General features: G+C 34.9%; 3 protein-coding genes across 5 annotated transcripts; 1 reads left to right on the top strand and 2 right to left on the bottom strand.

Annotated features, from left to right (window-relative positions):
• The first annotated feature begins 20,611 nt into the window (after positions 1-20,611).
• LOC129233450 (DNA repair protein complementing XP-A cells homolog) lies at positions 20,612-79,314 on the top strand. Of its 3 annotated transcripts, none has more exons than XM_054867475.1 (6): positions 20,612-20,644; positions 46,764-46,884; positions 61,535-61,762; positions 66,870-67,032; positions 69,505-69,622; positions 78,885-79,314. In XM_054867475.1, the coding sequence occupies exons 1-6, from the start codon at positions 20,629-20,631 to the stop codon at positions 79,034-79,036; spliced, it is 798 nt and encodes a 265-aa protein (XP_054723450.1). In that variant the 5' UTR covers positions 20,612-20,628; the 3' UTR covers positions 79,037-79,314. The 3 variants fall into 3 exon arrangements, with proteins under 3 accessions (XP_054723450.1, XP_054723451.1, XP_054723452.1); XM_054867476.1 differs by lacking the exon at positions 20,612-20,644 and adding an exon at positions 24,381-24,854; XM_054867477.1 differs by lacking the exon at positions 20,612-20,644 and having other exon boundaries at positions 46,813-46,884; positions 61,540-61,762.
• A 1,543-nt stretch (positions 79,315-80,857) lies between these two features.
• On the bottom strand, positions 80,858-84,528 carry LOC129233452 (uncharacterized). Its single transcript, XM_054867478.1, has 2 exons — positions 82,211-84,528; positions 80,858-81,263 (listed from the first exon to the last, which is right to left on the bottom strand). The coding sequence occupies exons 1-2, from the start codon at positions 84,526-84,528 to the stop codon at positions 80,858-80,860; spliced, it is 2,724 nt and encodes a 907-aa protein (XP_054723453.1).
• Positions 84,529-98,746: 14,218 nt separating this feature from the next.
• LOC129233453 (uncharacterized) lies at positions 98,747-99,385 on the bottom strand. The gene has a single exon (XM_054867479.1). The coding sequence runs from the start codon at positions 99,383-99,385 to the stop codon at positions 98,747-98,749; it is 639 nt and encodes a 212-aa protein (XP_054723454.1).
• Between the last annotated feature and the right edge of the window lie 44,794 nt (positions 99,386-144,179).

Here is a 144,179-nt window from a genome sequence, read left to right on the forward strand (position 1 = left end):
AGGTTGAAAATGACGAGTAGAGGTAGCTCAAAGAGAATAAAATTGGATACATCTTCCAAGACTTTATTTCAGTTCTTCAAAATGAAGACAACCAGCATCAAGTCAGTTCATTTTTCATTATTATAGAATTTTTTTTTTTTTTTTTGGAAAGATTACTGTAACGTGTGTAACAAACTAAACATGGCACCAAATACATTATTTTTCTGCTGTATAATACGCTATGGATTTAAAAATCAATTTTTAGAAGTACCAAATTACTTTAAAGTGGCCGACTTACACCGGGTGTCATGAAACTTTTCACGACTTGCTTCGCGAAAATCTGCTTCCCTTGTTCCTTTTACATCTTTTGCGAATATTTTAATATAATATAATTTTTTTTCAATCTGAAAATATTTTGACAGATGCAGCGTTAAATTAGCTTATTTAATGTTTAATTTTCATGACTTTTTATTTAGGAAGCCATATTAAATTTGAAATCGTACTTCGTGCGAAAAATTGCACTTCGTGATTTAGATTTCAAACCTTTTACATCTTGTAAATATTAAAAATATTTTTAAAAATCGGAAGTTATTTTGCGCAGGCTAAATTTAATTAGCTTATTTCGTGTTTAATTTTAATGAATGGATTTATTTTTGGATCCATGCTTCCTTTGTAATCGTACTTCGCGGGGAACTGCACCTCGTGGTTGAGTTTTCAATAGCTTTGCATCTTGTTCATTTCTTAATATTTTTGACCAATGAAAGTTATTTTGACGTATACTACCTTAGATTAGCTTGGTCTATGTTCCATTTTAATAAAAGAATTAATTTTTGAAGCCACGCTTCCTTTGTAATCGTACTTTGCGGGGAATTGCTCTTCGTGGTTGAGTTTTCAATCCCTTTGGATCTTGTACAGATTTTAATATTTTTGATAATCGGAAGTTATTTTGGCACAGGCTGCCTTAAATTAGCTTATTTTTATGTTTATTTTAAAGACTTGATTTATTTTTGGAATCGTGCTTTCTTTGTAATCGTACTTCGCGTATAACTATAACCACGTGGTTGAGTTTTAAATCCTTTTGCATCTTATTCATATCTTAATATTTTTGACAGACGAAAGTTATTTAGACAAATGCAACCTTATATTAGTTGTTTTATGTTATATTTTTATAAAAGAATTTATTTTTGAAGCCATGCTTCCTTTGTAACCGCACTTCGTGGGGAGCTGAAAATCGTGGTTGAATTTTCAATCTTTTCGCATCTTGTACAATTGTCTTCATATTTTTGATAAGCAAAAGTTATTTTGATGTGTGCTACCTTAGATTAGCTTGTTTCATGTTCCATTTTAATAAAAGAATTTATTTTTGGAGCCATGCTAACTTTGGAATCGCACTTTGAGGATAATTGCATTTTGTGCTTTAGATTTCCTTTTGCATCTTGTACCAACATATTTTAATTTTTTTGGCAGTCGGAAGTTGTCAGCTTATTTTAAGTTTTATTTTAATAAATAATAAATGCAATTATTTTCGGGAAACGTGCCGACATTGCACACCAGTTTTGCTAATCTTTTTGCATTTTTGAATACTTCAGAAGTTTTGATAATTGAAAGTTATATTTTAATAACTAAAAAGTAATAAATCCTGTTCATATATTTATTTTTACAGGCTTTATTTTAATCAATTTAATTTATCCTAAAATATTAAATCTAAACATTTTTTTTTTGCTGTTGAATTTGAAATGTATTATTTCTATAAACGATACTAAATGTCGTATGTTGAGAGGCAGATTTCTAGAGTAGTGGATAGCTACTTTATTATTAGTTCAATTCTAATTCAGACTTTTAAAATAACCATTTGTTCGCAAACTACAAATATTTTTCTAGTTTGTTTTTATTATGTGGTTTTGAATTTTAAAATTTGGTCCTACAAATTTAAATTTGCAAATATGTTGGCAAGGGGGATTGTATGAAAAGTGAAACCAGTAGGTCAAACAAATATTAGATTTTTAACTTAATGTGTTCCTCCATCCTATTTCAATCCAAATCTTTCTCAGATTTCTTCAATGAGAGAAGGAAAATACTTACCAATCTTCACTGGTACTGATTTTTATTGTGCTAAGATTTTTAATACATAGATATATAAAATATATGTACAGTGAAGCAGAGTTTATACGTTTTTGAAGGGACTGTATGAAAAAAGTGTAATAAGGGGGAAAACGTACAATAGGTATGCATTAAAATGTATTGGATTCTGCAGGGACCAATTCAAAAAACGTACCAAAGAGAAATGTATAAACGGTGCTTTTCTGTATATAATACACACACACACATATATATATATATATATATATATATATATATATATATATATATATATATATATATATATATATATATATATAATGTGTGGGTGTATGTTTGTCTACCAAAAATTTGAAGTGGCTACCAAAGTTTTTGGTGTTGGTAGCCACTGGCTACCAAAGAAAAATACCAGTCTACACCTCTATGACCCACTTCCCCCAATCAAGCCTACTTTTGAATTTATTTGGTAAATTTTGTTTCAGTATATGTAACCTATAATTTACATATTTATAACTGTAATCATTGTTATGTATTTACATTTAAGAGCAATAGTTTACATCCAATATGAACAATTTACGTCCGACACCAAGCAAAAAATATTTTTTTAAATAATTTTATTCCTTATAATATCATTTGAAAACTGTAATATATGCTTCAATCATAAGTGTACTTTAGAATTATGCTGTTTTTAAAATTAAAATGTAGGCCAATTCACAGACTTTTAATAATTTTTAAGTGAACCATCAATTTTACTATTTGTGTGTTTACGTCCGACACCAACTCTTTCAATTTTTTTAATATTTAAAAGGATTTTAATATAATTTAGGGATCTATTTTGAAAAACTAACATGATCTTTTATTCAGTGGGGTGTAGTAAGTATCTTGTAAATAAATTTGATCATTTTGGAACAGTTTATATTTGGTAAATGGAATTAAAACTGAGAAATTTTTGTTCATTTTTTACGTCCGACACCATGGAATTGCCCTTTTAAGAGTGCTGGAGTGATGCCTAAAACTAAATCCCTGTGCAGCCCCCCCCCCCCCCCCCCCAAAAAAGGTTAAGTTGACTGAGTCTTCTCTCCTTCTTCTTAATTAATTTACTTCAGCTTTTCTACTAACTTTAAAGTATTCTTAACTACACCTAAAACGTCTTACAAATGACTCCATCATTCTTCAGCCCTGTTGCCTCCTTAACTGGAGAAAAATAAATCAATTGCCATTGCCTACAAGTTTCAACGCGTGAATTCCTTTCATTTACAAAGCCATAAAAAAAGACGTGTGTGGTATGGTATGATCCTCAGTTTGCCTATAGCAATTACTATGAAACAATCCCGAACCTTCAGCCTTCGACTTCACTTTCGGCTGCACCAGGTTGTTTCTTCGAATGGAAAACAGCTGTTTCCGTTCCGCAAACTACTTTTGCTGTCCCGAGTCAGGGTCTTGTCCCAAGTAGCGTTCCTGTACACAGATAGCCTCAAAAAGCTCTCACCAATCAAATGCTAATGAGGTGGAGTGCTAATCGATTGGTTTATCTGTCGACGAGTGCGAGGTGGCCGTTTCCATAAGGGAACAAAAGGAAGTCTTTCCGCAAGTACGAGTCGGCGGTTTTGAAAAAGAAGCGGGGTTTCTTAAGGTTATTACAAAGATTTAAAATCCCTTTACAAAAATGGGTGAACAAATTTTGCATCTTCTAGGTGACAGAATTTTTTCATTACGCGACATTGGTGTCGCGTACTTCCTATGTCAAAAAATGCTCTGCCATATGGGGAGGGGGGGGTGGCTATTCTATGCTTTTGTAGACCTGAAAGAAGCATTTCAGACCTCAGAAATAAACAGCAGAGTAGCAGATGAAAAGTAATGTAAATATAGTGTAAGGAAAAAAACAGATCAGCGTAATTTTTCTGATCATTTAATCAAATGTTCCACCAGAGAGGGTGGGGGGGGGGGAATCTTTAAGCATAATATTTGATTTCAAGAGAGTGCTACTGTTGTCATGGGATGGACAGTCCTGATTAATTGAATTTTAAATTTGCATGAAATAATGCTTCTACTTGAAACAAAAAAAAGGTGAGGGGGGATTGTTTTTTTTTATTTGGAGAGGGGGTCTGAAGCTTCGGGATGAGGTGCGCCATCACTCTAGGAGGACGGACACACTTGATTTCTAACTTTTACTTTGCATGAAATAATATTTCCACTTGAAATGTATGGAGGGGTTTTGGGGGTGCTGCTTCGTTTTACGGGGAGAGGGGGGGGGGCTCTGTAGCATTGGTGAGTTGTGTCATACCTTTTGTGGGGTAATTACCTTTAGCTTAATGCTTTTCAATTTAGCATGTTCCATTCCCACTTGAAATGCACTCTAAGAATTTCGAAAAAATGCCCGCATTTTTTAGAAGCCGAAACCAGACGAACAATAGGGTGGGACTTTTTTACCTGCTTTTATTGGGAAGGTAATAAACAATTTGCAACTGGTTTAAACTCCTTCTTTTTTGGATGTTTGGGTCCGACCCATATTTTTACTGTACTAAAAATTTGGCACAATATGAGTTCATAGCATTGGGTTGAGCACTTGGAAGCGATTTTTTGAAATTTCGATTTTGTTCTTTTTCTATTCTAATTTTTTTCGACGATTTTATCAAGCAAATTATCATAACGTGGACGAAGAAATTACCATTACTTGGACTAGAAAATTACCATAACATGGGCAAGCAAATTAACATAACAAATCGGCTAAAAATTCATCATCCATTATTTGTAAATATATACATGCAAACCAAATGACCTATCAATTTTCTACCATGATGGCGTGATGTTTCTCTGTGATTTTTACAGAGCACATGTGATCTGTTTTACAAAGCACAAGAATATAAAAAAAATCAGTATCCAATATAATAACCAGTATCATTGTTAGTTTTGTCATATTTTATTTCTAATACATTAAATTATCACATTTCACAAATGGTAGCAACAATGTTTTATATCTAAACGCCATTCAAAGTAAGGAAATCTTTGCATAAAATTTGCATAAGTGTAAATAATTGATGAAATATTAATTTTAAAGTTGATGCATTATAATTTTAATGTAATAATAAATAAACAACAGTGATTTGAGAAATTACAATTTAAACACTGAATTTTGCGCTGATTGAAAATATCGGATACATACGTATCAAACTTTCCGATATGCATCAAAATATCCAACATTTTCAGAAATATCCAATATTTTCAAAAATACTATCACGATATTTTCGAACCCTGGCAACCCCGGCGGTAAAGAGAGAAAGGATTCGAATACGTTTTAAAAAAGTGACATCTTTAATGGCACTTTAAAACACTTTAGAGGGCATGCACATAAAAATTTGGTACTTTTATTTCCGAAAAGAAAAGATACTTACGATCACTTTCCCATTGGCATCGAAATACCAATATAGTTGAGAAAAGTTCGGTGGATTACTGTCTTCTGCCAATATTCGAAGGATAAACTTCAAAACTCTAAATAACGGGGATTTTGCATGGAATACAAAAAACGGTCCGGAACTTATAGAATACTGAAAACGAATAGAAGCGACTCGAAGAGTAAACAATATAGCTAAATTGGAAGATATAATAAAATTATTAAAAACAAGATAAAAATTTCAACGGAAAAAAAGGCGCGTCAAGTCAACAGTGACGATCGGTCACAGTTAAGTTTAAATTCATTTTAATATCAGGCGTTCACCTCCATGCTCGCAATGAAATATGACACGCAACAGCTCCTCCTCTTCAACCCGCATTATTATGGTCGTGCTCGAATAGCGACTCTTCCTTCTCCTAGAGTCCCTTTTTCATATAGGGACTCTAACTTCCACTAAAGAGCAATGACACTGAAGAAACTTGATGCTTGCTTCAGAGAAGCCTTCATTCAAAATTATCATTACAATTTCTATTACTTTTACTGTTGTATGGCACCAAACTTTTGTAACAATTGGTTTCATATTTAATCATTTAATAGGAAAATTGTATGAAATTTGCTGTTTTTGACCATTACTTTTTTCCTAAAGAACAAATATGGTCAAACAAAGTAATGAGACCTAAGTTGAGCCATCCCCTATCTACAGTCCCTCAATATTTTTTTCGAGCAACGGGACCCCGGAGGAAAAACCAAAGACGGGGCGACCAACCGCTCGGTGAGCATATGGGTTTCGGCGCCCCCACACGATCGTCGCGAGAACCTCCGCAACGCTGTAACAGGGCTCGGAGAGCGCCTCCTAGTGATTTTTTCCAGGAACCTTCGCAACTCTGTAAGAGAAACGGACTCGGAGAGCGCCTCCTAGTGATTTTTTCCAGGAACCTTCGCAACGCTGTAAGAGAAACGGGCTCGGAGAGCGCCTCCTAGTGATTTTTTCCAGGAACCTTCGCAACGCTGTAAGAGAAACGGGCTCGGAGAGCGCCTCCTAGTGATTTTTTCCAGGAACCTTCGCAACGCTGTAAGAGAAACGGGCTAGGAGAGCGCCTCCTAGTGATTTCTTACGAGAATCACTTCAGACCTGTTCGCGAACCTTGGTCATCGTCCTTAAACAGCGCCATCTGCCTCGTTCACGATGCCACCTCGCGAATTTTTACGAGAATCAGCTTAGAACTATACGCGAACCTTGGTCAGCTTCGCCTGGAAACAGCGCCATCTTCCTCGTTCACGATGCCACCTGACGAATTTTACGAGAGCCACTTCAGACCTGTACGCGAACCTTGGTCAAATCGCCGCCATCTGCTCGTTCACGAGGCCACCTGACGAATTTTACGAGAACCATCTTAGACCTGCACGCGAACCTTGGTCAGCCTCGTATGGAAACAGCGCCATTTGCGTCGTTCACGAGGGCACCTGAAGAATTTTACGAGAACCACTTCAGACCTGTACCCGAATCTTGGTCAAGTCGCCTGGAAACAGCGCCATCTGCGTCGTTCACGAGGGCACCTTACGAATTTTACGAGAACCACTTCAGACCTGTACCCGAATCTTGGTTAGCCTCGCATGGAAACAGCGCCATCTGCGTCGTTCACGATGCCACCTGACGAATTTTACGAGAACCACTTCAGACCTGCACGCGAACCTTGGTCAAGTCGCCTGGAAACAGCGCCTCGTTCACGATGTCACCTGGTGAATTTTTACGAGAATCACTTCAGAACTGCTCGCGAACGTTAGTGTTTGTTTTCGATTCGAACGTTGCTTTCTGTAAGTTCACGCAAACAAGGTTAAAAAAACGTAATCTCCTTAGATCTCTTCGAGGTTCTGCACCTCAGGGGTTCGGAGGAAGAGAGAATGGCATTAAGGGCCGCCATTCACGGGCGCTCCATCCATCCGAACGGCGCGGCAACACTCCAAAATCCGCCCGTGAATGTCGAACCCCTCATCCATTTGGATGGCATGGCGCGGCTCGCTGGATATCCAACCGAGCCGAAATCCACCGCACCACGCCGATTTTCGACCGCTCCATCGCATCATGAATGTGATAACCCGTTGGAGTGGAGAGTCGAGATAGGAAATAGTGGTCGATGATAATCTCATGTACCTGACGCGACTAACTAATATCAACCAATTAGAGTATTTGGTTTGAGCTCCCTGGGTTTGAGAGAGGGAGAGGGGTGAAAATCGTGATGCAATGTTTGTTTTCGGTAGTGAAATCATGTTTCCTCGCGTAATGGATGTAATTGTTTTTTTTTTTGTTTTTTTCCAACTTTTAGCTCTACAATTGGAAAAGAAAGCAAATTGAATAAAAAAAAAAAAAATGTTGCCGTTTAAGAAATGCATCATATGTTCTACATGCATATTGTATTTGTTTCGAATAAAACGCATGATGTTTAAAGAAAAATGACAATTTGAGAATCATCGGTTAAGAATGAATCTCTGACAAGGCAAAGATTTTCCAATAATTTACTCACAACAACAACTGAATAATACTTAAGAGAATTTTGAATTTAAATTGCAAAATAAAACAACAGTATTATTTAAACCAATTATTGTTTGTGAAAATGTGTTTCGTTAACAGAGAGGTAGGAGAACAAAAAATTGGAAATGAAAAAGATTAACTGGTGTGACTTCTACTCTCAAATATTAGAGCCTATAAAAGTAAGAAAATTAATACTTATATTAATAGGTTTTATTTACAGTTGTTAGGTTCAGTAGATTGTACTCAAGGTGTGGGTTTTTTTATAAGGCTAAAACTTTATTGCGCAGCACATTATTCATACTTGTCAAAAAAAAAATAATAATAATAAAAAATTTGTACGTATCTGTTTATCAACTTTAGTTAGTAATAACTAAACTGACTTTTTTTACAGCATACTTTAAATATATTTTTCATAACTAATGTAAGCATTTTTTAGTGCAGCATAATGCAGCACTAAAAACTGCATATTCTGATATGTTTCAGTTTCATTAATTTAAAAAGAAAAAAAAATCCTACATGCCTAAATTCTTCAATTCAAAAAAAAAAAAAAAAGTCAGTCAGTATAATATTTTGAACCCAAACAAAACAATATGAATTCTTTTTTTCTTAGTGATAGAAAGATTTCATTGAAATTAATAGTAATAGCAAATATTGATGGTTCTTAGCGCTCAGCTAAATTTTCCTACAAAGACTTTATTTAACCGGTTCTTGCAATTAAATGAATAATCAAGTGTATATTTTCATGTTAAGAAATACATATGTTATAAATTTTGCACTAGTGCAGATAGAATTTACCTTCTGCGGGCATTTTTTTGGTCATAACAGTTTAGGATTGACAATATACATTAAAACCATATGTTCCTGTGTGGGGGGGGGGAGAAGGGGCACGACTTTCTTTGCATCACTACAGTTAGGGCAAACCTAACCTGGCAGCATTGTAATAGTAGGATTGAGATTTGCGTAGCCTTTACAATGCTGCCAGGTTAGGTTTGCCCTAACTATTTGTCTTTGATTGATAGTGATGTGGCAGATAGATCCGAAAGAAAAAAGATCTGTACCCGTATCATGATTGGTAGATCTTAAATGGATTTTTAGTCATAAACTCTTATTACATATTTGAAATTCTACATGTGGATAGCTATAAAATAACATACAATCAGTAACGTAACTATGGGGTCTAGCACCCCAGGCGAACTAAAGAAATTGCACTCCCTCCCCCTAGGGTGGCTTACATGGGAAGTCACCGTGACCTCCAAAAGAATTTTTTTTTGGAACATTGATATATTGATTTGACAAGTAGGAGGCAGCATTGTAATTTTTTTTCTTATTTTCTTTTTTAGAATTGTTTTCAATGATTCCCAATATTCATTCTCAGTAGATGTTATGTATGTGTATACCCCTCTAATGCCGATACTAACAGGACAAATATTTTTATCCATAATAGAGGGGTGTCCGCAGGACAGGGGTTTAATGTTATTCGCATTGGAATCGGGGGGAATTAAAAAATGTCCGTATAAGAGGGGTGTCCGCACTTGAAGGGTGTTCGTTAGGAGAGGTTTTACTTTATATATATACCCACTCTAGCTCTTGCGAGGTTTTTTTTTTTAATTTTTTTATTTTTATTTAGCATTTTTCAAATTCTCTGGTCAAAAAAAAAAAAACTCTTAATTTTTTTTTTAAATAGTTGAAATGCCGCCCCCCTGGCAAGAGCCACTCCTGCTTACCCCTAGTTACACCACTACATACAATTAAATTTAAATCAGCTTTACTTTTTTTTTGAAATTATAAGGTAACATTTAAGCATTTTTTTTTAAATATTGATTTAGGAATTGCATTCTTCCTCTTTTCGTCTTTTCCAGGCATTCTTCGAAAAATTGAGGCTAAATTATCTGATTACCCTTTGTAAAGATGCTCTCGGCTGTGTAATTATGTCAGTAAGGGCAAGCCGAGAGGAATGGAAGAGCGGCATTTATGTGCCGAAATATTATTTCTAGCCAGCAGGTGTAGCAGCTACTACTATAGCGACAGAACAAGCAAGAAATAATTTTTCATTTTATTTCGGCTTAAATGCAACGTGGTCTCATTCTTATCGGCTCACACCTACCACTCTTGTTAGAAAAAAAATTGAAATAAGAAAACATCTCATAACAACAAAATAACTTTATTTGTACAGCATTTATATACATTCAATTTTAAAAGCGAACATTAAGGGCAGGTGGTGTTAACTTGCGCACATCAAATAGAAGACTATATTATTGACAGATAAATAGTGGAATAAATGAAAAATTTTTATTTAGAGTTTATCAATAAGGAATCAAATTTTAAATTCCAAATTTTACTGCAGGCAATTCTTTACTTAGTGAACGCAATAGTTTTATTTACTTATACAACATTTTTAAAATCTGAACGGTATAATTTTCTCTCAAATTTTGTAGAATTTTCATGAAATTGAATGTGTAGAAAGCTTCACGTGGTACTTAGGACCTTGGGGGATGGAAAACTAGGGTGTCCTAAAAAAATTAAAGTAGATCTTTTTTGTCGCATTCCCTCTTATTTTCTTTTTTTTGATATCCAAAGAAAAGAAATGTTATGTAATTTGAACAACGACAACCTGTGCCAACTTGCATCCAAAAGCATGAACCAGTATGCCTTATGTACTACACCAACCTTGGGTAAACCTTGCGTACTAAGCCAAATCGAAAATTTTTTTTTGAAGATTCAAAATTCAAAGTGCATAAAAAGTTACCCTTATAAACCCCGCATGTACTACAAAATCATTAATATCCAAAAAAAAAATTAGGCATCTCGCACAAAGCCTAAAATTGATCATCTTCCTTCAAAACATTATTTCTTCCTATTTTTCTTTTTTTTAAAATCAAACATACTAAAGAAAATATCAAGTTGAAAAATACATTAGCTAACAAACTTGCGAATCAACATTTGCAAATGAATAATAAAAAAACAATGTGTTAAAAATGAAAAAAATAGCTGAAACTTACAGAAATCAATATTTTTGAGCACTATATGGAAGACTTAAATACTGCGTGAGAGCAAAAGTTTCTATTTAACATTAATTATGTAACTGCAAATAGTCAAGATAATCAGTTACTACTCACTGTTTTTTTTTGGGGGGGGGGGGCAATCACGATTGCTTATTGTTCTCATTTGACTGTCCTTGACGTTACGCTGATTTTATTTTCCTCCCGCCTTCCTCTGAAGCACTCCCACCCACCGTCCTTTGCAGGCGCGGCTCCTCTGGTCCTGAGCACTGTCCTTCAGAATCTGCTTCTTCTGGTCGGTGGCGTCCATGTCTTGCACACACGCACACATACACCTACGTGCATACACATAGGTTTATGCACACACACAACTATACACATGTAACCACCCAGGGGCAGGCTTGGGGGGACAGGAGCCTTTTCTAGAAGCAATAACTCCAATGAGTAGGGCCCAAAGGCAACCATATAGGGGGGGGGGATTAAAATTGTACTGAAATCGGTTTCCATGGGGAAAATATTTTGTAAACCATGGGGCAAATTTTTGAGTCCCCCCTCCTTAAAATTTTGCATATGAGCACCTTTGGTAGGGTCTTGTCGCAACTCGTGATTGTGAAACACATAATTTGAATTCAAAATTTCAGAATTCAAATTAATTTACTTTTTTATTATTGTCTTACACAGGTGTCTCAAAGGAGGTGACTGCTTCGATAATTTCAAAAGTAAAGGGGCATTGCCCTCCACTTTTCTAACTTCAGAAATATCAACTGATCATAAAATAATAGTATAGATCGATTATCATGTTTACTGAAAAAAAATCCGACCTAAATATGTTTAATATTTTTCTCATGTAATTTCATGCAAATTGTGAAATGGAGGGAAGAAGTCTCTACTGCGGCCATCTGCCTCGATTTCTGAGATCATGTCCCAAATGTATGAGGTCATTTAAGTAATTATCACGTTAAAATCCAACGTAGCCTAATTTTTATTAAAAGTTGATGATAGAAGAGTTCCCCCTAACCATCCCTTCCTGTATCTATTTTGGTGCATGAGCTACCTATAAATCCTTAATAGGCCAACTTTTGACTATAGAGCATTAAAAATGTATCATTTAATTAAATGAAGTTGATTCCTTTCAAAGGAGCTAGCAGTGTCGAGTGTTTTCACTTTTATTGATCTTTAAAATAGTCATACATCTATTGTTTAACATGACCACCTTGCCCAATGTACCACTTCTTAGCGTAAAGTGGTCATAACTACGTATGAAAAAGAAAAAGAATAAAATATATTTTTTCTTCCAAAAACTTAATGGAATGTGTTCTTAATGCAATGTTTCAAAACAACAAAACATATGTGAAGTTTTTAAAGAAAGTCTTAAATATTTATTATCTACATGAGTTGAAAAGCAGGATTTTATGACAATTCCCCATCCCCTCCTGATCGTAATAAATGAAACAATTTCATAGACAAAAATAATGAAGTACATACACTAAATTAATTTTTTTTAAAAATTAAAACCAAAATTGGCATTGCATAAAAATAGTTTTAGTAAATATCCTATTTTCAATCACAAGTGATCAGAGTCCTGCCACAAACTAAAGGAAACATAAAATTATAAAAGATAATTTTATGTGCAGAAATCATTAAACGAAGAAAAACTGTTTTCCTGGAAATTAAAATTGCATAACTTCAATATTTCAAAACATTAAATATAAGAGTAGTATGAAAGTACATGATAAAAGCAAAGGAATTATTGCAATGCAAAAATTATACAAACCGTTCTTCTTTTTTTTACTTCCACTACTGAGGGATATATCCTAAAAGCCAACAAAAGCGAAAGCCAAATTTAGATTAACAGGCAATCACCCTCGTATGACCATTGGGACGAATTCCCTTTATGTTACTTACTATAAACGTGTTATGTATATTTAAAGTTACATACACACAGAGAACAATATTGTCCTTAAAAACATAATACTGCTGCAGACGGGAAGGCAAAATATCTTTGTTGACTTTAGGCTCTGTTCACATAAATTTGCAACATTTTCATCTCAAGAAATCACCCACGTCGTCATTTCCACAAAAATTTGCAGCTTAGGAAAATAAATCCTTTCACAGTAATGAGAAGAACAAACCCCTGAACTTGAACCGAATTCATTCTTATTCGTGTAGCTGTAAATTAATGAGCGCACACCTGGTTTAATCAAGAAAGCCTGCGTTTTCAGTTTGTTTACAAGAATAAAGCTTTTTAAACAATTTAAATCTTTGCGATTTGTGAAATAAGTTGTCTGAGTTTGAAAGGTTAATCTATCTTTTCGAATTTTTAAAAATACGCAATAAAAATCATAATTACTTAATGAAGTAAAAACTTTTACTTTAGTCGAGTAACTCAATATTAACAACTTATATTTTACAGCATTAAAGCAAATGTGACAAGCTGTTTGCTTTTTTGAGTGATTGTAAATATATATGTACATATGTGTCAGGTTTTTCAAATGGATAATAAAAGAAAGAGATGAATTTTTTTATGAAGTTAGCGCACACGATAAGAACTTAGAAAATGCTTCTCACTTAATGATAATTGTTGGTTGTTATAAAACTATGAAATAAATTATCGTAAAATCGGCAATATAAGATTTTTCTACCTTCAAATGACTGTTAAACAAGGCAGTTTTGCATAGCAAGTTTCGAGAAACGTTAACCGTTCTGGCGAACGATTAGCGAATTTCAGTAAAAGGTAATCTAATCTAGGTTTGCAGCGAGCAATCTTAAAATGCAAGTAAACATAAATGCTTCTCCTCATATTAGTGTATTTCTTATTAGTAATTAAAGGACGAATCGGCTTTATAGGAGATAAAAAATCAAGACTCGTTCACACAAATAAATGAACAAATTTGTCTGCTAAAGTCAGGAGATAAACGTATACAAACCTATTTGAGGACTAGCTATCATTAAATTGACGTTATTTCACCAATGATATCCAAATAATTACAAAAACAGATGCCCGAAGAACGATTTTCAAATTGTAAACAAACATTGGCGCGGTGCGGTCGTGTCGTGAATGCGGTTACAATTTTATCCCATTCCAACAAATGGATTGACTCCTAATGGCTTGGCTCCATTCGGCTCGCTCGTGAATGGCGGCACTAAGAATGAGAAAGCTCGGTCTACTCTTATTATTAGTCTATGGGGTAAGCAGGCATATCCGAAAATTAAGATTCTTCCAGATAATAGGAACAGGAAACATGCCAAAAGAGTCGCCAAAACGAACTCGTCGCCGCATTTATGCCAAGCTCTGGTAATCGTTATTTGGAGTACTAATCACGAATTTATTTACAACACCTGATTTGATTTACACGAGGCGTGGTGATTATGATCGGCGGGGTGTATATCAAATTTTTGGGGGTGTATATCAAAGTTATACCAAAAATTGTTTATTGCTTGCATTTGTGTGTTTTATATTTTACTTTTTTGTTTTAATTTATTCATTTTGATTTGTACTTTACATTCCAAACTGGTATGCGACTACTAATTATTGGTGATTCGATGATGAAATACGAATTTAAGAAGTTGATGTTCCCAGATGAAACTTAAGATTGATGATATTCCGGTCGTGTTCTAAAAGTGAATGGAATTAAAATCTTGATATAGCAAGTATTTTTTAAGTTGAAACGCAATATCTTTCGAAACGGTTGGTTATTTGACAGCATCGTAGATGGCTTCCAAATCATATAACACAAATTTCAATAAGTAATAATTCACTTGCTGCAAAATCATATCATAGTCAGCTCTTATAAATGAAAAATGTTGTGCCAGAGAAGAAATTTCTCGGTCAGATTATGTTTTTCTACCAGCAAATATCAATTGCCATTGGTTCCTACTGTTATTTACAGTAAAAGATATAGAATGATCAACTTTTAGGATCCTAAAGGTTTACAAAAATTTAGATGTTTATTCTGATTTTATAATGATATGGAGAAACTTCTTTTGTAAACTTTTAAATATCTTTGATAGTGATGTAACTCCTCATAACACATTGATAACGTGAATTGTGGAGTATTGGTTTGACTATTGAGAATTTTGCTCAACAAATTCTCAATAGTCAAAATTTTAATTTCTTCATTTAATATACTTGCCAGGGTTCAAAATTAACAGTGGTCCACTAGTCCAGGACCCACCGCAAAAGTATCTACTGGACCAGTAAAATACAAATTGTAGTAGTCCACTTGGCCAGGGAAGTTTTATTTCTGCTTTCCTTTCAGAAATTGTAAGCATCAAAATTTCGATACCATAAGAAAGTTTGCACCTTTATTTACGATGTTTAGATTTTCATTCCGCAAAAAAGAATATGTTAAAAGATTTCTATAGCATTATAACATAGTGATTTTACCTCTTGTGTCATGTCGATTAAAAATTGTCGTTGTAAATTCTCTCTATATTATCATGTTACTTTATTTTGTTTTTTCACCTTTTTTTTGTGTTGTTTAAGATCAGGATGTGATAATGGACCACTAAACGTGTGCTGTTCTGGGAAATTTAGATTTTTACTAGTCCATTGCGCCAGTGACGTATTTTTCTAAATTTCAACCCCTGCTTGCTTTTAGGAAGCAAATATAAAACACTCTTGTGGGTTGCAAATAATTACACGTGAAACTGATTTTTGAAAGGTAAGAGAAATAAGTTATTGCTCTACCTTTCTCTGCATACTTACCTCACAAAATACTTTTTTATGTTAATATACTTTATTTTACAGCTGCTGTGCAGAACTGATGAGGGCAGTTTTAAATTCCAATGCTTGAATTTTTGCAAGTCTCTTGGTGGCAATTTTTTTCATCAGAGACAGAAGACCCACAAAACTAAGACTGATCCATACTTAATCCGAATGCGGAGTGGAAATTAATCCTAGTGTATGCTCATGCAGTAGTTCATTTCATGCTACAGTTTAAAAGTTAAAATGCATTTTTTGTTCTTTCTTTTTAAAAAAAAAAAAAATCTCTTTAACACAATTTTTAAACACGCCAGCATTAACAGCTGCCAGTCCTGAGCCTGGATAAAGTGTGAAGGAAAATTGTACAACATTTTAATTAAATTTCTTTGTAGGTATATTATAGCAGGAAGAATTGGTTTTAATTAGTGCCAACCTTTCTGTTGATGCTTTTCAGTTTGCATTGGAAGAAATTGAATTTCAAGGAAATATACATAAATAGTTTTAATTTGCTGTCAAGTATCACTATGAAATTTAAAGAAATTCTAAGATTTAAATCACATATCCAAAGTGTCTTGTTTAATATTAAATAATTTCTTGCTATTACAGCTATCCTACGACCTTTTATTTTGAGCCCTAAGATCTAGAACTGGAACCAGGAGTTTCAATACAAGGATTGGTCCAATCTCGCAATTTCCTTTTCAAGTAAATGTTTGTACTGAGTAGCATACAGCAGGAAGATTTGGTTTTAATTAATGCCATCCTTTCTGTTTGTGCTTTTCGGTTTGCATTATCTCTTCAAAGTTTCTGCAGAGGGCAGTGGATGAATTTTGCAGAAGCAGCTATGAATCTACATTGAACCCTTTAAATTGCTATCAATAAATCACACGTATAAACAACTATATATATTTGATGCACTTCTATGATTGTAACATGTTTTGTTTGTAATAAAGTATGATACCCAACATTTAAAAACATGGACTCAATTTTGATGCAAAAATGAATTGAATGGAACTGTCATTTGTCATGTTTGAACTTTATGCATAACATCGAATTTATTTGTTGAATTATGTAATATGTGTGAAATAATGATGAATTCTTATAAATTACAATTTAGTAAATTTGAAAAAGTAAATTGTATTTCAGATTGATTTGAATAATCATGAACGGGAGCAGGGTTTGTTAATATTCATATTGTACTCAGTAAGATTTAGTTAACAGTGATTAAAAAACATGTCTTTAATTTTAGCTAAGACCAACATTTCTTTTTAAACTAATTAAATGCGGTAGAAACTTATTATACCTCAAGGATTGAGGGATATATTTTGCACTTGGCTCATAACTTAACCATGGTATAACATTATTCATTATTGCCTTCCCATTGGGCAACAAATTATAAAAATTAAATATAAAGAAAATGCATTTTACTTGGGTGTTAATGTTTGACAGCTGTACTTTACATGTTATATTTTTTTCCCGTTATAGAACTCGGGCAAGAGAGGAGAAAAATTATAGGAACATTACGTGAAAATTCCAACTTTGTTTTGTACATGCATATTAAATGCTGTCGTAATTTATTTTGTCGGCTAAGTTGCAGAGGGCTCAGGGGGATGAGACCCTGGACCTGGAGAAGGGCACCCATTTCAATCTTCAAAGTAATTGTGTGTTTAATATTATAATTTGCATCTGCAATAGTTAATCAAGCATTCTTACATAATTTAACACATATACATTACATGATATCAGGCCTGGCTCCTGGGGTAGGCTATCGCCTAGGGCAGCAGATTTTAGGGGTAGAAAATTTCGAAGTTGAAACATTTTTTTCTTTTAATTATGAATAACTGTTTCAGCGTCATAAGATTCACTGCTTCAATGCAAAATATATATATATGTTTAAGAGTGTGTACCAGTGCTTGAATATGCTACACATAGTTTGGAATTGAACTAGAAATTCAATTTAATTTTAGAGGTGGCAAATTGCATGATTTGAAAGTCTTTTGAAAATATTAATATCTGTTTCTATGGCATAAGATGCACTACTTTAATGTTAAAATTAAAGTGTGTACCAGTGCTTGGATATGCAAAAATCAGTTTGGAATTTAACTAGAAACTCGCTTTAATTTTAAGCACTTTATTATTATTTTTATTTTATTAATATATTATTATTTTTATTATTCAATGGGGGGGGGGGGCACTACTAGAGCCGCTCTACATGATATAAAAAGTAGTTGTGCACAATTCTTTAATCTTTTTGCTATCTACATAAGATTTAATTCAAAGGGAGCTGTAAAATGAATGAACATTATGGTCAATAGCCAGAAAGTATAAAATTCCATGCTGAGAATGATAATGTGACTAAAAACCAAATGTTCTAGAAGAGAACTTTAATGCCCCCTAGTTGTAATCATTAAAAGTCCCTAATTTTTTGTAGGAACAATTTTTTAAAAAAAAAATATTTTTTGTGTAGCCTTATAATTTTTTTTCTTGTCTATCCAATAAACAGACGTGCTGCAAAACTTTGAAATTTGATAGTGAGCAGAGTTATTATAGGGGTTCATGTGAACAATTGAAGACTTTTTTTTTAATATCATAAAGTAAAAAAACTTTTTAAAAAAATCTCAAAAAATTCCATGACATAAAGAAAATACTTAATAGGGACGTTTATGGGGAAATTCGTCATAGTTCATAGACTAATGTGCACCTAACCTTATTAAATGGGATGATTTACGAAAATTCTTAATTCCAATTTGCATTGTTTTGACCTAAATTACCCTTCATCTTCATTTCAAATTTTAGCGCATACTCTTTTTTTTTTTTAATTTTCTACAAACTACCTTCTGTTTCCACTAGTACAACGCTGTACATGTATAAACAAATCATGTCATGATTCACACCATGTGGTATATAAACCAATCTAATAAAATAATGTGGTGTATAAACCAAAATATAGTCCAAGTGGTGTATACCAGCTAAGAAAATGTATTTCTGTTTCCACTAGTACAACGCTGTACATATATAAACAAACCATGTCATGATTCACACCATGAGGTATATAAGCCAATCTAATAAAATAATGTGGTTTATAAACCAAAATATAGTCCAAGCGGTGTATACCAGCTAAGAAAATGTATATCTGAAAAAACATAGAGCAGATAAAATTCATCTAAAGTCAAACCCAGTAGCGAATTTACCATATGTCGCAACTGTAAAGGGGATCCGAAAGACGCACAAAAGTGCACATGATTAATGCTTTACATAGTTCTGTTTTAGACAGGGCCTCCAACTTTGTATTCTGACGGGCCCTAAATCTAAAACCGCAACTGGTCAAACCATCTATTTTTTCCCCAAAATTAGGGCCTGGTTAAGACATCAGGGAGCCCTGTGTGATCAACTCTTACAATTTTAGCCATTGACGAAATCAGTTTGAAAAAAAAAAAAGCCGTTTGGGGCCACGGCCTAGTTGACCTATTCAGTAATCATGCAATGCCTGAAATTAAATAAAAAATTAGGTGTACCAATAATTACCAAAAATCGCAATCATGAAATCGAAACTTTTTGAAAAATCGCGATAAAATAAAACGAAAGCTTTTCATACACGAGTATAAACTTAACATTTCCTTTCATTTTTATATATTTCCATTTCAATTTTCTCCATTTTAGTTCATTTATTTCCCCAAAAATGCAGTGAAGTTTTACCGATTTTCTTCAGGCCATCTTACTGACCATATTCCTTGAATAGAGAGACCGACCCATATAAACGAAATTAAAACTTTTATTCTCTAAATGTATTCATTTTCTGTTTTTATATTCTGTTTTGTTCTAAATTCCAGCGCATGGCAGTCCAGTTCCTGCACTTGTTTGCAATTTTTATTTATTATTTTTTTTCTTTCAAAGATGTCCATTAAGAATGATGACGTACCCCTTCAGATGTTACAGAGCACCCACAAATTGTCCAAAACTTCTAAAAATCTCAATGACGCAGTCTGCATCGTGTTTTTTCTCATTATCGACGGGATCCTGTCTTAGTATAATTTCTGAAGACTTTTAGTGCAATTTTTTCTGGCCAAGCCACTGGCTCTTATAACACTTTTTAAATTAGAAATGAGGCCTTGCCCCGAACCTAGACTAGTGTATTACATATAACAGCAAAAAACAAAATAACATAAAATGTATTCTTTTCACTCAGTTTTAGGAGCCCTGCGTTTTCAAAATATCCTGCTTCTTGTTTTTTAGAGACGGGACGTCAGTGTATGTGTGTGTGTGTGTGTGTGTGTTTTTTTTTTTTTTTGTGGGGGGGGGGGGGGGCATTTAAAGGTATTTTTCAACACTCAGCGCAAGTAATTTTTTTTAAATAAAAATTTAAAATTAGGAACATTTTACATTCTCAAGTAGTTTAGATTATTCTGGAGGCCAAATAATTAAGCATTTAACCTTCAATTCTCGCGACATATCATCAGTCGTGAGCACGTGAGCCCTAAAAATTGGGGGCACAGAGCCGCAGTCCCATCTATAGAGTCCCTATATGAAATAAGTTTGGAGCATTCGATTCTCTCCCTACTCTTCTGATGATGCTCATGGAAGCATTAATTAAAATTTTACCAACTTTTCTCAGTTTCTTGTTCATTATTATTATTTTAATTGTCATTATCCGATTTTTAAGAAAAAAAGTCTCTGCGAATGACCTGCTTGATCTGTACAATCCAGAAAACACCAAAAATGAATTGACATAAAACGTAAAAAAAATTAATTTAATTACATTATGCGATGTTTACGATTTTTTCAAGACTTTTTTTACGTTTTAAAAGTGAAAAATACTAATTTAAAAAATATTACTACTGTGAAGAATTTCTACTCATACCATTTTTAACTGTGACCAAGTTAAGGGACCGTTGCCACAGGTCTAATAATACTTTTCGAGAGAAGAAGAGGAAAACAAGTAAGACAAAATATGGCGGGAAATAGTGGTGAGTGTTTTTACAAAGTTTGTTTACAAAGTTTACATTCGCCTTAACACATTTTCCTGATGTGCAAAAGTAGTTTTTTTTTCTCAGAAGATATCGTTTAAATTTGATTAAAAGTTGTCATAGGTAAAGAGGGAACTACTTTGATATACCCCCCCCCAAATCGGAAATTTGGCGACTTTTGGTAAAATTACGGTAACCGGGTCGCTTTGGCGTATGTTTTCAAAAACAGCCAAATTTGGCACCTAAGACTCAATGTAAACAAAGTGCTACATTGTAAACAAAGGAAATCATCCAATGGGAATAGACTTAAAGAAAAGGGGTGGAGCTTTGAATGGCTCCAACTATCACCTTGGTAATTAGAACTGTTTATTAACTTTCTCCTTTGATTATAGCCGTAAGGAAGCAAAAAAAAGTAATAAAACATTTTTTTTGTAATTTTGTAATTGATGAAAATATGCAGAAATATATTATTAAGCCTATTTTTTTATTGAATTTTATTGCTTTTCTAATTTTGAAATTAAGTTTGCAGAAAAGAGAAGTGAGATGTAACGTTTTCCAACATGTTAACATAATGTGCGTGGGAATATAAAGCGCATAAAACGAAATGGTTCATGACAAAAATGATGTTACACTTTTTATGTTTAATTTCCTAAAAAACATTAAAATGAAACATATATTTCTACCAAATTTAACAACATTTAAAGTTTGATAAAAAACATTAGTCTGTAATAGTTTGTTAAGTAAATAGAAAAAGTCCTTACGTAGATTTAATGTTCAATTAAAATTTAAAACAATCTACTAAATAAGTTAAATCACATCAAAAGACCCATTCAGAGAACATTATCATAACTAACATTTTAGTTCAAACTTACTAAGTTATTGCAATAAGTCAGGCGCGGATCCACGGGAGGGGAACTGGGGGAACGTTCCCCCTCCAAAATCCCAAGTGTACCTAAAAATTTTCAAAAGAGAGTACGGGAAAATAATTCCGTTTTTCAAAACTTGAACTATAAGAAAGGCGCCAGAAAAAGTAAGGAGAGAATTTCAAAAGCGGATCTAAAAAGAGGAACTGCTGGAATGTCCCCCCCCCCCACACACACATACACTTTAGAACGTGAACTAAGGCACCAGGAAAAGCAATTAGGCAACAACAGAAACGGATCCATGGAGGGAACTGGGGGAACCTTCTCCTCCCCTCAAAACCCCCATATATACCTAAAAATTTTCACAATAGAGTGTAGAAAAAATCTTCTGTTTTATAGAACTTAAACTCGAGGAAAAGCTCCAGAAAATTCGATCAAACAATAGCAGAGGCGGATCCCTGGAAGGGAACTGGGGGAACGTTCCCCTTCCTCTAAATTCTCATGTGTACTTAAAAATTTTCACAACGTATTACAGCGAAGTTCTCCAGTTATATAGAACTTTAGCTTGAAGAAAGGCGCAAGAAAAAGATAGGAGAGAATTGCAAAAGCGGATCTAAAGAGAACTGGGGAATGTTTCCCTCTTCCCTGCATAAAAATAAATAAATAAATAAAGACAAACCTGTTTAAACTGTTTTTTGCATTTATTTGGTGAAGGCTTGATCACTATATTTAAAGCTACTGCAATTCAGTGGCGCTATTAGAGGTGGAGGCTGGAGGGGGGGGGGACACAGGGCGACAGGATCCGTGATCCCCCAGAAGGCCGAGCAGAATGTTTTTGTAAAACATTTCCTATAATTAAAGAGAACAATAGAACATACCTTGGAAACAGTTGCCTTTTTTAGTCGGTCTAAAAATAAGAAAGTCTTCATAATATCGGAAGTCCGCTTCCTCTGCCAATACCTTTAAAGCGCGTCTCAAATCTTGTTTTCAGGACTTCAATTTTGAAAATTTTAAAGGGGAGCACTACCTAACACCTCGCATTCTAATAACATCGAGAATCGTTTAAAATTGCTTTTTTGGAGCTTCAATTTTGAAGAATTGCCAAACTCCTGACGTTACCAAATATGGTCTACAGTCATTTTTTTAAGATGTCGATAACGAAAAATTTCCGGACAAGGGTCCGAATGCTCCTGTAGAAAATCTGATCATTAAAAAATTAAGGTTTTGAAAAATTTAATGGGGAAAGCGTTTAAATCCTTTATCACCGAATATCGCTCAAAAACTTCGTTTTCTAGGACTTCAATTTCGAAACATTTTTTGGGAAAAGCCCCAGAACCGTACTGCTCGAAGTATTGTCAAAGTTAGTCTGTAACTGCGTTTTTGGAAATTCAATTTCAGAAAATTTAGCGGAGGGATTTTCGATTTAAATCTATTTTACAAAAAAACGGAGGCAGCCCCCCAAAAAAATCCCCTCTCTGACCCTACCGTCAATAAATATCGCCTATAATTGCGTTTTTAAAACTTTAATTTCCGCAGGCGGCCGCCGAACCTTTCTTTTTCGTAACATCACCAGAGGTCGTCTAAAACTGCGTCCTTAAGATTAAAATTTCAACATTTTTTTTCAACAACCGCCCTATCAGATGGTGAAAATTTTAAAAGTGCACCCTCTATAAAACTTTTGTGGTTGAACCACTGGTGCAAATATTATTTCCTTTAAGCACATACAAATAGAAAAATGAACAAACTTTTTAAACTAATTATTTAAGAATTGTACTTTTAGAATTTGTAATGAATACATTTTTTTCATAAGAGGCATTAAGAAGCAGTAGATACGTTGTAAAACTCAATATTTATGGTTATTTTTTAATGAGTAATTTCATATAACTCCCCCACCTCCATAAACATACTTGCTAGAAAAGTTCCCCTCCCAAATCCATAATCTGGATCCGCCCCTGCAATAAGTAATGAATTAAATCAAAGATGGAACAGTAAAACACAAAGGAAATTACTCACTGCGAACAAATTCCAAAAACGTATCCAAAGACATGAATAACTGATTTTTAAATCCAACATAAATAGTGACAAACATTCTGCGATGTAAATTTTTGTAAAATGTTTCGAAGATCTAAAAATTGAAGAAACGCGATATATGTAGCCATTTTCTGGAAAAAAACTTTGAGCAAATTAAAAATCTTATTCTATGGAATTAAAAAAAAAGATTTATTAAACAAATACATTGCAATTTTGTGTAGTGAACTCTGCAATGGTTGATTGGCCAAACGAAGAGCGAATAAGATTTGGTGTAGGGTTACCAACATTGATCCGTCGCCAAGGTAAGGTAGCGGGTTGATAGAATGAAATATTTATCACCGCGACCCGGTTACCGTAATTCTACCCGACTTTTTTTCCTCGCAAAGCAAAATACCTGTTTTTGCCATTGGTGCAAAATACCTGGTTTTCAACAACACTATATACAGTAGGATAATGAAAGCTAAAAGATAAAAATAATTAATAGAAAAAAATTATAGTTGGAAAATAGAACCAGATTTGCGGCAAAATACAGCAAAATCTGCTTGATCACTTCACAAAGAAATGTCAAATGAATGAAATGGCGCTAAAACATATATGAAGTCCAAAAATCGTTGCCTCAAAACTTAAAAAAAAAAAAAAAAATCACTCAAAAAATTGTCCAAAATACAAGAAAATACTAAATTTGGCAACAGCAAAAACTTAAAAGCTGAAAAAACCTACATTGGCAACGCCAAAATAAGAAACAGCAACCCTAAAAAGTTCGTAGGGAGTGCCAGATTTGGCGCGTAATTTTTGGGGGGGGTATATCAAAGTTATACCGTAAAGAGAAAACAAGTCGAGTCATAAGCTATGGGTCATTGGTTTTAAAATTGTTTGTTTCATAAATTGCGAAATCCAAAGTCAGATAAATTCAATGTTCATACCGTCATTACAAATGCCCGTGAAATCGTTCATGACTTTGGATTTAGATCGCACTTTTAGGCAAAGCATCGAAAATATTGTCTTCGAATTATTCAGGTTTTTTTTTTTAACATTTCAAGCTGGTGAAATTGAATACCTAGGAAGTTACTGTCTCATTTCGTTCGATTGACAATTCTCGCTGAAATATGAAAGTTTGAAAGTAGATTTTTTTTTTTTTTTGTAAATATCCTTCAGTATATCTTTGGTTTTCATTTCAAATGTAGTGAAATTGAACTCTGATACCAGTGTTTTATCCTGAAGTGGGGGATGTGACGGGAGGCTTGCTGAGGCATGTAAACCTAAAGTAATATAAAGAATTAGAACATATTGGTTTTGAAAAGTAGGGGACTCAGCATGTAAGAAATGTATTAAATTATTTCCTTAAGTAGTTTTTAATTTTATGTTAAGTGCTTGTAATTTTTTTTTTTTACAAAAATAGTACAGGTATTTTATCTTAAAAGTTAATTCTTATCTATGCCAAGAACTATTCAGTCATATTCTGTAAACGTGCCTCTTTTAGTTACTGAATTTCTGAAAATAAGTGGACTCTAGCATTTTATAAAAATATGAAGGTGTTATTTTATGTAAAATATAGTAGGGCAATTCCATGGTGTTGGATGTAAAAGATGAAGAAAAATTTCTCAGTTTTAAATCCATTTACCAAATATAAACTGTTCCAAAATGATCAAATTTATTTACAAGATACTTACTACATCCCACTGAATAAAAAATCATGTTAGTTTTTCAAAATAGATCCCTAAAGTATAAATTAAAAAAAATTAAAGAGTTGGTGTCGGACGTAAATACACAAATAGTAAAATTGATGGTTCACTTAAAAATTGTTAAAAGTCTGTGAATTAGCTTACATTTTAATTTTAAAAACATCATAATTCTAGAGTACACTTATGATTGCCTTGCTTTCAATCTTCGAGTTGAACCGAACCATTGCTTCGGTCACTCGTCTGGTCTGCTAAGAGGTCTAGTCTCTGCCCATACGTAAATCGCATACGTTAATCGTGACGTCATCGCACGAGCACATCGTATCGGACGCTAGCAACTTACGCACTCACCGTACGTACGGTAACTGCGGTAGTCTCTGCCCAAAAATACCGGAAGTTCGTTAATACTCACTGGGATAACGAACGTACGGTAAGCATTAAACCACGCCTTTCTTCCTGCCCCTGTAAGCCAATGGAAAATTAGAATCGTTGACATGAGAACGCTCAGGAGACGAGGCTAGCCTCAGTTGTTTTGTTTTGATTCTCCTTTCGACGTCTGCTCTCAATCATAGAAAGATGGAAAAATTTTTTCTTGTTATTACATACACCACTCGGGTACCCAAATCAGAAGAAAAGGGGCACAAAAGATGAACCTTTTGACCTAAGAATCATAATGATAATAAAAAAAAAGCATTTTTGTTGGAGTTTTTACCATTTTTTTTTTTTTTTTTTTGGAGCATTCAGTAACAAATTCCTAAAATTTGAAATATCAACTAGCAAAGAAAACAAAGCAATGGAAGGTTCTAATTAAATTCATTTTTAATATTTCTTCATTGATCTGTCAATATGATAATGAAATTACAAAATATTCCTAATGTAGCGAAATATCATTCTTTGAAACATTATTTCGAATTGTTTTGTAAATTATCAAAATAGCTTTAACACTATAATATTTTTTAAGAATTTGGCTCAAAGTACTTTTGTGCCAACTCTCAAATAAAAAACAGGCATTTCTGGCACCATGGACATATTCACTGGGGGGGGGGGGGGCATTTGTCAATGAGTTTGAAAGTGTATACATCTTCTTCCAAGTACATTAAAAAAGAAAAATTACTGGTGTTGAGTTAATACTGCTATCATTTTAGAATTGCATTGCTTCCAAAATCTTGGGGGTAGGGGGGGGGGGGGGGCTAAAAGACCAGTCCCCAAACTGTCCAAATTATGGCCCTGCCCAGGAGGACACTGAACTTTAATCTTTGGGAGGAAAAAAAGTCTTCAATTATTTGCCGAATGGAATGCCACAAATATTGTCGCTGATTGAGGATAATTTTACCTAATAAAACTCCTAATTTTGCTGAAGCGGCAAAAAAATTTATCGAATAAGGAAAATTTTGGGAGGTCACAACGACTTTGCATTGGGACTTTCCTGGGCCTGCCCTCCCCTTCCATGTTGAGATGGTGACACCCTTGTCTGGCTCTGATTTATAAATTTTAGGCCCCCCTGGCAAAAAATTAGCAGAGCCCCTAACTGGCTACTGGAGTTCTAAGCCACTGAAAGCCGGGGGCCCATTTAGCATAGTGAGCCGCCCCGCGCTGCAGGTAAGTAGATCTGGAGCGGGGGCTAACTGAGCCCAGGCCCAAGGAGTTTAGAAACCCATCTCTCTTTAAATATCCAATGAATGAAATTTAATTTGTATTTATTAGGCTTTACATATGCAATTACGAAAAGAAAAATAATTGCTAAAATGTTTTTTCGTGAATTTCTTTCTATTTGTAGTTTGAAAATTAAAACATCATTCAGAACAATTTGCATAACAGATTATCTAATAGTCGATAATATTAATTTCTGTGACTGCCTGTCCCTAACCGCATCTCCTCTGAACTGGAAATGTCTGCCAAGTCAATACTGGTACTGTTGAATACATCACACTCTAGGATTCCCCGTACCTACCATTTTTGTTCTAAACTGTTGGATGGGGACCTGAAGACAGCTGTTTTTTTATCCAGGTCAGAAGACGAGTAATCTCTGGTCTAGCACTCCCAGAGGTATTAATTCTTTGAAGGACTTTGACTGCGACATATTTAACTTGCCCCAGTCACCATTAACAAACATGGAAGATCTTTGACCGGCTGGCATCGGACCTTGGACCCTTCGGGTAAGCAGGGGTCCTCCCCCAAGAGCAAAAGCACCCCCCGAAAAATACCTCTCAATTTTCTTCCCCCCCCCTTCCCTTAGAAATTCTATTGGCGCAGTCTGTACCATGACCCCTTCCAGGTGGGCACCCCTGAGTTAAGAGTCTGACACCTTACGAATCCGGCCAACACACCCCACCTTTGGATACGGGTTGTTAATCTCTGTATTTATTGCACCCTGTCTCACCCCTCTAAACCTTGAGGGGCCAGATATCCAGTTATGTCTTGAGGATATCCAAGGATGTCAATGATACCCTAAAAAACATAAAATCTTTGAGGCGGATGGCAAACGGGTTGGCGTGCAAAGCGAGCAGGGGAGTCGGGCCCCCTAGTCTAAACTATTTATTTCTGTGTCTATCTTCTCCGGATTGGCCGTGTCTACCTGTACCACTGGATACAGGGCAAATAGGGGAAGCCATTTCCACTCTTTAACGCCCCTCTAAACCTTTAGGGGCTTCCATTCCTGAGGATATTCTGGGATGTCTCGACACCCCTAAAATCATTAATAGTCACCTGCTGCAAGTGTGGCTTTGAGCGCCCACAGGTGGCAACCGGGGGTTGGCGAGCCAAACGAGCAGGGGGCAGAGCCTCTAAAATTTCATTACAACTATACTGCAGTTTGTACAGAATGTGTTTTAATATTCCTTTTTATAATAAAATGACAGCTTAAATAAAGAAATTTGTTTGAAATCAGCCGAAGGTATACAAATAAAGTGCATATTGAAGAAACAACAACGAACATTGATGTAAATGTGCATTTATTGGTTCCGCAACTGTGTAAAATTTTGTGATGTGTATTATGGGAATGATGATATGTATAGTGAAGAACAGGAATTCCAGATCCATCAATTGGGTGGTAAGGGAACCCTCTGAATTTTAGAAACAATCAAATTTGGCATTATTGTGTGTACGCAGTTTGTTTTCTTCCTATATAATCTATTGCGCACAAATCTTTAGACCCCCCCCCCCCCCCACCCATGGAAAATTGTAAAATGAGACCCTACTGTAGCTTAAGGGAGTCCTACGGAAGTATACATGTGTACCTGAGCTTACAGCTATTATGTGCAAAGTCTATGATGGCTGCTGAGTGATGAATTTGCTGCTTTGAGTGTTCAACAAAAAGAAGCAGAAATATTGGAATGCATCAAAAGACAAGTATTTCAGGAGTCTTATACAATGTATTGAATAGTTTAGATGCAAAGTTTGTCAAACTTTTTTTCTGACCAAAATGTTCAGATTAACCTCACAGCAAAGAAACATTGCTTTCCGTCAGCAATATTACCAGCTCATTTGCTCATTCATCATTATGGGATTACCAACTAATTTACCTCATCATTCGGCAAACACAACATCATTTTTAATTCCTAGTATTCATTTATATTTACTGATGGGAGTGAAGTAAAAGATCTTGCAGCTTGGCCCTAGAAACATTGTTGTTTATTTTATTTGTACAAATTAATATTATTCGACACGCAAATGGATCATATATCAAACCTATAAATAAATAAAATTCTCAACCTGACCGTCTCAAATTTCATGAAAGTTTCAGAAGCCCTACTCTCTGACATCTTAAATGTAACAGTAAAACCCCTCCAAACGGCCACCTCACTGATGTGAACAATATTTTATTCTCCGATTTCAAAGAAAATAACATTGTTAAATCTCTGTCCTGCGGACATCCCTCTATTGCCGACAAAAAAATTGTCCCATTAGTGTCTGTATTAGAGGGGTTTTACTGTATATAATTTTTAAAAAACTTTCATACATGATTAGTAATTAATTTCTGAAAGTTGTTAAAAAGCACAGCACTTCTTTTTAACTTGCTGGCAGTGCGTAAAATTTTATAATTCAATCTTTATGAGAGCTACAGAGCTGTATTATAACTCACTTTGAAGAGAAAGACATGCACTTCAGTTGAATGTGTAACTTAAATACTTTTCGGAAAAAAATTCTCTTTCCCAAAATTTTCAAATTAAAAAAAAATTGAGAATAGTGTCATTTTATAAAAAAGAGCATGATTTTTACTGTATTTTAGTGAATAGGGCCAAACATTTTCAGAGTGGGACTACAACAAAATTTTAAAAAGTACATAATTTTAAAATTATTGGAATAAAAAAATGTTTAACTTACAAATCAGAGATGAAAGATAATGAAATTATCTTTAAAATGCGCTATTGTACAGCTCTGAAGTTCAAAAAAAAAACTTATAACTAGTGATGTGCTGGATCGTTAAAAGTTCAGATCTGCGGATAGGGATCACTAGTGTCTAGATCCGTGAGAACTACTTGTGGGTCAGTACACGCCAGAAACTGAAAGTAGATAAATTTTAAATCGTGGAGCAACAAAGAAATTGCTATTACTCGCAAGCATAAAGGTTTAACATTGAACTCAAAATTTTCTTTTATTGGGTAAACAAGATTATAACTCCTACTTGGAAATTCCTAACAAATATTCAACGCAGAAAATTTCATTCTTTCAACTAGTCCCAATATTTAAACGCACATATATAAGATCTCACTGTTCAAACTGTGAAAAACACTACGTTGGTTTTTAATTAATATCTTCATTAATTCATAGGTGTCCACCAAGGGAAGGTCAGACTACGGCATTGAAAATTTTAGGAAGGTTGTTTTCAAGGGTATTTTTCTCTGTTGTATTTGGGGAAGAGGTGGACACCCCTGGGTAATTAGTGTTACAAAGATGAGACCAAGCTAAGAACACAAAGGTCAAGTCACTTTTTGAGCGTAAAAAAGAATGAACAAAATCGTTTCATCTGTTTGGGAGCTACGATTCCACAAACACACACAAATATACATGTCAAACTTATTATCTCTTTCCTAATAGAGTCGGGGTTTAAAAATTAACTTTTTCAATTTCTGAAATGATACCTTATTTAACAAAATGAAAACACTTAACTTACATAGAATTTAAGAGTGTTTCATGCCTATCTATATTTAGAATTCAAATATGTGTTGAAATTTAAGAATATAAAAGATTTGTTTAAGATCTGGAAAAAACAGATAAGGATACACATCTTTATCTTCCCTCGGACATCCGGCATAACACTAGTCAGGATTTTTTTAAGCCAATTTTTTGTAAAAATTATCCTACAATATTTGTTGCAACTGTTCTGAGCCCACTCTGAACATTTGGGATGCATTCATTATAATACATTACAAAAAAAAAAAAAAAACCTGAATTTTTGAGACACAATGTCAAAATTTAAAATTGTGAAAAAATATTTTTATCTGAAATATTTGTGTTGTTACACATCAAAGTAAGGCATATGCAGTTTTCTTTAAAATGAGCTATTATGCAACTCTGAAGCTCCCATAGAACTTGAGTTAGGTATAACATTTCAAAACACTGCCGGGAAAATAGTGTTTAACAAACTCAGACATTAGTTACTGATCAATTGTGTAAGATAGATTTTTTTTTAAAGTTTATATACATTTGAGGTGTCAGAGAGTAGTAGGATTTCGCAAAGTTTCTTGAAAATCTGAAACGATCAGCTTGAGAATTTTGTTTATTTTATTGCTTGGTTTAAAATGGAATGACCCACTTACCTGTCGGAAAATAATTAATCTGTACAAACAAAATCAACAGCAAATTTCGTAGGGCCATGGTGCAAGATCTTTTACTTCACTCTTATCAATAAATATAAATGAACGCTAAGAATTGAAAATGATGTTGTGTTTGTAGAACAGTGACGAAGAATGTACTCGCAAATTAGCTGGTAACCCTATATACAGGAGGGAAAGCAATGTTTCACTTCTGTGGCGTTAATCACTTAACTTTTGATCTATTTATAAAGTTTGACAAACCTTGCATCAAAAATATCCAACGCGTGTGATGATTCTTCAATACTTTTCTTTCGATAAGTTCCAATAGTTCAGCAAGTTTCATAAAACTCATTGCGCGGCGAATACAGCAGCCATCTTTGTTTTGACTTTTAAACGTACGTACGAAAGGTTTACGCCAGAAAAATCATGGCGTTAATTTACCGTACGTTCGCGTTTTGGCAGCTGCCTTTTGCGTCCGGTAAGAAAGGGCAGAGACTAGCGAATTTTGTTGCGTACGTAAAAGTGACGTCACGGGTGGGCGTTGCATGCGTTAAATTTTTACGTATTGGGCAGAGACTAGGCCTCTAATTCTATATTAGCTACCAGTTTGTTTCGCACTCTTGGCTTCCTTAACCCGTTCGCACCCAGCGTCACCTGGACGCTACGAAACGATTCCTCTCCTATCAGCCCAGCGTCACTTCTCCGCTACGCGCTCTGATCGACGCTGACGTCCCAGCGTCACGTATGTGCTTTCTCGAAATGGAACGATTGCATTGAATATTTAAACGATAATAGATGGCGCTAAATGGCTATAACTTTGATCATATTCGAGTCATATGGTATTTGACCTTCATGTACACGCTTTAGTTTCTTATTTGGGGCTCTCAATGGGATAGATTTTTTTTTAATATAAACAACAGTGAATCACTGCTCTGCGCATATGATTTATGAGGTCTCAATTGCTCTTGTTTATATCTTTGCTTCTCTTTTTTTTCACGAGTAATTGAAAGAGATATACATCTAGCTGAATAAATTATGGGGGAGGGAAGGAAGGTTAAAATATTTTTGCGTATGTGTTCGAGACTTGGGATTCCCCGTTCAATGAGAGTACAGGAATGATTTCAAGAGGCCTGAAGTTTATGATTATTTTTGAATCCTTTCTGATATTGTTCTTCTGTATTTATTCTTTTTCATTTAGAGAATGGAAAACTGCAATAAAAATGGTTAGCGAAGTGAGTGAAAGGGAATGTTTTCGAGTGAATTATGAAGCGGTTTTGAGACTTGTCGCTTGGGAAATATAACTAGTTAAAATTCGTTGACCTAGTTGATTTAATCAAAATTACATAAGGAACATATTTTTTTGCTACATTTCTTTTTCTTTGATTCCACACTCACGATTGTTAACTCTAACTTTGTTTTGTGCACATATCATTTAATTTTGTGCACATGGTTAAAGTTTTAGTATTCTACTTATTTCACTTCCTTCTAATAATGTAATAGTCTTTATATTAATAATTAATAATCAGTAATACATTGTTTAAGCAAAATTAAAATTTCAAGCCATTATTTTGAGATGCTGATTTTATATGAATATTTTTGTTCAGTTAGGCTTAACTGCTGTAAATGCTTGGGCCGATGGCGGCGTTCCATTTCAGAACGTTCGGTCCCATAGCTGCGCTTCGTTTTCCGAGCGCTGGTCCTCAAGGGGTTAAGAGGTTTTCCATCTCCAGGTCAGTCACTTTCCTATGCCGGGCTGATGAGTGCTAATAAGCAGGAAACTGCAGTCCTCGGCTGGAAATGACTGAGCTGGCAGTTTATTTCTCCTATTTCTGCTTTAGCCCTGGCTAATGGGCGGTAATTTACTGAATATACCTTGCCTCGCCTTCAATCTCCGAGTTGAACCGAGCCATTGCTTCGGTCACTCGTCTGGTCTGCTAATTCTATATTAGCTACCAGTTTGTTTCACACTCTTGGCTTCCTTAAGAGGTTTTCCATCTCCAGCTCAGTCACTTTCCTATGCCAGGCTGATGAGTACTAATAAGCACAAAACTGCAGTCCTCGGCTGGAAATGACTGAGCTGGCGGTGTATTTCACGTATTTCTGCTTTAGCCCTGGCTAATGGGCGGTAATTTACTGAATATGAGGACAATCATTTTTAATTTTTATTTAGAGAGCAAAATATTCTCCTTCATAGTTACAAATCATCTGCGGTTTGTTTTTATTCATATTTATTTCAGGCCTTAACTCAAGCAAACTTTATATTTAAAAAAAAAGTGCTTTTTTTTTGTAAAGTTTTTTTTTTTTTAAATTAAAAAACGTCTATATAGAATAACTTAAACAGAATAATTGTCATCCAATCGTCAGTAATATTTCCAGATTCCTAATACCCATCATTTAAGTTTGATAAGAAATTCAAATACATAACGTTACACACTGTAAATAATCTTTATGCTTAGTGTACTGGTGGATATCGGTCATAAAATCTTAATTTTTATTACGACATCCTAATTACCATTTCTTTTTTTATGGATATGCATATGCCTCGTGCTACATATTATAAAAAGTCACCAGTACCACCACGGGTGCAAATTTCTGGACCATTTCCGTTCTATTTGAATAAACAAGAAACAAAACCCAACGAGTAGGGTCCTATCGCAATTCGTGATTGCGAACTATATAAATTTTTCGCAATTACGAATTTCTACGAATTTGTCAGCTGTGTCACTGAGACTCACAACTTTTAGGCAGGGTTATGGATCACTACAAAATAAAATGCTTTTAAGAAATTGAAATAAAAAAGAAAGAAAGAAACGAAGGATTTGAAAAGTGTTACCTACCCAAATAGTGCCTGAGGTGTAGCGAAGTCTTGAAAAATTCTGGTTTTTAACGCAAATTTTAACTCCACCATAATTAAGTTGGAGAACTGAAAAAAATTGCATAGGGAGCCTACTTGCTTGCGACCCTGATCATCTACTTTAAAAATAGCAACAAAACTGGCTTTATGCTGTGAGTGCTATGTAATTCTTCTTCATTCCCTTTTTAATATGGGACCCTCCAAACCACTCCTCTTGTTAATATTATCAAAGATCGTCTACAAACTGCGTTTTAAAAAAGAACTTGTAAAAGTTTCCAGAGGGGATGTCCTCCACCCTTCCTTTTCGCCAACATCATTCAAGATCAGCATAAATTTTGTTTTAAGTGTTTGAGTTTCAATATGTTTCCGGGGGGAAAACTTCTCTCTCCCTAACATCATTGAAAGTCTTCAAAAACAACTTTTTTCGAGCTCAATTTCTAAAAATTGATGGTCCTGTAAAATTTACTCATGAATCATGGATTGTATACATTTGCAATTTGAAAAAAATTTGGGAGTAGACCTCAGAATCTCTTCAACCCCTAACCTTATACCAAAGATAGTCTAGAATCCGTTTTTAAGTCTGTAAATTAGAAAAATTTCCTGGGATGGGCCTTTTAATCTCTCCTCTCCTTAACATCACCAAAAATCGTCTAAAACAGCCTTTCTAGAGCTACAATTTCAAACAATTTCCTGGGGAGCGCTCCAAACCTCTTTTCCCTTTCATTATAAAAGATAATTAGAATGCATCTTTAAGACTGCAAATTAGAAAAATTTCTTAGTGCAGGCCTTCAAATCTCTCCTCCACGAAACATCACGAAAATATAGTATTAAACTGCGTTTTTTAGCACTACATTTGCAAAAAAAAAAAAAAAAATCGCCGGAGAACCTCCGAACCTCCCTCTTCTGAACATTATTGGACATAATGTTTGCGTTTTTAAGGTTTCAATTTCGAAAAATGGCCGAGAGAAGGGGGTCGCTCCCGAGCGCTTAATACTACGAAAGACAGAATGCATTTCAAAGATTACAAATCAGAAAAATTTCCTTAGATGGGCCCCCAAATCTCTCCTCCCTCTAACATCATCGAAAAGATCATCTAAAACTGCATTCTTAAAGCTACACTTTCGAAAAATAGACAAGTGAGCGCCACCCAACCTCTTTTCCCCTAACTTTACCAAAGATCGTCTAAAATGTGTTTTTAAGACTACAAATTCGAAAATTTTCCGGGGGAGAAACCCCCAGACCCCCTTTACTTCCGAGTTAATATTATAGGTTAGGTTCATATCGGCTTCCTCTTAAATCAGAAGTCCTATAGGAGTCACCTCAGAAACAAACAGTACTTACAGAAATAACACCTTCTTAATGTTTGTGATATTCTGTCGAGAAATTTTTACTTTTCATACATTGAAATTTGAATAACTAAGCATTTTTTTGGCTGAAATAGTTATATTTTGAGGATGTTTTCCCCTTTAAAAATTGCATATTGAATCGCTTTGCTCCTATTTAGTAGAGTGTAAGAAAATTTTTTGAAATGCATGTTGGAAAATAGCTTTTATTTCTATTGAAACATGTTTCTTTGTGAGCTGTGATAGTAATTTGTTAATTTAAGCTTTTTAAATACCTTCTAGTAATTTTTCTTTGTGTACAAAAACTTTCTAGTTTCTGGTATTTTTGAAGCAAATATTTGTGATGTGTTTTTGCTGTGGTTTTATGTTGTTTTTTATAGATATTGTGTTCTGAAGTGCTTTAATCATGTTTTTTTTATCTGAATTTTTCCTGTTGGCGCTATAAAAGCATTGCTAAGAATGATGTATGACATATATCGTCACACATCGCTTTCTTGGCGCCAACAGGAAAAAGTCACCAAGGGTGGGGTATATGACATTAGTTCCCTTTCATTTTAGTCAGTTTAGTTTTTTTTCTCAATCTCTCATCATTTTCTTCTTTTTGAAACATGAATGCTTAAAGCTCTTTGAAACATGTACAATTATTTTCATGCTAACAAATATTTACTGCTTTTTCTAAATTAAAAACGAACAGCATATGTCTGAATGTACAATTTATAGATATTTTACCTTCCATCTCTTGTTCTCGATTTCGGAATTTTTACAGTGGTTTTAAAAGAAAAAGTAAAGTGATAGATAATGAAAATCTTTTCTTAATAATTTAGTGAAATTTTGAACATTTGAGTGATCTTTTAAATTCATGTTTTTTCCTAGTTGTAGTAAAAATTCATCATTCTTATGGTCAGGATCTGACAAATTTCGGGTGTAGCCCAGTCAATAAAGGTTTCGTGTCACAACTATTTAAGGGAAAGCTGAATTTTTGCAGGATGTTAGCACATAAAGTAAACACTAAAAATACAATAAGTCCCGACCCCCAACTCTCTTGCTTTTCTCCCCACCCCCTCCGAAACTTTTCAAGACAGTACTATAATTATACGCTTTTCGTGTAGCAACTAATTGAGAGAAAGCTGATTTTTTGCAGGATATTAGTACTTAAATTACACACTAAGAAACACAAAGTCCCGACCCCAACCCCTCTTGCTTTTCTCCCTACCCCTCCAAAACATTGCAAGCGCAGTACTATAATTATATGCTTTTCGTATAGCAACTAATTAAGAGAATGCTTCGTTTTTTATTTATTTATTTTTTAATTTTATTTTACTTATTTATTTATTTTCCCAGACTATTATCAAAAAAGGAATATATTTAAAAATATAAAGATCTTAATAATTTGCACATAAAATACTCATGTTTTAAAATAATATCATACATAAAATAATATAATAAATCATACATAAAATAATATATATTTTTATTTTAATCAAAAAAAAATGCTATTTTTTTACAAAATTCATTACATAGAACACTAGTGCAGCCAGAAATACCTTCTGGAGGGGGCTTTTGGACCAAAAATACCTTCTGGAAGGGTTTTTGGATCAACAATACCTTTTGAAGGGGATTTATTGATAAAAAATTTCTTCTGAAAGGGGATTTTTTCATCAAAACAGTCCTTTCATATGCTTAAACTACTCCATTAGAATACACATATATGTTAAAACCAATGACTTTGAGGGGTTTACCCCAAAGCCCGTAGCAAATGTTTCCAAGGGGCCCTCGTTTTCGAATGATATAGTAAACAATATAACACTTATGAGGAGATAACATTTCCGGGCTTATTGGCCGTGGTCTAATTGCAGTATAAATTCTAGACGTTTTGGCTTGCTTTGCTGCAGCCATCATCAGTGGTTTGAGTTTGGTGAGACTGATTCCTGGCTTCGGTGGCTCCGGTATTTAAGCAAACTGCTGCTGCGCTGCTGGTCCTGATTGGGAGGCGTTCTCAAGCCGCTGGTGGAATAAGGTTCCTGACTGGATGAGATTCAAGCCGCTGGGTGATCCTGGTACCTGATTGGATGGGATTCACAAGCCGTGGTGGCTGCCGGTTTCTGATTGGATGGGACCACAGTATGTTTTAGACTGTTGTGGCAAGTGGATCTTAGGGCAGGATGCCATGTTTTTGGTAAATTGAAATTCTCCTCTTTTCTGTTGAAATTAAAGGGATGTTTGAAAATTTCTGTAACTTCGCGATGAAGACGGGCAAAGTAATGAGATGTTGTAGCCAAGATTTCTGTATCTTTAAATTTGGTGTTGTGGACTCCTTCTTGTTGGCTGTGTTCGGCTACGGCTGACTTATCATAGTTTCCTAAACGGCAATGCTCAGAACAAACATGCTCAGAGAGGCGTGTCTTGATGCTGCGCTTCGTGGTTCCGACATAAACTGATCCACTGGAGCACGGAATTTTGTAAACTCCAGATGTGGAGAAAGGGTCACAGGGGTCTTTCAGCGGGCGATAACAATTCCTAGTTGAGTGGTGGGCTTGAAAATAGTCATGAAATAGGCTTGAAAATAGTCATGAAATAGTCATGAAATAGGCTTGAAAATAGTCATTTCATGACTATTTCATGACTATTTTCAAGCCTATTTCATGACTATTTCATGACTATTTTCAAGCCCACCACTCAACTAGGAATTGTTATCGCCCGCTGAAAGACCCCTGTGACCCTTTCTCCACATCTGGAGTTTACAAAATTCCGTGCTCCAGTGGATCAGTTTATGTCGGAACCACGAAGCGCAGCATCAAGACACGCCTCTCTGAGCATGTTTGTTCTGAGCATTGCCGTTTAGGAAACTATGATAAGTCAGCCGTAGCCGAACACAGCCAACAAGAAGGAGTCCACAACATCAAATTTAAAGATACAGAAATCTTGGCTACAACATCTCATTACTTTGCCCGTCTTCATCGCGAAGTTACAGAAATTTTCAAACATCCCTTTAATTTCAACAGAAAAGAGGAGAATTTCAATTTACCAAAAACATGGCACCCTGCCCTAAGATCCACTTGCCACAACAGTCTAAAACATACTGTGGTCCCATCCAATCAGAAACCGGCAGCCACCACGGCTTGTGAATCCCATCCAATCAGGTACCAGGATCACCCAGCGGCTTGAATCTCATCCAGTCAGGAACCTTATTCCACCAGCGGCTTGAGAACGCCTCCCAATCAGGACCAGCAGCGCAGCAGCAGTTTGTTTAAATACCGGAGCCACCGAAGCCAGGAATCAGTCTCACCAAACTCAAACCACTGATGATGGCTGCAGCAAAGCAAGCCAAAACGTCTAGAATTTATACTGCAATTAGACCACGGCCAATAAGCCCGGAAATGTTATCTCCTCATATTGACGCCGGCCGTGAAAGCCTTAAACAGTATTTAATATAGCACTTCTTTATGGAGACGAGAGGTGTACTTATAACATGCATGAATACATAAATGTGGATATTGTTTTAGAGCATTACATTGGTTATGATCCCCTTCTATTGCCCCTTGTCTTCCCGTTACTACACATTTTTAGTTTTTAATTCCGAAAACACAACTTTTGGACGATGTAAAGGGAGGGGGGTCCGACTCAATTCTAACGACCCCTGATCATATTATGAAGAGAAGATTCAGAGGCCATTATTTGGAGAAACTGAAGTCAAAGAACGCGATTGCATCCTATCTTAGGTAAGATCAAAGGGAAAAAATTTTGTTCCAGCGAATCTTCAGACAGTTTTTTAAATTTGAAGTCTTAAATAAAACTGTAGATTATCCTTAATGATGTTGTAGAAAGAGGAAAGAGTGGTGTTCAAGGAGGTCCCATTGGAAAATCTTTTAATTTATTATCTGTTATTAATCTAAAAACACAATTTTAAGCAAAAATTCTCGAAACTATATACTCTGAAATTGTTTTTTAACGTTCTTTGGTGGTTTTGGGGCGGAGTTCGTGAAAGCCATCCCCTGAAAATTTCTTGAAAGTGAAGTTGTGAAAACGTGATAGATAGGCCGTCACGGGTTACGTTTCGGTATGGGATGGTGTTCATGCACTCTCCGAGGCAACCCAGAAAATTTTCAAAGTTTAAGTCTTAAAAGTACATTTTAGACCATTGTTAACAATGTTGAAAAGGGAGAGGTATACTCCCATTGAAATTTTTTGAAATTATAGTCCAAAATACGCATTTGTAGGCCACTTTATTGGAAGACATTATAGGACGGGATCGGGCTCGAGATTACACCCATGGAAATTTTTTGAAACTGAAGTTCCAGAAAGCAGTTTTAGCGGGTTTTCGATTATGTTAAACAATTTTCTTCCTGATTTTTTTCTGAATTTTAAGTTCAAATAAAAAAAGTTTTCGTCTACCTTTGATGATGCAAAAGAAAGAGGTTAGGTTCGGGGCATGGATGGCAGCTTTTTAGTTTCTTCCCACTCAGAGGAAAAAATTAAAAACGATATTTATAGTCTTTCTTCTACGCATAATTATTTTAGTTCATCAAAAAATAATATTCTCTTAACAATTCATTTATTTTGCTCAGCATAAGTGTCTCAGAATCTCTTTCTTTTCTTCTATCATGATCTCTTAATTTTGCTCATTGTTGTTTACAGTGCCAGATCTACGGGTCATGTCACGGGTGGAAAATTTTGCTGGTGATAAATTGACATTAAGTTAAGTAACCAGAAATAGTTTATGATGACTAATAATTACCTTTTCAGGACTTGAATTTCCGAAAGCTTTAAGAAGAAACCACTTTTAAACAATTTCTGGATAGTAACCCCTTTTCCCTCTCTTGTCTAACATCACCAAAGAGAGCCTTAAAATGTCGTTTTAGGATTTGTGCTTTAAGAATTTCAGCATCCTGCTGCTCCTGCTATCAACAAAAATTGCTTAAATTTGAGTTTTTAGATCCTAAATTCCGGAAAAAGCCTTTAATTTTTTTAAAATTTCAAAAAAAAAAAAAAAAATCGAAAGGAGAATACCTACCTACTTCCCTAGCTTCTCAACATTCGGGGGAAAAGGCTCCAAAGCATGACTCTTTAACCTAAAGTTAGAACTAAAGATAGCCTGCGTCTTGAAGATTTCAGTTTCTAACATTTTGCAAAGCAAAACCGTATCCCCCCCCCCCGATAACGTCTCCAGTGATCATTTAAAACCACGGTTTGAAACTTGAAGTCAGAATTGTTTCTGAGGGAGTTCAGACCCTCATCCCTTTCTCTAATCTTCCCATCACATAGCTTGAAATTTTGTTTTCAGCTATACCAATGGGTCGATCCCTCAAACCCTTTCCCTGCAAAGATAGCCTGAAATTGACTTCAGTTTTGAGCATAATTTCAGGAAAGAACCCCTTCCCCTTTCCTCTATTGTTATAAAACAACCAAAACTTTCTTCCTTTTTTTAAGGCTTGAATAGCTGAAAGTTTTAAGACCCTAACTCCCTTAAATTTCCTAAGATACCTTAAAATTGACTTCATTTTGAATAAAGAAAAAAAAAAAAATCCAGAGAAAACCCAATTCTCCGTTCTCCAAACTTTGCCTAAAATTGTAACTTTTAGGTCAGTTTTGAAACTTTTCTTACCCAACAGAGTTTTTTCTCCTTCCACTAAGAAAGATCAACTAAAATTGCGTTTTTAAGACTCCAATTGGGAGAAATTTCTAGAAAGCAATCTATCGAAAAAATAAAATTTTTAATTTACCTCAGTATTTATAAAAGCTAAATATAAATGAGAAAGGTAGAGAGAAATTTAAACGTGTTAAAGTACAGAAAGTAGTTTTTTTTCTGGAATTTTTTCTCACGGTGCGGGGGCCCCAGAAGCACGGGGCCCATAGCATTTGCTACTTCTGCTCTATGGCTAATCCGACCCTGCTCCTACTGTAAACTGAAACACAAATCCTTCTTTTTCTACATGTTTTCCAATCAGTGGTTTGCGAACCCCTAGGGGTTCGTGAGGGATAGAAAGGGGGTTTACAAAAATACTATTGTAATGGCGGAATTTTATAATTCAAGTGCTGTTTACTCATCATTTATTCATTTGTCTCTTGCAAGACACGTGGTTTTGTTGAGTGCTGATTGCTGAAGAAGTTACACTTATAGATACAAGGTATATGAAGTTGAAAGCATATAAATACTTTTGTTTTCTCAGTAGCTTTTGATCGGAAAATTCAATTAGAGCATAAGCGAACGCCTGCTTCACTATTAAAGTGCGACAAGGAGTTGCTGTTTGTTACAGTAATCCTCATAATACCTAAACAACAATTTCCTTTGAGCTTTTACTGATGAAAAAGAGAAAGAATGATTGAAACCCAAAAATACATCAGAAAGTGTAAAAAAATATTTTTACTTAAGAAAACTTTTCTGGGTGAAACTTGCCACAGTGTGACTTACACAGTAAAAAAAAAAAAAGAATTCTAAAGAATAAACTATGCAACTTGCTTTGTGGTGTATGTAAAAAAGAAGTTCATGAAATTTGTTCAGATAGAATTTTCTTTACAAATGGGCATACACATATGTTTGTTGATAAAAAATACCCTGTTTTAAATATCTGATTATTAAAGCAGTTCTATTGTTTTTCAAAAATAAAAGAAAATTCTTAAGCACTCAAACTCTAAATTGAAGTTAAATTATAATTATGCACTGTATATTCCTACCAAACAGCTAGACTCATAGTCCTGTACAAGAAGGTATAAATTTAAAGACGGTTCTAGTTTTATTGCAAGAAAAAGGATCATATTGTTTAACTGAGAGTTTCTAAAGGGTATTTTCAAAAACTATTCTTTAATTGCTATCTGATTCAATGTTACAAATAAATATGTTGTCAAAAAAAAAAAAAAACTTTTTTTAAATTTGATATCTCCTTTTGATCAATGTTTCAAAGAGCAAAAGGATTTTCCCACACACAGAGAGGCAAATTAAATGCTGAACATAAAATAAGACTGAAATTGTCAGATATTTAAGTCAAACTTTGAGATCCTTTATTCCACAACTATAGCAGTAAGTTACATTTAGATGTTCTGTGTGCTAAGAGCTGCTTATGTTTACCTGTTTTAGTTAGAAAAATGGAAGCTAAATGTAGTGTGGGAGAGTTGACATAAACTCATTGTTACAAATTTAGTTATGGAGCACAAGTTTTAGAAAATGTTAATGATTTTTCTGAAGATGAACAAATTTTCCTGAAGCTACAAACTGAATCAGAACAAGAATTCAAACTATTTGTCTGCATCGCAAAATATTTCTGAAAAAGTTTGAATTTCTGCAAAAGGTAATAAAATATTAATCATCATACTACATAAAAGAAGTTGGAAAAACATTTAAGTTGAGTCAATATTTTAGAGAAAAAGTAAATAAAATTTTTTTTTGTGAATAATAGGAATAACAGGCTGATTTGATAGATGCTCAATGTTTAGTAAAATAATACATAAAAAATTGTGTTTGTAGCTCTTTTTTCAAGCAAATAATACAGCTACGTAAACAAATTGAGTAATGAAAATTTTTTGAAAATATTTTGTTTTAAATATATATAAATATATATATACATAAAAAGAAATGGAATAGCCATTCATTTATTTTTTTTAAATGGCAGAACACACTTTTAAGATCCCCCCCCCCCAAAGGCATTGATTTTAACATATATGCATATTCAAATACAGTAGTTCATGCATATGAAAGGACTGTTTCAATGAAAAAATCCCCTTTCAGAACATATTTTTGATCAAGAAATCCCCTTCAAAAAGTATTGTTGATCCAAAAACCCTTCCAGAAGGTATTTCTTGCTGCACTAGTGTTCTATGTAATGAATTTTATAAAAAAATAGCATTTTTGTGACTGAAATAAAAATTAAGAGTATTTTATGTGCAAATTATTAAGATATTTATATTTTTAAATGCATTCATTTTTTGATAATAGTGTGGGAAAAATAAATAAAAAAAAAATTAAAAAAAAAAATTGACGCAGATATATTTTTAAGCTAAAAATCTGAAGAACTGAAAAAGCCTTTTTTTTTAATGACAGAACACACATCTAAGATCATCAGGAAAAAAGAATTTTTTTGACTATCATATTTCCTTTGGTTGATATTGACTTTAATGTATTTCATACTTTCAGAAAAAAAAAATTATGAAAATATTTTTTTTCTGAAATCCTTATACTTTCATTAATATTACTGGAAATTAGAGACGTACCGAGTAGCACTTTGGCCGAGTAGCCGAGTACCGAGTACTCGGCCCGAGTTACCAAGTACCAATTATGTTTTAACAAGAACCACCGACACACATGTGATGAATTTTGAACTTATTGGAATAATAGTATAGACCTCCTTGTCCATATAATAGTTTTTAAAACTAAATTTCTGGTGAAATTTAATTACGCATTATATAAACAATTTTGTTTGTCAAAAATTTTACCAAAAAATTATTTTTAAAATTAAAAATAAATAAATGAAAGGTATGATTAATCAAGTTGGAATTAAAACAAATTACAGTAAAATCCCTCTAATGCAGACACTAACAGGACAATTTTTTTGTCCGCAATAGAGAGGTGTCTGCAGGACAGGGGTTTAATAAAGTTATTTGTATTGGAACTGGGGAATTAAAAATTGTCCGCATAAGAGGGGTGTCCGTTAGGAGGGGTTGCACTGTATATCAATCAATTATAGTACTAGTCCGCCAAATAAAAAATATTTTTTTAAAGCAGATAAAACAAATGTGCAAGAACACTGCAGACACATGTTTCCACCCCCCTCCCCCCCCCTTACAAGGAATGTCTTTTTCAGTGTGAGCTAGAGAAGGTAAAGACATTCAACAAAAAAATCCAACTTTTGTCGGATGCCTTTGAATCCACGAGCTCCCATTTTATGCATAGAAAAAGGAATTCCTTGTAACTTCCAAAACACGTATCTGCAGTGTTCCTACACTGTGCTTTTAACATTGTTTTATTTCCTTTAATTTTTTAAGCAAAGGTATTTTTATATTTTTTATAACTAATTTTTGTTTGTATCAAATATCCATTTTTAATATAAAAATTCCATATTTTCTATACTTGCCTTTTTTTGCATAATTTTTAATAAACAAGTTTAATAAACTTTGGGGACATTAAAAGAAAGATTTATACCATTGAAGCATTACACAACTTCATTATTCTCAAAATTTAAATTTGGCTTATAAATTTTAATTGTAAATTATTGCAGAATATAATGCTTGCTTTTTTTTTAATATAAATTTTGGTATCTGTCTTGGACAATATTCAATTTTTTGCAACTACTCGGTATTGGCCGAGTATCTGATCAGAATTTGGCCGAGTACCGAGTACTCGGCAAATTGGCCGAGTATGCCGAGTACCGAGTAATTACCGAGTACTCGGTACGTCTCTACTGGAAATTTTCATAAAAATTGGCTGAAAAATAAATGAAATACAAATTACTTTCAATCAACAAGCAGAATCGTCATAGTTTGGAAAATACTAAACATTCAAAATTTCGACTGGACTGTAAAATGAAAACTAAACCAGATTGAGAAGAAAAAATTGATGTAGATACTTTTCTACATTGAAGGACTAAACTCACCAAGTTTCATCAAAATCCAAGTCGGTGGGTGTCATGGCTTGGTTGAATTGACGTGGAATGACCCAATTGCGAAAAACATAATTTGAACTCAAGATGCCAAAAATTCAAATTTTTATATATGGTAGAATCCATGTCAATTCAACAAGGGCTGTAACATGATGGTCTAGGATTTTTTATTCTTGCTTTTGGTTTACGTTTATAATTATTGACCATTTATTTGTAGCATTGAGAATAAACTACCCTCTAAAACACTCTAAAAGTCAGCTGAAGGTGTGTACCCGGGAATAAAGCTGTGTGCAGGTAAATAGCAGTATCTGCAGAAATGAGTTTTCCAGATATTTGAAGAAACGCAATTTGGATTCAATACCAACAATAATAAAATGTTGGAATTAGACATTTTTTTGCGCTTTTTTTTTCAGCGGAAACGAAATAAAAGAGCTTGTACAATAAATATAATGTACAATAGATGGCAAAAATGCAAAAAAATGAAAATTTTGCAGTTACTGCCCTTTACTTGCACACAGCAGAATACCCTTGATGCTGAAGGCAAGGGGGGGGGGTGTTCTGGTCTAGGAGGAGGCAATTTTTTGAAGGATGGGTCACAAGTCCTAGTGATCAGGGTGACCAGGCGTCTTTTGGGCATCACGAACCCGGAAGTGAAGTTGGTAAAAGGTCAGTCTCTAAAACGCAACTTTAGGCTGTCTTTGGTCATTTAAAGAGGGTCTGGACCCCCATGACCCCTCCCTTCAGGACCTGTGCCTGGCTGGAGGGTATTCTGGTGTTTCTCAATAATAAATTTCAGAAGTGTGGCAAGCCTACCAATTCGGCAGACTTGGATGATTCAGCAACTTTGAAGATGAATGCAATTGTTTTTTTTTTTTTTCTGTAAGTAAACGATATCTGTTGTCTTCTCATTATAATGTTTGTACACCGGCTTTGGAAATAAGTGGTATAGCACAGCATCGCAGCTTGCGATTCAAAACACATAAAAGACAGTATAAAATATGGTTAATTGCATCGAAAATTTTGCGAACAAAAGAATTTTTTTTTCTATGTAACTGATGTCAATTTTTAAAACTTTTTAAATGCACACATGAAATATTAGATTTTTTAAAACTTGTTTGTTTTCTTGTCAAAAATGTTGCTCCTCAATTTTACAAAACTGCTCCTTAATATCAGAATTTGAAGAGCAGAAATGAAATACATATTACCTACACTGTTGGAACATGCTTGTATTTTATAATTAGGCAAATGCTCCCCCCCTTTTATGCATAAAAAATGCTTAAGCTCGGGATAGTTACCCCAGAAAATATTAACAAAAGTAGATGTAATCTGATTGCAAATGCTTAAAAAAATTGGACCTACTGCATAAAGTGAATTTTTCACGCGAATATTTTCAGAAGTCGTTGAATCTATTAAAAAGCCGAAGACATTGTATTGCGGGGGGGGGGGGGGGGGGGGGGCTTCAATGACGACAGTACTTTACGAGGCCTGGACATAATCAAGAATATTGTTTCTACATTTGCTTGGCATGATCATAGTGATGTCATTTAGCTTTTAGCAGATGGACTTTTCTCTTTTATTTTTGTTAGCAAAAAACCTTTGGTTCGGGGGGGGGGGGTATTCAATGTCGACTAGTATTTAAAGAGAAAAAAAGTTTTTTCTTAGAATAGAGCCAAACCTGTCACTAATAATGGTTTACCTGATCTCTTCAGGAGGGCTTTCAACACATAAATAAGGGAAAAGATTTCTACTTGGAAAACATTGGTTTTTTAAGAACGCTCAAAAAGTTAACTATATTTTCAAGCCAGCATTCTCAAAAAAATAAATTTGAAAAATGATTTTTTTTTTTAATTTTGAATTTTTGAGTCTGATTAGCAGTTTTTTTGAGGATGCCATTTAATTGTATTTTGAAGGAAATAATGCTGTTTATTTAGGAAAGCTTTAATAATATGAAATAAGTGGGTTAAGTAAATTTTAACTGGTTCTTTATTTAGTTAATTCTTTTTCAGAAAAAATGGATGGTGAACTAAAGAAATTGTCTGCAACCCAAATTCAGCGAATGAAAAATAATCAACAAAAAGCCTTACAGTTACGGAAAGCAAGAATAGCTAATTTAGCAAATGCCGAAAAGTAAGCATGTGTATCTTATATTCATTGATTATTTATTTCGATTTCTAGTTGTATGTTTTTTGTTTTAAGCAGTAAGCTGCTTGGTATGTACTGAAACTATATAGTTTGCGTGATTTACATTGAAGTCATCAATTTGTGTTGGAGATGCTTATTTACCGATAAAATAGGCAAAATACTACTTTGGTCATATAAAAGTTGATGCAATTTCAATTTTGTTCGAACTTGTTTCTCTCTTCTAAATCTTTGGATTAGAAACATGTGTTCTGATTTTTCTTACCTGTACTTTTTCCACACGGAAGAAGTAACCTAGTGACTTGTTTCTTGTGTTTCAGATTTCAATCCTTTTGCATCTTATAATTATTTTAATATGTGCTGTTTTAGATAGCTTGTTTTTTATCTTAAAAATCAATGAATAATTTTTTCTTGTTGCTATTTTTATGTATGAAATTTTAAGTGTTTGATTTTTGTTTCTTTAATAAGCAGATAAGCACGTATTCCTATTTTTTTGAAAAAATATTGAACTAAAAGAATGAGCCCTTATTTTTGTATTTTTGTTGTGTGTTTGAAATCTACAATTTTTGTAGCCATAAAACCAATTTGATAATGAATTTAACTAAGCGGGGAATTCAACTGAAACGCGTTCGATCAAATCAGGAACGGTCGAAATTCTCCTTCAAATTCGAACGTTTTCGGAATCGTTCGAATTTTGCACTTCAACTTGCTTTTTGACGTTCGATCGAAACGCATAGGGTTGAAATCGAATGTTTTCCTCGCTTGACGTTTCGTCATATGGCCGGAAGTTTGAGGTAGCCAATCACAAAATTGAATGAGGGAATGAAGTTACCTGTAACTGCAGCTGTTGTCCTTGTTTACGTTTGTCCTGTCATTCTCAATTCGTGGGTTTATTTTTCCGATTATCTGCAAGTTATCTTTTACTATTAAATACAAATCTGAAAACAGACACACACACATTTTTTTTTTCTAGAAAGCTACCGAAACTTTATAACCATAACCATTTATTTGTCTGGTTCTTTTTCTTCTTAGAATAAAAAATATTTTTTTTTAATCTCACGAAGTTAAAATGTATTGTAATTTTAAATTTTCATGGTTCATTGTAAATCGCAAAAAATATATTGATCTTACTCAGGGACCGCGTTAAGCATTCGCCAATGCGCCAAATACGATAAAATCGTAAAATCGGCGAACAAAATTCGAATTTGGCAAATTTATTGCCGAACAGAAAATTCTCTAAAATATACACAGAGGAAAAAAATCTCCCTTCAGAAGTCAATCTAGATAAAAATTAAGTCTGTTCACAAAATTTGGATCCCTAAAAACGGACCCGTCTCAAAATTCCGACCCTTAAAAAAGAACCTTTCACAAAACTCCCAGACTAGCAATCACTGAAAGTTGTTTTATCCTTGGAGCACTCCGAGCAGATTGAGGTGCGCGCACGCGCGTTAGCATCGGATCGTAACGTTATCGTCCATCGGATCGGAGGAAGGATGACGTTTGCCTCTCGGCTCTTTGTGTCACTGTACTTGCGCCTCTCGCTGATTGGATATCTAGCGCGCAGCATGGCTACTGAGTAGAAAGTGATGGCGGATGCCTTGTTGAATGGCGTGTTTCTTTCATTGTGTTCGATGTCTGAAACATCGGAGTAAGATAGGAATGCAGTCTTTACTTCGTTAAAAGCTTTTATTTATAATATTAAATTTATTGAAGAATGATAAATATCACTTGAAGTTGTTTTTAGCCATTTTTTCCTTTGAAAAATTACATATGATTTGGAAAAACTACTTAACTTGCTTTTTTTTTCTCACCAAATTCCTAAAAAACGGACAAAAATTTCCTGGATATACCTGCTCTTAACCGCAAAAAATTGTCAAAAATTAAGTTATACTTCACTTACTGATTAAATATTTCTACAGACAAAAATACATTTAAAATGGGTTAAAGTTCGTCTTTGACTAAAACTTTTGAAATTTGACTAACACTTTAAAAATTTGGCGAATTTACTGGCGAACGTTTCGAAATCCTTAGCGCGATCCTTGTTACTTTTTCCATGTAACTTGTATCACAAACAATTGTTGCTTTTATTGGTTTTTAGTTATAATAATAGCTTAGCTCAAATACATTTTGCTTTAAGTTGAATTTTTAGAAGTATATTTGGGGGGTAGGGGGGGGGGTAACCACAGCTCAGATGCAATTTTATTTTTACAAAGCACAATTATTGTGAAATATGTCAACAGGAAATCATGGATTTGAAAACTCTGAATGTAACAGATACCCGTGTTCATAAAACTTTGAAACAAAAAAATCTTTTCTATCACATTTTGATTGTTCAGTGGTGTATTTCATCTATTAAAAGCAACAGCATAGTTGAAATATTGAAATTTAATGAATAGTTATTAATTGCAAATTATTGATTTATTTTTACACTTTTTACACTTTTTCATGTATGTTTTCTGTATAAAAGTAACCTTTTAAGTAATTAGAACTTCTTTTTTATCATTGGATTCAATATTTTTACGAAACAAATTACAGTTAAGTGTTCAGTATTCTGTAAATATTTAATGATGTTAAGTTTCTTTTTACTGATTTATTTTTTTATAAGAAACATTACTTTAAAAAAAAAAAGAGAAAAAGAACGTTTTGGTTTAGAAAATGACAAAAAAATGCAATTTACGAGTAGCATTATAATTGAGAGAAAGATGCAATCAATAACCAAGTACGGCAAAACAATATAAAAAAATATTTTACCCTTGAAATACTTCCTGTTTTTTTGTAAATAGCATTACAACTTTTTTTTTGAGCAATTACGATTGCTTATTGTTCTCACTTGACTGTTTTTGGCGTGCTATGATTTTACTTTCCCAACGCCTCCCTCTGCCAGCACCACCGTTGACCGGCCTCAGGATGCTGCTCCTCCAGCGAAAACAGTCCTCCAGGTTGCGTCCATATCCTACGTACACACAAGCATGCCTACACAACACACTTACACACATAGGACCCACACACACATATACACACACTCATGCCTGCACACAGACACAAACCACACGCCTACACACAGACACAAACACACGCCTACACACACATACATGCCTGCATACAGATACAAACACGCACATACCCACACACATACCTACACAGAGACACAAATACACACCTACACACACACATGCCTGCACATACGCAAAAAAATATGTGATTGCGAAAAACATAATTTGAATTCAAGATGTCAAAATTCAAATTAATTTTTTTTTTCAATCAGTCTTCACAAAAATTACACTTTTCCCTCTTCCTTCAAAAAAAAAATAGTTCCTGTAATTAGCCATGGCAATGTTTCATTAAACAATAAATACCATTAATTTTAAATTTATCAAAATTATATAAACTTATCAATTGTGCATAGTTGACTTTGTTTTCAATGAAACGAAACATTTATTACAAGTACAAACTCATTTGGGTCGTTCCATGTCAAAATCAACGAAAAAAATGGCATTTTCAACCTGACCTTCTCAAATTTTTTTTGATATTTGGCTCAATTGTTAGGTTTTCATAAAAAGGAATAAATATACAATAATAAGTCTCTATCTATTTTAGTTTCTGAGATAATTCGATCCAAAGATAAGCAAAAAATGTAAAATTTTGCATTTTGCTAATCATATAATGAGTCATTATTTGTTCCCGTATTGTCGCAGAACATTACTTTTTGGTGTTTTTAGAAAGTGCTTGAATGGACCTTTTATTTGATATGTGACATGCTTATATTTCTTGATTTTTTAATTTCACGGTCAAAACACTTTGACCTTTGACCTTCGATATTTCAGAAAGTGTATTTTCATTTTTCTTTAAAAAAAAATGTTATTCCTACATCTATTTTTTACAATATACGAGCATATAAACATGGGATTGCCATGGGATGCTAAGTTATAAAAATAAAATGTAACTTATTTAAGTACAAAATCGGCACTTAAGTTTTATTTTATATACATGTTTTTAAAAAAATCAACCATACTGCAGCAAATATTTATTTAATAATATATGAAAATTAACTTATTATTAAGGGGTATTATATACTATATATACGTACTGAACATAAATTAAAATTAATATCGATATTACAGGGTGGCGACAGATCAGGGAAATCAGGGAGATCAGGGAAAAGTCAGGAACTTTATCACTCAGGGAAATATCAGGGAATATTGAAAAAAATAACAAAAATTCAGGGAAAATTGATCAAATGAAGAAAGAATTTTTTTCTTTGCAAAATGAAGTTCTTTAGTTCCTTACAAATTTTTCACCAATTATTTGTTATATGTATTAAAATTGAATTTTGACTGAAAATCAAATTTGTTTTTTGCCATAGTATTATTTGCTGTCACTTCAGATTACACGAAGGTTTTTTTTTTTTTTTTCAGACTTCAAAACTCTTTTATTTTAAAACCATATACATGTATATTTTGAAATTACTAATTGTTTTTTTCATTTCAATGTTGTTTGTTACTAAAGTAATATATGATTTTTTTCGACAACTAATGAAATCATTTGAAATTGAGGTTGCGTAAATAAGTAAATATATTTTTATTATTTTTTAATAGTTAAAATGCTGTATCCATTCATTAAGACCTAAGTTCTTGATTAGAGAATAGCTCAATGTGACTAATTGGTGGAAGATTTCAATTTGTTTCACATAAATATGTCTATTCTGCCCTGTGCAGGTAAAGGGTAATAACAGCAGTTTTTTTTTTTTTTTGCATTTTTGTCATGCTATGGTGCGTTATCTTTACTGCACAATACTCACTTATTTGGTTTACGCTGAAAAATAGGCGCGAAAAAAAGTCTTAATTCTAACATTTTCCTATTGTTAGTACTGAATTCACCACACATTTCTTCAAATATCTCGAAAACTAATGTCTGCAGAATGCAGATACTACCGTTTACCTGCAGACGGCAGTATTATTTACGTAAGTCAAAATACATTACTTCTATACTTTAACTATCACTTGTTATTCTTGCAACAACAATCATAGTGCTTGAAAATTCAGTTCAAGATTATTTCCATTTAAATTTTTTAGTTTCATCATGATTAGATATGTCTTTAAGAGTGGTTTTAATAATTTCTTACAATTCTTATTTCACTGGTTCCTGAAAGTAAAGTATTTGTTTTAGATTTCCTATAATATTTCTCTGTCAATAATTTAATCAACTATTTTTACCAAAAAAAGGGGGGGGGGGGGGGCTTTTTTTCAAAATATATTTTTAATCAACAGCTTAAACCGTTTTAAACAGTGCATTTTATTTAATATGCAATGCTTTTCAGGTAGGACAAAGAAAGGAAACCATTACTATAAGTAACGTAAATCAGGGAAATTTGGTGAACTTAATCAGGGAAAAGTCAGGGAACTTTTTTTTCCAGTTCCTGTAGCCACCCTGTATTAAAAAAAATAGTTTTATTATATGAATTTTAAAGAAAAAATTTTGCTGGCATATTTATTTTTGAAATGGCATTATATTTTATTTTTTTTAATGAAAAATATTTTTTAGTATCATAATATGTATATCTACTAAAAATAAAATAAATTATATGACTTTTTCATTCTAAATTTTTCACCTCCAGTTCCTTTTCATTTTAAATATTCCTTTGCTCTTTTAAAATCATGCACTAAACAAGAACAACACTGTGATCAAATAAATATGTTGTCGGTTTTTGAAGTATACTAAAGTTTCCCAGTCAACCACATGGCCCTACAGGGCCATGTATGAAGATGTTATGAAATATGCAGTTTGCGAAAATCCTACTGAAACTTGTTACTTTGGAAATTGTATAAATTGTCCTGGGTTTGAAAGAGTCAAAGAAAGAATCGAAGAAGCTTTTGAATTCAACTGCGTTGAAAACATATATAAACAGTGGATACAAGTTGAAAAAAGAACATCTCTCGAGACATTAGTGAAAACTACTGAAGAATTCATCAATATATTTTTTGAAAATCTCCCAAAAACTTCTTCACTCATTTCTTGCAAGTCAACAATCGAGTTATCTCAATCGTTAAAAGAAGGTGAATACCTTGTAATCTGCGACTTCGCAGAGAATTATTCTTTTATCCTCCAGGATGCTGCCCAAGGTTTCCATTGGAACAATGCTCAAGCTACAATTCACCCCTTCACCATTTATTTTCAGGACGCTTCCACAAAAGCAGTAATGAATAAGTAATAATTTCTGATTGCCTTGCACATGACACATCAGCAGTCAATCTTTTTCAAAAACATCTAATTTCCTTCATGCAATCTCATTATAACACAAAACCAAACTTAATTTATTACTATAGTGATGGTGCTGCTCCTCAGTACAAAAATCGATCCAATTTTCTGAATCTCTGCTACCATGAGTCAGACTTTGGTATCAAAGCACAATGGCACTTTTTTGCAACATCACATGGCAAAAGTGCATGCGATGGTGTAGGAGGCACTGTGAAAACACTAGCAGCGAGAGCTAGTCTTCAAATGATACATAATGACCAAATTATGACTCCTCGACAGCTGTATGAATGGGCAAAAGATCACATTAAGACAATACATTTTCAATATAGTACAACTGAAGAACATGAACAAGAAGAGGAGACCGCAAGAATACCAGGTACTCAGAAACTCCATTCTTTTATTCCACTGAACATGAATCACATGGAAGTCAAAATATTTTCATTTTCAAAAAATTCAAGAATAGAATATGTAAGAGCTGCTCGGGATTGTATTGAATTCGCAGAAATGGTCGGGTTTTTAATCTGCAAGTATGATGGACACTGGTGGTTAGGTTGTGTTTTATACTGATGAAGAAAATCAATACTTAAGACAAAATTCTTGCATCCACATGGACCTTCATATTCTTTTTACTATCCAGACGTAGAGGATATTCTGAATGTACCTGTAGATGATGTAATATCAAAAATAGATCCCAGGATAAATCTCACAGGAAGAGTTTATAACTTGTCGAAGGAAGAAATGGACAATGCTAACCAAAAGTTGTAAAAATAACTTGTGTCCTTCTGTAAATATTTTCCGAAACGCTACAAATTGCATTTAAGTAGTAAGTAGATATGTGTTCAAAATTTTGTTTTACCATGATCCCATTGTAATCCCATTATGAAATTTTTTCCACATATACAGTGCATTAGTGGGTAAAAAATAATTTTTTTTTCAGATTTTAAAAAGATACACTTTTTGAAATATTCAAGGTCAAATTATATTTTTCGTGACCTTGAAATATTAATGACCCCAAACCTTATAATGTGACATATCCTATAAAAGGCCATTTCAAAAGCTTTAAAATAAAACCAAAATGAACTCTTTAGCTCCAATAGCAGCTGAGAAAATCAACTTTTTGTAATAACCAAAACCTCTTTTTTTGCATTTTCCCCCCTTTTTTACATAGCCCTACACAAAAAAACCGGGCAACTTAAAAATCTGAAAAAAATATTTTTCTGTATCATTTTATATATATAATCAATCCCCTGAAATTTGTTGGAATCCGTGATGGTCAAGTTGTGAGGCTCCTTGATTTGACATGGAATGACCCATTTATTGCAGATTTATGCTACACAGTTTTTAACATTATTTGCTTTCACAAATGCGGAATTATTAGTTTCCTTTGCTGTCATCATCAGTATCTTTGGCACTCAAATGTAAGAATCATAGGTACAACCTGACCATCTTTCAACAACTCCAATTATTTGCAGGTAATGTCAGAGACCTAAATTACAAAAGAAGGATAAGAGTATCAATGCATTATCAAAAATATGTAACACACAAGGCCATCCACAGAGATTTTGGGGGCCCATCACAAAATGAGTTTTCTGCCCCCCCCCCTCTTCATATTGCTTACTTCTATATTCTAAGCCTAGTTTTGAAAATATTAGGCCCCTATTGGGCGCAGGTGTCCCTTCCCTCTCCTGTGCACACTCCTGGTAAACTTTTTATTGAGTAAATTATCAGGAGTCCCGTCATAAACATACACGTCAAAACAGCAAAATTACCTACGGTAGGATACTTGACTAGATTTTTTCCTGGCAACAGGAAAATAAGCTGACAGCAAGCGAAATAAGTAGCTCCCAGCAGTGTGTCGAGGTTGGATGAGATATTAGGCGTTTTACTTTAAATACATAGTTAATTTGTCAAACTGGTGCTTTTTTTTTGCTATAATTTTTTTAATTAATAATTTCAATTTTACAAGCAGCAGTCTATAGTAAATGTGTTAGAATGGAATGTGCCAGCCAATAACTCAAAAACAATTTTCAATCTCTTCTGATTCGCCAAGTAGGTAGCTATAATTGCAGTAAGTTATTGCCCATTGACCAGGGCTAAAGCAGAAATACATGAAATACACCGCCAGCTCAGTCATTCCAGCCGAGGACTGCAGTTTTGTGCTTATTAGCACTCAATTTGTCTGGCACTCTTGGCTTCCTTAAGAGGTTTTCCACCTCCAGCTCATTCACTTCCTATGCCGGGCTGTTGAGTGCTAATAAGCACAAAACTGCTGTCCTTGGCTAGAATGACTGAGCTGGCAGTGTATTTCAGGTAGCTATAGTTCGGCCAAACCTAACCTGGCAATGATGCAATACTGAGATAGGATCTGTCTAGCCTTCACAATACTGCCAAGTTAGGTTTGCCCCAACTATAGTAAGTATAACATTTTATCTGCTAACTCGATTTTTCTACCGAACCTCATTACTTGACTCAGAAGAAAAAAAAACAAACTTATGCGTAAAAAATATATATTTCAGAAAGTTATATGAATTAGTTTGAATATATTAATCATTAATTTCAAAAATAGTATTGTAAAATGAATCATAATAGATATAATCGAGCTGTATCTCGATATAAGGTCACCCTTCCAGACTGTTTGAAACTGATCTTAGAAGTGGGTGACCTTATAAACAATTCATATTCATTTGTCTACAGTTTCTTTTAAGCTTAATATATTCGAATATCTTGTGCTGTACCCAGTATTCAGTATATCGTTGCTCAGAGCAACAGTGAGCTATCTAATTCCAGAAATAACACTAAGGTACCATACTGTTGCTCTGAGGTGACGATATGCTCACTGGCCCTGGTTGCCTGATCCATGACGTCAAACTTGCAACTTGGGGGCACAGTAAATATGTTTGTAGTCACATACTTCAATTAATACCTCTGGGGGTGCTAAATCAGGGGTAGCTCAGCTTCTGCCTGGTCTGCATGAAAAAACAGAGCTGTCTTCAGGGCAGGGCCGTCGGAAGAGGGGGGAGAACAAGGCAATTGCCCCGAGCACCTAGATATGAAAGGGCGCCATAAACTAAGCTTTTACTACTCGTACATTTCAAATTCTTTATTAAAAAAAAGTTTTTAAAATTTAACACATTACTTTTCAGATTACATGTTTAATTATGTAATAATTGATTTTAAAAAATGTTCGGTACTTTTCCAAAAAATGCCCACCACTCAGTGTGTGGCAAGGGGCATCAGAAAATATTTGCCCCTGGCGAGGTCCTCTCTTGGGTCGGCCCTGCTTCAGGGTATCCAACAGGTCAAACCATTTTCAGTTATTTACTGCCCTACAGCCAGGGCTATGGCAGAAATACATAAAATACGATGGTGTATTTCAGATTAAACTATACTGTTTCTGTCCTCCTTTTCTTATACTTACTTCCCTGGCGCTGAGCTTCCTCTAGCAGTCGCCCTTTCTGTTTGCGACCCCTTGTTCTCAGAGGTAGTAATGGGGGGTACCGCTATACCAGGGAGCCCTCGGGGTTTAGATAACTACCGAAAAAGGGGTGCATGGTCGAGGCGCGGTCAAAAAATTAGGAGAGTACAAGAAAGCGGTGGTATCTGAATTTTTTCAAAAAACATCTTAAATATAGAAAGAAAATATAGCTTTTGGTTTAAAATGGAGGAAGGGAGTCAACACTAGATTTAATACTAAAAATATGACCCTAATCATAAGCATAAGATGTCGCTTAATAATAGGGGGTTCGAGGGTTTCTCCCTCGAGAAATTTTCGAAATTGTAGTCTTAAAAATGCATTTTATTCTATCTATGGTAATATTAGGGGGAAATGGTTCAAGAACCCTTCCCCCGTCCATTTTTCGAAATTTTTAAAAACGCAGTTATCTCCGATTGTGTAGAGAATTGGGGGGTTAAGGGGGTATCACCTAGAAATAGCTCGAAATGTAGCTCTAACAATGTAATTTCAGACGATCTTTGTTGATGTGGGGAGAAGAAATTCGGGGGCTCTCCCTCGGAAAGTTTTCGAAATTGGTTGAAGAACTTAAAAAGAAGTTTAAGAAAATCTTCAACAATGCTGGCGAGGGGGGAGCTCTCCCGGAAAATTCCCGAAGTTAACTTTAAAAGTTTTTAAAGCGTAGTTTTAAGAGAATCTTTGGTAATGTTAGAGGATAGAAACGTTCGATATTTTCCGAAATTTAAATTTCAGAAATGCAATGAGGGGTGGTTCGGGGATCTCGGGGAAAATAATTTGAAATTGATGTCCTAAACACGAAATTTTAGACAATCATTAAGGATGAATAAGGTGCATTTTTCGCGGATTTAAGTTGGGCGTTGCTCTGGAATTTGAGTGGGAGTAGTTGAAGGTTTCGGGAATTGAAATTTCCTAAACATGTAATTGTAAGCCATTTCTGATGAAGATAGTGGAAAGGATCAGGCTTCGGAACTTTCCTACAGAAATCCTTCACAATCAAAGTTTCAAACGCTCTTTCACTCTACTTTTTGGCAACGTAAAATGAAGGGAAAAGTTTCGGGGACTTCCCCCTTCCCTTTCTTAGCTATGTCCCTATCTTCTTTTTTGTTCTTTTTCCAAAACAATTTGAGTGCTTTGGATTTAAATAATGAAATTTTCAATTCCCAACCTGTTTTTTTTTTTTTAAATCCGAGCATTTGCTGTCCAGTAAAAATACTTTTAACACTGTTTGATTGATGTGGTACCTTTTAGGGACACAGGAGTGACTCTTGCCAAGAGTGCAGCAGGAAAAGGGGCCATAATTTGCAAGATTATTTCAAAAAAATATTATGAATTTAAAGTTGATTAATGATTTTTACTAAGAAGATTAGCAAGAATAGAACAAAAAGGAAAACAGACATTCTGTAATGCTTCCCACCCTGTCAAAAAAGAATTTTCAAAGTATGGGTTTGCTCAATACTTCAACACTGCGGTGACGTATCTGGGAAGGGTTAGGGGCTGTTTTCCGCCTCGGATAAGCTCTCTTTTTCAAAAAGGGGGCGGCATCTTACCTATCAATGATCAATGAAAAAAGAGATATTCTAAAACATTATTCAAATAAGATACAATATACATTACAAATTAAAAGGGGAGCAAGCTCTTCCCAGAAATAGTACTTAAAATCAACTAAACCTGTGTTTTTAAAGTGACAACTTTAAAAATTTTCGGGAGAGCGTCTCCCCCTCTCTCGTCGAAACCATTTAAGATCGTCGTGAATTTTGGCTTGAATTTTGTACATGTTCTGAGAGACAGTCCCTGAAAACTCCATCCCTTCCGAAGGTAGGCCAAAATAACATTTTTGGAGCTTCAATTTCGAAACATTTCCAGAGAGAGTCTCAATCTCTCCTTCCTCTAACATCACCTGAAATCGTCTAAAACTTCATTTTCGAACTATGATTTCGAATATTACTGGAGGAAAACCCCCCCATTGCCTTCTCTCTCAAAAACAGTCAAAGGTAAACCACAGTTGCGCTTTCAGAAATTCAATTGCTAAATTTACCTGGGTAGAGAACCCAACCTACCAATTTTCAAAGATCTTCTAAAACTGCTTTTTTTTTTCAACTACAATTTTGAGGCTTTTCTAGTTAAGAAATCTCCGAATCCCCCTGCCCCTGCAGGAATATTTTACATTCGATTAGGTTCTAATTTTTCATAATAAATTGCAAATGTTATTTTCAAAAATGAAATTTTATGAAACGGTGTTAGGATCAGAGGGCACCATCCTTAAAGTTCACCAGGGACGTTAGACCCCATTGGTATGCCCCTGAGCACCTTAAATTTTCACACGAGCATCTTTACTTTTCTTTCATGATAAGCATGCTATTCCTTGTTATTTTTACTTCCTTTTAGGAAGTAAAGGAAGTATTCTATTCTCGAAAAAAATTTGACCCAAAAATAGGCCTTAATTTCCATTTTGCTCTCCCCCGAATGAATGTTGAGTTTTTTTTTCAACCCGACCATGCGTGGATTTATGTCTAAGAACGTACAGACACCCCAAAAATCCATTTTGACGATCCCTGAATTTATTAGAACTTTTCTCCTGACTTCCATATGTGCGTATGTATCTCGCATAACTCAAAAATGGTATGTCTTAGAAAGTTGAAATTTGGTAGGTAAACTCCTAGTTGGGTCTAGTTGTGCACCTCCCTTTCTGGTGGTTGCATTCGAATGTGCCTAAGGGGGTCTTTTACACGGTTTTAGGGGGAAATCATTGTTGATATCAATACAAATTCAAGTGGTGTTATGATTTGGAAAACACTTGGCAACATACTGCCAAGCTTTTGGTCGCCAAGTTTCGCCAACTTAACTACAAATTTGGCATTTTTTAAATTTTTTTTTTTAATTTGTTAATTTGGTTTTATTTTGGTCACTATTGCCTATCTTTACAGAGGTAATCATTGAATCATATTAAAATGCCTAACATTGGGAAAATTAATCCATGCAAAATGTTTTTTTGCTTCAGTTCGCAACAAACTTCAGGCAAAAATATTTAACGTGTTTCTTTGCTTACTCCAAGACACTACTAGTATCATTAAATTGGCGTAAAAAGGAAGTCATGTGATGCACACATCAGCTCGTTTACTAAGAGTTAAAGTTTTATGAACTTCATTTGTGTAAAAAGGGGTAGAAATGCATTTGACTGGTGTCAAAAAGAGCTCCCATTCAAATTTAGAACTTGGCTTGATTTCGCGAAGTATAAATTCTGCAGCACCGTTTTATGAAAATATTTATAAAAAAAAAAAAAAAAACTAATGCAACATAACTGCTGAAATGCTTACACTTGAAAAAGAAATGATGAAGACTGGGTGTATGATGCAAAAGCTGGTTATGAGAAGCTTCCTTGTCAGTCAGCCACAGCCACCTCAGTCTCATTTTTCAGCCATTTCAGCAGACTGCAAATTACAGCAAAACAGTATGGTGCTCTAAACTTTCAATCTCATTGCTTTTCTTTCCTTTTTTTTTTGAGCTAATGGGGGTACCCCTGATGCAGGGGTCGAAGTAGTCCTATATATCCTATATTTCCTATATTTTCAAAAAAAAGCCTCAAAATCGTCCTATATTTCCTATATTTTTCAAAAATGTCTTATATTTCCTATATTCCTGTTTTATACCATATATATCTTTTAAAAAGGACTGTAAATAAACTTACTGACATCGGATTTTTCGCTGAAAGTACATGCCCAAACAAATTTCAAATTAAAAAACTCAAATGACTAAATTCTGCATCAGGCAGCTACAGCAATGTGACGTCACTCTATAGTGGGTGGAGTTTCGAGAACTAGTGCTGGTTTAGTATAGTATGGTATAGTTGGTTTTAGAATTTTGCATTTGGGAGGGGGGGGGCAACAACCATTTGTTTTGTTTTCCATCATGGTTTTTGTTTTCGTTGGTATATTTTTGTGCTCGGTGCATTTTCTGATCGGAATGTTCTAATTTTCTTTTTGCAATCTTTTCTTTTGTGGAATTTTGGGATCGTGGAATGGTTAATTCCTTATGATGTTAAAACGTAGTTTGTTGTAATAAATGGAATTATAATGGCAAAATCGCATTGCTTAACAACATTTCGTGTGGAGTTGTTGAACCAGGAGGACATTAATTCTTCAAATTTTGGTGCATGGTGCACTAAAGGAAAAGATGATTTTACCGCTTTTTGCCATTTTTGCAACTTTTCAGTGCCCATAAACAATAGTGGATTTTCGCAATTGAGGCAGCATGCTAAAACATTCAAGCATAAAGAAAACTCTGAAAAACGTCAGATGGATCCTTCCTGAGCTCTGTTTGTTCTTAATACATAGGGTGGGGTGGTGGTAAAGGGTTCAGTTTAGATATAAAATCTAAGAGCAGTGGAATTAGTACTTGGGTCATGAGTGAGGAAGAAAAAATAAAAATTATCTTTGTTCAAATTTTGGTTAGTTATTTAGTCTGTAAAGTACACTTTTTTCAAAAATTATTCTTTCAACTACAGGAAAGTCATTATAGATGTAAGGTATTTTGTTTGAAGTTTTTTTAAAACAAAATCATTGATAAAAATAGCTGAATAATATATGATATGTATTATTTCTTTTTTCATAGCAAAAATATTCATATAATGTGTCCTATATTTGTCCTATATTTTTTTGTGGAAAATGTCCTATATGTGACAAGTCGGTCACTTCTACCCCCTGCTGATAACCCCACGTGTGCACGCCTCTGCTTGCTCTATAGCAAAAGTTACTTGTTTCGGTATACCTGACATCCCCTTAAAGTTTGTCTAAGGACTTTTGAATCACCCTGTATTTACACACTGATAATCAATTTAACCAAACTCTCATTCAAGTAGATTTAAATAGCTATTTTTAAAAAATGTTATTATCTTTTTCATGAATTATTCTTTAGGGCAGTCAGTCAAAAAGAAGTTGGATCAGTTGCCCTACCTCGTGATACAGGGGCTGGTTTTTTTGCAGAAGATGAAGATGTTGATGCCAATTTAGAAGCAAGACCAATAATAAGTACGCCTGCACCTCTTATTTTTGGAGATCGTCCGATATGCTTGGAATGTAATGAAGAATTTAGTGATTCATTTCTGCAAAAACATTTTGATCTTCATGTTTGTGATAGTTGTAGGTAAATCTTTCAAATCATTTGTTATTTTATGGGGAGGATGGTTATATCGCTGTTTTACAATTGGGTCGTAAACATTCCTAATAGGATAACACCCCCAGTAATTGGCAGGTTACCAGTGATTGGCACTTCCAACAAAAATGTCCTAAAATAAGATTGATATCTAATCTTTTAAAAGCAGAAGGCTGTATACCAACTGAATGTACATTTACTTTAAAGATTATAACTTCAATTCATGTTACTAAATGGTAGCAGTGCATAGGAAAGAAAATCCATTGTGGCTTGTGTCAAATCAGCCATTTTTGTTGCAAAAGCTTCTTCTCTGGCTTAAGGGAGGCATGCGCATCAATGCATTAAAAGCTGACTTAAAATATATTTTAAATTTTGGTTGTCAAAAGTTTTGTTCAGTTGAAAGGTGTTACTTTGAGTGGGTAGAAGTATATTTTTGTCCCTTTTTGGAGTTTTAGAATAATGATGGATGCCATTTAATGGTGCTTTAGTTTTGCCAGACCCCAGTAATTGGCACATGTGCCTATAAACACTAATGTGTTGTACAATGGGTCACTAGTTTAATTTCTGATACTTTTACAGCAACAATATTATATGAGTTTTACTATTGATTTGAATCCTACAGAATCTACTGTTCAATTTTTAAGAGAAACAATAAAAAACAAATATGTTTGGCCTTCACATTCGGATATTGTGACTGTAGAGAATCTTTTCATTTTTTTATGGTCCCTTAGAATCATTCGGTTAATGTTTCTTTTTCTGTGGAAAGAGTTATAATAGGTAAAATCAAAATTGCATGTACCAACTGATAAAACAGCAATAATCTCGATATTTTTTTCCATGTATCACGTTTTTTCCGTGTATTTTTTTCTCTAAAATACTTTTTCAACGTCAGGATGAGCAACTTAACTTTCATTTATGTAAAATTACCTACTTTAAATTAACATTATGTTTCTTTCAATGATAAAATTTGTTTGTAACCTAAAAGTGAAAATGAAGTGATTTTCCAGTTCTATTAACATGTATCAATCACTGGATCACAAGGTGTCATACACTGGGGTATCAGGTGCCAATTACTGATGATTTTGATAAATTTTTATTTATATTTTTATAACTATCAATTCAAATATTTTTGCGTTTAGTGAACTAAATAGATGCACAGATGTGCATTCTTTGATACAAAAATATTTGCATTGAATTTTTTTTTTTTCAAAGTAATGAAAACAGAGGTAAGTTTAAGGACTAACTCTTAAAGTGCCAGTTATCGGTGTCATTACCCTATTATGAAGATTTTCTTAAGTAAAAAATACAATAGCTTGTATGCTTTAGCAATTTTAGTCTGAAAGTTATAAAAACTGTAAGTAGAGACAAAAACTTTCTTTCCCTCTTTTTGATTTTACTTTTGTAAGCAAATCATTAAAATATTAGAAAAACTATTTTATTCTATATTTTCACCAAATTAAGAATATTATTCAAATGTAACTGCAATTTAGAGCAATTTTTGACTTTTGGTATTAGTATATTGAAAAAATGAAAGCATTTTAAAATTAAAGACAAATATTACAGTTAAGGATTGAAATTTTTCCGAAGTGTTGATTTGCTCCTTAATGAAATATTTTCTACAATGATAATTAAATCTATTGAAAATATTAGATGTCAAATATTCCTAGAATTCTTGCCATGCTGTGTCGATCTGGATGAAAATATTCCTATGAAAGAGCTTCTTTTTAGGGACTAAATCATAATCGCCAGAAGTGTAACAAAGGTAGGATTTGGGAGTCCCCATAGTAGAGGTGCAACATCAATGGTAAAACATTGCTGTTTCAAAACATCGATGTAAAAAATTGATTCAGGTCTGAGCTATTTCGACCACATATCACCCTCCAGACTGGAGTTTTTTGGCGCTTTGCATGATTTTTTTAAAAATTCTTGGAAGAAGTGTATTTTAGTAATTTTTATTGTACTACCTACTTCAAGATGTTTTCTTTCATAATGAAGGAACTATTTTAAGGAACTAAGAATCAATGTTTATTAAAAAAATTATCAAAAAAAGCATGTTTGAAACAAAAAAAAAAGTTACACATTGGAAAACATAATTTTTAACCATAAAAGTTTACATAGACTAAATTAGAATCTTACCTAAATCTTGAACAAATATCTGAAAATAAGTTTAATTTATAAATAAACATTATTTAATAAAATTTGCTTTTGTATGATACATTTTAAATCATGAGCTCAAACTTAAACCCCCAATTCTATCACATTTAATATAATTATTTCTGCTTGGTTCTGTCATCTATATTACTTATTTGAAAGTAAAAGGTTCGTAGCTAGTATCTAAAAAGGCTAGGAATGTATATCTCATATTTTTATAGCCAAGAGAGTAAAAGTTTGACCCCAAGAGAATCTCGGGCTTAGTTAAATTCACCAGAAACGGCAACCCGAGTGACGCTCGAACCTAGACCTCAAAGTGTTAAAACATCAGTGGAATTGATACATCAACCAAAAAACATCAATGTTTTCAAGCATCAATGTTTTAAAACATGTGATAAAATGGTTGATGTTTTAAAACATCAATCTTTTTATCAATATATGACATATATTTTTGACTATACTACACTACAGATTTACATTCAGCGCTAGAAATCAGTAGAAGATTCCACTGATCCCTTTTACCAGTCAACGTGAACATGCACTGGTCCTCAAACAACATCACTGGTCCGCTTTAAATTAAACACTAAATATGTTTGTACCAAACAATTACTTACACTTTATGATGATTACATTTAATAAGTTTTAGCTCATTGATAAAACACTTAACTGCAAAATTACTGTACTGCGAATACAGTTCAAAATGGTATAAAATATAACAATGCAAAACAGATAGCCAACAAGTATAAAACATTTTTCTTCTGATGAGGATTTTTTAATATACTTGAATGTTTCAAAATTTAAAATTTTTAATTGGCAAAAGTTTGGCAATAAACATTTTAATCTAATCTCAAATAGCCAAGTATATAGTCGGAAAACCAATTTCATTAAACACTTAAGATAAGCTACCAAAAATTTGTGAACTTTGACTATTTTTAATTTTTTGGGGGACGTTATTTTTCTCTCCAAGTGCAAGTAAAATGTATATGTGCGATTTAAAATTAGATAAAACTTTTGAAAACAAAATTAATTGTAAAAGAAGTCAACCAACGGTTTGACAAAAAAATAGTTGGCTAGGCTAATGCTTTTAGATTTTTTCCAGCAGAGTGTGATCAAAAATAGATAGCAGTTGGTGGTCCCATGAACCATTGATAATTTTTTTATGGTGGTCCGAGGCAGGTTTCACTGGTCTGGGACCAGTGGACCAGCAGTAATTTCTAACGCTGTATATGATAATCTCTAACAAGTGTTTCTTAGTGGATCTGAATTTTTTTGGCATTGCGTCAATTCGTTGAATTATAGCTATTATTTCAGAAATGTCTAAGTAAAGTCAATAATAAATTTTACATATATGTTAGTTTAAGCAATACAAAAGAATGCATACCCGACAAATATATTGAAAAGAACTTCACCTCAAATCATGAATGCAATTGAATAAGAATCATTTTGCAACATATGTGTGAAAATGAGATCTGTATTTGAGAACTATAGTACTCCATTACTTTAGTCAGCTATTAATGCCTTTTGTATATAGAGTTGGCGCTCTGTTTAACGACTTTCAAGGGACCACAAAAAATTGTCCTTAAGTAGAAATCGTCCTTAAATAGAATGCTTTTAAAACTAAAACAGACCATCTGGGACCATGAAAAGCCATTGTTAAGTAGAGAAAGTCGTTAAATAGAGCGTCGTTAAACAGAGAGCCAACTGTAGTATAAGGGGTATGACATTGATGTTGATGTTTCCGAGAGTTCAATGTTTTGGGTCAATTTATAGATACCATCGTTTTTTTTTTTTTGAAGATTGATGTCTTGAAACATTGATGTTTTTCAATCGATGTTGCTTCTCTCTGAGAAACTTTATAATTTTCAATTAAAATACAAAAACATCTAAAGTAAAACGTCAATGTTTTCACAAAAACATCAATGTTTCCAAAATATCGAGATCAATGTCGCACCCCCATCAAGGGCTACCCCATAGCCCTTGATTTTAATATATGCAGCCAATCCTATTGTGGCAGTTTATGGATAATGTCTTTATATAGATAAGGTCTGTATATTGCCTGTGTAGGTAAGATCTATTATAATCCCTTCACTCGAATGATGTGCTGCGCTAGTGATAAACATCAATGTTTTCTGACAAAGTTGGAGACAATTTTTTCTGAATAATTTTCTGTTTTAAAAGCTTGAATCTTATTTTTGATTTTTCTAAGTTTTGTGCTTGTATGTTACATAGTTGAAGTTTTAACATTTGGTATAATATGCAATTATTACAAAACTTGATGAAGTGTAAGGGCGTGTAAGTAACAAAAAAGTATACTTTTAGTAAACTTCATGCAAAGTTAATGTAATTTATTTTCCTAAATCATTTGGAATAGCAGCATCTGCTAGGATTACCCTTTTTTGCTCTCAATGCAAAACAGATTGATGTTTCACATACGTATCATTTGTTCTAGTTATCTCCAAATACTTGTTTTGTCACTTACTCCTTTTGTTACTAAATGCCCCAATTCCACAATAGATTCATATTTTATTATTTGCATGGAACGTATCACTATTGGTGTAGAAAAAAGGGTGTCCTCTAGGTCCAGACCCCTCCATTGCAGTTTAGAATTAAGTTCCTTTTGTGAAAGTTAAAATGTTAATTTTTAATTTAAAAGATGCTTTTTATTATATGATCAATTTTATGTTGTTATTGTTGCTTATGCTCTAGAAGAGATCCGAAGAAATTATTTGCGCTGGAAATTTTTGTTAGAGAAAAAGAATGATCCAGCTAATATCTTTTTAAATTTATCCCTGAATATTAAAATATTTAACCTGCACCAAAATTTCTGTCTCTTGTACATGTTAAATAGTTCTAGCGCAGCTAAAATTTGCATTTTGGAGATCACTCTAAATAAATGCTGTGAGTTTTGTGACTCAAAGTTTCTACATATTTTAAATTCTGTTTTTAGAGATAATGAAGATGCTCACTGTCTAATCAGTAAAACTGATGCCAAGAAGGAGTATTTGTTAAAAGACTGTGACTTTGACAAAAGAGAGCCTCCTTTAAAATTCATTTTGAAAAAAAATCCTCACAATGTTCATGGAAATATGAAATTATATCTCCGATTGCAGGTATTCATTTTATTGTTGACTCTAGTCTACAAACAGCTCTTAAAAATATTTGAAGTAAAATCAAACAGGCAATTATACCTAAGTTTCATAATTTAATCAACTGAGTTGCATTATCCTGTTCAAGTTATTTGAGTTGAAATGTAAAGCAATGATATTTCTGTATTGAGACTGAAATTTTCATTTATTTCTTCTAACAACAACCTCTTTAAACTGTACTATGCATGACTCATTTTGTTTACTACAAATTTCCTAAAATTCATGAAATAAAATAATGTTTAAATGTGATTAATAATGAAATATTTTTAAATGCTTAGTTTTGAATAAACATTTAAAAATATTTTTGAAACTTAGTATGAGTCAGTATAATACAACATTTTGTTCTTAAAGAACTTAAAAATGAAAAAAAAAAAAAAAGATGGTCTCTAAAATAATGATATAATTTACCTAAGTATATAAGTGTAATGGTATATAAAAGTTTGTTATGGGTCTTGATTGCTTCACAGGCATTTTCTTAGAGAGCAAAGTTGTCAAGGTTTTGGACACTAAGGTAAAAACCGTGGTTTCTACCATAATGTCCGAAACCCTTATGTTAAAAACTGTCTGACAGTGTCCAAAATTATAGTTTTAGAGACATTGTATTTTGTGAGTAAGTATCAAAAACAAAATAAAATATATCAAAGTTATTCTTTATGTTGAACCTTTATTCAATGTGAACATTTAAGTGTAAATATATAACTTATTTAGGCATCTGATTCTAATTTAATTACATAGAAGTTGAAATCTTGATTAAAACTTTCAATTTGTATGCATGAGTTCAATCATTTGTTTATTTTTAAATTGTTGCTAAATTTTCCTATATTTAAGCATGTGTGCAAATGAAAGTTAAAAATATAGCGCAATAATTGACCTAAATGCAATAAAGGACAATTTTTAACTGACAAAAAAATATATCTGTTGGAAATTCTCCTACAGCTTCGTGTAGATTTTCTTCACACAACTATGGTTCCATTTCATGATCTAAAACTAAATTTCCACTTATTTACTTTAGGGAAATGCCAGTAATTTGCTTCTAAAAAATATCAAGCTAAAATAGTTTTTGTTTATTGTAGTTCCAGAATGTATTATATTAAAAATATGAAATTAGAAAATAAAACTGCACAAGTTTAAAAATGTAAGTGCTTACATTTAACCATCAATTTACTGTAGTGGAAATGAATTTTAGTCAAAACATCATGTAAAACTTACTATATGTAAAAACCATTTAAAAATGGCTTTTTTATTCATTTATTTATTTTGCACCTTGCGTTATAAATGGAATTGAAAATAGATTTCTTGGTAGTGTTGTGAATTTATTTTTACAACCCTACCAACTCTTACAATAGGAAGTTTTTAGATAATAGAGTTGTTGGCATTTTTTTAGTAGTTTTTAAATGAACATTTCAGAAAGTTTTTAAAATCAAATACTCATTAATTAAAACTTATTAATATTCATATTTAAGCATTATAAATACAGTGAAGCACCTTTTATACGTCTCTTGTATAGGTTTTTATCAATTATACATCTTAATTGGTCCCAGCAAAGCATAATAATAGGTATACACATTAATGTATACCTATTATGCATGTTTTCATTTATACGCTTTTTGCATACAATCCCTTCAGAAACGTATAAACTGTGCTTCACTGTGTTGCATTAAATATAAATTGATTAGATGAGACTCCTTTAGTTTTTGATTGATTAGATTAGACTCCTTTAGTTTTTTTATTGATTAGAGTAGACTCCTTTAGCTTGTTATTGATTAGAGTAGACTTCTTGAGCTTTTTATTGATTAGATTAGACTGTAGCTTTAGTATACTTTTGGACTGTTGAAGCACTTTTGGACTCTGTTAGACAGTTTCAGATGGGAAAAACCACCTGTCTTGTTCAAACCCCAACCCTGCTGTGAAGTTAAGAATTTGTATCTCCCCCCCCCCCTAAAATTACTCCTCACTATTTCATTAGTTTACTTGAGCCAAGTAGTTCACATGCCAGGGATCCTCGTGCCTATCACAGAGGTGGTTTTACAAATTGGATGGCACCCTTGAAGCAGATCTTTTTTACATCAATCAGGAGCCAAGCAGTCACTGATGCAACACCACGGAAGTATTGATTTGTTATGTGAACTTGGAGGACTTTCTGACCCCAACAGATTTAATATGCACCAATCATCATTGGCATGCATGTAGGGTTTTTGATTGGCTGGTATTGAGTCTATGACCCTTCAGCCAGAAGCCTGCTCCCTTACCTTACGGATAGTTAGATAGCTTTACTGATTGGGCTATCTTAAACCCTGTTAATATTGTGTTGTGAGTGATAACCATGTAAATATGACCTTATTGTAAAGTATTTTAATGAGTGCTAGTTAAAAATAGTAAAATTCAAATTTTAGTATATTGTGTGCTATAATAGTGATTCTGTAAACGTTTAAGTAGGTTGAAAAACGTGCTTTGGAAGTTTTTGGAACTGAAGATAAAATTGAAGAAATGAAAGAACAAAGAGAAGAAGCTACTCTTAAACGGAAGAAGAAAGCTTACGATAAAAAGGTTAAAGGTAATACTTTTGTGAATATTAAAATCTCTGCATGTTTACTATATAGCATTTGAGAACATTCTGATTTAGTTTTTGTTTGCTTCCCTAGAGTTGAAATATCAATAAATTAAAACCATATTCAGTTAAATAGTGGAATTGCAGGATTTTCAATCTTCAGTTTCGCAAAAATCCACAAAAAACATTCAATATTTTTTGTTTTTGAGCAATCACATTTATGTATTCTGTCAAGAAAAATGTCTAAGCAGCAATTTAGTTTGGATAGTATTTTTATGTTTGTTATTTTGCACTGCTTGTGAAGACTAATAACTATTGATTGTATCAAGCTTGTTAGCAAAAATAAAACTGAGGTTTCCAAAAGATTAATTGAGTTGCTGATTGTTTAAACAGGTGTGAGTTTGAAACACCAGTAAAAAAATTACTATATAAAAACATTCAAAACATATGAAAAATTTATGGCCTACAGACTTTGTAGTTGCCCTGATATTATTGATAAAAAATATTTTTTCCTGATTTGTCTTGATTTTTAGCATTTTGCCTTGATATTCCTGATTTTTATTTATTATAAAAAATACTTATTTTATTGGAATTTTCTCATGCAGTAGTGTTTAAATCTGTGCCAAAAATGATTAATTTTCTCAAAAAGGGAATTTCCTCTAAATTTGGAAAGAATGAATATAACTTTGCTAAAAATTGCCATGCTGTGTTTGAGATTTCAATACTTTTATATCCTTAAAATCTTTCAAGTACTTTAAAGACTTGAAAACAAAGCACCTATTTACGCTTCTAACTCAGCGGTTCCCAACCAGTGGGCCGCAAACAGTATGCTACTGGGCCGTGGACACTAGTCGAGAATCTGAACCAAGATTAATCTTGGGGTCTTAATTTCCGTATTTGCGAAAAATTACATATTACATGCACTGTCACTCAAAAGCTTGCCCTAGTTTCTTTGCCAATAAGGAACTTTAGTATTAAGATTTTTAACATTTCTTTTTTCCTCTATACTTAAAGATGAAATCTAAAGAAAATCGCCAAAGAAACTAGTACTAGCTTCAAGTTTCAAGTTATAAATACCCCTCCTTTGCTGAACTGGCATGACAAACCAGTAAAAATTCTTCCTTAAAAATTATTTTAAAAATTGTTCTCGCACAGAACAGGGTGTTTGAAACATTTGACTCAGCGCGCTCCAATGTCCAATTTTCGAACTATTTTTTAAAACTGGTATATAAAAATTTCAAGACCTACTGGTGCAACAATTCCACTGGTTTCACCTTTCTATCTTATAGGGTTTTGCTTAGGGGAGTTCTTTCTCATACAACAATTATAAAACATCTACAGCGCTCTCTGAGTTTGAACTACTTTTGAAAACCGGTGTACTAAAAAATTCCAGAGCGCTGGTGCAACATACAACTTGTTTCATGCTTCTATCTCACACGGTTTCGCTGTTATGTCATTTCAAAATACGGGAGATCTTTTTCAAACGCTCTGTATATTTACATCAGTGGTACAGAATGATGGCAGAAGGGGATTAACATCGCCAGAACTCTAGTTTTTAACGATTTCAGTCCTAATAAGGCATATTATTTATGCTACAGTTATGAGCAGATGCCACCCCCCAACCACCCAGAAAGATAGTTTTGACTGTGGAAGTAATATATAGTAGTTGGGCCTCAATGGTATTTTCTTCAAAACTGATGGGCCGCATAACTAAAAAGGTTGGGAACCGCTGGTCTAACTCAATAAATATGTGATTCAGGTCAAATAATATCAACGTCATGGACTGCAGGGTTGTTTGGTTTAAACCACGTTGGTTTAAACCAATTGGTTTTTTTTTAAACGTTTTTTTTTTTTTTTTTAAAGCCTTAAAAAATCCATTTTACAGGTTTACATTTATTTTCCCACACATATTGAATAAGAAACAAATTAGGATTGGAAAAAGCTTCAAAGCTAGTCTTTTTATTCAAGGCTTTCAACTAAATGAATTTTTTCTAAAGACTGTTGGAGAAAACAACGGTTCTTTTGGTTTAAAGCAAAATATTTTTAATCTGTTACAAACAAAAACTGTAAAATTACATTTATAAATAAATATACAGGATGTCCGAAAAGTCCTTGACACATTTAACCTAAAATACCATTGTTATGTGTCGAGGACTTTTCGGACACCCTGTATATGTAATGTATTCAACTCATTTCAGAAATATGTGTATAAATCTTTTTACAATTACGTAAAATCAACTTCACACCACAATAACATATGCATAAATACATAGCAACTTTTACGTTATAAATTAATATTATTTTTATGTTATTTAGTACTTTGAACAAAAAGCAAGTTTTGAAGCTTTTCCAGAGCCTAATCAATTTTTGAGTTATGAATGATATCTAAATGATGAAAATATATTCACAGCACTTTTCCGAAGTTGGTTTTAGTAATGTTGAAGACTTTAAAAGACGGTTGCATTGCATTTTTCAAATTCTTTTTCCTAGCTTTTCCACCACTCAGTCACTGTTGCAGAATATATAATGTTTTTGGCAAAAAAAATTTCTTGAAATATAATTTGCTACACATAAAGAGTTGTTCTAAAGAGTTTGCATTTAATATTTTTTAAACTTCAATGCTGGATGTAACATGTATGCCAGTAAATAAGCTGTAATTTAAGCCATGTTACACCAATTTTTGTATTTTGGATTTGGTTCTTTGTTTCAGCGATAGTCGATATCTTTTCCAAGTCTTTCCAAAATAAGTTTGGAGTCGAATATAGAGCAGCACTTTTTTTTAAAAACTTTGTCAGTACGACAGCAATCGATTTTTTGACTGTTCAATCATGTACTGTTGTACATTTTGCTTTACTTCAATATTTGCGACATTGTGTATATAAAAATCAGCGTTATGTAAGATCAGAAAGAAAAAATATGAAAATTGTCCTTTTGAAAAGATTATGCTTAAAAATATAACTTTTACCTTTATTCGATAATTATTCATATTATGTTTATTTTTATAAAGTTTTTTTCTTGGATCTTCATTATATTTTATCTTAACCCGCATCACAACCACTTCTTGAAGTATTTCGTATCATAAAGGGTCTATATATACATGCATACTAATATGTTAATCAAGTCAAACATTTCAATCAATATTTCCCCGCAGAAAGCTATTTTAATTATTTAATTTAGTTACAAGATTTTGTTCTTATCTCTTTAATTAATCAAGAAATTAGGTATAATGTGACTATTGAATAACTGTTAATTACATGGAACCTTAATTACCTTCTGAAAATTAATTGTTTTTCTCGCAAATAGTATTTAAACCAAAAAAAAAAAAAAACGGTTTAAACCAAAAAAAATTTTTTTTTTTTTTTTGAAAAAAAAAACGTTTTTTTTACCAACCCTGATGGACTGGCCACCATTTAATTAAGACTTACATCCAGTGAAAAATGTTTGGGAATATCTAGCACAAAAATTATATGAAAATGGGAGCTAACATTTTCCGACCAAGTTGTCCAAGCAGTGATTGAGTAAGCAGCATGGTATGAACACTACCCATAGGTAACACAAAACTTGATACTTTCTATGGAAAATCGCATGATTGAAGTAATTAAAGGTAATAGAAACAAAATTAAATATTAACAAATTTACTGTGTTTCTCAACCTTAAATATAATTTTTAAATTAAAAGGAGTCTATATTTTTTTTGAGTTCCCTACATTTGGTTTTTATTAATAAATTCACCGCATTATATATATATATATATATATATATATATATATATATATATATATATTCTTTAAATAAATTACCACTAACTCATGTTTCATGTACTGTTTATTATAAAATGAAATAAATCCACACATTCTTATTTTTATTGTGAACTAGCTGCATTAGGTGGTCTACCTCAAAAATAAAAGTTTTGTCAAGTGCCGCATATGTCCTGCAATCAGGCAAAAAAAAAAAAAATGTAAAATTTCCTGTCAATGTGTAGATAAAAGCAGTTTTCTGCCTTTAAATTTTATATATTTTTTTTTAATTCCAAAACATCAGCCATTTTTATATATTAACCCACATCAGGCGTGATCTTTCCACTTCGACATGGCCGTTGAAATAATTATTTTTAGTTAGATGAATTTGCATGTATTAATAAATTATGTTCTGAAAATTTCAGAAAATTTTTAAATACTTAAGCGAAAAGTAATTCTATAACTAAAGTACATCAACTTAACAGAATTTTGCCAATCTATTGTGGTCCATAAAAGCTATTAAAACTGCAGAAAATGCAGTCGATGTTTAAAAAAAAAAAAACATGAAAGCTAAATCCATTATTCTTTTTGAATATTTTTATAAAGTTCACTCATTTTTCCATAAATAACTATGATTACAAAACGGACGATATTTTTTGAGAAAGATAACTCCTTTTTAGAAAAAATTCTTTATGTTTGTTTCCTTTTTTTTTTTCTTTTCACAAAAATAACATCTGCTAGGAATCAGTAATTCAACTTTATTTAATTTTAATTCCATAAACAGAAGCCACAGATGATGCTTTAAAAATAAAGATAAGCCTTGTTTTAGAATATGAAATCAACTTAAAATGAAGAATTATGGATGTTCTAATTATCCCTCAAACTTCAAATAAAGTTCATATTGTGCAATTATTAAGGGCTATAAAATGCTGCAAAAATCAAACAAATGTGACTTTTTTTTGATGAAATACTCCAAATTAAAAAAATTTTCTATAAAATTAGAATGAATTTTTTTTTTTTTTTTTTTTTTTAATGAAATGTAGCTTATGTTCTATTCTGCACCCCTGACAATGTGCATACAAAATTTCATGATGATCGGTTGAGTAGTTAAGGCATGAAAGAATTACAAACAAAGTCACTTTCACATTTATAATATTAGTAAGGATTGCCTTTTATGCTTGTGTCTATATTTTTGGGACAGTTCAGCTAAGGACTTAGTTACAATTTGGTTATTTATAGAGATAAAATCAGTCCGGAAAAAAAACTGGAAAATTTCTGGAAAAAAAACCATTTTTTTCCAAAGGGGTTTATTTCCAATCCGGAAAAATTGAAAATTTGAATTTCTTCAACTTTTCAGGAGGTTTTAATTGAAATTTTTAGCAAAAAGTGACAAAATTAGAAATTTCTCAATCTTAAATTCTGAATCTATTTCCTTCTCCCCCCACTATCTTCTTGTATGTTAAAATACAGTCTATTTTTGATAATGCAAGTTGTTGCATGATAATATAATTTGCATATAGATCAAAAAACATTTAATACATTTTAAATTTTCTCAATAATATCAATTAGGAGAACTGTTAGACGTAAGAGTATATATGCTATATTAGGGTGGCTCAAAAATTTTTTTTTTCAACTAGAGTCCAGGACACCCCTTATTTTTTTAGACTTACCAATAGTATTATGCTGTAAAATACTATTGGTATGGAGTTTCTTACTCAAATTTTAAGACGGTGCTCATTGATCCATCAATTTAACATTAGCCGTAGCGTAGAAAATGTGCCAAATTAAGAAAAATTAATTTTCCCATCTTTTTTTTTTTTTTTTTTTGTAAATATTTTGCAATGTATATGCATAATACTCAAATATATTATAATATGTATTGTTGTTTTTTCATTTCAATGTATTTTTTTAGCCTACCTCCCCATACTGATAAAGTTTAGGGGAGGGGGTTGAACACCCTCTTTCAGTTGAAATAGGTAGCTAAAATTCTTCTAGTACATTGCTATCCACAAGTCTAAAAATATTGAGGGGTATCCTGGTATCTAAGAGACTTTTTTTTTACATGTATTTTTGAACCACCCTAGTGTTCCCCCCCCCCCCACACACACAACAAAAAATAAACGAAAGTTAGTTTGTCAAGTTGCACACCCCTTCTTATATTTTCCCTTTTCGGTCAAAACAATCGTGAAAAAAAGTTTCATATAATTTAAACAATGGCAAGCAGAGTGCTGACTTGAGCCTGACCTGTATTCTGTATACTAGACCAAATTAAAAAAAAAAAAATTTGTTTGAAAAAAAAAGTTTGAAATTTCATGTTGATAAAAAGTTACCCCTATAGCCCCAAAAAATATTTATCCGAATTAAAAAATATTTAGGTGTCCAGCAGGAGGCCTAAAATTTAGAATTTTCTTCAAAAAAGTGATTATTTTTTATTTACCTGTTAAAAAATTTGAATTACATTTAAATAAAATATCAAGTTCAAAAAATATTAGTGAACACATTTTCAAATCAGCATTTGCAAATTAATGATAAAAAATAAAATACAGTGAAGCACCGTTTATACGTTTCTCTTTTATACGTTTTTACCAATTATACGTTTTTTAAATTGGTCCCTGCAAAGTCTAATACGCATTAACCTATACCTATTATACGTTTTTTCATTTGTATGCTTTTTTCATACAGTCCCTTCAAAAACGTATAAACGGTGCTTCACTGTATACATAAAACGAAAAATTTAACTAAAAATTGAAAAAATCCATATTTTGAGTATCATGTGGGAGACTTAAATATAGCAAGAGAACAAGTATTGCTATTTAACGCTAATTATCGATTTTACTGTTTATATTTTTCAGCTTGATAGCTTCTTAAAATTTAGCTTACATTAAAAAAATATATATATAGAAAAAAAATCAATTTTTAGAAGAAAATTACAAATTTTAGACAAATATTTTTTGATTTGGATAAATATTTTTGTGGTACATGAGGGAATATAGAGGCAACGTTTTTTATCTCAACATGAAGTTTCAAATTTCCCAAAAGAATTTTTTTTTAATTCGGTCTAGTACAGTCTACAGTGTTGGTTCACACTTTCAGGCACGTCGGCACGGGTCGCTGTTGTTCAAATTATATGAAACTTTTTTGCAGTTAAAAATTCTTCAGTAATCAATACGTAAGTCATTTCAATTCATCAAAATTGTAACCAAAACTTACCTTTATTCTCGAGGATCAAGTATAGCATCAGGGAAAGGTTGTTTGCTTTAGTGGAACAATTGTAGGCACTTGAAGAGGTTTTTTCCCATACATTTGGAAATCCAAGTTTATTTAGACCACAAAAAAATGTATTGGGCAATTTTATCCACAAACATACCTTAAACACAATACTAGTTCTTATTAATTTGAATCTACTTAATTATTAACTTTTACATAGCACTGAACAAAACTTAAATGTTTCATAACATTGAACAAAACTTAAACTTAAATTTGAAAAATTTGAAAAAATACAATTTTTTTTTTAATTATAAATTCACATTGTATTTCGGCTTTTCTGGATAGGAAAAAATCAAAACTCAATAGCTTTCATTTTGAGAGAGTAAAGTTACATTGCAAGTTGCAAGGAAGTTAAATCATACTTATTTTCCTTTCAAACAATGTCCATCTATGTTTGGAAGTCAATAATTACTATTATTATTTCAAGTTTCAAAGGCAATCTAAAATAGAAAATGTAATTGTTTTGATCAGACACACCTTACCCAATATTATTGGTTGAATGACGATATGACTTATTTCTGGTGTTTGACCAAGAAAGCTTTCGAATACAAAACAAAAAGTTTTTATAATTTGACTTACCTTTATGCGTATTTCTGTCAAGCAGAAAAAGATGTCTGAATTTTATATCTTTTTTAATGCTTAACCGTTTGTATGTTCCGAGAAAAAAAGAGCTATTGAGAAACCCTACTTTTATTCATAAAAAAATCAATATTTCCAAAATAAAACTGAAAAAAAAAAAAAACTTTTTTTTTTGACCACTTCCAAATTTCGGGAAATTTTACATCGCTAGTCACTTATTATTGTTATTTTGGCTAAAGTATAGCTTAGGGGAACATTGGCAATTTATAGATATATTGCTATGGGAAACTAGATATTTTAGAGTTGGTGACATTTTTAGAAATGTATGGCAACTATAGTAAAGGGTGTTCCAAAATTAACGCAAGATTTGAATTTGCCACAATTTTTGCTGTGAATTGTTGGCAGCCACGGAAAAAGAACAATTTGACAGCTGGGAGATTAGGGTTAGTAAAAATGGAGTGTTATGCTATTATACAGCCAGCGAAACAATTCAATCACTGCATGAGGAATTTCCTGTTCGTGTACTCTCTTGTTTCGGTGATATGAATTGTACCCTAGATTGTGTGATTTTACATCATTAGACTTCTCCCTATGGGGTTATTTGAAATCAAACGTCTATGTCAGCAATCCCACAACCACCTGCGCATTACCTAATTGCGATATCGAGCGCCAATAACAATAAACTGCTTGACCCGCCCAAACTTTCATTATTTTTCAAATAATTGTTCGATAATGAAAACGCATTATAGAATCAAAAACGCTCCATTTGTAATAACCCTAGACCCTCAGCTGCCAAATTGTTCTTTTTTCAAGATTGCCCACAATTTATTGCAAAAATGACGGCAAATTCAAATTTTGCGTTAATTTTGGGACACCCTTTATTTGTGGCCATCTTCAGTCAAAGTTACACGGGAACTACTTATTTGGTACTTTTTTATTACTACTACTTATTTTTACCTTTTTACAATATCTCTCATTATTTTCTCTTTTTAAGTCACTTTTAAATGAAATAAAACATTAAACAAGATTAAAAGCTCCGTTACCTATGAAATAGTCTGCCAAATAAGCAGATCATGAAATTAAAAAAAAATTAACTGTAATTTGAATTCCGAAACTTTGAATTCAAATTATGTTTTTCGCAATCACGAGTTGCGACAAGACTCTACTGGTTAGAGTTATTGTTTCTAGAAATGACTCCCCCGCCGAAGCATGTCCCTCCTCCTGGGTACTTACGTGTATATAGTTGTGTGCGTGTGTGTGTGTAGGCTTGCGAGTGTGCATGTAGGCGTGTGTGTGTGTGTGTAAAGGCGTGCGCGCGTAGGCGACTGTGTATGAGCATGCGTGTGTAGGACATGGACGCCACCGCCCAGCAAAAGTGAATTCCGGGGGACAGTGCTCAGGACCAGCCGCGCCGCCGCCGGTGGACGGTGGTGCTGCAGCCCTGGTCCAAGCTGAAAAAGGAACCGTGACGTCAAGGACAGTCAAATGAAAGCAATAAGCAATCGTGATTGCTCAAAAAAATGCCTAAGTAAAATGTAAACAAGTGCTAATGTGCCGCTATTCTACACTCTTACCATTATTTCAAAACATTTTAGCTTTTAACTTTTACTTAGCATTTAAACTTTTACTTTCTTATGTAAGCTAAATTAAACATGCATAATTTCTCTTTATTGTTTTTCGATATAGCTTTAAGAATGGAAGTGAGGAGCAGTTTATATAGAAAGAACGATACCTCACACAATCATACGTATGGTCCTGAAGAGTATGATGAGGAGGAGGATGTGTATATTAAAACGTGTTCTTCGTGTGGTCATACAGTTGAGTTTGAAAAAATGTAGAATATTTTTATGATAGATATTTCTTATTATGTTCCATTCATACCCTGTTTTTTTTTTTTTTTTTTAATGACATGTTTTAATTTAAAAGGTAGTTAATGCATAGCTGGTCCTCATTGATATCATCAGATTTGTCACTTTTATTGAACAAATTTTTTTCTGTATAATAGTGATTGTATATAATGAGCATGATTGAAATTTATGTAAAATTTAACTTTTATATTGTCACCTTTTTACTCAAATTTTCATGTTTTGTCACCTTTTAAGGGACCAGTAAAACAGTGTGGTGCAATGTATGTAAAATCTCTTAATAAATTTTTGTTAATATACAAAAATAGCTTCCTTTTTTTTATTAACATACTTAATTTTGTAAAGCTGAATCAGTATTCTTCATTTTAATTACAAAAACAAAATGTGAGACATAGTAACAGTAAGAAAAACTATTAAAAAAAACAAGTTTGCAAAAAAGTTGCAGACATATGTTTTGGGGTTTTAACGAACCCCTTTCTCAATGCAGAGAGGCATGAACTACGACTGTAAAGTCATCCAACTTTTGTTGGATACACGTTACAATTACCTCCACTTATCTTTCTTGTAAACTCTCTTTTTCCGGTATTATCCCGCATTGACCTTTTCTGAGAACTTTATATTGAGGTTTCTTCATCAATCCTTTCCTTGAAAGAACTCTTGAGTAGAGATTCTCTAGCGCTGGTCCAGCCAACCAGCACTGGTTCACAGACAAACTCGACCAGATATCGGAGGTTTTAAGTTGCCTAGGTTGAATATTTCCCTTATTTCAAAAAAAAAAAAAATTGCGGTGATTTAATCTTAGGATCTGGAGCCCATTGTTTTGTCTTTGAAAGTTGACAACATTCAAGCATGATTTTATTTCACTTGTTAAAACTTTTTACCGATCTGGATTTTGTGATTGTTTTTTTATTATTTTCATCAATTTTTCTCAAAAGTGTAGTTATCTAAAGGGGACATCACACGAGAGAAATTTCAGGTCATCGCAACCGCAAAAGCAACTGTCAACGCTATCTGGAACCGGTTTTTCTACTCACTTCCCCCAACGACTGCACCAAAATACTCATGTGCTATTGAAATTCTCAGTTGCTCCTATAGGGGCAAATTTTTTCCTCTGCTAGAAAAAAATTACCTCTATAACTTTTTGGCAAGTTAAAGAAGAACCAATGAGGGAACTGGAGTTTCGTGACATCAGGCAATGTCACTGTAAATACATTTGCAACCATGACGACAGAAACAAGGGAATTCCTTTTTATTGTTCTATTTATTTTATGTTTCAAACAATTTCAGTTACACTCTGAAAAACGGATGAGCGACATTTAACCTCTGGATTTGCATCTGATTTTGAAATTAAATTGCTACTTATTGTTGTTACTCAAATAAAACTTCGTAAATCCCGGGTATACAATTTATTGTAGATGACATGACATACACAGGATATAATCCTTAAACATATTGAGCAACTTAAAACGTATAATAATCGTATAGTTATAATTAGCTTAGAACCGTAGGACGTATAATAACGACAATTCAAAAGAAAGTAATTCTAAACATTTTCCGTTGCCAGGTTCACTAAACATAACTATAGTAAAAACAGTGTTGCCAAATTATCAAACGAGTTTCAACATACTCCCACCTTTTGTATTGCAAATAAAGCTGGTCGCAATACAAAACTACAATAAAATAAAATACATAATAAATAATTTCAAATTATAACAAAATGAAAGACAATGATGAATAATGCAAATAATAGTTAACACAATTTTAAAGTCACAGTACGAAAAAACTAATTGATGTCTACAAGTCCAAACGTTGTGGAGGGAATATTCGTCGACCACTGCGGGTTTGTTTCACTGGTTGAGGTACCTCGGTCATGGGAATGAAAATCTCAGCGTTAGGGTTGAGGGTTTTTGGAATAGAAGCTGCTGTGGACTCCAAGTACTCTGAATCGATATTAGCTGCTACCTCCTTTCCATTTGCTGCTAGGTCTGATGGTAAATCACTGATTGACATTTCGAGAGGATACAGCCTCTGCAAAGGTCTAACGAGGTAGCCATTAGCAACTCGTAGTTTGGCAATTCTTTGGATACCATCCCTGCCAGGATACAGTTCAACAACACGACCTAATGGCCAGTTCAATCTCTTAGTGTCCTCACATCCTATGAGAACTATTTCTCCCACCGAAATTTCCTGCTGTTTTGATCTAGATTTTGGATTACGTACAAGTTCACCTAAATATTCCTTCTGGAAGCGTTTTCGAAAATTATCGCGCAAACTTTGTACATAACGCACTTTTTAATAAATGCTGGGAGTCAAGGATGTCCAAGTCATGTGTTTCTGATCCTCTTATGTCTTATATGAAATGAGCTGGAGTTACAGGTGTCATTTCATTCGGATCGTCCGAGATATAGGTGAGTGGTCTCTCATTAATGACACTTTCTGCTTCGCACAACACCGTGAGCATCTCTTCGTATGTCACGCAAGCCTTTCCCAAGCACTTTCGTAAAATTTGTTTAATACTACGTACCATTCTCTCCCACCAACCACCATACCATGGCGCGGTGGGTGGGCTAAAATGCCATTTGATGTTTTGCAAGGCACATTCAGATTGTATTTCCTCCCAATTCAATGATTGAAGGGCTCGTGCTGTTCCAGTAAAATTTGACCCCATTGTCAGAATACATTACAGAGCATCTCCCTCTTCTAGCGAAGAATCTTCTCATTGCTTGCCGGAATGCTTCAGCTGACAATGACGTGACGAGCTCTAGGTGAATGGCTCTATATGCAGCACATGTGAACAAAACAATCCATGCCTTGGTACCCTGACGTAAGTGTAAAGGTCTCGCCAAATCTACACCAGTGACTTGGAATGCAGAAATGCGTTTTGTTCTATCAATGGGCAGAGGCGCTGTATTCGGCTGTACTGGCTTTCTTGAATGTCGCTTGCAGATCACACACTTGCTTATAACCTCTCTAACAACCCTCCGACCGCGAGGAATCCAGTAGAGCTCTCGAATATGATTCAGAGTTGTCTGAACACCACTATGCATCAAAGCTTTATGAACGTATTCGATGTACAGTCTCACGATGGTATGATCTGGTAGTACGGTTGGTTTTTGAAAATCTTCTGGGTCTTCACCCAAAACTAACTTAGTTTCAACTTTTAAAAGTCCAGACTCTTCGGAAAATCGTATAGACTTCGAGTATTTTTCCTTCAATTCAGCATGCAGTTCTGTTTGTACCAATTTAATGACGGCGAGTTCTGCCTTCTGTATTTCTTCATATGTTAACTCGCAGATAACTCGGGTGGACTTATACCTAGCATTATTTATAAATCTCAGCATCCAAGCTACCATTCTTATAACTTTGCTGTACTTAGAAAAGTATAGAAGCTTCTTGCTGAAGTTTTCCTGTAAGTTAATATTCCTGCTGCAGATAACACTTTTCTTTCTTTCAACTAAAGCTTCTTCAGGCATCGTAATCTCAGTATTTGGCCAGGTATTTTCTGTTTCTTGTAGCCAAGTGGGACCCTCCCACCATCGACTATCTATCAGCTCCTTCCAATTACAAGAACGCGAGGGCAAGTCGGCCGGATTCATAGATCCTGGTACAAATCTCCAACTATCGACATTTGTAAGTTGACGTATTTCTTTAACCCGGTTACCGACGAAAGTATTCCACGGTTCTCCTTTCGTTATCCAGCTCAGGACAACCATTGAATCGACCCAAAAGGAAATTTTCAAAGGTTGCTGTATTGCTTCTAAAACGGTACTTGCTATTCTTGCACCCATTGTAGCTCCAAGCAACTCTAAGCGTGGAATCGTCGGTCTTTTCATCGGGGCTACTCTGGCTTTGGCAGTTATTAACTGGACAGAGGTTCCCGTTTCTTCTTCAGAGCGTAAGTATACACAGCAAGCGTATGCATCTGCGGAAGCATCGGTAAAGACATGCAGGCTTGTATTCTCAAGAGTTCCTAGCATTAATCGACGAGGTATTCTGCACTGTTCTATGAGATCAATATGCTTCACCCAGTGTTGATATCTATGTTGAATATTTAGAGGCAGATCGTCGTCCCAGCCTATCTTGTTTTTCCAAGCTTCTTGAAGCAATAATTTTGGAAGAAGCGTTGCAGGTGACGTAAATCCAATAGGATCGTATATGCTGTTAACTATAGAGAGAAGCTTTCTCTTTGAAAGGACCTTTTCTGAAGTCCTTTTACAGCCAGCACAATAAAGTTCATCTGCATGAGTGTCCCATTTCAGGCCAAGTACATTCTGATCTATACTTTCTTCAATTCCACTGTAAGCCCAGCATCTCAATTCAAAGGAACCCTTTTGCATTACTTCTATAGCTTGCGATTTTAATTGTTCCAGTTCTTCGCTGGTATTCACACTCGTGACTAAGTTGTCTACATAAAATCCTTCTTTCATTCGATTGATCGTGTTTTGCAGGACTATTGATTGGAATTCCTGCGATTCAAGATGAAATTTAATCGTGGCATTTAATAAAAAGGGGCTTGATGAAACGCCGAAAACAACACGACAATGCCTGTAAAATTTCATCTTAGTGTGTTCTTTGTCTTCCCACCAAAGGAATCTTAGGTAGTCTCTATCTTTGGAAGCTAAAGAGAGTTGAAGAAATGCTTGTTTAATGTCTGCAATTACTCCAATGGCACCACAACGAAATTTACTTATGAGGCGAGGGATTTCACTTAATAAACTTGGTCCTGTACTAAGACAGTCATTTAAGGAGGCATATCCGGGGCGTTTGCATGAAGCGTCAAAGACTGGCCTGACCTTCGTGGTAGCGCTTGATGATTTAACGACTGGATGATGTGGCAAATAATGACAAGCCTTTGAACTTGACATTTCAGCTTCTGTCACCTCCTCTATGATGTTATCATTCTTCCACTGCTGTAAGACACCATCATACAGTTCGTAGTAATTGTCTTTCAAAAGACGCTTTGTAAAGGTGCGAAGTCTTGCTTCTGCCTGGTCGTTTCCATCATACAAGTGAGGATGTCCTGCTAGCCATGGAAGAACCACCTCATACCTGTTTCCAGTTTTCCGAATTGTCTCTTGAAAAAATGTGACCGTTTCTTCATCTAGCTCCTTAGTTGTTTTCCTCTCAGTGGGATCTGTTATACCCAAAGATTCCAAGTCCCAAATTTTTTGTATCTCTGAGTGATGCATACATAGCGATACCATATTTATGCTGCTCTTCTTTCCTGGACCTAAAACACTCCATCCGAGTTTCGTTTCTACGGCTGTTATACCAGATGGCAGAACTTCTATTCTTCCTGTTAATATTCCTCCCAGAAAGTCAGCACCGATGAGCATGTCAATAGGAGGAGTTTCTGGACCTATGTCTGTTAGTTCAATTCCTCGACGTTTTAATTCTTGTACTAAATCTGGGTCACGTATGCGAGGCAAAGAAGAACATATCTTGGGCTGGTCCAAAATTGACATGTTGCACGAAAACTTTCTATCGATACTCTGAACGTTGATGTCATAGCGACCATGTTTAACTTCAGCTGTTTGCTTACCACCAAATAGTCCTTGGGACAATAACTCTGTACCTGAAGGTTTTAACCTTAACTCTTTAACTACTTGGTTGGTTACGTAAGATCGCTGTGATCCATCATCCAAGGAGGGCTCTGACATAAATTTCTTGATTTCCATTTCTTAAACGTATCAATATTGTTTTCAAATATATAACCTTCTGAGGTGTAAGTTCCGTAAATAAAGTGGACGTATTCACTTCTATCTTTGATTCATTAGGGAGTTGAACCTTATTTTTTCTAGACAATTCTGGACACAAGATTACGTAGTGTCGCTTTCCACATACAAGGCAATGAATATTACTGCGACAGTTTTTCGCCATGTGTCCAATCTTCAAGCACACCAAGCAGCAGCGTCTACGTATTACAATTGATTTTCTCTCTTCTGTACTCATTGAGGCAGCTTTATGACAGTCTTGACTGTCATGACGTTTCTGACAAAAAATGCACTCAGTCTTACAAGGCCTTTCGTAAGAAGATGTTAAAGTCATTGCTGTAGGTTCATCTTTGCTTGAAGATTCCTTCTTAACTTTTGCGGGCTGACCAAAGGCTCTTTCGGCTAAAGCCCGATGCTCTTCCCCTTCTATCTCGCGACGAAGAAATGACATCAACCTTTCCAACAGTTTCTCTTTCGTAATTTGGACGGTTTCTTCATCATCCACCTCACTGTTTAATAAATATCTATCCCAAGCCTTTAATACATCAGTTGGAAGACACGACTCCACAACCGGATACAACATGGCAGCATAATTTTGCGTAGTGACGCCTAATGTTTCCAGAGCTCTTAAACACGAACCGAGCTTGTCGTACAAATCAGAAAGCTTAATGTTAGCTCGGTTGTTTACCAATGTTAAAAGATCTCGTATAAACACGTCAATTAATAAATCACGTCTGCCAAACCTGGACTCGAGATGTTCGATAACCTTGGCATAATTTTTCTTAGATGGTGGATAACTTTCTACTATATTGCGTGCTTTCGAAGTAGGCTTCAATGATGACAGAAGATACTGAAACTTATCCTCTTCTAATATACTAGTATCTTCATGAATACGACTGTATTGCGCCCAAAAAGGCAACCCAAGTCCTTGGCATTAGGTCATATTCTTTCAATTCAATTTTTGGAAGCTTCAACTTCCCAATCGTAGCTGTATCAATTGGCGAAGAAGCGCCAATCGTACTACGCCGTAAACAATGCTCATATTCTGTTTTAAGTTCAATAAAGCGATCTCTATACGTTTCCATTTCATCATATTCCTTATCGCTTTGCTCGTAAATTTCCAATAATTGAGCATCAGCACTAAATAAACGCTCGGCTTTATCCGCCAACTTATTAAAAATTGCGCCAAGTTCATTACCTCCGACTTCTTCTTTCTGTGTTCTTTCAAATTGATTACAAGTCGTGGTAAATAACCTTCGTAAATTAGTTCTTTCTTTCCGTAATCTTTCAAATTTGTCGAATTTCTGAGTGATAACGGCATCATCTTTGTCTTCGTTGTCAGACATATTCGCTATTCGAATCAGAAAATACGAAGTTTAAATTTCACGGACGCCACTTGTTGTTACTCAAATAAAACTTCGTAAATCCCGGGTATACAATTTATTGTAGATGACATGACATACACAGGATATAATCCTTAAACATATTGAGCAACTTAAAACGTATAATAATCGTATAGTTATAATTAGCTTAGAACCGTAGGACGTATAATAACGACAATTCAAAAGAAAGTAATTCTAAACATTTTCCGTTGCCAGGTTCACTAAACATAACTATAGTAAAAACAGTGTTGCCAAATTATCAAACGAGTTTCAACACTTATATCTTAGTTAACATCAGTGCAAATTTTATACTTTTCTTAATCTATATTGGTGGGGGTTTTTTTCATTGGGTTTTTGAAAATTGTTTTGTATTAATGTCGCAATTATGATACTTGAACAATTACAGAAAATTTTTTCCTTGAAAAAGTTACGTAAAAATTCATTTTAAAATCATTGCATTGAAACTGTATTTTTTATTTTTTTTAAATTCAAACTGATCATCAGTTTGAATCAGTTACTGATGGGTACAAAGGACGGATACAAGGGAGGGGCGATTTGGGCGATCGCCCCTCCCTTGAGGGTCCCTGCATGAGCAATTTTTCCAAATTGAAGTTCTAAAACGCAAGTGTAGTCCTTCTTTGACGACATTTAGGAAAGAGGATATTAAGGCCTTTTCCCGGATATTTTGCAAAATTTAAGTTTTAATGATGCGATTGTTGACACTTCTGGCAGTGTTACGGTGGAAAATGGGTTTAGTGACTTTTGTTCGGTAAATTTTCGAAACTGAAGTTCTTAAAAAGCGGTTTTAGACGACCTTCTCTCATGTTATGGGGAGGAGATTTCGAAACATTCCCCCCAAGAATTACTATGAAACTGAAGTTCGAAATAGCAATTTTAGAATAACTCTTTCAATGGAAAAATGAAAAAAATAGGCTCAGGGACCTCTTTGGATAAATCTCTATATTTTAGCTGTCTCAGATAAGAATTGTGGGGTGACCCATCCCCCAACCACACAGCATGTGTAAATTAGATGCGTGATAGAGATAAGCTAAAAGATCAACCGCCCCCTACTTGAACAACTTCTGGATCCGCCCATGCAGTATTTACCATTTAAAAATACTGTTACAAATTCTGTAAATAGTAATTATTGTAGTAACAACGTAACCTGTAAATAGTTTCCCGTAATGAATATACAACCCCTATACATTCGGTTGAAGTATATGGTCCCCCTATTTTTCATTGATAAGATTCGTGAATGAATAAAAAGAAGAAATAAAATAACGGTCTACTATTTTCGAGAAGCATTTGGAATCTTGTGGAATATTTGAGAGTTCTCTTTTGGTGTGTATAAAAAGCGTTATGCATGATAAAGAGTTCAGTTTCGATTGAGAATTTGTACTGAGAGTGTATTAGCTCTGTTTATTACGAGGCATTTTGCTGTGTTGTTTTTCATATTTGGGAGTAAATACGTGTGTAACCGTTGAGTTTAAGGTGTTGTGTGATATTTGCTTAATTGCTGATGATTAATTTAGCAGTTGTTGACGATCTTTCCTGTACATAGTGTAAATAAATTTCCTGTATTTTTAATCAAGAACTGTGTCGTCCTTTCAAGAAAGTTGGAAATCGCACCGGATCCGTTACAATTGGCGCAATACGTGGGGCTACTTTAGGACTTTCTTGGAGTAAGTGTGACTTTGGACATTTTTTCATAAAAACTTTTCGAATTTATTTTTATGGTGATTACTCGCACAATGTATGAACAATTAAAACAACTTCTTGACGCAATCAACTCAGTGAAGAGTGATATGGCGGCTAATCAAGAACAATGGAAAAGTTATTTAATGGTGCTGAAAAATGATTTAGCTTCTAACCAAGAGGAAATTAAAAACGACCTTACATCGGTAAAGACTGTGATGGAAAATAAATTTAATGAGATAGAGCATCGAGTTGATGCTTTTGATGAAAATTTTGAAACAGTACATATCGCAACAGCTGAAAATCATGTGGATGAGAAAATTAAAAACATGGAAAGGAGATTGGCGACCGCGGAAAGCAGCTCTGTACAGTTTGGCATCGTTGGCCCTCATCGGTTGCTCGACCGTCCATTAAACTTGCCACATTTGATGGGAAAACTTCGTGGCAGGTTTACAAAACTCAATTCATGATAGTGGCGGAAGCGAACGGATGGGACTCTGCTACCAAGGCCTGCCATCTTGCAGCATCCCTGAGAGGTGATGCAGCGGACATTCTTCAGACCCTTTCGGACAGCCAGCGCCTAGATTCAGGCATCGCAGCGTTCCTATATTCCTATATTTTCCTATATTTCTGAAAAAGTTCCTATTTTCCTATATTTTCAGTTTCCGCTTCCTATATATATATATATATATATATATATATATATATATATATTTTTTTTTTCATTTTCCCCCGATTTTTAGCTACTGCCTTTTCTGCGAGCCCCGCGCAGGCGCCATTTTATCTTTCCTTCCGTGTTTCTTCCTGAGCGGAGCGCGAAACTTTCGTCCTTTCGACTTTCGTTCCCCGCCTGCGCAGTTCCAATTCTGCGCACATGCAGCTCTTGCGCAAGTCCCCAGTCTTCGCTAAACTTGTGCGATCATGATGAGCGCATGCGCTGTGTAGGTTTTGTGATAGACATCGGTAAACGATATTTATCCGCGTTCTCATTCCTAATGTAATGTAATATAAAATTAACTTTATTCAAATTAGATTAACTTCTCAACTCTTTCGGCACGTGTAAAGTTTCAGTTTTAGGTTGGCATCCTTTGATGCCCAATCATATGTAAATGAGGCAAGTATAAATAGTGAACGATTCCAATCGTTCTCTCTCTCTTCTTTTGTGTTCGTCAGCCTCTTGTGAGTTAGGTCCGATAGGTGTTGGGGAGTTGCGAACTCCGCCTCCACTTATGGCCGGGTTTTATTCTTAAGAACTTATTTTTGTTAGTTTATTTATTTTAGTTACTATGGACCAATAAATTTTTGGTAAGATTTTAACAAGTTTCCAATGTTCATTTCTTCACATTAATATTTGATTCTGCACCTTCCACTGTGTGATATTATCTCTGCTTGTATAAGCATGTAACATTGTTGACTGACTTACGAAATTTAGCCCTTCGGCTTTTCGTTTAAACATCGTAAGTTATCATAAGGGTTATGGGCCCAGCCCTACCCAATTGTATCATAACAATTACGTGTTCAGTATCATGAGTAATATTAATGTATTAAGATGTTTTCGAATTGTCAGCAGAGTAGAGTATTAGACTTCGTGTTTTTGTGATGAAATGGAATGTTGTAACTGACTTGTCTTTTTGCTGAATCGGTAGATGACAAGTGTTTGGAAATCTTTTCAAATTGTTTTCCCCGCATCGGCGTTGAATGAAAACTGTGAAAATGGAAGTTTTTCTTTTACTTTTTGGAAATTTGTATCGAATCTTTAAGCCATGTGTAGTATAAACTTTTCTCAGACGTTTCGTTTGCATTTTATGGGGGGATATAGTTGGTTTGGTGTTAGGCAGAATAGTGGCTGCTAAATTCAGCGGAAGACCTGGACTTGTTCCAGGGGGGAAGCTGTAACAGTTGCACTATTTAGGTTTTTTTTCGGGGATATTTTGAGATTTTGTTGGTTGTTTTTTTGAAATTAGGTTTTTTTTATTTTTGGCGTTTTTCTTATTCTTATCAATCATGGCATCCCAGAGTGTTCCTATCGAAAAATTAAGGTCTGACAACTATGTGAGTTGGTCATCGGATATTAAATTTGTCCTAATGGAACGAGGTCTGTGGAATATTATAAGGGGCATTGAAAAAGAACCTTTTTCTAATGATGAAAAAAAGGCTACTGAGCAAGAGATTCGTAATTTTCAAAATCGACAGGATGTGGCTCTATCCATAATTTATTTAAATTTGGAGAAAAATTTCAAAAAGATAATTGAAAATCAGGTCAACGCGGCTGATGCCTGGAAGGCTTTGAAAGATCACTTCTTTCCTGACAATCGTTGTCAGCATATGACATTGTTTTCAGAGTTATCCCAATCTTACTAATATTATATATGCGAAAGTTTGTCTGTATGGATGTATGGATGGATGTTTGTTACTCTTTCACGCAAAAACTACTGTACGGATTTTGATGAAACTTTACAATAATATAGCTTATGCATCAGAATAACACATAGGGTAGTTTTCGTCCCGTTATGGGGGGCAAAACCCCCTTAGGGGGGCAATAAAACACAATTTTTGTATAAATTCTCTAATATTGGGATGAAAAAATACTTGCACATATTTACATTATATGTCCATCGAAAGCTCTGATTTTTCTGCTGAAGATGGCACCTGTTCGAAATTTCTAAGTAGAATAAAAAACGAGTTATGAGCTTTTTAGATCCACGTTCGAAGGCTTTCCTCAACTCAATACAGTATTTAGTGTATCATCTCAACTCCCTGTCGATAGCGACAATTGTTGTATTGTTGACTTTCTTTGCTTTTCGTGATTGTTCAAGGCTTTTCTCAAGTCAAATCTTGAAGTAAGATTTTTGCACAAGATTGGCAAATAATACATGATTTGGCTGATGATTTTCCATTTAAACGGAACTTTAATGTAATTAATGGTTTTTATTATTATTTATGCTGATTGAACACTTACTCATTATCCAAACAACCAGCAGATCGCCAAAATTTTTGCAGAAAGATTTCCGTAGCTGATGCATTTGGCAGTTTTTTCAACGTTGCTGTTTTTGAAGCCGAAGACTACGTCATAATGTTTCTCAGCTTTCACCATGTAAACAAAATATCGCCAATCAAAGAATTTTCAAAAGACCTTTTTTACTGTGTTAAATAATCCAGCAACTAAATTAGGCAAATCCATAAACAGCACAAAAACTTCCATTAATTTTCCTTTATGCACAATTTCAAACAATCACCAAATTGTATTACTTATTTTGGTAACATTTCGGATGAAACTGTTTAGCGCCATTTTATGGTGACCAAAAATATCTCAGCATCTAGCGACGATATCTCTGTAACGAAAATTAATATCATATCGTTTTACAAAGTAAGGAAAGAATGGGGCAGCATCATCGAAGGTACCCCGAAACGACTTTCGCAAATTCGGTAAAATCGCACCAAGAGCCACAATGATTGAAATTTCCCGAAATAACTAAAGCAAGTATAAGGGGATTACGAGCGCAGCTACTTTTTTTTAATCACTTCGTACTTCATTAGCCATACAGAGAAGGTTTTAGACTCCATGTTTAAAAAAAAGTATCAACAAATTAATCTTTTTAAATATGAGAAGATTAATTTCATGTTTTTTAAATTTGTATATGCTTAAATATAGTGCTTTCGTTTCTAAATCAATATTACTTTGTTCTTTATACTTATTGCTATTTTAGTTTTATGGGTAAGGAAGAAACTCGATTTTTAATCACGTCAAAAAGATGTTTTAAATTCTTTCACTTAAAACAGAAAACAAAAGCAAGTAACGATTTTTTCTAATAATTATTACTGACCCAGGCAACACCGGGTATTTTTGCTAGTGTCGTATAAAAGAGGAAGAGTCGATAAATCTTTTCGCTGCCCGTACTCGGCAAATTTTCGAAAGAATTAAGGCTATAGACGCGAATTTCTCTGAAAATTATTTGATTTTTCAAATTTTGCGTCATTTGCCCTCAGAATTCGACAATATTTGTCAAGTTATTCTTAGAACTACTGCACAGAAATTCACATTTAATAAAGTAGTCAGCGAACTTATTGCCGAGGAATCGCGAATTCGACTAAAAGATGAGGATGACAAAATTATCGGCAGGGCTAACTTTGTAAAGAAACCGGGTAATTTTGACAAGAAAGGAGTAAAAGGGAAACTAATTTGTTTTAACTGTAATAAGCCCGGCCATAAAAGTAATGTGTGTCAATATAAGAGGCTTGACAAGGACCTCGAACAACGAAACAGAAAGTCAAGATCACCAATCCGGAATAAGAGGAAGACGAACAAGAAAACTGCAAGGTGCAGTTCCCCATCAGTGGAAAAGGAAGCATGTAAGTACCAGAACTTTTTCATTTCCGAAGTACATCTAAATGAAGTATCAGAAGACCCTGATGAATTCATTTTCCACACTGGTTCCACCCATCATTTCGTCAACATTCGTAGTGCGTTTGAGGACTTTAAACCATTGCGAAACAAAGAAATGGCTGTAGCCGTTAGAAATGAAACTTTCCCCATTTTGGGGATGGGAACTGTGAAATTAAAGTTTGATGATACTATCATTGTTTTAAAAGATGTAATGTACTCTCCTAATCTACGTCAAAATTTGTTATCGGGTACTAAATTCGATAAGGGGGGTGCTAAGTTTGAAGGGGGAAACGGCTCCGTGACGATATCTGGTCGAAATGGATTTATATTTAGAGCAATTTTAAGAAATGGCATTTATTTTGTAAAACCTCAAATTTTGTATAATAAATCGTATCAAGAAAGTATAAAACCAAATAAAAGTAATGATCATTTCGAAAATGAGAAAATTGAATGCTCTAATGTAGAAAAATTAGAATTGTGGCATAGAAGGCTGGCACATATTAACACCGATAGTATCAGAAAGAGCGGTGAATTTGAGTGTGTCCATGGCCTGCCTAAATTCAAAAATGTAAAAATAGATTGTGAAAATTGTAAAATTGGTAAATTTAAACGTGTTTCATTTAAACCAATAGGTAAAATACGGTCTAAATGTCCCCTTGAATTACTTCATGCTGATGTGTGGGGTCCATGTAATATTAAGGGAAATAAGGGGGAAACGTTTTTATTTATCAATCATTGATGATTTTTCACGTAAATCTGCTTTGTATCCAATTAGTGAAAAGAGCAAAGTACCAGAAATTTTCATAAGGCACATAAAGCGTGCTGAAAGATTTTTAAATCTTAAAGTAAAAGCTGTTAGAACTGACAACGGGGGAGAATTCGTAAATAAAGTCTTTGACAATTATTGTTTGGATAACGGTATAAAACATGAGTTAACCAATATTTTCAGTCCAGAGATGAACGGTTTGGCCGAAGTGTACAATCGCTCAGCCGCTAATGCTGCAACAGTATTATTGGAAGAAAGCGGGCTAAGTAAAAGATTTTGGCCGGATGCTATGCTTTATTTCAATTATACTTGGAATAGGATTTGTCACTCAGGACAAACTAAAACACCTTTTGAGTTATATGGTGGACGTAAGCCAAGTGCTAGGCACGTCAAACCTTTCGGTGTTTTGTGTTATCTTGGAACACCCCGTCAGCAAAGACATAAACTTGATGTTAAAGCTAAAAAGGGTATATTTTTGGGCTATGCATTTAACACTAAGGGTTTTCGTATCTGGATTCCCGAAAGCGGAAAAATTTTTGAAAGTATAAATGTAAATTTTAATGAAAACGTTTATTACAAAGAAGCTTTTAAAAATATATCAGAGAGTGACTCTAGTGGAGCTGTGCTGGGTCCCTGTCTCAAATGGTCAAATATTCAATCAGATTCTCAAAATTCAGAAAATGAATCGAATTCCGAATCAGATAACGGAAGTGAAAGCCCGAGTACGCCGTCTAAATTCTTATCTTCTGATGAGAGTGAAAGCGAGACGAGCGGGGATGAATCAGATTCGAATTCTGACATGAGTGAAAATGGGGAAAACCCACCACGCGCCCAGCTGCGTGAAACAGATGTAATGGTACAGTGATGGTAAAAATTTATATCAAGGTGAAATTTCTGATCAAACTGTTCATTTAAATTTATGTAACTTATGACTAGATGATGAAATTGTAATTCCTAAGAATTACAAACAGGTTCTTAAATCTAAGCAAAAGGACCAGTGGTTAGATTCAATGAGGGATGAATTAGAGGTTATGCATTCTAGAAAAGTGTGGGATTTAACACCCTTGCCTGCAAATGAAAAACCAATCGGATCAAGATGGGTTTTCAATGTTAAAAGAGATGAATCGGGAAAAATTGTTAGGTATCGTGGGAGACTTGTTGCTCAGGGATATGCACAATCCCCTGAATCGTACGATCAGACTTTTAGTCCGACGATTCATTTTTCATTGGTTCGATTTTTCTTTTCCTTGAAAATATCAGAAGGTTGGTTCGATTTGCAGTGCGATGTGAAAAATGCTTATTTATATGCACCTCTAAAAGAATGCATCTTTATGAGACAACCACCGGGTTTTGCAATAGAAGGGAAAGAAAATCTAGTTTGTAAGCTTAATAAAGCAATTTACGGTTTGCACCAGAGTGGCCGTATGTGGTTTTTTGAGATAAACGGTGTTTTATTGAAAATTGGTTTTCAGAAATTTGAAGAATGTAATTGTGTTTATATTTATAATTCATGTGTCATTTTATTGTTGTATGTTGACGATATTGTTTTGCTCGCACGGAAAGAAAAGAATTTAAATCATGTTTTAAATTTACTTAGGAAAAATTTTGACTTAAAAGTTCTCGGAAAAACGAAAAAACTGTTAGGTGTTGAATTTGAAGGAACTGAAAATGGTTTGAATTTGTTCCAAACGAAATATATCATTGAAGTTTTTGAAAAGTTCAAACATTTTTAATTTTCCGGTTTCATCATTGCCGATTTGTAAAGGTACTGTTTTTTCGAAATCGAATTGTCCTAATACAGAAAATGAAAAATTTGAAATGTCAAAGATTCCTTATCGTAATTTGTTGGGTTGTCTTTCTTTCATTGCGAGCAGAACGAGACCGGACATTAGTTATGCGGTCAATATCTTCAGTCAATTTCAAAGCAACCCTGGTGTCATTCATTGGAACGGTCTTTTAAAACTTCTGGGTTATGTTTTTCAAACAAAAGATTTAAAACTTAAATTAAATTGTAATAGAACCCAATTAATAGCTTTTTCTGACGCCGATTATGCAGCTAATCGAGATGATCGAACTTCACTCGGGGGGCAGTTAATTTTGTTGGATAATGCGCCGATTGAATGGCGAACCTTCAAGGAACGTTGTATTAGCCTTTCCACTATGGAAAGTGAATTTGTGGCCCTTTGTGAAGTGTCTAAAGAGCTTATGTGGTTTGACCGTGTATTAAACGAATGTTTACGCTGGGGAATTGTTAGAAAAAGTAAAATTAAATCTGTAATGTACGTTGATAATCAATCGGCCATTGACTTTGTTAAATCTCCGATTGAAAATCACCGTACAAAACATATTGATGTAAAATTATTTTTTGTTCGTGATTTGATTCAACGGGACATTTTTACCGTAAAACATGTAGGTAGTAAATCCAATAGGGCCGATATTTTTACGAAGCCGCAGACCCGTTTTGAACTGAATCGTTTTTGTGAACAAATATTTTGTTAATTTTTAATGGTATGAAATTGTTTAGTATAATAAATATAATGGGATATTAAAGTATAAATATTTTTGTAACAACTGAAATTCTTTTTCAAATTTCTCGTTGGTTTAATCTTTGAGATGGAGGAATTTGATTCAATGACAAGAGTTTATTTTTGGAAACTAAGCGTTTTAAATAATTTTGTCATTGTGAAAAAAAAAATTTTTTTTGTAAAATCATTGTGCCCATCTATTTCAAAGATACTGTTTCGAGTATTTTTGTCAATTACAGTTTGACAAGATAGTTTGCAGTGGAAATGTTAATCTTGGACTTACTACTAGTTCCTTGGACTGTGGATCATCAATAGGCAAGAAGGACTTTTTTTTGAGAAAGGACTTCAATCAAATAAGCAGTGATGTATTGAGCTGCAGCTGCTGATGGATGATGTATTATGATGGATATATATCCATATTTGTTTATTGTTGAATTGTTAAATTTTTTGTAAAAGATTAAGCCTGGCCCTTTGTGGATTTTTTTGGGTTATTTTTGAATGTATTAAAAATTGTATAAAAATTTAAAGCTTAATAACATTACTGAATGAGAAGGGGGGATATGATAGACATCGGTAAACGATATTTATCCGCGTTCTCATTCCTAATGTAATGTAATATAAAATTAACTTTATTCAAATTAGATTAACTTCTCAACTCTTTCGGCACGTGTAAAGTTTCAGTTTTAGGTTGGCATCCTTTGATGCCCAATCATATGTAAATGAGGCAAGTATAAATAGTGAACGATTCCAATCGTTCTCTCTCTCTTCTTTTGTGTTCGTCAGCCTCTTGTGAGTTAGGTCCGATAGGTGTTGGGGAGTTGCGAACTCCGCCTCCACTTATGGCCGGGTTTTATTCTTAAGAACTTATTTTTGTTAGTTTATTTATTTTAGTTACTATGGACCAATAAATTTTTGGTAAGATTTTAACAAGTTTCCAATGTTCATTTCTTCACATTTATATTTGATTCTGCACCTTCCACTGTGTGATATTATCTCTGCTTGTATAAGCATGTAACATTGTTGACTGACTTACGAAATTTAGCCCTTCGGCTTTTCGTTTAAACATCGTAAGTTATCATTTTGATGATGTCGTTCTAGGAAGGACTCGCCGGCTAACTACCGTTTCAAGTCTTCACACGCGTGATTTTCCTTTTCTTTTAACGGAACTTCGTGGAGTTGGCTCAATTTCGATTGTGCGGAATGTGAGTTCGTGTGTTAACTAAACGTTCATTGCAATAATAATGCCTCGGAAGAGACCGCACAATCAAGTTTGTTTTCAAAAAAGAATACGCAAAGCTGTTCCCGATTTTAAAGGAATCGAGGAAGTCGAAAAACATGCATACTTTGGGGTCAATCCAGACCCAAATTGGGTCCGCTTTGCGGCCCCTTCACAGAATTTCGCATCGTAGAAGCAGCCCCATTCACAAATTTCCACATCTCAAAATCAGCTCATTCACAAAATTTCACATCATAAAATAAATATAGCAAACCGGACCTTCGGACCAACAGCTACGTGTGAAACTTAGTCGCCATATTTGGTCATTCACGAGATGGAATCAGACAAGATGCTTAAGTGTCTAAGTTTATAAGAACAAAGCACAATTGGATATTTATTTACTGCAAACTAATGAAAATAACGCAAAATGTGCTGAAAATCCTTTTTTTTTAATTATTATATTAATGTTTTCTAGAGAAATGAAAAACTTAATATTTAAAATTTCATCTTATCCTCATTGCTTTGGTCCCTAATGTGCTAAAAACTATAGCATTTACACTAAATTGTTTTATGAGGATTGTTTTTAATTATTTTTATACAACTAGTTAAAATCTGGATCGGTATAGTCGCCATTTTTGGTCATTCCCTAGATGGAAGTAGACAAGACTTTTAAGTGCCTAAGTTCTCAAAAACGGAATTGGAAGTTAATTGCTATGAAAACTATTGAAAACAATTACTTTTATGCATCAAATTCAAAAATCTATTGTCGTAAATTTTTCGCGTAGTCGCCATGTTTGGTCATTCTCAAGATCGAAGTAGACAAGACTGTTAAATGCCTAATTTTCCGTAAACAGAATTTTAGATGCTTATCTCAAAGCAAACTATTGAAAATAACATAAAGCTGTGTCATAAATCATGAGTTTTTTTCTTTTAATTAATTAGTTTTTTGAAGAGTGAAATTTTATTTGCACAATTGCATTTGATCCTCATTGTTTTGGAGGTTTTGCTATGAACTTAAAAAAAACTATTTCATCTAAAATGCAATTTCTTGCCGACTTCTCATTTATTTATTTTGAAATAATTCAAAAACCCATTGAAACTTACATTTTCCAAAAAACATGTTTTTGTAAACAAGTGCAAGGTTCTATTTATTTTTTTCTGAAAGTAGTAAAAATTGACCCCCCCCCCCGTCTTTTACTTTTTGTACTTAAAAACTTGATGACAGTGTTGGCTAATAAGATTTTTAGGTCTGGTTTATTTTATACCAAGGTGGAATTAGTTATTAATATTTCAGCTGGAAGCGCTTGAAAAAAAAAAAGTTCATTTTTTTTATTTACTTGAAAACATTGAAAAAGTTTTAAAACTTTGAAAAAGTTTCTTAGTGCTTAAATTCTTTAAAAAATCATTGGATTGTGCTTAACTTTTTAAAAAGTATTTTACTAATGCAAATTTCTGAACATTCGTTCTATTTGCAACATCGCGAAAAATCGCTTCCATGTTTGGGATTTCAATCCTTTTGCATCTTGTAAATATTTTTAATTTTTTTTCAATTGGAAGCTATTTTGACATATGATACCTCAGATTAGTTTATTTTTTAATTAATTTCGATGTCTAAAAAAGGAATTGTTTTGGAAACTGTTGCGCGTCAAAGTAAGTTTCTAAATTTAAAAACTCTTACCATCTATTTAACTTCTTCAACGCTTCCAAAAGTCGCGGGGCAATGAAATCATTTGTACTGAAGTCTTCAGATATTCCTTCGTGTAGAAATTGTGACACAAACACTTGAACTTTTTAACTTAGAAAAATTTAATTACAGCACAATAAACTACAATGTTAGTTGCAAATAAAAACTTGTTAATTAATAAACACAACATAATGAAGATATCGGCAACGAACTCTCTCGAAAATAAAATCTCCAGAATTTTGAATATTACATACTGCTATAAGAACTGCTACGAGGTGCGCGAGTCCGGCTAATTTATTTAAACTTAACTACTCAGTTCAGTTCAGTTCTTGGGCGTTTTCCACACTCCCCACCTTGAGTTCAGGGCTCGGGACTCCGGAACTCAACTTCAATGCTGTCAGGCTAGGTGATGAACTGGTGGTGGTGGTGCAACACAAATCCTCAAGAACAGTCACAGGAGGGGGTTTTAACTTTTGAAGCTCACAAGATGACACCGCTCCCAACTCCAGAGAACACAACTTTTTAACAGGACGAATGAAGACACCCGTTTTTGTCTTGACTTTAGCAACTCGCACACATCCATCCTTACTTGTGAACACTTCTAGAACTCTTCCGAGTGGCCAGTCAATTCTTTTACAGTTATCTGTCCACACGATAACTAAGTCACCAACTTTTAGAACTGGAGAATTATTTCTATTAGTCACAGGTTGTCGCAACTGTCCGAGATATTCCACTCGAAATCTCGAACGGAGATCTTTTCGTATTTTCTGTGTATACGCGTGACGTTTATTTAATTTCTGATGATCCAGCACATCTAAGTCTGGAACACCGATTTCTCTAATCTCTTGCAAAAACATAGAAGGTGTAATCGGGGTAAGATCTTGAACGTCATCACTAACGTAAGTCAACGGTCGCGAATTTATGATACTCTCACAGTCGCAGAGGACTGTTAACATCTCTTCATAATCCAACGATGTTTGACCCAAAACTTTTCTTCAAGCGGCTGTGACGTAAAATTCCTTCACCCAGCGATGTATCGAAGAGCGGCCGTGTCGAAAAATTTCGCCATGAATATTCTTCTATAGAATTTTACGCCGCAGCCGTTCTCGGAGCAGAATATTCGAGGCCAAATTTTTCGACACGGCCGCTCTTCAATACATCGCTGAGTGAAGGAATTTTACGTCACGGCCGCTTGAAGGGTTAAAATTCTCTTCAAAACTCCTACTAACCTTTCCCAAAATCCTCCCCACCAGGGAGCAGAAGGGGGGATAAAAATCCAAGCAATAGAAGAAGCAGTAGTTTCATCTTGAATCTTTTTCCAATCAATCTTGCTTAATTGGTTTTTTGCGCCAACGAAGTTCTTTCCGTTATCGGAATAGATAATTGACGGTCTGCCTCTTCTCGCGATGAATCTCCTCAACCCCAAAAGAAAGTTATCTGTAGACACTGAAGTCAACATCTCAACATGAACAGCTCTAAAAACAGCACAGGTGAAAATCAAAATCCAAACTTTTGAGTTATCTTTGAGGATCAAGGGTCCTGCTAGATCTATTCTTAGAATTTCGAAAACTGATGCATCTTTTACACGATTTTCCGGTAAAACACTTTCCTGAACTTCGGGCGGTTTAGAGTTGAATCTTCGACACACAATACAGGACTTGATTGCCTTCTTAATGGTTTTCCGGCTCTTCAAAATCCAGTACTTTTCTCGAAGCGCTGACATAAGCAGTTGTACGCCACAATGTCCTAACTCTTTATGTTTCCACCGAATGAGACTAAGGACAACCGGGTGTTCGGAGGGAAGTACAACTGGAAGCCGAAAATGCATGTCATCATCTCTAAAAAATATCTTCGTTTTCACTCGAATCAAGGCATCGTCGCCTACGATTGTATTGATCGATCTTAATCTTGCGTCAGGATTTCTTCCAAACGCTTCTGATTGAATTTGCTTTAAAATTACTTGTTCAGCCTTTTGAAGCTCTTTTTACTGTCAAGAACACCAAATCGTCTATCTTTTTTGGATTTTTTACAATTTTCTACAAATCTGTAAATCCACGCGGTGATTCGTAGTAGTTTAACGTAAGAAGAATATCTGTAGTAGTATTTTCCCTTATCTTCGGAGTTAGTAGCTGTGATTATAACTTTCTTCTTTTCTGCGTTCACTACTTCCATGGCAGGCAGAAATTCGTCTTTCGGCCAATATTCGGCAGATCTCTTCAACCAGTCCGGTCCGCACAGCCATTCCGTACGCAATAGCTTTCCTAAGGTACATCCTCGGGACGGAATGTCAGCTACGTTCATTACTCCTGGTACGAATCTCCACTGTTCAATTTTTGTCAGTCTTCTGATTTCTTGAACACGATTTTCTACGAATGTTGCCCACGGGCCTTCCTTTTTTATCCAAAATAGCACATCCATAGAATCTGACCAAAAGACAGTTTTTACGGCTTCGAGACGTAAGTCGCATATGATGGTGCTTGCTAATCTAGCTCCAATCGAACAAGCTAAAAGTTCAAGACGAGGGATCATAACCTTTTTTAAAGGAGCAACTCTAGCTCTAGCAGCAACTAACTGACAAGTTACTGGGGATCCAACCTGTTCCACTCTAAAATATATGCACGTAGCATAAGATGTCTGACAAGCATCACAAAAAATGTGTAAAGTTATGTCTTTAAGAGTAAATGGCAATTTGGATAAACGTCGGGATATTTTTAGACTGTACAATTTTGCAATCTCATTTTTCCACTTTTCGAAACGCTTCACTAATTCATCGGGAAGCCGAGAATCCCACGAAGCTTTGATTTTCCAACATTCTTGTAAAATTATTTTGGGTATCAAAGTTATTGGGCAAGTAAAACCAATCGGATCGAAAATTTGATGTGTAACGGACAAAATAGTTCTTTTTGTGATTGGTCCATCTATTGTTATTTTTCTGACATCGCACGACAGCGTGTCTTCAGCGGTGTTCCACAAAAGTCCTAAAACCGACACCGGTTCACTATTTTCCAAGTTAGCGATTTCAGGAATTAATGCATTACTTTGCCAACCTCTAAGATCAAATTTTGCGGATGACAAAAGTCTACAAGAATGTTCACGGAAATTTTCTAATTCTGCTACGCTGTCTACGCTGGCCACACAATTATCCACATAAAGAGAATCTCTAAGTTTTTGAGCAATTTCTTTAAGTTCATCTGGGGCTTGACCGAGATGGTAAGCAAGTGTACCGGCCAGAAGAAAAGGGCTGCAACTTACGCCAAAAACGACACGAGCGTGGCGATAAATTAGTGTCTTTTCTGGATTGCCCTCTGCCCACCACAAAAAACGCAAAAAATCTCTATCGGCTGATTGCAAAGCTATCTGTAAAAAAGCTCTACGAATGTCAGCAACCACTCCAAATTTTCCAATCCTGAAACGGTTTAAGATGGTAGGGATCAATTCTATCAAATTAGGCCCTTTCTCGATACAATCATTAAGAGATAAACCTCCTGGTAAATGAGCGGATCCGTCAAAAACTGGACGAATTCTAGTAGTCGAACTTTCCTTAACTACTGCTCTGTGTGGGAGATAATGAGAAGCAGTTTCAGTTTTATTTTCTGAAATTGGAATTTTTTCTATTATTCCCTCTGTTTCCCATTCACAAAAGACATTTTCGTAGTCCCCTAAGTTTCTTGTATATTTAAGATTTTTTACCGTATTTTTCAAACGTTTTTCTGCCAAATTTTTATGATCATTTAGCAAATGAGGATCTTTTACCCACGGTAAAGAAACAATATATCTCCCATCCTCTTGCCTTCCTATTGTATCTCTAAAATGCTTTCACGCCAATTCTTGGGCTTCTTTTTTATTTATTTTCTCACTTGGATCAAGAATTCCCAAAGAATCTAAATTCCACAAATCATTTATTTTAGCGTCATTAACATGAAGAGATAACAGTAACAGTGAATTATCTACGTTAGCTTTATTTGAGTCTTTTCCCATGAGTGTCCATCCCAACTTAGTTTTAACAGCAACTCTAACTAACTGATTCACATTCAGAACTGAAATGGGTAAATGAATCGCAAAATACGCATTTAATTTTTCTGGGATTTTCTATCTCATCGGTAGAAATCAGTTCAGACGCGGTAGCGATTTGTTTCCTATTCTTCCTTGAATCATTTCTAACACGGTTTTCGACAGTGTTTTGCCTATGTGGCGCGAAAGTCTCGTTGGGGGAAATTTGATTTATGTTAACTGACATAATATGCATTGCTCTTTCTCGCGACATCAAAGATTTTGACAGAAAATCAAGTAAGTTTGTCAGATTTGAATGGGTATTACTTTCTAATTTGCTACATTCTAAAACTAAATCCGCAGGAAGGATTTTTAATAGCAGGGGGCATAATACACTAGTGTAATTTTCCGATGACAAACCTAATGCTTCTAAACACCGTATTTGCGTTGTACAGTTGTCATAAAATCTTCGAAATGCACGAACATCATTAGAGTCTCTAAGAGGTTGCATATTGATGATATTATTCATATGAGCACTAATTAATAAGTCAGTTTCAGCATATCGGTCCTTCAATGCTCTTATCGCGTTATCATAATTTTCAGCTGTAATTGGAAATCCTTCAACTGTGTTCATGGCAGTTCCACCTAAATATGCCTTTAGGTAGTTGAATTTGTCAACATTATTCAAAAGTTCATTTTTATGTATCGCAGATTCAAAACTGTTCCAGAATGTTAACCATTGGCTCACATCTCCGTAAAACTTCGCGATAGTCAATTTCGGAAGTTTAACTCGTATAGTACTGTTGCTGCTTGTTTCAAAGCTTCTATTTTGATTTTCGCTGATGCGACTGACTTCCAACGAATTCTGACGCATTTCATTAATTCGTTTAGTAGCTCGAAACTTCCAAACAGTCACTTTCTCGCGATATTCTTCCGAAGTTTCAATTTCTTTTTCGAGTTCGTTCGGTTCAAAATTAGCTTCTAGTTCGCTATCTACAGCGCTTAGCATTTCAAATTTTAAAGTTAATATTTCTACAAGTTCTTCCACGATGTTTGCATCCACCTCACTCTTTGCCAATTCTGTTTCTAGCTTATTTACTGCTTTTGTTACAGCAGCTCGCATTACAGCTCGCTTTTTACATAAATTTTCTACACTTTTTGACATTTTAGGTTGAATATCTTCATTTGTTTTAGACATTTCAACAAAGTTCTTAACTTTTAAATACAAATCAAATAACTTCACTGCAGTCCCGGCAGGGATGCCATGTTGCGCGTCAAAGTAAGTTTCTAAATTTAAAAACTCTTACCATCTATTTAACTTCTTCAACGCTTCCAAAAGTCGCGGGGCAATGAAATCATTTGTACTGAAGTCTTCAGATATTCCTTTGTGTAGAAATTGTGACACAAACACTTGAACTTTTTAACTTAGAAAAATTTAATTACAGCACAATAAACTACAATGTTAGTTGCAAATAAAAACTTGTTAATTAATAAACACAACATAATGAAGATATCGGCAACGAACTCTCTCGAAAATAAAATCTCCAGAATTTTGAATATTACATACTGCTATAAGAACTGCTACGAGGTGCGCGAGTCCGGCTAATTTATTTAAACTTAACTACTCAGTTCAGTTCAGTTCTTGGGCGTTTTCCACAGAAACCATAACAACATTGAACTTACGCGGATTTTGAGGAATTTCTCTTTTTTTTGTTTTGTTTTTGAAATTTCAATCTTTTTTGCCTCTTGCAAATATTTAAATATTTTGGCTAATCGAATGTTATTTTCGCATATGCTACCTCAGATTAGCATATTTTATGTTTAATTTTAGTAAAAAATTAATAAATTTATTTTATGGAAAACATGCCAACATTGAACTTACTCAGAAGTTACAGAAAATTGCTTCTCATGTTTGAAATTTCAATCTTTTTGCATCTTGCAAAAATTTAAACATTTTGGCTAATCAGATGTAATTTTCATATATATGCTACCTTAGATTAGCATATTTTATGTTTAATTTTAGTAAAAAATAAATGAATTTATTTTATGAGAAACATGCCAAAATTGAACTTAATTTACGAAAATTTGCTTTCCTTGTTTGAGGTTCCAACCCTTCAGCATCTTGTAAATATTTTATTTTTGCAATTAAAAATTATTTTGAACGCGCTCAATCTTCGAGTTGAACCGAACCATTGCTTCGGTCACTCGTCTGGTTCGCTAATTCTATATTAGCTACCAGTTTGTTTCGCATTCTTGGCTTCCTTAAGAGGTTTTCCATCTCCAGCTCAGTCACTTTCCTATGCCGGGCTGATGAGTGCTAATAAGCACGAAACTGCAGGCCTCGGCTGGAAATGACTGAGCTGGCGGTGTATTTCACGTATTTCTGCTTTAGCCCTGGCTAATGGGCGGTAATTTACTGAATATAATTGATTTATACTTTGAATACTTATAAATAATTAACGGACGTCTTGTACTTTTGAACTTAATAGTACCACCGGAAATTACCTTCTGGGTGGTGTTTTTGATCCTAACCGCTCTTATATATGTATAAACCACTATCAATATTGGAAATAATCTCCTGTCCATTGAATTTAGGTGTTATGGTTTCTTCCCACACAAGTTAAAAGCATTCATTAAAGGTGTTTTTTTTTTTAAATTTTTGGCTTGCAGATTTTATAAATTATACTTCTTTGAATGTGAAGATTGCAAAATTAAACCTCATGGGACCTGCTCTTCTTTATGACCGAGCTTTTCAGACATTTGCAGAAAAACTTTCGACTCAGATCTTTTTCTTATCAAAGGTCTCTTGTTGTAGAAAAGGATATTTTGTTTTCCTTTACTTTTTTTATATTATTACCTATTTATATGTTTGCATTAAGGGAAACCTGCATGCAATATTTTAAGAAAAAATTTATGGTATTGTCTTGAAAAAAATTTTTTTGCCTTGAAAAGTGCTTGAATTTTTTTTCTCCCTAAAGGGTATGTGAACCCTGTGACCAAATACTTCTAAATCAAATATATATTTTCCTGGGTTCCCTTGAAAGTCATGGGAAATCGTGGATTTCAACTATGATCGAATTTGGTGTTGAAAAGTCAGGATTTTCAGAAAACAAATGCTCAAAATATCATATCAGAGATTTTTCTGAAAAAAAAATCGTATACGTTTAAATTTTAACCTACAAATCATCAAGTGATTTTAATTTTTACCTAAAAACTTTTTTTCCGGAAAAGAAAAGGAAATTCACAATAATTTCTTTTTCACAAAAATAAAGAAAATTCAGAAATATTTTGCTTTTTCTGAAAATGGGGACTCCAAAAAATAAAACCTGGATTGACCCCTGATATTACTGTGTGACATGTGACTTTGATTTCAGCATAGCACATGGAAAGATAATTTGCATGTTTTAACAACTTATAAAACTTTAAGTTCGGCTTTTACTGCATCGTCAAGTGATAACATAATTAGAATAGAACTTTTATTCACGAATTTCATTCTGGAGCACAGCTTTCCCATCTCAGTATCAGATCATGCAAAACTTTCATTAAAAATATGTTCCTGGGCTTGTAGGTAGCCAAGAAAATACGGTTGTGATCGGACGGAAACAACTGCTATCATAAACTGCTTAGCAGGGAACACTGCTCAAGAGCTGTCACAAGATTTACAGCATAGTAAATAAGTATTTGAATTCTTTTCTTGAATGAGAGTGGGAACCCTGGAATAGTAATGTACAAAATGCTGTAACTTCAATGTCACATGTGTTTTGCTTGTGAAAATATGTTTTGAAATTCCAAACTTTATTATGTGAAGGTTCTTAATTTGGATTCAAATTAACTGATTTTACAATAAAGGCATTTGAAAGTAGAAGACATTTGTAGTAGTCTTTTTGTTGAAATTTAATTTATTGCACATTTTAAGTATTGTTACTGTTGCTGCTGTTTTCAAAAAAAAAAAAAAAAAAAAACCATTCATTTATGTTTTTTTTTAAAATTATTTTGAACCTGTAAAACTAGAAAGAATCTTCAATGAGCAACTTATGTTTAGAGATTGATTATGGACGCCACAACAGACAGTCAAGAATTAGATTAGTAATACAATTATTTTAAGAAAGATTTGTGTACACCTACAAAAAGTTTCGTCTAATTTTTTTTATTTTTAAAGAAGAACGCTTTATATGTTATTTAGTACAAATTAAAGTTTTACGCTCTTTTTCTTTTTGTAAAATTGATTTTGTGTGTATTTTTAGACATATTTATGCGTTGCACTTATGTTAGGTAGGAGTGTTATTACATGTTTTTAATCGACTAGTAATGTTGCATTTTGAGAAAAAAATATGTCATACTGGATAGCTTTGTTATAAAAATTCTTGTATATCCTTTTTTTTCAAAACGTTCCTATATTATTTCGAAAAATTCCTATATTGTTTTCAGAAAACTCCTATATTTTCCATCGAGTTCCTATATTTTTTTCAGAAAATTCCTATATTTTTGTTGGCAAATTTCACTTCTATCCCTGCCTGGATTTCGCCGCCCTCACATCTGCGTTGGAGCTTCGCTTTGGTGAGAAGTGCCAGAAAGATTTCAGCCGACTCCAGTTGAAGTCCCATTTAAAGAAAAACGGGGAAACCCTGCAAGAGCTAGCGGCGGACGTCGAGAGACTGTCTCATCTTGTTTTTTGCGACTGACCTGCGGATGTTCGAAACAACCTGGCACTAAACTACTACATCGACGTGGTTCGAGATTCGGAAATACAGAAAGCTCTACGGATGGCGGATGTCAAAGACCTGAATTCTGCTGTTGTGTATGCGATAAAGTTGAAGACCGCCCAGCAAGCAACCCGCAAGGATCGCCATTCAATCCGCGGCGTGAAAACTGATGAGTCTGATCCGGTTTCGTCACGCTTTGCTGAACTGGAAAAGCAAATAAAAGAAATTGCAGGAACCCTCAAAAGGATTTCGGCTCCCAAGGACCAAAATGGACAATCACTTAAGTGCTGGAAATGTGGCGGCGAGGGTCAGTTACGAAGAAACTGTGAAGCTCGCCAAGAAACCAGAGGGAAGAGCACCTCTCCCTCTCAGGTCCAGGAAAACTAAGCCATGGCAATCTCACGGGGCGGAGGTCGCCAAATTGGAATGAGCCCCATCTTAAAGTTTTCCAGATTTCATCGACGAGTGGCGGCAGTAATGGACTGTTTGTTTACGCATATGTAAACGGGTTTCCCTGCGAACTGATTATTGACACTGGAGCCAATGTTACAATCATTAGAACAGATGTGGCTCGTCAATTTGGACTCAACATACTATGGACGCCGCTCTGCGTTACCCTCCAAACTGCGACAGGTGACAAGATCGAGATTGAAGGTAAAGTGAACTTAGAAATTGTGTTTGGAAATGCCACTTACCATCATACGGCATTCGTTGCGGATATCACAGACCCCTTCATTCTCGAATTGGACTTTTTAAAGAAGTATGACTTCAATCTTGACTTCAAGACTAATGAGCTGCACTCGAGGAGAGAAGACATAGCCGTTTTCCCCGCAGAAAGTGATGTAAAATCCGCTCATCAAATAACAGCCCAAACAGATTTATCCACTCCCTCAAGGTCAGAATCATTAATACCTGGCTCCATTGAAGAAAGCAATAGTTTTCGATTTGGACTTATTGAATACCCCAACTTAAGCAATAACCCAAAAGGAGTGCTGGTAGCATCTACGCTTTTTCTAAAGATGTAATTCCTGTGCGAGTCATCAACATGAGTGAAAGGCCAAGGAATATCCGGAAAGGTGAAGTGTTGGCAACTTGTACTCCAGTAAACTGCATCATTAGAAGAATCAAATCCCACGAGATTGTGTCTTCTGAGTCCTTGGCATCGAAGTTAATTGGGAGTGCACCCTTATCGAAAGATCAAAGAACTGCTGCGAAGCAATTGGTGAATGACTTCAAGCATCTGTTTTCATCTACATCGGAGGATGTTGGCCGTACGAATTTAACGCAGCATAGGATTTACACTGGAGAACACCCCCCTATTAAACAGCATCCAAGACGACTACCATTCGCCAAGAAGGAAGAGGTTGAGACTCTCCTGAAAGAGATGCAGGAGAATGATGTAATCGAACCCTCATCCTGTCCTTGGGCCTCTCCCATCGTCTTGGTCCGAAAGAAAGATGGCTCCACCAGATTTTGTGTCGATTACCGTCGGCTGAATGAAATCCCCACGAAAGACAGTTACCCTCTTCCACGGATAGATGACACCTTGGACACTCTTTCCGGACACAAGTGGTTTTCGACCCTGGACTTGAAGAGCGGCTACTGGCAGGTTGAGATACACCCTGATGACCGAGAGAAGACAGCGTTTACAACTGGACAAGGCTTATGGCAATTTAAAGTGATGCCCTTTGGCCTCTGCAATGCACCAGCTACGTTCGAGCATCTTATGGAGTCAGTGTTAAGAGGACTTCCCTACGAATCCTGTCTGGGGTACTTAGACGATATCATCATCGTGGGACGCAGTTTCGAAGAACATCTGGCAAATCTTAGGAAGGTGCTGCAAAAGCTTAAGGAAGCCAATCTGAAGTTAAGCCCGTCCAAATGTAATTTGTTCCGCCGGGAAGTGAACTACCTTGGTCACATCATCTCTTCTGAAGGTGTACAAACCGATCTAGAAATGGTATCTGCGGTCAAGAGTTGGTGTCGTCCCAAAACATCCATCAGCTGTGAAGTTTCCTGGGGCTCTGCACGTACTACAGGAAGTTTGTGAACGGTTTTTCCAACATTGCACGACCTTTGCATAAGCTGACGGAGAGCAAGCAAAAGTTTGAATGGTCCAAAGAAGGCGAAGATGCATTTCTACGACTGAAGGAGGCTTTAACATCAACGCTTATCCTCAGCCTGAAAAATCCTTCATCCTGGACACTGATGTGAGCAACGAGGGCATCAGAGCTGTTTTATCCCAAGAAATTGACGGCAATGAACATGTCATCGCTTACTGGAGCAAATGCTTATCAAAGTCGGAGCGAAATTACTGCGTCACCAGAAAGGAGTTACTGGCCATAGTGAAAGCTGTAGAACACTTCCATCATTACCTCTACGGCCGAAAATTTCTGCTTCCGACAGATCATGCCTCGTTAACTTGGCTTTTGAACTTCAAAAATCCGGAAGGCCAGATAGCCAGGTGGATACAGCGACTCCAGGAATATGACATGGAGATCAAGCATCGAAAAGGGTTGTCTCACGGTAATGCAGATGCTTTATCAAGGAGACCCTGTCCCGAGAACTGACACTATTGTTCCCGAATCGAGAAACATATGGAACGACTAGCCCTTCCGCCTATCAGGTGACAGTGACTCCGACATCACCAGAACCTGATCCATGGAGTGACGACCAAGTTCAAAAAGATCAACTTGAAGACCCCGACATAAAACCAATTTTGAAGTTCATGGAGAGTGACAGTCGACGACCTAGCTGGCAGGACATTTCCATCTTCAGTCCTGCAACAAAAAGATACTGGGCTTTATGGAACTCACTCCATTTACGGAACGGCGTACTGTACGGAAAATGGGAATCTGATGACGGCAAAACATCTACGTGGCATTTACTACTTCCCCGATCAAGGATTTCAGATGTTCTGAAAGAAATACATAGTAGTGCGACTGGGGGACATTTTGGTGTCTTGAAAACCCTCAATAAAGTTCGGGAGCGCTTCTTCTGGAGTAAGGCGAAGGATGACGTGGAGAAGTGGTGCCATTCTTGTGACGCCTGTGCTGCTCGGAAAAGGACCGAAGAAAAGAAGCAGAGGGAAGCTACATGTGTACAACGTTGGAGCTCCTTTCAAACGAATTGAGATCGACATCCTGGGTCCTCTACCAAGAACTGCTTATGGGAACAAATACATTTTTTTTCCATCGACTATTTCACTAAATGGCCGGAAGCATATCCCATTCCAGATCAAGAGGCTACCACCGTAGCAGAAACTCTAGTCCAACATTGGATCTCGAGATACGGAACACCTTTGCAGATTCATTCCGATCAAGGGAGGAATTTCATTTCTGCTGTGTTTAAGGGTCTATGTCAAATTCTCGGAATTGAGAAAACTAAGACAACACCACTACACCCACAATCGGACGGCATGGTGGAGAGATTTAACCGCCCAATCCTGAATAATCTCTCGCTTATGGTCTCCAGAAATCAACAGGATTGGGACAAGAAGCTACCTTTGTTTCTGCTGGCCTACCGCAGTGCTGTCCACGAGACTAGCGGATGTGCCCCATCTCAGATGCTCTTCGGACGAGAGCTTCAGCTGCCTTGTGATCTCGTCGTCGATCGTCCTCCGGATGCGCCTTCATCGCCTGAGGAGTACATCCAGGATCTCCAGGCTCGGTTGGAAGTCGTTCATTATTTCGCACGAGAGCGAATCAACATCGCGGCGGAGAAGATGAAGACCCGATACGACACAAGGTCTACTGGACATGAATTCAACGAAGGCGACAAGGTTTGGTTATGGAATCCCATCCGACGGAAAGATCTTTCACCCAAATTGCAGTCGCATTGGGATGGACCCTACAAAGTCCTTAACCGACTGAATGACGTCGTAGTGAGGATCCAAAAATCACCTAATGCAAAACCTAGGGTTGTACATTATGATCGGTTAGCCCCATACTATGCCATAGTTCATGAGTATTACGTAAACAACCATGGTTGATAACATAAAAGTTGTAGATAATTTTTTTTTATTTTAATGTTTAGTAATATTTCTTGTTATTATTGTGTTTTCTGTATCTGTTAGTTGTTAATTAATGTGTATATTTGTAAACTTGTGATAGAAGTTTGGCACCCTTTCTGGGGATTGTACTGCCCGGGACGTACAGTCCTTGGGAAGGGGGCAATGTTACAAATTCTGTAAATAGTAATTATTGTAGTAACGTAACCTGTAAATAGTTTCCTGTAATGAATATAAAGCCCCTATACATTCGGTTGAAGTATATGGTCCCCCTATTTTTCATTGATAAGATTCGTGAGTGAATCAAAAGAAGAAATAAAATAACGGTCTACTATTTTCGAGAAGCATTTGGAATCTTGTGGAATATTTGAGAGTTCTCTTTCGGTGTGTATAAAAAGCGTTATGCATGATAAAGAGTTCAGTTTCGATTGAGAATTTGTACTGAGAGTGTATTTGCTCTGTTTATTGCGAGGCATTTCGCTGTGTTGTTTTTCGTATTTGGGAGTAAATACGTGTGTAACCTTTGAGTTTACGGTGTTGTGTGATATTTGCTTAATTGCTGATGATTAATTTAGCAGTTATTGGCGATCTTTCCTGTACATAGTGTAAATAAATTTCCTGTATTTTTAATCAAGAACTGTGTCGTCCTTTCAAGAAAGTTGGAAGTCGCACCGGATCCGTTACAATACTTAAAATGTAGGGGAATGTGAGGCAAAATGAAATGGTGAAATACTTACTCTACTTTTAACACCACCTATCTAGTAATATTTTAACTGTGTAGTAACACATGTAGTCTATTCCAGTCAAGAAAAAAAAAATCCCTCTGAAAATCAAAGAATATGATAATAAAAGCAATTTTTGAAAAATGATACACATATTGTAACATTTTGTTGAGATGTCAAAAAATATATTTGGTATTATTAAATGATAAAGTTCTTTTTATTAACATTTAAAATACTGATTGAGGCCTACTAATATTCAGTGCAGTGTTTATTTGCTTAGTATTAAGTTTATTTGTATTATAAATTCTTGTATAATTAAGCATGTCCATGCGGGGCAAAGTGAACTAGTTCATATCATATTGGGTCTTTGATCAAATCACTTACATATTCATTTATTAATTAGTTCGTTTACATTCCTTCTACAATACATCCCTTATTTATTCATTTATTGACTCATTTTCTAAATAATTTGCTATTTTATTCAATCATTAATTTATTTTCGTTTCTTTCTTCATTTTCTCTTCACTTATTCATTCATTCTTTTATTTACACACTTATTTGGCAAAAAATATCTTTAATGATAGAATTAAAAAGCTTTCATTAGAAAAATATTTAATTTTTCACTTTGCCCCATGGAAAAAGAAAAGAGGAAAAATTACCACGTTTTTTTTGAAGCACAAACTTACTGCCAAAAATAAAAAATACTTATTCAATGCGAGTTTTATTGAATTTTATCGCAAAACCTATTCTCCTTCCTCTCTGCACCGAAATTTTCAGAATGAATTTCTAATTCGTTCATTTTGAAAAAAGTAAGTTTCCTTAACTATTTCACTTTGTCCCACATTCCCCTACAGTTTTTTTTATATTTATTACTTTAATAATGGTATTTATTATACATATTTTGTATAATAAAATGAAATTTCTATAATACTATACAGAATGGCATATAGTAGCATGTCTATTGTACAATAGAAATCTAGAATAATATGAAAAGTTTTAATTTTCTCAACTGTTTAACCTTACAAGGCAAGGTTCTCATTTTGTTAAACAGTTTTGCAGCGGAAATTATGAGAGTTCAGTCTGCAATCCTAGTTATTTATGCGTAGCACATTTAACTGAAATTTAATGATTTTATTAATCGACTAAAAGAATGTTTTTAAAAAGTTTGAAAATTGTGCAATAAATAATACTGGCACTTTTGCACTTCATCGTTTCTTTCACATTTTTTTTAAGCAGCATTTTATTCTTGAATGTCTTGAATGTCTATTTAATAAACTCGGCCTCACATTTTCCTGTGTGCAATATGTATCTAGTTGGCGTTATATTTGTGTAGGTTCAAGTGTTAGCACATCTCCAATATATTTATGAACTCGAAGTTTAAAAAAATATTTATGAAAGACCTATTAATCAGTTTGCTGGCTTTTTTTTTTTTTTTTTGAATTTTTCATGTTTATTTTTAGCTAATAATTTTAGGTACAATTCGTTAGAATTAAAACTTTTTCTTACTTGTCAATAAGTGTCTAATAATTCCTATCTAAAATTAAATTTTATGTAGTAGTTATGACTTCTCTAGGCTTATTTTTTCCTCATATATTCCGTAAGTCTTCTTTAAATGTAACAAGAGTACATGAAACAAGAGTAAATGAAACATTCAATTAAAAGTAATAAAATATATTGTGTGTTTCTGAAAATTTCACCATAAGTTCTACAAATTAATGTTTGGAAACTGTATGTAATAATAATTGATGCTCTATCTCTAAAATCATTGCCTTGATCATTTGACTTTTTTTTTTCTCCTGCAAGAGCGAAGAGCATTAAGAATTTGTTTACTAATTTCATCCATAAGTGCAGAAATTAAGAGGCACAGTATAATTACCTAATGCTTAATTGACGAAAAGTGATTAACAAGCGCACGCACATGGATATAGACTAAAAAATGGTTGTGAGCAACCCTCCGCGCAATGGGCAACAACCCTATAGGCAACTTTGCGTCCAAAAAACCAGTTCCAGATAATGTTGACAGTTGCTATTGTGGTTGTGATGTCCTGTAATTTCTCTCGTGTGATATCCCTTTAATAATTACATTCGTTTCTTACAGGGTCAGGGTTGATGCTAAGGAAAAAACAAGGTAGGATTTTAAAAATTTATGTGGGAGTTTTTTTTTTTACTGAATGAAAGTTTTAGATAAGTATTTATTTGCAAAGTATTTGCATTAGATATAGCAGAAAACTTATTTAACGAGTATAAGATCGAAAGATAACATTAAATGTGTTTGCTAAAATATCTTAATATTTTTGAGAAATATCGTCGAATGCTTTTAATGAAAAATTTAGATTGAAATCTCTTGGTTTCTGCTACATAGGTGAGATTTTTTTTTCAATTAATTATTTACTAGATGATGTGCTAATGCAGTACTCTCAATTTCTATATATAAAAAAAGGAATCAATGCCTCCAAAAGAAAAAAAAAAACGAAAATTTTGATTTTGTCGACGAAAACATTTTGATGCAGCTTCGATACAATATATATATATATATATTTGGTTCAACTAAGAACAGAGACAATAAACTCTGTTTCAAAAGGTGTTTAAGCAGTCAGTAACAGGGTTGCCACACACCTGGAAAACCTGGAATTGTCAGGGAAAATGAAAATCAGCTAAAATGATCAGAAAATGTCATTGAATTTTTTTCCATTTGATCAGGGTTGGCCGGATTGGACCCAATGGGTTTTTTTTTCGAAAAAACCCATTTAAAAAAAACCCATTATTTAGCCCACTTTTGGGTTTTTTAAAATTTTCTAAGTTTTCCAAAAAATTAATTAATTTAAATATTTTCACAATTTAAACTTTCTTTTTATTTGTTCTTCACCACAGACAATGACATAAAAAATGAGTATTGAACTTTAATAGTATTTCTTAACAGCATTAAAAAAATACTTCAAAGATTTTAAATAAATATATTTAACTTTTTTCTTTAACTGGTCAATAAATAACTCAAATTATCTTGACTAAGTCCTGTCACGTCTGATTTTCTCAATATTTGTAGCTTGTACGGAGGAAACTACTCTAGCTAAAAGGCTTTCATTTGAATTATTTTCTGCAAACCAACACGTCACAAATCTCGAATATACAAGGTATATTCTTTAGAAATTAACAGGTTTTACAGACGGTCGGACAGAAAACAGACAGGATGTACAGTATTTTCATTATCTTACGAAAAATTTTAATATTTCTTACTCTGTACACAGAAATAGAAAAACAGGTAACATAAAATTCAAAGAAATGTCTTGATTAAGCTGAATTCAGTAAAAAGGGATTTAAACTACTTGAGGTTTTACAGTAGTTTTGCATAACAAAATGAAATACAATAAAGTAAAACGCAAAAAAAAAAAAAAAAAATGTAGTAGTTAAAAACGAACAATAGATTTTATCACTCGAGAAGTAACTTAACAGTTGGTAATCATGGAAACTAAAAAACCTGAAACTTCACCATTCTTGGGTTTTGATGTCTTTTATACTTTTCTTCAGAAAACGCTGAATTTTCCAGCTTTTTTTACCCCAAGATAATTTTGTGCTTTGTCCATATACGTAAGCTACAATATGCTACAAGTACCCCACATTTTCCCTAAAAAAAGACAAAAAAACCCACATTTCTTTTTAAAAAACCCAGCTTTGGTTGGGTTTTATTTAAAAAAACCCTGGGTCCATGGGCTTTTTTTGAAAAACCCGGGTTTTTGCCAACCCTGCCTTTGATGGGTGAAACTGCTGCTCCATTCGGGCAAAGATGCTGCTGTATGGTAAATGTCGCATTCCGGATATACGAATTTTCCTAATATAGTTGAGAGAAAGAAAATTCCAAGCTCATTTTTGAAGACTAAATCTGATAAGGCTACGACGATTTAAAAAAAAAAAATATATCTATACGAAAATCATAAAGATCTGATTTAATATCATTACATTTTATTTTGCCTCTTCTGACAAAAAAATAAAAAATCCAAGCCATGCTTAGCTAGAAAATACTAGTATTTTCCGTGATGCATCTGAAAATTGCTTAGTGTGTTTGAAAGTTCAGTCTTTTTTCAAAATATATATATATATTATATATATATATTATATATATATATATATATATATATATATATATATATTAGGGTGTCCCAAGATATAATGGCGAAAAAAAAATTTGTGAAATCGAATACGCATACCCTCCAAATTTTTCCCATTTCACCTCAGAAACGTGAGAAAAAAGTTTTAGTGCGATAAAATAACGGGAACCCGTGCCGACTTGAGGTCCTGTACAGCGACTACAGTGGAAAGATTGCTATTTGTATATTTCGTTACTACACGCGACATCGATTTATTTAAAGCAGATATTTGCAACAATATTAGACTGCAAGAAACATTACTGTACATATTTTTATTTCAATGTTTGCTTTTTGCAGTCAGGATAGAACTTCTGGTGCTCTTGAACGCAAGGTAACACAATTAGTTTTTGTTCTTCATCAGCTGTTAGCAAACCATGAAAGTCCTGCATCATTTTTACCGCTCTTTCAGCTACATCGTTTACTGCTCTAAGCATTGAGACCGTCTTTGTCCCCATCAAGGAATGAAATATTATTGACCATACCGTAAAAGCTGGATAAAGTTTTATAGAGCAGCTTTTGAGATAATTGGGTCCACATTATCTTACACTTTTTTCAAGAAGCACAAATCTTTGTTGGGTGCTTTGACTGCCAAAATGCATTGAAGCCATGTTTTCACGTATATTGTCACTACAAACAAGCAAACATCAAACAATGCTTCAATTTCTTTCGTATCTAATTTTAGTTGTGAACTAAATAGTAATAGTTTTAGGGAGTAAATCGCTCGAGCCATCCATCGAGCTTGGTGCATGGCTCCCGGTGATCTTATTTTAAATTCATTTCCTGTATTTCCACCTAAAAATATGATAGGCAGTTCTATCAACTCTCGATAGTCATCCCTGACCGTAATATTAGTTAGTTCAGCACAGTAAAAGTCAAGCAAATTTTCCAAGTTAGGGTACAAGTTCGGAACAACTCCGCAGCTCCTCCATAGCAGTGTATTTTAGTGGAATAGATCAGTTCATATGTTTGACGGCGGCAAGCAAAAAAAAGCATTTCTCTATCAAATTTTTACTCAAGAATAGCGCAATGACCACTTAAAGGACCTGTTTTGGAAGCTGTAGTATCACAACAGAGAGTTTTCAACTTTGTCTTAGAGATTCCAATCTAAAACTCCCTTTCGAACAGCCTATGTTTGTTCTTTTCCTGTAGAATTATCCAGTTTAGACTCAGCAATGAGTTGTTCGTCACATCCATATGAAATAACTATTGATAAGCGATCTTCTTTTGATTTTTGAGCACTCAAAGCAGACAACAGTTTCATATCCCGAGGTAAATTCACTACATATGGTATACCGTGTACTGAAAACCAATTTTTATTCTTTCCTCGTACTCCTTCCACTTTTCGGTTCGAATTCTTTGAATTGAAGATTTACCTATAGGAAATTCATCAATGTTACACCCAAGTGCATCAATAGTAGCTTTAGGAATAAACACATAATCTCGTATACTTTGACACCTGTCCAATACAGCAACTGACTTTGAAGTAATAAAATCGCTCCTCATTACATATCTACTTGTTCCAGGTTCTGGAATACTTGTTCCAGGCTCTGATATACTTGTTCTAGGTTCTGATAAACTTGTTCCAGGTTCTGATGAACTTGTTCCAGGTACTGATTTATATGTTTCAGGGAAATCTTCTGAATTAATATTTTCACTAGAGCTCGAAGAGGAATCTTCTTGTACAGGTTCATACAATTCCGAGGATGTTGAAGCGTAATCGTATTTCATGCGCCTGTTTTCTTCTTTGACAGCTCAAAGTCGAGCCCTTTCCTCTTTGACGGCCAGTTTTTTAAATAGAAGAAGCATGTGCAATATTGAATAAATTGTTTAAATTATTCTCAAATTCTTGTTGACTCTGCCTGAATACTCTTGCAGTTTCTTTGCATTTTTTTTAAAAGTCTCTACAACTTTGATACAGGTTTTTCAGTATATTCACACAATTTGGCAACGATTTGGGGGAAATGCGTGCCTTTTCCCAAAAGATGATGCATTCCCGAATAGCGAGATTTGCACTTTCACTGATAGTTAAATTTACTTCTCGAATGTTATAAAAAAAAACAGACAGAATTTGTCCGTCAGAGGAAAGTTTCAAGCCCGTAATTTGGTGTTTTACGACTTCTATTAAAAATATCTCTTTTTTCGAACTTTGAAATTCCACTGCCATGTTTCGTTCTCTATGGAAGGACTAGACTGCGCTCGCTGACCGTAATGTATTCGTGTTGACACGTTTGACGGTTTGCAAATTGCCACGGATAAGCCCCCCCCCCCTCAACATATGTTTTTCTGTTTTCATTTGTTTTCTCTGCACTATTTACAGCTGTTTTGAGCTTCGCAAAGTATCGCTTCGCCAGCGTTCGCTTGCTTATGAATACACGTGCTATATGCACGTTTAGGCCTTTAGGCGCAAGTCGGCACGGGTTACTTTGCTTCAAATTGCATGAAACTTTTTTTACAATGGTTTTGTCATAAAAGGAAAAAAATAAGAGGGTATGCGTTTAAAAAAAAAACTTTCATTTTTTTGGGACACCCTAATAAATATATATATATATATATATATATATATATATATATATATATATATATATATATATATATATATATATATATATATATATATATATATATATATATATACAGGGTGATTCTGAATTCATCATCAATATTTGGTGGGGAGGTAGGGAATAGGAAAAGAACACTATTTCACATAGGAAAGCATGGGCGCAGACGTCATGTAGTAGGGCAATATGAATCCGGTTAAAAGATGGAAAGAAAACATAACAAGAAAGTGGTAAGAGAAAAAACATTTATTTGTGCATCTTTTGTACAGACTTACAAGAGGTGCTCGAAATTCTGACCATTTGCTAGATTACATGCCTCACAACGACGTTGCATGGACAACCGAACTTTCTGGAATATGCCTGGCGTTTCCCGGATGTTTGCGGCGGCAACCGATATGCGTGCTACAAGGTCCATATCACTGGCAACAGGGGTCTCGTACACCATGGTTTTCATGGCACCCCATACAAAGAAGTCTATTGGAGATAAATCCGGTGACCGCGGTGGCCAACAAACCGGTCCACCGCGACCAATCCATTGAGCTCCAAATTTTCTGGTCAGGTAACAACGCACATCATTTGCGAAATGTGCTGGAGCGCCGTCATGCTGGAACCACATTCGCCGGAGAATAACAGCAGGAACCTCGTTCATAAGACCCGGTAACACAGTCTGAAGAAATATGAGGTAGTTTGCGCAATCTAAACGGGATGGTAGTAAATACGGTCCCAGCAAACAGTCGCCGACGATCCCAGTCCACACATTGACGGCAAAGCGTTGTTGCGCAGCTCGAACTCTCGTACCGTGTGGATTCTGATTAGCCCACACATGCGAATTGTGTGTGTTGAAGACACCTTCACGAGTGAAGGACGCTTCATCTGTGAAAAGAACATACGTTGGGAAATTGGGATCAACGGCTGTTCTCTGCATGAACCACTGACAAAAAGTAACACGCTTGGGATAGTCCTCTGCTTCCAGTAACTGCACTGTGTGCAAATGAAAAGGATGTAAACGTTCCTCGTGTAGTATCCGCCACACTGACGATTGTGAAACTCCAAACTGGCGAGCAATACCTCGTGTGCTAGAACTTGGCTGTTCTTCGATAGACTGTAGGACAGCTTCCTCGACTGAAACTGTCCGTGTTGATCGGCGCCTGCCTCGATCAACATTAATACCAGCAAATGATCCAGTTTCGCACAGTTGTCGATGCACACGTGAAAACATTTGATGCTGTGGCACGCGCCGGTTGGGGTAGCGCTCTGCATACATTTGCCTAGCTCTAAGACAGCTTTCTCCTGCGGCACCGTAAGTTAGATGCATATCTGCAAGTTCTTGAAACGTGTACCGGTTCATGTTACTTCTGCGAAGTCACCTTGTCGAATGACGACTGGCTGCACACGGCAGACAGCTATGCGCGTTCATGGGAGATGCGGACACACACCGCCCTCTACACCGTCATGCGTTCGTTTGTGCCCGTGCTTTCCTATGTGAAATAGTGTTCTTTTCCTATTCCCTACCTCCCCACCAAATATTGATGATGAATTCAGAATCACCCTGTATATATATATATATATATATATATATATATATATATGAATTTTTGAAATTGCTGATATTTTAAAGCATTTGTAATCAATGTAATTTAATTTTTAGTTTATCTTAACTTAGAACATTTGATTACAATTATTGATAATTTTTTTAAGCATTATTTGATACATAAAGGAGGTTTATTTACATTAAAAAAATATGTTGTGTTGGTATTTAATAACGCAAGTCGACATTCATTAACCTGGAATTTTTTCTGAAAGCAACAGAAAAACCTGGATTTTTCAGGGAATTTCATTCCTGAACTTCTGTGACAGCTCTGAGTCAACTCAAACGATAAAGTTATTATCGATCCTTTATTCCTGTTTCTTTGTGGCTAAATTCCCAGATTCTTGTCTTTATTGATAATAAGATAACAGTTGAAAATTATCGTAAGTTATATCGACTCTCTTCTTAAAAAAATATGCAAAATGAAAATCAGAGGTGAGAAGTTTTGTAATCTTTCTAACGTATGTGACTAGTGGTGATTAGCGAGTTACCTCCCGCAAAGGGATTTTATTGAGTAGGATTTTTAAAAAAGTTGTGAGAATTGAGCACAAACCCTGTACAAAGTGGTCTAAAAAACATGACAGAAAGTAAGCGATTGCTGCGAAAAAAGACAGCATGCAAGAACATAAAACTTATTTTATTGAACAGATATGAATGACATTTAGTGGACAAAATATGCTCAAAATGTCTACCCTCCGCTATTATAGTATAAAACCGGTTTTGAAACTGCTTGTGCAGCACAGGCAAAACTGGTGGCATTGAGTTTCGGAAAATTCTCATTTAAGTGTCTTTTTGGATCTCAAAGAGGATAATTATTCCTATATTCATTGACGATATGGTCACAGGAGTGAAGTATCAAGAGTTGCTAGAGCGTCACTGGCCCTGAAATGGGCCATTTCAACATGGAATGCTGATACTGTTTCATGCAGGGTGGGGCTTGCCCCCAAAGAAATGTTGACATCTTTGCGTGGCTTGAAACGACGCTCGGTGATTGTTTGATTGTATTAGCAGGCCCGGATTATCCAATAGGCCACCCTAGGCCCTGGCCTAGGGACGCAAGCTGGAAAGGGTACACATCACAGTGAAGAAAAAAGAATAATAATCAGCTTGTTGGAGAAAAAAATTGGGGCGCGCTAGTATACAGGAAGAAGCAAAGTTCAACTAGAATAGATTGCAAACAGCCCATTAGGCAGGAAAAAAAAGCAATTGGAGAATAGGGAAGTGGCGTAATGATTGAGTCGAGTTCCTTTTCTGGTCAAAGTAGATAATTTTCAATATTGTTACAAATTCTGTAAATAGTAATTATTGTAGGAACGTAACCTGTAAATAGTTTCCCGTAATGAATATACAACCCCTTTTTCATTCGGCTAAAGTATACGACCCCTATTTTCTTTCTTTTCATTGATAACGGTCTACTACTTTACAGAAGCGTGTGGAATATTTGAGAAATTTCTTTTCGGTGTATTTAAGCCGTTAGCGATGGATAAACAGTTAGTTTCGATTGAGATTTCGAACTGAGTGCATTTTTGCTCTGTTTATTGCGAGGCATTTCGCTGTGTTGTTTTCGTATTTGGAAGTAAATACGTGTGTAAACGTTGAGTTTACGGTGTTGTGTGATAATTGCTTAATTGCTGATGAATAATTTAGCAGTTGTTGAAGATCTTTCCTGTACATAGTGTAAATAAATTTCCTGTGTTTTTATCAAGAACTGTGTCTTCATTTCAAGAAAGTGGAAGTCGCACCGAATCCGTTACAATTTGGCGCCCAACGTGGGGCTTCTTCTGGACTTTCTTGGAGTAAGTGTGACTTTGGACATTTTTTCATAAAGAATTTTTTTGAATTAGGACTTTATTTTTATGGTGATTACTCGCGCAATGGATGAACAATTAAAACAACTTCTTGACGCAATCACCTCTGTGAAGAGTGATATGGCTGCTAATCAAGAACAATTAAAAAGTGACTTGACTGCAAGTTTTACAGCTAATCAAGAACAATTAAAAAGTGACTTGACTGCAAGTTTTACAGCTAATCAAGAACAATTAAAAAATGATATGGCGGCTAATCAAAACCAATTGAAAAGTGATTTAACGGTGCTGAAAAATGACCTAGTTTCTAACCAAGAGGAAATTAAAAACGATCTTACTTCGGTAAAGACTGTGATGGAAAATAAATTTAATGAGATAGAGCATCGAGTTGATGCTATTGAAGGAAAGTTTGAGGCAGTTGAAGGCCGATTCATCGCAGTGGAAAATAAAATCGAAGAGAAATTTGAAGAAAAATTAAGTTCCGTTGAAGGCCGATGCAATGCTGTAGAAAATAAACTGGAAGAAGAAGATAGAAAATTTCATCAACTTAAAGAAGACATCTTTAAAGACCTGGAAAGGAGATTTGCGACCGCGGAAAGCAGCTCTGTACAGTTTGGCGCTCCCACATCGGTTGCTCGACCGTCCATTAAACTTGCCACCTTTGATGGGAAATCTTCGTGGCAGGTTTACAAAACTCAGTTTATGATAGTGGCGGAAGCGAACGGATGGGACTCTGCTACTAAGGCCTGCCATCTTGCAGCATCCCTGAGAGGTGACGCAGCGGACATTCTTCAGACCCTTCCGGACGGCCAGCGCCTGGATTTCGCCGCCCTCACATCTGCGTTGGAGCTTCGCTTCGGTGAGAAGTGCCAGAAAGATTTCAGCCGACTCCAGTTGAAGTCCCGTTTCCAGAAAACCGGGGAAACCCTGCAAGAGCTAGCGGCGGACGTCGAGAGACTGTCTCATCTTGCTTTTTGCGACTGTCCTGCGGATGTTCGAGACAACCTGGCACTCAACTATTACATCGACGGGGTTCGAGATCCGGAAATCCAGAAAGCTCTACGGATGGCGGATGTCAAAGACCTGAATTCTGCTGTTGTGTATGCGATGAGATACGAGGCCGCCCAGCAAGCAACCCGTGTGAATCGCCATCCCATCCGAACTCTGGAAGCTGATGAGTCTGATTCCAAGTCGTCCCACCTCGCTGAACTTGAGAGACAACTCGGTGACTTGACAAGACAGTTGAGCAGCATAACAGCCCAAAAGAAACAAGAGCAGAAGTGCTGGAAATGCGGTAGTGAAGGACACCTGCGAAGGAGTTGTCCGGCTCGCCAAGCTACGCGAGGGAAGGAAATCACCACCACTAAAGCTCTGCAGATTTCCTCTTCTAGTAGTGGCAGTGATGGACTTTTCATTTACGCACACGTAAATGGGAACCCCTGCAGACTGATTGTTGACACTGGAGCCAATGTGACAATCATTAGGACAGATGTGGCTCGTGAATTTGGATTGAAACTGCTGTGGACATCGCCACGCGTAAGTCTCCAGACTGTGACAGGTGACAAAATTGAGATTGACGGTAAAGTGGACTTGGAAATAGTGTTTGGGAATGCCACCTACCATCATACGGCATTCGTCGCTAATATCACGGACCCCTTCATTCTCGGATTGGACTTTTTGAAGAAATATGACTTCACTCTTGACTTCAAGACTAATGAGCTGCACTCGATGAGAGAAGACATAGCCGTTTTCCCTGCAGAGAGTGATGTAAAATCCGCTCATCAAATAATAGCTCAAACAGATTTATCGATTCCCTCAAGGTCAGAATCATTAATACCTGGCTCCCTTGAAGAAAGCAATAGTTTTCGATTTGGACTCATTGAATACCCTAACCTAAGCAATAGCCTAAAAGGAGTACTGGTAGCATCTACGCTTCTGGACCTTTCTAAGGATGTAATTCCTGTGAGAGTCGCCAACGTGAGTGAAAGGCCAAGGAATATCCGAAAAGGTGAAGTGTTGGCAACTTGTACTCCAGTAAACTGCATCATTAGAAGAATCAATTCCCCTGAGACTGTGTCTTCTGAGTCCTTGACATCGAAGTTAATTGGGAGTGCACCCTTATCGAAGGATCAAAGAACTGCTGCGGAACAATTGGTGGACGACTTCAAGCATCTGTTTTCATCTACATCGGAGGATGTTGGCCGTACGAATTTAACGCAGCATAGGATTTACACTGGAGAACACCCCCCTATTAAACAGCATCCAAGACGACTACCATTCGCTAAGAAGGAAGAGGTTGAAACCTTTCTGAAAGAGATGAAGGAGAATGATGTAATCGAACCTTCATCCAGTCCTTGGGCCTCTCCCATCGTCTTGGTCCAAAAGAAAGATGGCTCCACCAGATTTTGTGTCGATTACCGACGACTGAATGAAATCACCAAGAAAGACAGTTACCCTCTTCCACGGATAGACGACACCTTGGACACTCTTTCCGGACACAAGTGGTTTTCGACCCTGGACTTGAAGAGCGGCTACTGGCAGGTTGAGATACACCCTGATGACCGAGAGAAGACAGCGTTTACAACTGGACAAGGCTTATGGCAATTTAAAGTGATGCCCTTTGGCCTCTGCAATGCACCAGCTACGTTCGAGCATCTTATGGAGTCAGTGTTAAGAGGACTTCCCTACGAATCCTGTCTGGGGTACTTAGACGATATCATCATCGTGGGACGCAGCTTCGAAGAACATCTGGCAAATCTTAGGAAGGTGCTGCAAAAGCTTAAGGAAGCCAATCTGAAGTTAAGCCCGTCCAAATGTAATTTGTTCCGCCGGGAAGTGAACTACCTTGGTCACATCATCTCTTCTGAAGGTGTACAAACCGATCCAGAAAAGGTGTCTGCTGTCAAGAGTTGGAGTCGTCCCGAAAACATCCATCAGCTGCGAAGTTTCCTGGGGCTCTGCACGTACTACAGGAAGTTTGTGAAGGGTTTTTCCAACATTGCACGACCTTTGCATAAGCTGACGGAGAGCAAGCAAAAGTTTGAATGGTCCAAAGAATGCGAAGATGCATTTCTACGACTGAAGGAGGCTTTAACATCAACGCTTATCCTCAGCCTGAAAAATCCTTCATCCTAGACACTGATGCGAGCAACGAGGGCATCGGAGCTGTTTTATCCCAAGAAATTGACGGAAATGAACATGTCATCGCTTACTGGAGCAAATGCTTATCAAAGTCGGAGCGAAATTACTGCGTCACCAGAAAGGAGTTACTGGCCATAGTGAAAGCTGTAGAACACTTCCATCATTACCTCTACGGCCGAAAATTTCTGCTTCGGACAGATCATGCCTCGTTAACTTGGCTTTTGAACTTCAGGAGTCCGGAAGGCCAGATAGCCAGATGGATACAGCGGCTCCAGGAATATGACATGGAGATCAAGCATCGAAAAGGGTTATCTCACGGTAATGCTGACGCTTTATCAAGGAGACCCTGTCCTGAGAACTGCCACTATTGTTCCCGAATCGAGAAACAGTATGGAACGACTAGCCCTACCGCCTATCAGGTGACAGTGACTCCAACATCATCAGAACCTGATCCATGGAGTGATGACCAAGTTCGAAAAGATCAACTTGAAGACCCCGACATAAAACCAATTTTAGAGTTCATGGAAAGTGACAGTCGACGCCCTAGCTGGCAGGACGTTTCCATCTTCAGTCCTGCAACAAAAAGATACTGGGCTTTATGGAACTCACTCCATTTACGGAACGGCGTGCTACACCGGAAATGGGAATCTGACGACGGCAAAACATCTAGGTGGCAGTTACTACTTCCCCGATCAAGGATTTCAGATGTTCTGAAAGAAATACATAGTAGTGCGACTGGAGGACATTTTGGTGTCTTGAAAACTCTCAATAAAGTTCGGGAGCGCTTCTTCTGGAGCAAGGCGAAGGATGACGTGGAGAAGTGGTGCCATTCTTGTGACGCCTGTGCTGCTCGTAAAGGACCGAAGAAGAGAAGCAGAGGGAAGCTACATCTGTACAACGTTGGAGCTCCTTTCGAACGAATTGGGATCGACATCCTGGGTCCTCTACCAAGAACTGCTGATGGGAACAAATACATTCTTGTTTCCATCGACTACTTCACCAAATGGCCGGAAGCATATCCCATTCCAGATCAAGAGGCTACTACCGTAGCAGAGACTCTAGTCCAACATTGGATCTCGAGATACGGAACACCTTTGCAGATTCATTCCGATCAAGGGAGGAATTTCATCTCTGCTGTGTTTAAGGGCCTATGTCAAATTTTCGGAATTGAGAAAACTAGGACAACACCACTACACCCACAATCGGACGGCATGGTGGAGAGATTTAACCGCACAATCTTGAATAATCTCTCACTTATGGTATCCAGAAATCAACAGGATTGGGACAAGAAACTACCTTTGTTCCTGCTGGCCTACCGCAGTGCTGTCCACGAGACTACCGGATATGCCCCATCTCAGATGCTCTTCGGACGAGAGCTTCGGCTACCTTGTGATCTCGTCTTCGGTCGTCCTCCGGATGCGCCTTCATCGCCTGAGGAGTACATCCAGGATCTCCAGGCCCGGTTGGAAGACGTTCATAACTTCGCACGAGAGCGAATCAACATCGCGGCGGAGAAGATGAAGACCCGATACGACACAAGGTCTACTGGACATGAATTCAACGAAGGCGACAAGGTTTGGTTATGGAATCCCATCCGACGGAAAGGTCTTTCACCCAAATTGCAGTCGCATTGGGATGGACCCTACAAAGTCGTTAACCGACTAAATGACGTCGTAGTGAGGATCCAAAAATCACCTAATGCAAAACCTAGGGTTGTACATTATGATCGGTTAGCCCCATACTATGGCCATAGTTCATGAGTATTAAGTAAACAACCATGGTTGATAACATAAAAGTTGTAGATAATTTTTGCTTTTAATGTTTAGTAATATTTCTTGTTATTATTGTGTTTTCTGTATCTGTTAGTTGTTAATTAATGTGTATATTTGTAAACTTGTGATAGAAGTTTGGCACCCTTTCTAGGGATTGTACTGCCCGGGACGTGCAGTCCTTAGGAAGGGGGCAATGTTACAAATTCTGTAAATAGTAATTATTGTAGGAACGTAACCTGTAAATAGTTTCCCGTAATGAATATACAACCCCTTTTTCATTCGGCTAAAGTATACGACCCCTATTTTCTTTCTTTTCATTGATAACGGTCTACTACTTTACAGAAGCGTGTGGAATATTTGAGAAATTTCTTTTCGGTGTATTTAAGCCGTTAGCGATGGATAAACAGTTAGTTTCGATTGAGATTTCGAACTGAGTGCATTTTTGCTCTGTTTATTGCGAGGCATTTCGCTGTGTTGTTTTCGTATTTGGAAGTAAATACGTGTGTAAACGTTGAGTTTACGGTGTTGTGTGATAATTGCTTAATTGCTGATGAATAATTTAGCAGTTGTTGAAGATCTTTCCTGTACATAGTGTAAATAAATTTCCTGTGTTTTTATCAAGAACTGTGTCTTCATTTCAAGAAAGTGGAAGTCGCACCGAATCCGTTACAATATCTTTCTTTGAATTGAACAATAATTTCTTAAAAATATAGCTTTGCCCGGGGCGGACTGGGTCTTTTAGGAGAGCGTCCACCTTGGCTCCCAAAGGGCGCACAGGTTCGAGGGAGCAAAAAAGAAAAGAAGAAAAAAAAAGGGGATGCATAATAATGTAAGTTATCAGGGTTAACTTCCAACATATTATTTTTATGAATATTTTTAATCAAAATTTCACCGCGAAGATCACAACAAAGTGGATAAAAATACATGGGATGCACCGAAATATGTTTTAAATAGAAGAAAAGTTAAAATATGTGATTTAGAACATTGTAAGGTAGAGACACCAGAAATTCTAAATTTTTCTAAGGTAAAAAGGTGAATGGAAAACGAGTGCATCAAGAAATTCAAAATCGCGGATACTTAAATTTAAATAAAAAGGAAAAAAAATTACAAGATATCACTGCTAAATATGACCTCAGGTGAAAGCGTCAAATTTTTTTTTTTTTGGGGGGGGGGGGGGCTAAAAGCGTTTTTTTTTTTTTTTTTTTTTTCAAACAGACAAAATTTTGAAAATTCCATTATGGAAAAACTAAAACAGTTAAATGTTTTTGGAAAAGAAAAAGTGAGTCAAGATGTTTTACAACATATTTTTAAAAATAAAATATTTTGGAGAAAGCAAAATAGGGGAAGGGAGGAGTTTTCTAAGTCTATCCCCATCTTTTTACGTCACCAAAGGTTGCCAAAAGTTGCATTTTTATAACTTTAATAGAAAAACTTCAGAGGATATTCCATGTGAACCCGCTTTACTATCATCTTCAAAGCTGATTTAAACTTGTTTTTTTCTGAAACATCAATTTCAAAAAGATCCCGAGTGAGACTCCAGGAACCACATCCTTTCCCACAGCATCATCAAAGACAACTGTGCCTTTAGGACTTAAATATTCAAAACTTCTGGGGGGGAGGGGGTCCTAAACACTAATTCTCTCCCTAACACCATCGAAGAAAGCAAACAATTTTGTTTACAGGGCCTCAATTCTAAACAGTTGTGAAGGAGCGCCTTCCCAAACCCTAGCCAGTCACCCACATTATAGGTCCTACAAATGCATATTTAGAGTTTTCATTTCGAATTTTTTTAGGGGAAAGATCTCTTAAAACGCTCTACCTTCACATCGTATCATAGTCTAAAATTTTGTTTTCAGGACCTTAAATTTGAAAACTTTCTTAGAGAGTGATCCTGATTTAAGCCCTCCTCCTACCTTATTGAAAATCGTCTAAGATTTTTGTTTTAGGACCTCAATTTTGAAATTCTTTCCTGAGAGCGCCTCTGATTGCAGTCCTTTTCAACATTATTAAAATCTTCTGAAATTTTGTTTTTACGACTTCAATTTCGAAAAAACTACGAAAGAGAGCTACTAAGCCCTATTCCTTCTCGTAATGTCATCAGAGACGGTTTCCAATTGGGTATTTAAGTTTTCAATTTCGAAACCTTTCTGTGGAAGAACGGTTAAACCCCATCTATGTCCGGAAGTCATAAATGATGTCCTACACTTATTTGGTTTTCAGTTTCAAAAAGTTTCCTCGCTAGTCACCAATCGCCCTGCAAGAAAAAAAAAAGGTAGTTAAAACTTACGCTGTAGGACCTCATTGTCAAAAAAATTTCAGGAGGGCTCTCCCGACTCTCACCGTTCCCCAGCATTATTAGTAAAAGATCGTCAAAAATTGTGTTTTAAAAACTAATTTACACGGAGGGGGGGGGGAATTCCCGAATTCACCTCTTTCTTAAACATCATCAAAGATAACATACAATTACGTATGTAGGACTTCAGTTACGAAAAACTTTCCAGGGCGAGTTCCAAATGCCATTACTTCCCGTTAAATAGCCTAAGATAGCCTAAAATTGCAACTTTAACGCTTTAATTTCAAAAAATTCCCGGGGGAGCACCCCCAAACCCCCTTCTTTTTAACATCATCGGAAAAAAAAACAAAGAAAGAAACCCACCCCTCATTTTGTCAAAAAGGGGGAAGCATGAAATCTTCAACTGTCACTGGACGCTACTACGCCTCTGATACATGAGGGGGGGGGGATCGATTTCGATAAAGTTTGGATATGTGAGGTGGGGCGTAATCTCCAAGTTTGGCCTAAGGCGTAAATAGATGTTAATCTGGCCCTGTGCATTAGATGCTCAGAAATGCACGGGGCACGGGATAGATCCCCCTCCCCCATGCAGTACAGACCAAAATCCGTGCGACATCTTATGGGGTTATATAATCGACAGCATCTTTAGGAAACCCCCTGATTCAGTGGAAGACCTGAAATCTGCCATCAAAAGTAAAATTGATGCACTTGTAGGTCCCAACCAGTGGTAGGAAAAACTACATTTTTTTGTAGCGAACAACAACGGCTTTATTATAAACTAGCCACCTGCGGCGACCAGCTGGTCCGCCTTTTTACGCCATTCGCCTTTTTACGCCAGGGGTGCCGCCTTCGGCGGCTGCTTAAACAATTTAGCGACGACATTAATCAATGTTTTTCTCTATAAATCAGTATTATCATTCGTTTTTTTACGCCAATGTTGCCGCCGTCGGCGGCTGCTTAAATAAATTTCGTGGCGGTGTCAATCAATCTATATCTATCTATATCATTAATAATTTGAATAAAATATTTTCTAGATCTGTCTCCAGTTTCGTCGTTTGGAATATTTTTAAAGGAGGGGGAGGGGAGACACAAACGACGTACTCTCACTCTCAGAAATGGACTTTCGTATTCGACGAAATTTTCTTCGTTTCTGACGAAATCGCTTCCAAGGATATGCTCCGAGCGAACATTTCGTCAAATTGAGGAAACTGCTTTCGTCTCTGGTTTGAAGATGCGAATTTCGTCAAATGTAACGAAATATTTCTTCATTCTAGTTTCGTCAAATCGACAATCATTTTCGTAGTTTTGAGAGTATTAGTTTCGTCAAATTAATTTCGTCATATTTGAGCATGTTAATTTCGTAAGTTTTTGAGTTTATTTATTTCTTTTATTTTAATTTTTCTTTTTTGAGCTGATTAGTTTTCTTTCTTTCTTTTTTTTTTGACAATACTGACGAACCTCGTTAATTCGAACACGCTTAAAAAGAATTACTTCTAAAACGGACTTTTTTGTATTCTCTGTCCCATTGTTTTTTGTTTTTCGGATAAGACGAATTCTGTTAAGAATAATCGATTTTAATGATCCATTAAATTTCGTTTTAACGAGGTTCGACTGTATCTTATAAGATTTAGTCAAATCTTTACTTCCGAATCTTACCACCATAATATCCCACTTTGATGCGCATAGTCACACTCACAGGCCCGTCATTTACGGAGGGGGGGGGTGACATTCCCCCCCCCCCTTGATTTTTAAACATTCATTCTTTACGTACGAAAGGCCGTGGTTTTAGTTGGTTCTCTATAAAAATTTTGAAGAGTGTACACCTTTTTCCACAATTGGAAAAAAAATCGAAATGACTGGCCTGCACTCCCCCCCCCCCTCCGCCTAAAGCAAAAGGCAAGTATTTATTGAAAAAAGAGACACATAAAAGATGTTAAAAAAATTTTTATTAATGTAAAAATACAAGCAGAAAATTTCTTTAAAATGTAAAAATAATTATTGCAAATTCAAGTTAAAGAACAATAAAATGATGTCTGGGAATTAGGGCTTTACGATGCATTGATGCATCGTGAAATACCGATGTACAGTACAACCTACATCATTACACCGGTTTAGAATAAAAACCTCTAAACCGATAGATCGGTATGCTCCACAAGTTTGCTTGCATCCAAGCTTTTTTTTTAATCCAAGCAAAAAAAAAAAAGAACGGAAACCCGCATGTTAGTCCGGTCCCATAAACTCCCCATGTTATCTAACTAAACCCCCCCATAAGGGGGATTTTCCTGCAAAAAATCTATATTTTGCCGGATCTTTTCCATATTTGGCACAGAGGTTCATTTTTGATGCTCAGGAATACTCATTGAGCAGTTTTCGTCCCGCTATGGGGGGGGGGGGGGGAACAACCCTCATGGGGGATCTCCTTATAAAAGCTAAGTTTTTGTCCGATTTTTCCAAATTTGGCACAGAGGTCCTTTGATGCTCGGGAATGCACACACAATGGTTTTAGTCCCTCCATGGGGGGGGGGGGGCAACGCCCATGGGGTTTCTCCTTACAAAAATCAAGTTCTGTCGGATTTCTTCTAAATTTGGCACAGAGGTCGTTTGATGCTCGGGAATTCAAAAAGTAGTTATGGTCCCTCTATTGTGTGGGGGGGGGGAGAGGGAACCCCATTGGGGGTGCTTCTTATAAAAACCACGTTTTTGTCGAATCTTTTCCAAATTTTACACAGAGGTCTTTTAATGCTCGGGATTTCAAGCAGGATAATTTTCGTTCTTCTATGGGAGGGGGGGGAGGCAACCCCTTATTGGGGGTATTCTTATAAAAACCAATTTCTGTCGGATTTCTTCTAAATTTGGCACAGAGGTCGTTTGATGCTCGGGAATTCAAGCAGGGTAGTTTTCCTTCTTCTATGGGGGGGGGGGGGGGGTTCCCCTTATAAAAAGCAAGTTTTTGTGGGATCTTTTCTGAATTTGGCACAGAACTTCTTTGATGCTCAGGAATTCTCATTTGGGAGTTTTCGTCCAGCTATTGGGGTCTTTTTTTTTTTTTTCAAAAACCAGTTTTTATAAGATCTTTTAACAATTTGGCACAAATTCCTTTTATGCTCGAGAGTTCCCTCATTTTAGTCCCGCTATGCATGAGGAATCCCCCGCGTGGGTTTTTGTCGGATCTATTCCAAGTTTGGTACATTTGTCCTTTGATGTTTGTGAATTCCCATAGGGTAGTTTTCGTGCCAAATTTGGGAAAATTCTGACAAAAGCTTCGATTTTTGCAAGGAAATCTCCCCTAATCGGGGGTTTGCCACCTATAGCGGGAAGAATAATTCAAACTGCTTCAACTACTCGCGATGTAAGTTTGGCGATGCATCACGATGTAAAAATTCCTACATCGTCCAGTCCTACTGGGAATATAGAAGTGCTACTTCCTCAGCAGACATTGGGTTCTGGAAGAATAAGACATAGGTTACTTTTATGCAGAGTTACATCAATATTTGCTCAAGAGAAAATTGCTGGGGATTTACTTCTTCATTGCATTGCATAAAAAATTCCAAAAAAAAAAAAAATTTAACTAATACCATAAATTTTAATGAGATAGTGCAATAAAATGTACAGCTTTAAGTTTGTATATCTTTGTTCGAAATTAGATGTAGAAAATGAAATTAGATAATCTTGAGAAAAAGCTTACCTTTTTCTTTTTTCAATCGATTATTTGTCTTATTAATTTTGCTTCTATGTAGAATGCTTGTTTGGCAAAATTTATGTTTAATACAGGAAGTGTATTATTGCATGCAGTACATACTTTATATTTTGAAGTACTTTGGTACATACTTCATATATACCTGTCTGGAACTTCAAGGGAAATTAGGTACCTTTATATAACATAATTGATTAGAACTTTACTGATTTACTAAGATAGCTCCATAAGCATTGTTGCAACCATGGTTAACGCTAAGACAGAATTGCAAGTAAGAGATTCAAAGGTATGTAATGAAAATAGTGACTAGCGTATCGAGAAAAGTTTACTAGTTTTTAACACATACTTTTTATTTTCCTTTCAATTTTTCAATTGAAATTTTACATAGACATTTTACTTTGTCTGCAGCAAAAACCATTACTCTAACTTAAATTTGGACTTACTAGTAGTTCATCTATGAAATGCTTCTGAAGGGAATTTTGCTGATAATTCCTTGAAGCAGCAAATATGGCAATAAAATTAATGCTGCATTTATTTCAGCTGTAGAAACTATGAATAACGGAAAAATTCATAATTATCACAAATCAGGTAACACAAATTAACATAGAATTTAGCGTACTAAATGTGAAAATAAACAACAAAGAACGCTTTATAATTATTATTTTCAAACATGCTGCTAACTTACCTTTTTTTTTACATCAAAGTTACCTTCAATAACTGATTTTAAATTTGGGAAAAATTGAAAAAAACGAGCTGATGTGTGCATCACATGACTTCCTTTTTACTCCAATTTAATGTCATTTCCCCATTATTCGCTATTTTAATGTGATTCAATATTTATTCTCTAAATATCACCAACAATGGCCAAATTGAAACCAAAAAAAAAAAAAACTCCGCCAAATTTGTCGCCAAGTTGGCGACCAAAACTTGGCGACCAAAAGACTGGCGATATATCGCCAAGTGTCCGACAAATTATAACGCCACTTGAGTTTACATCGAAATTAACAATGATTTCCCCCCAAAAAGGTGCAAAAGACCCCCTTAGGAACATCCGAAAGCAACCAAAAGGGGAGGTGCACAACTAGACCCCACTACGAGTCTATGTACCAAATTTCAACTTTCTAGGACATACCATTTTTGAGTTATGCGAGATACATACGCACATACGCACATACGCACATACGCACATACACCACATACGCACATACATACAGACGTCACGAGAAAAGTCGTTGTAATTACCTCGGTGATGGTCAAAATGGATATTTCGCGTGTCTATACATTCTTAGGCACTTTTCCGCATGTGGTCGAATCGAAAAAAAAACTCAACATTCATTTGGGGGTGAGCAAAATGGAAATTAAGGGCGATTTTTGAGTGAAAATTTTTTCGCGAATACAATACTTCCTTTTTTGTAAAAGGAAGTAAAAATTGAAAATATTTAGCTGCAAAGCACAAAGATATATATTTCTTTATGGAAATTAATATTTTCTTTGTAACTTAAAATGCTTTTGTTTTAAATTAATACTTACTTTACTTCATGTTTTATTTTGCAAGTAAAACCATTCAAAAGAAAAAAAGAAAGAAACAGGCTCAACAAATAGTGAAGTATTGATCCAACATAAACAACAGACAGCTGCAGAAGGGGATGACATTACATAAACAACATAGGGTGCGACTTTAATAAGTCCGGTCAACGAGCCTAACAAAAACGAGCTGATGTGTGCATCACATGACTTCCTTTTACTCCAATTTAATGTCATTTCCCCATTATTCGCTATTTTAATGTGATTCAATATTTATTCTCTAAATATCACCAACAATGGCCAAATTAAAACCAAAAAAAAAAACTCCGCCAAATTTGTCGCCAAGTTGGCGACAAAACTTGGCGACCAAAAGACTGGCGATATATCGCCAAGTGTCCGACAAATTATAACGCCACTTGAGTTTACATCGAAATTAACAATGATTTCCCCCCAAAAAGGTGCAAAAGACCCCCTTAAGAACATCCGAAAGCAACCAAAAGGGGAGGTGCACAACTAGACCCCACTACGAGTCTATGTACCAAATTTCAACTTTCTAGGACATACCATTTTTGAGTTATGCGAGATACATACGCACATACGCACATACGCACATACACACATACGCACATACATACAGACGTCACGAGAAAAGTCGTTGTAATTACCTCGGTGATGGTCAAAATGGATATTTCGCGTGTCTATACATTCTTAGGCACTTTTCCGCATGTGGTCGAATCGAAAAAAAACTCAACATTCATTTGGGGGTGAGCAAAATGGAAATTAAGGGCGATTTTTGGGTGAAAATTTTTTCGCGAATACAATACTTCCTTTTTTGTAAAAGGAAGTAAAAAGGGGGGGGGGGTATCATTTCCGAACCATAAGCTGATAGCTAGTTTGCATTTATTACTTCCTTTTACAAAAAAGGAAGTATTGTATTCGCGAAAAAATTTTCACTCAAAAATCGCCCTTAATTTCCATTTTGCTCACCCCCAAATGAATGTTGAGTTTTTTTTTCGATTCGACCACATGCGGAAAAGTGCCTAAGAATGTATAGACACGCGAAATATCCATTTTGACCATCACCGAGGTAATTACAACGACTTTTCTCGTGACGTCTGTATGTATGTGCGTATGTGTGTATGTGCGTATGTGCGTATGTGCGTATGTATCTCGCATAACTCAAAAATGGTATGTCCTAGAAAGTTGAAATTTGGTACATAGACTCGTAGTGGGGTCTAGTTGTGCACCTCCCCTTTTGGTTGCTTTCGGATGTTCCTAAGGGGGTCTTTTGCACCTTTTTGGGGGGAAATCATTGTTAATTTCGATGTAAACTCAAGTGGCGTTATAATTTGTCGGACACTTGGCGATATATCGCCAGTCTTTTGGTCGCCAAGTTTTGTCGCCAACTTGGCGACAAATTTGGCGGAGTTTTTTTTTTTTTTTTTTTTTGGTTTCAATTTGGCCATTGTTGGTGATATTTAGAGAATAAATATTGAATCACATTAAAATAGCGAATAATGGGGAAATGACATTAAATTGGAGTAAAAGGAAGTCATGTGATGCACACATCAGCTCGTTTTTAATTGCATTAAGCGCTTTTTTTCCTCGATTTTTGTGGGCTTGTTTAAAAGGTTGCTAAGCAATTATTAAAAAATATTTTTATGAAAACTTTTGTGAGATAAAGTTCTTAATACTTTTTGATTATTAATTTCTTCAAAATCATATTTCAATTTGCTGTTAAAATATTTCATGTAGTTTTGTTAAGAATTAACTATAGAAGATCTATTGTTTACCCATTTCAAAATATTAATCTTACCTAATGGGTAGAGCAATATTTCATTGAAAATGATAAGTGTTACGTACACTTTTGTGAGAGAGCTACTGTATAAATTATTATTGTATTGAATAAAATACTACATGTAGAGTAGAAGAAGAAAAAAATACCAATACTTAGAGAGGGGGAGGGGGCGGAATATTTGTTTAAGAAAAAAAAATGTAGAGTAAAAAAATTTTGAATTATTAAACAAAAACACTTCGTTCACCAGAATTATATTAGTAAAATTCATGAAGAAGAATGAAAACACATAACCATGAAACATATTCAACGTTGAAATTAAAAGCTTCAAAGTTCTATGCTATTTATCAAGGCGCTGTATTTATTATCTGCGTTGCTGTAGCGACGGTGGAATTTTTTATGTAAGTTTAAATTCGTAAAAATGCTTTGGTCATCTTTGTCAATTGTCTAACGGGGGGGAATAAAGGAAGTACGTTTTCGGAAACAAATGTCAACAAACACACATTTTCATTTGCAAGTAAAAAATAACGCTAGTTAAGCCTAACGTGGAGATGACTCAAAGTTAGTTTATACAGAATTCCAAATCAAATCGAACAGGTCGTTTTCAATTTTAATGTGTTTTAAACACAACAATAAACACAACACTAAACAAAAATGTAACAATACATAAAAAAAATGCATATTGCACATACAAATTTTAATAAATACTAACCTTTTTTATGAATCCTTTAGAATAACTGCCGTAAAATAATTTAATGAGCAAGTACAAGACTGAAACGAAAACTCCCAGAATGCACTGCAATGTGACGAAATCTGGACGAAATTATTTCGTGAAAAATTTGAGATTTCTGGTTTCGTCAAATATCACGTGATTCGGTGACGAAAGGATCGTAGAAAATAACGAAATAGTGCTCGAGGATTGCCGAATCGTCAAAATTGAGCGTTTCATTTTTGACAGTGCTTCATGCAAATTTTGTCGAATAATAACAAAAAGCACTTCCACTTTTATGTGAAAGCATTGTTTTTTCAAAGTCATGGTGTATGTGGGGGAGGGAGGGGGGCATTGACATCCAATGTGCAAGCAGCCACCTACGGCGGCTGTTTGGCTAACTTGTCATTTACCTTTTTACTTCAAGTTTGCCGCCTTCGGCGGTTGTTTAAATAAATTTGGCAGCAGTATTAATCAATGCATCTCTATCTTTTTTTGTGCCATTCACATTTTTACGCCAAGATTGCCGCCTTCGGCGGCTATCTTCCTTTACAATCTATCTCTACATTTTCTTATCCATCTCTATTTATTTGACCTCCTCACCCATTTCCTAATAAAAACAAAGAACACTCAAAAAACCGCTTTTTTTTATTTAAGGGGGTCCGGGACACATTTTGAAAAATTTTTTATTATGTACTTTAGAGTTTTGAAATTTTTTGAACTGATTCATCATTTATTTAATAAGCAAAATCATAACATAAATATGAAAAAAAAATATTTTTTTATTTAAATTTAATTAGTTTTTTTCAAAAAAATGGGGTTGCTTTAAATTGCTATAACTCAAAATATTGTTGGTCAATTTTCAATTTTTTTTCAAAAACGTATGCACAAATATCTAAGCTTTAATTTTTATTCGGCGATTTTAAAAATATTGATTCAATAAAAAATAAAAAATATTTGAAGAAAAATTTCGAAAAATTCGAAGTTTTTCAGTTCAAAAATTATGATTTTTTTAAAAAAAATCATAATTTTTGCAGTAAACGTTTTTTTTAAATTCGCCGAATAAAAATTAAAGTAAATTGCTTGAAAAAGATATGCTCCAAGTTTCATTACTTTATCTCTATCGGTTCCTGACTTATAAGAGCTTGAATGCAAGAAATCGGGAAAAATTGCATCATGGAGAAAAACGCGTTTAAAGTTTCAAAGTTATGTACACATTCATTAGATGCATGCAACAAAAATAACTATAACTTTCGTTCTATTTAAGGTAGAAACAAGATTCAAACGTCCTCTTAAGCAGAAAAAAACGAAGCAATTTTTCAAATTATAAAAAAAATTGCAAAAATTTGAGGATTTTTGTGTCCCGGACCCACTTAAGTAGAGCAAAAAAAAAAAAAAAAACTCAAATTCCCCGTAGTATGCAAAAAGTAGCGTTTGACAAAGATAAAAAAATCTCGCTGTTTTTATTAAATTAATGCGCACAACTATGAAATGTAACGTAATATAGATACAGCGAAAGGTCCAGCTTGGGGGGGGGGGGGAAGAAATAAATGCAATCCCTAAATAAAACAAAAAAAAAAAAAGGAAAGAAAGAAAGCAAGCGCTGCCGAAAAAACACGTGGTCATCACGTCAGAAAATGTAGAAGTAAGCTATATAGTAAAAAAAAAGATTAACATTGCTTGCGATTAAGATTCCATAGTAAATATCGAATCGAAACCCAAGTAGTGACGTCACAGGCATAAAAGATTGAAGAACGCTTTTTTCGACTGATGCGTGAAAGGACATGATGTGTTCAGCATTAAAAAAATTGTAAAAAAAAAAACTATTGCATATTTTTAAGAACTTTTTTCTTCTGAAGAGGGCGAAATGTTTTTACTATTACCAACTTAAATTTCAGAAATGAGGCTTTGATACTTCTCGCAGGATGATATTAGAAAAAAATAAAACCCAGAAAAGCATGCAAATTAAAGGTTTTTTCAAAAATTCATAAAAAATACAAAAATTGCTCTATCTTCAAAATTTTTTTGTTCATCACATTTAAAATTAAATTTCCGACACTATAGTACCAAAAATATTTGTCTGGCGCGATTGGTTCGGGGTCTGTGAGGTTAAAAGTACTAAAAAGTGCTAAAAATCACATAAAATTTTAAATAACTTTTTTATATAAATGTGCCCTAAATATCATGCGGGATTCGGGATCAGGATTTCGGAATTGGAAACCCTAATTGCTATGTTGAACTCTCTTGTGTGATTATACATTTTTTTATGTTCAGAATAAAGACCTAAGTAAATGGTTTCAGTCCTATTTCAAAAAAAAAAAAAAAAAAAAACATATTTTCTAAAAATGAAAAGTAAAAAATATTAATTTATAGAAATGTTTGGACTGTGTCTGGGGAAAAAGTGGAGCACATTTCAGCGTCCTAAAACTGTATATGTAGATAAAGGGATGGTATGCTTAAAAACGGAACTGTTCGGTAAAAACGGGACGCATGGTACATTTATGGGAAAAATCTAACAAAAACTAAAGCCCTCCTAATAGACAGTCGTAGTTTTGTTTCCCCTTTTTTTAATAATATATTTTTTAAAGTTTTTTCAGATAAATTATTAATGTCTTTCTATGTAACTCTGAAAAGAGAAAAAAATTAAAAAGAAGAACAATATCTAAGAAAAAAAAAGCAGTTTTATAAGAGTGAAGAGAACAAAGTACATGAACAAAATAAAAATGAAAAAAAAAAAGCAATGAGTAGAGATTATAAAATAAAAGTTGAGCATAAAATGAATGCAAAATTTTGTACTTTTCACATGATAATACATGTTCATTTACTGGATTACTGCTCCTCTTTTTTATTCCTCAGAATCCTAAAAAGCCATAAAAACTATCCTCCTCAATTTCCTTTTTGATAGTTACAGGAATTGTTTTAATATATTTTTCTCTGCGATGTGCCAAATGCTACAAGTTTTAGTGATATTAGGAATTGGTGAAAATGAAATTGTCCTGAAGTGCTGATTTACTGCTCAGACTACTCTATATTTGAAACTCTAGTAATAGTATAATTTTTAAAAACGGTCGATTTTGTGATTTGTTTATGGTTAAGGGCAGTGCATAACTGATGTCACACTTTTCAACATTTTCGACCCTCTCCCCCCCCCCCCTTTGTCACAATGTTTTGCACTTCACTATACCCCCTCTTCCCTTTGTCAAATGTCACGCTGCTTTTCATAAACTTTCCTATTAAAAAAAGGCCTGTTGTCACGTTCTCCACATTGTATGCTCCTCTTGTCATGTCTTTCCTCTCCCTTGTCACAAACTGTTACTATTTCGTGAACCCCACTGTGATATTTTTATTCTTGTTATTTGGCAATTATTGTATTCCTATTTCTCGTTGGCAACACTTTGAACTTTAATTTAAATTAAGATTCTAACTACGATCATTGACCTTGCGTTAAATCCCGGTTATCACAAATTTGCCATTTCAACTGCGCTTGCGCGCGGACTTAGCTTTTTAGGCTTTCTATTTTAAGATTTCGTGTTTCTTGTTTTTATTTAAGTTGAGCGAGAGTCCCACCAAATTAATGAATGCGATTAGAATATTTTCACAGCGATTTCGTGATATATTATATGAAACTACGGATATGAATAACTGATAATCTTAAGAGAAAAATAACACTTCAATATTGATTAGTTTGGCAATATTTATTTAACATAAATGTAAAACACGTTGTGTACTTCAAAAATGATTGGAATATTAGTACAGAAATCCGTCTTTTGTGGATATTTTACGTTAGGTGTAAACAACTAAGCATTGTACATTTTTATTTAGGTTGAGGGTTCTGCTTTGTATTAGAAGTGATGCTGCAATTCTAGTACGCTCTTCTGAGGTTAAAAATTTGGTCCTGAAAGAGGACAGACAAATCAGACACCGAATCCATTAATAATTAAGATGCAAAATTCAATCTTTACCGAGGCCTAAAAACTAAATCAGAGAAAACTTTGTGATTTCTAATTTTTATTTGTTGCCATCTCATATTTATTACCAAATTAAAAATGTTTGTAATTAATTTTAGCAAGAATTTTGAAATCAGCTAAGTCCGCGCGCAAGCGCAGTTTAAATGGCAAATTTGTGATAACCGGGATTTAACGTCGAGTCGATCATTGCAAGATGTAGTAGCAGTTTATAGTTATTAAAAGCTAAGTTTTCGTGTCTTATCTTCATAGCCGTGTCCAAGGAGAGGGTTTTAGGGGTTAAACCCCTCCCATTGGGGGAAAAAATCAACCAAAAGAAAATTTATAACTGACTTTTATAGCTTTAATGTGAAAGTTTGTGTGCAACGCTTCAAAAAACCCTTTCTCTCTGTAGTTTTTCTGTAATTTAAGAATGTTAGAGCTTTACCAGATGAAATAACATTTTGGAAAAACTATTATGGCTAAACCACTGAATGATTTGTCAACACAAAGCATTAACAGCGTTAATATTGCTTTAAAAGGTTATGATGAATGCGGTATATGTTGCAGCTATAAAGATGCATTGATTGTATTTAGTAATGTAATTTGCATCTACCATAAGCTCTTTCTTGTTTAGTTTATTAAGCATTATTTCAGAATATGAAACCTAATGTATGTGCTACATTATAAAAAATCTGTGGGCAGTTTTTAATACTAATTGCAATATACTGCGTAATTAACATAAATAGGTTTGATTTAAAAAGAAACAAACAAGGTTTGATTGAAAAGAAGATGTAAAATGAAGGAATACTGCTGCTATTTGCGCAGCCAAAAATATTCTTCTGAGGCGGGGGTGGGGGATGGTACAGTAGTCCTTACAGGTCTATAAATGCCATGCTGGGATTAGTAATTTAACATAAAACCAAAGTTGGTAGTGAATTGAACTCTTACTCCCCCCACCCCGCTTTAAAACCCCTCCCTTTATGAAAACCTGGACACGGGCCTGCTTATCTTTAAGTAATAAAATTAGTACAATTTTAATAACTATAAATATTATCTTGTCTGATCTCTACCTGAATTATGGAGCAGCTCCTTAAACCAGAAAGGTTTGATATAGATCCAACGTACGCAAACGCAGAAGCTAAATGGATCCACTGGAAAAAAACGTTTACGAATTTTTTAGAAGGTACCACAACAATTCAAGAATATAACAAGTTACCATTACTGTGCAATTACGTGAGTGCAAATGTTTACCTATTCATAAATGACTGCACGACTTATGCGCAAGCTATAGCAACTCTTGACTCTATTTTCGTAAAAAAACGGAACATCATATTCGCTAGACATTGTTTGTCGACGCGAAATCAACAAAATGGGGAGACGGTCGGTGAATTTTTACAATCTCTAAACCAGTTAAGTAAAGATTGAATTTACAGACATAACAGCAGATGATTATCGCAAAGAATATATCAGAGATGCGTTCATTCGTGGATTAAGATGTCCTAGAATCCGCCAACGTCTTCTTGAAAACATTTCAATGACTCTTGATCAAGCTTTCGAGCAAACCAGAACCCTCGAATTAGCGGAAGTGCATGCTGCTTCATATACTGGAAGTTCTGATCAGCCACTCTCTGCTGCTGTGAAAGACAACAATTTTTCAGAAGAAGATGTGTCACCTGCGGCATATGTCTCCAAGTCCTCTAGATGCTTTTTCTGTGGAAATGATATACATTTAAGAACTTTGTGTCCAGCCCGTGACGCAATTTGTAGAAAATGTGGCAAGAAAGGACATTATCAACGTGTTTGTAAGTCTAATCAAGAAACTCATCAAATACTTCAGCATCTTCAAACACTCTTGCATCGATTTCGGGAGCAATTCACTGCCTTCAAAAATCAATAGTTAAGGCATCGGTGAACGATATTCGACTAAATGCATTAATCGACACAGGGAGCTCCATGAGTTTCCTTAATGAGAAATATGTATCTAAATGCAATGCGAAGATCGAACCATATTCGGGAAAAATATCTATGGCCAATTCTTCAATGGTCGCTGAAGTAATGGGTTGTTGTAAAGTAAACTTAAAAATTGATCGCTTCACTTATCCATACGTGGAATTGCTAATCATGAAAGATCTTTGTAGTGATATATTAATAGGTCATGATATCCTGAAAGGACATTCATCAGTAGAGTTTGAGGGTAACATGCCTAAATTAACAATCTGCTCTTTGGCTGTAGCGCAAGTTACACCAGTTTCTTTGTTTTCCAATTTAAACCCAGCTTGCAAACCAGTAACAACTAAATCAAGACGACAAACTAATGAGGACTATCATTTCATGCAGATAGAAATCCAGAAACTTCTCGAAGAAGGGATCATTGAACCGAGCAATTCACCATGGAGAGCTCAGGCTTTTGTTATTAGAGGAGACAATCACAAGCCCAGGATGGTTGTAGACTACTCGCAAACAATTAATAAATATACATTACTAGACGCTTATCCTCTTCCTAAGGTCGAAGAAATAATTTTAAAAATTTCTAAAAATAAAGTGTTTAGTAAAATTGATTTGCGAAGTGCTTACCACCAAATTCCAATTCTTGATAGCGAAAGGCATTACACGGCTTTCGAAGGATGTGGGAAATTGTACCAATTTTTGAGAGTACCATTTGGAGTGACCAATGGTGTAACTTGCTTCCAAAGAGTGATCGATAAGATTGTTGAGGACGAAGAACTTAGTTTGACGTATCCATTTATTGATGATGTGACTATATGTGGAAAAGATTAGAAAGAACATGATAATAACTTAGAGAAATTTTTGACTGTGGCGAAGAAATATAATTTGACTCTAAATGAAGAAAAATGTAAGTTTTCGACAAATTCGGTACAATTACTGGGATATATTGTTAGTGACGGCCAAATTAAACCGGATCCAGATCGTCTGAAACCGTTAATGGAAATGCCTCCTCCCGAAGACTCTCCTGCGTTCGTTGCAGCGTGCTTTGGGTATGTTCACCCATTATTGTAGATGGATAAATGGTTTTTCAGCAAAGATACGCCCTCTGCTTGGAAAGAAACAATTTCCTCTCTCAGGTGAAGAGATATTGGCATTTAATTCACTTAAAAATGATGTAGCCAATGCTACGTTGGCTGCAATAAAGGACGACATACCTTTCAGGGTTGAAACAGATGCTTCGGACTTTGCTATAGGTGCCACTCTAAGTCGAGCTGGCCGACCTGATGCCTTTTTCTCAAGAACCTTAAGCTCATCGGAACTAAAACATTCTTCTCCAGAGAAAGAAGCGTATGCAATTGTTGAATCTCTTCGTCATTGGCGACATTTCTTGATGGGAAAACATTTTGAAGTT

The sequence above is a fragment of the Uloborus diversus genome, unplaced genomic scaffold (assembly GCF_026930045.1).
Source record: "Uloborus diversus isolate 005 unplaced genomic scaffold, Udiv.v.3.1 scaffold_425, whole genome shotgun sequence".
NCBI lineage: Eukaryota > Metazoa > Arthropoda > Arachnida > Araneae > Uloboridae > Uloborus > Uloborus diversus.

Excerpts from the sequence above, each read along its gene's own strand:
- LOC129233450 (XM_054867475.1), top strand. Across the intron at positions 61,763-66,869 it reads CATGTTTGTGATAGTTGTAG|AGATAATGAAGATGCTCACT; the intron begins GTAAATCTTTCA and ends TTCTGTTTTTAG. Across the intron at positions 67,033-69,504 it reads AATTATATCTCCGATTGCAG|GTTGAAAAACGTGCTTTGGA; the intron begins GTATTCATTTTA and ends ACGTTTAAGTAG.
- LOC129233452 (XM_054867478.1), bottom strand. The coding sequence starts at position 84,528 with ATGTCAATTTTGGACCAGCCCAAGATATGTTCTTCTTTGCCTCGCATA. Across the intron at positions 81,264-82,210 it reads CTTTTAAAAGTTGAAACTAA|ATCAAAACAGCAGGAAATTT; the intron begins GTTAGTTTTGGG and ends TCCAAAATCTAG.
- LOC129233453 (XM_054867479.1), bottom strand. The coding sequence starts at position 99,385 with ATGTTAACAGTCCTCTGCGACTGTGAGAGTATCATAAATTCGCGACCG.